The following is a 115,686-nucleotide window of genomic DNA, read 5'->3' on the forward strand; positions in this document are numbered from 1 at the left end:
CCCCCTTGGCAACCCTATGTAAAAAACTCTAGTTCTGCCACTGTTTTCAGTAAGAATGACTCAGCATACACACAAGAATAATGGATCAACTATAATATCACTGACACACACTCTTGGTTTCCTCCACCATATGACGAAAGGCTGAAAACCAATATGATTATACAAACTCTGTAAACTGTCTGTAAGAGACTTACAATGCATCGATTCTCATTGAATTATCTGGTTGTTTAAATGACTAACGTCAGAGGATTTGATTCTGTTGTATTTTGGTAATGAACTGTTCTTATTGCATGTCACGAAGTGCTCCTTGATGGAAGGTCCAGATCCTAACAAATCGATTTGAGATTATATTACTGTTGGGCTGTAATTATATTTTTCCTCTTAAAGTCTTAAAGGTTGTTTGTAGTCTAAATTATCACATACTACAGATTTAAAAGTTTCTCCATTTGTGATGGCGAATGCTCACCTTGATAGTGTTCATTCACTTTAATAATTATTTTTTTTCCCTTAAAGGTGCAATATGTAAGGTTTTTGCAGTAAAATATCCAAAAACCACTAGGCCAGTGTTATATATTTTGTTCACTTGAGTACTTACAATATCCCAACTGTTTCCAAATATTTGTAAATCGTGAAAAAAATGCAATTTTAACCAAGGCTCCGGGACGTGTGAGGAGTCGCCTGTCAATTGCGTCATACCCGCGTTAACCCTGGGTCTGCCTCGGTTTCCGGTTTTATTTTGTAGAAACCATGGAAACACCAAAGACGCTTTAATATATTACACATTTTAATAGACAAGGGAACAACTGTTTTGATATATTTACAGACAGAAAACTAATTGTTGTTATCTCAACACATTTAGTTTTATTGTTTAAATCAAATTTTCTTGATTTTTTTTTTTTTTTTTTTTTTGCGAGTACCATGCTTTACCATGCCTCAGAGAAAAACACTATTTTGTGAAGTAGCTAACATAGCATAATCAGATGCAGCTTTATTTTTAGTAACAGTAATACAGAATTTTCTCCATCGTACAATACGTTTGAAAATGAATTACATGACATCAACACAAGCCACCCAGCATTTAATATGATATTCTAAAATCGATCTAGCTTACTGCAGTATCTCAAACAAGTGTCTCACAGCAGCCACCGAGCGAACGCACAGAGTAACATTATAACATAATTTTCAACACTCTCAAATGTATCTAATATGATAAACAGAGCTGCGTTACCTCATACTCATGACCGGAAAAGCGGAAGCGGCGCCGGCGACTGTGGCATAATAAAAGTTCCGTTGCTCGTGAGGCGTGTGTTGCGCAATCGCTCCAGCGGCCTCGTTCAACTCCCACAACACTCGGTCCTGCTCTGCTTCATACTACAATAACGTTAATGATCGCATCCATGAACATGATTTCTTCCCGCGTCCTATCCCTATACTTTTGCACCGTCCGTTGAGTTGAAGACCACATGTCCCAAAATTCCGCTCTCAAACTTGGCGTCGAGCTAATAGGCCTCTAGCGACCTCTAGCGGACAGAATTCTTACATACTGCAACTTTAATACCTGCCTCGATTATAAAAAATGAACATATTAACTATAGTGATCATCCATATTAACTATAGTGATCATCCATATTAACTATAGTGATCATCCATATATTCATGCTCATAAATCGCATAATTATTCATTAATTACAAACTAGGACAATGTAAAATATAAAAACATTTGTCTATACGTATGGTTTGATTTTAAGAACCAAAAATGAACGTGCCATTTAGACTTGATTGGGCATATCCAGTAAATGTCTCCATCTGCTGGATTATCTTTTTTCATCACTGTCCAAGAACCCAGTGCACATGATTATGACATATTTAGAGATGATTTTAAGATCTGCATGATTGTGATGCATATATTTTTTATGGGAAATAATTTTCTAAGGAATTTAATTAACACAAAATTGAAAATTATTAGAGTCCGAGTCAAATAGATACATCTGAATTACACTATATAATTCAATGAATTAAAAAGAGGGCTTTTAATGGAAGGGAAGTCATATAAAATATGAATTCACATTGAATGATTCTGCTCAGTTGGTTATGAATAATGAATATGTTCAAAATGTATATCTAAATATTGAAGATATTAAATACCAACACCATGAATTATAATAAATATTAAAAAATAAAAACATCAGAAACAACCTACAAATCAAAATGAATTGTTGTGTGTTCACAAATGCCATAAGTGTTTTAATATCACTTTATTATTATTAAAATCAAATAAATTTGTTTGCTCTTATCCAATGACAAAAAATAGAACACTTCTGATGGAAAGTGGATGTTCAGATAAAACATCAGGATTAATTCTATTTATGAGGTCAAGTGAGTCCAGAATCTAGTCAGTGTTAAGTGACATTTGACTTCAATAAACACCAGCCGGATGGGTTAGATTGCATAACCCAACATGCTGGGTTAGTTTAACCCAATACGTGCTCTGCCCAGTTTACCAAGCCCTAGGTTGCCAGTTGGGATCATTTTTACCCAGCCATTTTTAGAGCTCGTGTTTGAATCACAGAAATGGAAACAGAGCTGAGAATAGAAACTGTGCAGGTCAACATGTGCTTTACACCAGTGCTTTTCAATCCTGGCGCTAGTATTTCATCATCTTCGTGACTTTGTCTAGTTAAAAATCATCCTCTTAATCTGAAGAGCAGTTCAAACCTGTTCTACACGTTTGTTTCATCTTTCCTTTCACTTTTTATTCCAAAGACTTCTGTGCTTTTCTGAAGCATAATAGTAAAACTGAACTGAGCATCTGGAAAGACGAGTCTAGAGGCATTTCAGTCTAATACCACATCTCATATTTTTATTTGGCCATCGTGTCTAGCTTATTGAAACTGGCTGTGTATACAAAACAGCTGCAATGATGGGAATTATTCCATAAATCCTGCATCAAATTTGCTTGTGAAAAAGGGGCTCTTTTAATTGTTGTTTTATGCATTTGGCTCAGTGCACAAACGTGTGCATGTTTACTTCCGTTCTTAAAGATATAGTTAATTCTGGCATCATTTACTCACCCTCCCTCATGTCATTCCTCAGTCTGACTCTGTAAGAAACGCAACAGAAGATATTTTTAATGTTAGAGGGGGCCAAACAACATTGAATGAGAGAGAGAGAGAGAGAGAAAGAAGATTAGAGCCATATGTGATGGTGTGATGTCTCTTTGTTTTAATCATGAATTTGAGGTTAGTTAGGTAACTATCATCTTGCGTTGATGCATGACTATATTTGTATGTGATCAAGGCTTATGCGTAGTTGATCAAGCCGATCAAGCATTCTGTCCTTAAACCATCATAACCACCGTAGGGTTAAAAAACCTAAAAAAAAAAAAAAAAAAAAACTTCCTGGAGGGGGGTGTTATGTCAGGAGTATTTTAGTTTCATTTGTGTCACATTGTGTACGTTTACTAAAAATGTAAAAGTTTTTCCTTTGAGTTTTTCACGTACAGATGACAACGTTGTCAAAAAACCCTCCGCGAAAACAACTAAAACGCTGTATTCTGCTGCCGGGCCAGTAGATGGCGATGTCACTTTGTACAGAAACACTACGCGACTACAGATGGAACACACAATACGCATAACGTCACAAATTTACGTTTTTGTAGTTTACATGGAGATGATAACAGTATTGTTTTCAAAAGTTTTCCATTTTTAGTTGAAAACGTTGTTGTTTAAATGGCCCCTCAGTTTGGTTTTCCCTGTTCCTGCTTTGCCTGTCTTCTCATTCATTGTTAGTTGCCTTGGTTTCTAATTGAGTTACACAGCTGTTTTCTTTTAGCTCATTAGCTTTTATATAATTTGCCCTGAGTTTAAATTGTTCTTTGTCTGGTATTGTATTGTTTTTGTGTTCAAAGCTGTTATGTTTGCTTCAGTTTGGATTATCTTCTTTCTTTTGTTGTACAGTGGTTCAATATTAATATTATAAAGCGACGAGAATATTTTTGGTGCTCCAAAAAAACAAAATAACAACTTATAAAGTGATGGCCGATTTCAAAACACTGCTTCATGAAGCTTCGGAGCGTTATGAATCAGTGTGTCGAATCATGATTCGGATCGCGTGTCAAACCGCCAAACTGCTGAAATCACGTGACTTTGGCGCTCCGAACCACTGATTCGACACGCTGATTCATAACGCTCCGAAGCTTCATGAAGCAATGTTTTGAAATCGGCCATCACTATATAAGTCGTTATTTTGTTTTTTTTGGCGCACCAAAAATATTCTCGTCGCTTTATAATATTAATATTGAACCACTGTACTCACATTAACTGATTTAAATATGTTTTTAGTACATTAATGGATCTTGAGAGAGGAAATGTCATTGCTGGCTATGCAGGCCTCACTGAGCCATCGGATTTCAACAAAAATATCTTAATTTGCATTCCGAAGATTAACGAAGGTCTTATGGGCGTGGATTATTTTCATTTTTGGGTGAACTAACCCTTTAATATAATTTTAAAATGAAAGAAGTTGCAGGTCTATATCATTGAACTAACAACAAACTCTTGTGTTTTATCCATCAACATGAAACACTAAACATATGCAGGAGAACAAAGTCAGTGCTCTCATACAAGCAATAATAGTCGTATTAATAAAAAAGATACACAGATGTGACCTTAATAGCTGATTCGACTTGCTTCATAATTTACAAATTTTGCAACATTGACACTATTACTGAACCGAATTGATCTGAATAATGACATTTTAACTTCTGTAGAGCTGCTTTTATAGCAAAATTAGAATTTGTCTCATATTTGATGAAGTTTGCACCATTGATCATTATTCATATTTATCACTGTAAAGCTGCTTTGAACCAATCTGTATTGTATAAAGCACTATAGAAATAAAGGTGACTTGACATTTAAGGTAATTTTCAGTTATCTGTATGGTTGAATTTGATCATTGAATGTCAGCAGCGCAGACACTGGTGAATAAAGTGTAATTATACCGTGGTTTGTCTGAATACTCGATTCCGTTTGGCTGGATGGTGTACAATAAAACCGTTTAATGCACAGGTAGTTCCAGTCAGTTTAATCACCGTTCTATATTAATGTGCTGCTTTCATTGAAGCACACACACGTACACGAGAATCACAAAGTTACAGAAATGTTATGTAGCACGTCGCTGAGACTAATATGGTCCGATCCGGTGACATTTTCAGAATGTGTCAGTTTGGTTGTTGAGACATACTCGTCACATTCCAGCGATGTACAGCTATAACGTCACTACGACGTATTCACAACGTAACTGCGTTAGCTGCACTTTGAGTCGAGGGGTTATTGCCTCCACAGCGTGCAATAAAATTGTTTAATGCACAGCTAGCCATGGAATTTCCCTTACTTAAATCCACAAATTTCACAGACACACATCTGTCCAACACTAGGTGGCGCTACAATAAGGCAGTTTGCATTTTGGACCATGACTTTGGAAACCTGAGGGCTGGAAACAAAATGTGAACATACTTTATATGTGAATTATAATGTCTGGCATTGCTAGTTTTTCACAAATGCAATGTCCAAATTTGGCGAAACTTAATACAGTGGATATAAAAAGTCTGCACAGCCCTGTTAAAATTGCAGCATTTTTAAGATGTAAAAAAAATTAATGTGACAAGCAAATAGAAACTTTTAAGGAACAAAAAGAAAAATCACACACTTCGCACGTGTTAGGCAGTGTTGTCAAATCAGTGGTTTTCCTGCGGAAATGGGCTACTTTAACACTGTTGCCGTGGTTTGTTTTTCATGTCCGCGGGTTTCATGTCCCCAAGTCTATGGGGCCCCCGCAATTTCTCTCGGAGGGGACCCCACCCCACCCCGGAGCTCGATCGTGATAACTACCGCGGGGGAAAGTATCTGTTATCAGATTTGTTGAAGGAAGCTGCTTCTGTTCATGCGCGCCAAGACATTTTAGAAATAACGACCAGGGCGATGTTTTTCGGCCATGTCCGGAGTAAAGATGGTAACCCTATATACATACATTTAGGGTGATATTAAATGACTAAAACTCTGATATAAGATTATTGCCCATATTGCCCATCTCTAAGTCATTCATTCCCTGTGCGACTTCTTGCAAAGGCATGTCCAAACCTCTTGCGTTTCGTTTAGTCACACCACAACCACTCTGAGCTCGACTGCTGATGTCTGAGGTAAAACATGCCCTCCTCTTTAGCATACAGACAAAGAAATGTAGAAATACATAAATGTGGAAATAAATAAACGTAGACATAAATACATATACATAAATAAATGTGGAAATAAATAAATGCATAAAGAAAACTGGGCTACTTTAACACTGTTGCCGCGAATTGTTTTTCATATCCGCGGGTTGAGGCGACCTCAAATAACATGATATTTAGCCACTGGAATGTGAATTTTACCAAGGGAACCCCGCCAAAAATGTGGATTTTACCCCGTGGAACGCGATTTTTACCGGGGGGACATTTTTTTTAATTTCCCTCCCCATTAGCATAGACAAAGAAATGTATAAATAAATAAATGTGTAAATAAATAAATGTAAATAAATAAATGAAATAAATAAATGTGGAATAAAATACAATTATACATAAATAAGGAAATAAAAGTATACTCATTTTTTTTTTTTTTTTTTACATTTCCTTGAATATTTATTTATGGTTTTTTTTTTTTTTTTTTTTTTTTTTTTTTACATTTCTTCGTATATTTATTTACGTATTTATTTATTTATTGTTTTTGCAGGTTTCGTCCTCCATACATATTGACGCCGTGTCTAAGACACATAAATAAATCTGCTCTATTAACATTCTATTAACCGAAATGTTTACATTAACATCTTGTTTTTTTTTCTATTAAACTCACACGGCTAGTGCGAATCCGAGCGCAAAGCAATGTGTCCACTTAGACTGCACATTTCAGGCTCAGTGCCTCTGTACTAGGAATCCTTTGTTTCGAGATCATTCTCGAAACGAACATTTGAAACATGAAAGAAAAGTGAGTTCTGCACGGGCTAATGCTCTTCCCAGAACTGAGGTTGTGGATTTGCTTTCTTTTGCGTATTCATCTTCTCACTATGTAGGCTATATTAAAGTATTACTTGCGTGACAGTTTGTCTTGCCTCGTCTTACGTGTTACGTGAATTGTTAACAGGGCAACATTCGTTACATGGGAAACCGAAAGTGTTTCACTTCATACTTTTACTTTCACTTTTAAAGCGCACACACATGTCCGAATACATGAAATTATTCCACTGTGAGTTCATCGAAAATTTCATTTTTTTTTTTAATGACCTTAGCACAAGTTTTATAGAAATGTTGGTGTGTTACTGAAGAACTGTTGTTTGGAAATATGACTGAAGTTGTAGAGATAATTTGACGGTGTTATGTTTTAGATTGATGGAAGACAGGTCGAGGCACATGCGACTGAGAGAATGGCTCATAGCGCAGATAGACAGCGGCAAATACGCTGGACTAAGCTGGGAAAATGAGGAGAAAACCATGTTCAGAATTCCCTGGAAACACGCCGCCAAACAGGACTACAGACAGAACCAGGACGCTGCGCTGTTTAAGGTAAACATAGCCTACATTTTTTTTTTTTTTTTTTTACCGTTAAACCCACTTTCAAGGGTAGTAGTGCACTACAATTAAGATGTCTAAACGGACAAAACTTATAACGTCTAATTATTTAATTAAATAAACGTTTATATCTGCACACAGCTTTTAATTTGAACCGTTGAAACTTTAATCTTTAATTAAACGTAAATTGTCCCATTTAAATCCAGATTATGAAAATGTACACAATTTGCAAAAATAAACAATACAGCTGGTATACATGGATACGTATAGATAATATAGATTAAACACACTGTGCGTCTCAGGCATGGGCCATGTACAAGGGTAAATTTCAAGAGGGCAGGGACAAAGCAGATCCCTCTACTTGGAAAACACGCCTGCGTTGTGCACTCAACAAGAGCACAGACTTCCAGGAGGTTCCTGAGCGCAGTCAGCTGGATATCTCTGAGCCATACAAGGTCTACCGTATCCTGGACGACTCAGGAAGAGTGACAGGTATTATAAAAGATCTGCACTTGTGTTTCTCAAACCTCAGCCACCCAACACCCAAATCTCACTTCCTCATTTATGTATATATTTATAATCACACACACAATATTCAAAACTAGCTAAAGTGCAAGCCACTTCTTCTGTCCTCCAGAATATGCTGGAAACCCAGTGATATCACATGACAGCGACTGCAGCAAAGCCTTGCGAGAGACACGTCTGCCCATGCAGGTACTGTTCAGTGAAAACTGTGGAAATCCCCACCCTCACTACACTGACTATAAACTTGGATTATATTTTCTGCCTCCTACTGGACAGATTCCAGAGGTGTGTTACATGAAATAATAGTTTATTTTCACATCCAGGAGGACAGTCCACTTGGTGACTCAAACAAAGGTGCTGGATGGAGTGGTCAGTGTTTTAGTTTCAGAAAATAATAACTAACGACGAAAGGTTTCATTTTCACTTATATTGTACGTTTGTTTGTTTGTATGTGTGTGTGTGTAGTGAATGGCAGGTCGCATGCATGTCCCAGTACAGACACTAAAGCCTGCATTAACTCCAATCTTCAATCTGTTCCCATATATCCATCTCACGTCCCCATATCTGGTGAGAGAATTTTTCAGCAAGCTCAGATTCGAATGTCTCTTTAGTTTATTAATGCCGGGTTCAAACTACATGATATCAGCCCGATTTTGGCACAGGAGCTTTTCTTTACACAGCTTTCAAACATGGCGAAACAAAAGAGAGACGATGGTACTGGGCTGCTAGGTGGAATTATGTTTTTTGTCCACAACAGGACAAGAATTTAGGAGTCAAAACCGCATAATCTGACACACTGACTATCGTAACACACAAAAATATTGTGTAGCCTGAACCCAGCATAAGTACTAACTTGAAACTTGGTTTCATTATGATTTTAAATATTTAATCACTCATTGAAAGAAAAAAAGCATAGACTGACTAAAATGGCACAGTATATAACATTCGGTGTAATTTTGATGTACAGTGAAAAGTATTTGGGCAGTTGTCAGATGTAACGATAAGTCGTTTGTGTATTTGTAGACTGCCGTCTGGAAGGTGCGTTTGTTCTATCATGGTAACCTGGTGCAAAGCCTCACAACTGCATCTCCAGACGGCTGCTTCATTCTGCAAGGCTGTGCTCCGGTAGGGAATGAGCGTATCTACGGGCCTTGTGAAGCCGAGAAGGTCTTCTTCCCCCGTCCAGACACCATCCGCCTGCCCCCGGGCATCGCTGAAGCCATGAGCCGTCTTCTGCCCCACCTGGAGAAAGGTGTGCTGGTGTGGGTGGCTCCAGATGGCGTGTTCATCAAACGCTTCTGCCAGGGCCGCGTGTACTGGGACGGCCCATTGGCAGAGCACAGACAGAAACCAAACAAACTAGAGAGAGAGAGGACCTGTAAACTCCTGGATATGACCATCTTCATGCAAGGTGAAGAAGAGGGAGGGGCTTAGCCTGGGAAACCGGTCCTTTTTATATACTTTCTTCAGCATGTCCTCAGACTGATTCCTGTTTTCTTGGCAGAGTTACAAAGCCACCAGCAGGCCACTGGTCCCGAGCCACGATACACAGTGGACCTGTGCTTTGGAGAGGAGTTCCCTGACCCCAGCCAACCAAAGAACAAGAAGCTCATCACTGCACAAGTGAGTATTCAGTGGCATTAGTCCTGAAGCGTCATTTTGCGCGTTTTTGCATTTAGCAGTTCTACTGCAACAATTAGAGGTGAACTGATTGTTCAGACAGTAGGAACTGAAATATTGACCGTTTTAGAACGGTAACTGCGTTTACTTGCACCGTGGTAATGCTTTTTCCTAGTTTACTTTTTTTGACAAATAACAAAATTTCAGAACTTGTTTGTCAAGGGTAGCGCTAGGGCTGGGCGATATGGCAAAAATAATAAAATCTTGATTTTTTCAGAACATTTGACAGATTCACGATTTTTTTTTTTAATCATCTGGTTAAAAAAAAAGTTCTATTCCAAGCGCACCACACCTGAAGTGATCAACATAGTGTAAATGTAAAACAAATGACTTATTTGTTAAATATCTTTGCAGAAAATATGCATTCAAATATGAAGGCAAATGCTGTACAAACTAATCTTAAACATATCCTTTACACTCAGAAATAATATAAAATCAGAAAAATGCTAAATATTTCTTAGCCAAAAAGTAATATCAATAAATAACACCAGTAATAGGCTGTTATTAACAGCAAATGCTTTGTAAACAGAAATAACAGCACCTTTCAGCCTGTCACCATCATGCAAACATGAAATATCAAACATATAGTAATAGTTCTTTAAAAGTTTTTGCATTCCATTATGCCATTTTTCCTATTGTTACTGCCTATCTGGCAGACATGTTTGGCTGTTGCACTCGTGTATTTTGCAGCGTCTCACCTATGAAACGGCAATCTAAAAACGTTAAAAAAAGTTCAACTTGCATTTAATAACTTAGATTTTTTCCCATTCCACTGCCCGTGTCTCATTTTTTTTTCAGCGCAATAATGCATTTTTGAGTGAACAGCCGCTTAAGACTAGCAATGTGTTATCCATTCACAGAGCGTTAATCAGGCGCGCCATCATGTGATCATGTGTAATTGTAACATTTGCTAACATTTTTATTAAAAAACATGATTTCTCACTTTAAAAATAATAAAATCGAAGGCAAAACATTAAATTCAGAAAAAAAAAAAAAAAAAAATCGAAAAAAGTGCCCAGCCTTAGGTAGCACAATAAAGTCATAGACTTATTTCCATTTTGGTCCTTGCTCAAATTACCTGACTTTAGTTTTCAGTTTATTTGGAGATGTGTATTTTCAGAGAGCCATATACCTACCTTGTTTAAATCCTGACCTATTTTATTATTAACCTTCATTTAACCAGGCAAGTCACTTAAGAACAAGTTCCCTTTCAGTCAGTCACGTTCAATGTTACATCAGAACTGAACTGACAAATTAAGATCTCGCCAGAGAGCCCAATCACCTTCGAGTGTAAACTAAACGAGCCAATGGACATTGGCGTGTGAGATTTGCATCGCACACTCTGCCCTGCAAAAGGTCGTGGAGGTAGCTTTTGTTCCGTTGAAGGGATGGGTTGTTCGTATTCTCAACTATCTCAAAAGACTGGCTCATACTGGCCCACTCGTGAGAGCAGTTGTGCGAACACAGGAACATGGTGCTTTAGCACCTCAGCCATCTGAGGGCCAACTGGGAAAGGAGCAAACTCTCCCGTGCAGAGAATCTCTTCTCTCGGTATGGAGTTGGATTCGGTCAACCTGACAGCACGCCTCATGGAGGAACGTGCTCAATCGGTGCTGAACTGCTTGAACTCCCTCTAAGGCAGGACGGCGACCCCACTGAAACTATTTCAGAGTCTCCTGAGGGCGTACGGCATCCGCAGCCACAGTAACGCCACTCGGATTGCTTCATATGAGGCTGCTTCAGTACTGGCTTTACGGCCGAGTCCTGAGGTAGGCATGACAATGCGGCATGTACCAGGTGACAATCACCCCAGCCTGTCGCTAAACCTTCAGCCCATGGTCAGACCTTGCGTTTCAATGGGCAGGAGTTCCCCTAGAACAAGTGTCCAGGCATGTGATCATCTCCACGGATGCCTCCACCACAGGATGTGAAAATAAACTATAACATTCTGGGCTTGCTCAATCGTGCAGCCAACGAGCTTTCACAACAGCCTACGCTTCTGGGAGAATGGAGACTCCATCCCCAGGCGGTCCAGCTGATCTGGAGACGCTTCGGAGCCGCACAGGTAGACCTGTTTGCACCTTAGGGGTGCAAGAAGGTTAAATCCTGCTCACCCTCATGTCATACCCTCTTGGGACCTTGGTGCTAACAGCATTACAGAGAGCGGCCTTCGAGCCACTGCAGTCAGCTGAGCTGAAAATCTTGTCATTGAAGATGGCGTTCCTGACTGAGTTGGCCTCTATCAAGAGGGTAGGGGACCTGCAGGCATTTTCGGTCGACGAATTGTGCCTGGAGTTCAGGCCGACCAACTCTCAATTTATACTGAGACCCTGGCCCGTATATGTGCCCAAAGTTCCCACCACTCCTTACAGGGGCCAGGTGGTGAACTTGCAAGCACCGCCCCTGAAGGAGGCAGACCCAGCCCTTGCTTTGCTCTGTCCCATCCATGCTTTGCACCTGTATGTGGACCAAACACAAAGCTTCAGGACCTCAGACCAGCTCTTTGTCTGTTATGGAGGCCAGCAGAAGGGAAAGGCTGTCTCTAAACAGAGCCTGGCCCACTGGATAGTGGATGCCCTTGTCTTGGCGTACCAGTCCCAAGGCGAGCTGTGTCCCCTGGGGTGACGGCTCACTCTACTAGGAGTGTTACTTCCTCCTGGGCATTGGTGCACGGTGCCTCGCTGACAGACATCTGTAGAGCTGTGGGCTGGGTGACACCCAACACGTTTGCTAGATTTTATAGCCTTTGTATAGAGCTAGTGTCCTCCCATGTACTTGCCTCAAGTAGCCAGTAAACACTGGAGAGCTCGCTTGGTGTCTTGCTTGCTGCGCCATTCCCTTCTACGGATTGGATATGTGTGCTTATCTTGCTCCTCAGGTGAGTTCCCCAGCTGGTGATCCCTGCTTGGGGTCGGATGTGTCGGAGACACCCGACGCCAGGCCTAACACTCAGTGTAAGTACACCCAGTGGTTGACCCTTGTGCTAGGCTAGGTGCCCATATGTTGTGATCCCTATGTGTATTCTTCCACGATACGGCTCCCCTGTTGGCGAGCCTGTGTCTTTCTCTAAGTCAGACTCCGTTCTGCATTTCTACTCGGTATTGATTTCACCCTAACTAGGCTGAGTCTATCATATACACCTAACATATGTAGTATTGCCCTAATTGGCCAATCCATACATGTGATTTCCACATGATACCTCCATACAGGCAGGATGTACTCTCTGTAGCATTCCCTTACGGGGGTACTCTTTCAGTGTTATCCAAATTTCTTACTGTATGGGTTGGGAAGTAACAGCAGTCATTGACCTTCTCTGTGGTAACCCCTGTCCCATCTTTCGCCCTGATAGGTGCGCGGGGTTCAGGTGGCTTACACCAGGCACTGGAAGGGGCAGCAATAGTGGCGCTTTGATAGGGATCCCAATTTGTCAGTTCAGTTCTGACGTAACGTTGATTGTGACTGACTGAAAGGGAATGTCCCGTCCCATCGCCACAATTGCTGTACCACAGCTGAACGGTCGGGACACACCATCTCGGCTCCTCGGCAAAAACCTGAATGTGCGTTTACACACGCTCTTCCTTATATGTCCACTTCGTGGGGCAAATCTCGCACGCCATTGTCTATTGGCTCATTTAGTTTACACTCGAAAGTGATTGGGCTCTCTGGCGAGATCCCAATTTGTCAGTTTAGTTCTGACATAACGTCTCTGTTCCTTCCTTTAGGGAACAAGGGTTATAGATGTAACTGAGACTTTCTTATTTTCAACAACAACAAGAACAATTTTCACCTGAACCTTACATATATCCTCATCAAACAGCACATGATAATGTATAATAATATTTATAATTATATAATGCAGTGTAAGAGGTACAGATAATCTGAAAACATGTGTATGTTGGAGTTCAGCGCTCTCTATTGAGATATTCTGCTTAAATGAAAGTATCATTCTCTTGATTTGTGCTTATAGGTGAAAGTGCAATAATTCTGATGAAATGTAAAAATAAATTTCTCAAATGACAATCATTGTGATTATAATTTTGAGCAAAAATCAATGTAACCATTTTGCAGCATGGCGAAAATTCTCATTGCATGGCGAAAGTTTTCATTGTTTAAAACTAGACTAAAATGGCCAGATGTTTAGTCGACTAAAACAAAAACGGTACATGGTTGACTAAATATGATAACAACTAAAAAGGACATTTGACTCACGATCAAGACTAAAATTAAATTAGAAAAAATAGCTGATGAAATTAACACTATTTCAAAGCATATCATACATTAAATATTTATATTACCTTATTTCGATCACCCATCAAAAATGCACCTCAGTACTATTGTTTTCTCAATGTACACAAAATCAGTCATTGCGTTTGACTTATGCAGACAACACAAGGGACCCGGTTTGCAACTTTGTTGCAGCACATACCTTAAAGGGCTAGTTCATCCAAAAGTGAAAATTGTGTCATCATTTACTTATACCTTCATATTATTCCAAACCCATAAGGTTGATCTTCGAAACACAAATTAAGATTTTTTTTTTTTTTTAATGAAGCCTGAGAGGTTTCTGTCCCTCCAGTGAAAGTCCAGGTAACCAAAACTTAGAAGAGTTAAAAAGGTCATAAAGGCATCATAAAATGAATCCAGATCAATAAAGCGGTTTAATCCAGTCTTGTGAAGAGACTGTAACGTCCTTCTGTTTTGGTTTCATTTCCATTCTGTTCCCTGTGCTGCTTTTCCTGAGTTCTGTTTGCTAGTTAGTTTCTATGGTTTCTAATTGGATTTCATTCACCTGTTGTTCATTTATACCCTTAGTTGTTCCTGTTGTTCTGTGTTGTCTTTGTATTATGTGGTTGTGTTATGCTTTATTCCTGGTAATTTCCTGCATGTTTCTATTTTGAATTGATTATTAAAGACTGTTTCTGTTTATTCTCCATCATTGTGCGATCAGTACAGCCACCAGCTGTGACAGAGATACCATCGCACAGATTTAATTTGGGCTTTTATTCACATATGAGCACATTACATTTGGTAAACAAGGAAGTTAGAACAAACCACATTGTTTTTCCTGCATCATGTGATACACATTTGAGCTTCTGTGTTTACCAAATGTGATCAGCTCTATGTATGTGTGTCTATTAGTGCTGTCAATCCATTATAAAACAATGAACTAACTAATCACTTTTTTTTTTTTTTTTTGTAATTTGTAAGATTAATCGTGATTAATTACAATAAAAAATGCTGGAGCTTTTAATATTTTTATATTATAATAATTTCACAGTTACTCCCCAAATGAATGTGAAAACAAATAAATAAAAAAATTATTTAACTGAACTTAAAACAATCTTCAGATAAACCCATTATAATAAATGTCATATTTAACTGTGGCCTTCCTACCTGTCTAACAGATAGGAAATATACAGAAATTGAATAAAGTTATCACACACTTTACAGTCTTCACTGCAGAAATTATAAATTAAATATAGATTAATCCTTATTAAAGCTACAATTTTCTCTGTTAACTTTGATTAACATTAATGACAGACATCTCAGCAACTGGTTTATTAGGCTACTGTCACTTTAAGAGCTACCGCTGCCGAACATACTAGAACATGAACATGACACAATAGGCAGTTTGGCATTTGTGTGTTATTGTTAGTTCAAGTGCGAAAGAGAACTCAATACTGGTGCCGTCTTTGTTTGTACAAGAGTCGTATGTGTCACACAGACACGACATTCACAGACAGCACGTTCTTATTTGTCTTGTGGCGTTTGGATGGTTTAAAAGCATTTGAATAAGAGCGTGGTCATATAATTTAATGTTAGCCAAATTGTGATGGAAAAAATGGATGCTTTGTTAATTGCGTTAAATATTTTAACACATTAAACTAGAAAAAATTAATCGCATGCATTAATGCATTAATTTTGACAGCCCTAAATTAGATTAACATTTCCATTGATTTGACACTATAACATGAGTGTTTTATATATAACAAACTTGAATCATCAGCTTCAAACTGTAGCAGAAGAATTCTTCACATTCTTCATGTAAAGTAGGAAATGGTTGCGTTCTTGCATATCATCCATGTTTGAGGCTATAATGTTTAAACATCTGTTCTCTTTTCACAGATATGAGTGCAATACTTTTTTGCAGGTGCAGGGGGACTTGAGCCCCTGCCCATTTGATCGCAAAAGTGAAAGTGCCCTTTGCGGTTGCGTTACTTTCAGAAACCCACACAACCCAACACCACCCACCCCCCACCCCCCCACCCCCACCCCCCATCCCGGAACGAGATTCGGTCAAGGGAGAAACCCACAACAACATCAAAACATTTGGACACCCATTTCCACCACTTAATTTACATAATTGCAAAACAATTACACAATTTTCTCATAGTTATTACTTTTTTCCATCTCATAATGACTGAACATAATCATAAGTCTTTATTATGAGAACTTAATTATAGGAATTATTATGAAGTCAGTATTATGACATAAAGAGTATCTTTAACATAATAGTACTTTTTACTTATGAGCTACAATGTCATAATAATGAGATATGGTCTATTTATTCTGAGACAATTTATTTTTTCTTTTCTTTTTTTCCTCAAGTGGCAGAGCTGTGGTCGGGACCAAAACTTTATAATTTTAAGCCATTTAACTTATTCATACATTTATGTCTACAAATTACTTGTTCATTTACCTATTCATTACTTTTTCATCAATTTTATAGACTTACTTAATTATACAATATAAACACTATATAAAGTGTCCTGATACTGAAGTTTAACCCCTCCCTAACCATGATCATAATATCTAGACTATTTTTGTTGTTGTTGTTGTTGTTCCAATGTAAATCATACACTTTTGTAAAAGCAGCAGTTCTTTGACTACCAGTAGAGGGCATTGTGGAATAATCATACAGGACATGAATATTTTCTTTCTTTCTCTGTGTGTAGGTGATTCCTCTGTTTGCTGTAGAGTGTCTCCGCAGGCATAATGCATCTAATAATGTGGAGATGAAGCAATCACCCCCACACAGGAAAACCAATGATTAGACACACCTTAATCAGAACAGTACACATTTCAACATCCCTGTGTTTGCTTTCTCCAAATAATAATAATTATAATAAAAATGACAATAATAATAAACATTTATTTTTCTGTAACTAACAGCAGTAGAATAAAATATATGTTCACATTTTCTTCTCTCATTATCAAGCTTTATATCTTTATTCTAATCTATATATATTTTTTTACTAATAATCATGGTTCTGATGCAATTAGATTATGATTTCTTTATTTTTTGTAAAATTATGTTTGAAAAATTAAATTAAAATAAAGAGTTTGGTTAGTCTTCTGTATCATTTGGTTATTTCAGAAGGAAAACTCCTATGACTCATGTTAAAAAACACAGCTTGTAGTGAAGAGAATTTATGTTGCATTACATATGGGCAATGTTAATGTAGTGCTGTGCAGTCAAATCCTTCAGAGAAGAGGTCAGAAGAAGATACGGCAAAAATTAAAAGTATTATTATTATTATTAGAAATATTTATTTCAACCTTTCAATGAGAAAAAATAATAATTTAAAGTGCCCCTATTATGCTTTTTCGAATATTCCTTTTCATGCAGGGTGTAATATAGCTGTTTATGAATGTAAAATGCATCTGCAAAGTTTTAAAGATCAAATTGCACAACATAAACGAAAGAATAGATTCTGAACTGCCGAAACGAGTTGTCAGCAATTTCAGTCTCACTTCCTGTTACAAATCGTAACAGTAACAGCGTGACAAATTTGCATAATGCTCATCTATGGTCTTCATTGGCTGCAGGCAAATGCCATCCATTTTCAATGGATGAGGACCTTGCGCTGGAATTGATACAGGAAAATCGACACCATTGTTAATGTTCGTATTACTGTGTATCAAGTGCTGAAGAGCTGAAATTCAGATATGTTTCTGGCCAATCAGAGCAGAGTCGGCTCAAAGAAAGGAGGGGTTTAGAGAGACTGTGGCTGCATCTGAATTTGCATGCTCTCTTGAGTAGGAACTTATTTTAAACAAGTAATTACTTCGCATACTACATTCACCATGTTGTCAGAGATGGGAAGTAATGAAGTACAAATACTTTGTTACTGTACTTAAGTAGATTTTTCTGGTATCAGTAACTCACTATATATTTTTATTATTTACTTTTTACTTTCACTCCATACAGTTTTACACAAATATCTGTACTTTCTACTTTCAAACCAGGCTTGTTACTTTTGTTTTAATCTGTATTTGGTGGTTCGCCATACGATAACAAATGTTAGTCTTGATTGGCAACGCGTTTCGGCTCCGCCAAAAGGTTTCGAACAGAATAATCAATGCAAGACTCGAGTGGAAGCGCCCAGGTGGAGTAGAGAGGCAAAACTACTGACCTGTTCAGGACTTCAAGTGCAGGTCAGTTTCATCTGCAAAAAAAGGCTATTGTAGTTTTGTCTTTGTTTTCTTAGTTAAGCATTACACTGCTAGCATTCCTATCATCAGACAAATATTCACATTGTTTTATTATAGGTTTAGAGGGAGCTAGGGCAGACAACAACACAACCCTTACAAAAATGAATGATGGTTTTTCTACAAATAAAACTGAAAACCATGGTTACTATAGTTAAACCATGGTAACCACAAATTAACCGTTGTTTTTATATAAAGATATTGTTATGATGTAGTTATTATTGTACTAATTTTGGCATTTAGGCAATTTAGAAAATATAGTTTTGTTAAATCTCAAGTATTTAAGTCATTTTAAGATAAAACAATACATGGTTTAACATATGGTTGTAATATAATATTTTAAATTTAACTAAAATGTATATTACAATGAAAGGGTCACAACAAGGTTTTCTGTTCAAAAAGTGACAGGTACAAGAAAATGAGCAAAAAAAAAAAAAAAAAGAGAGAGATATCAGGGAAAATGAAGAGACTGAAAAGGAAGTTAAGGTGCAGTTCAAGACAGAACTTCTATATTATTATTATTTGATGGCCATAAAAAGAAAAAGAATAAATAAAAAATAGGGCTTGTCCGTGGTTTTAGAATTTGTTGTGGGTGTATGGGATGGCCTGGATGAGTGTGAGATTTCCCGGCCTGAAATTTTGTCCCAGTCCGGCCCTGTTCTACATGGTGGTTGTTCAGCCTGGATACATTCATTAGCTAGCAAAATTTGAAATCAAAGTTCTTTTGTATTAATGTATTAATATGATGTAAGTTCCAGTTACCAGCGTGACACTAAAACAGGTAGTAGTAATGGCTACTTTTTACTTAAGTACATGTCAGAGCCCATACTTCTTTACTTTAACTTGAGTACAAAAGTGTAGCCAGAACTTCAACTTTTACCAGAGTCTTTTTAAACATGAGTATCTGTACTTCTACATGAGTGAAGGATGTGTGTACTTCTGCTATCTCTGCATGTTGTCATTATCACATGACCTACCAACGTCAGTTATGTCACTTCACTGCCATTTACAAATCCTCTTCCATGGCCTCATAGGATAGTAATGTGTCCATCATACACACACTTCAGAATCTCGTCGGAAGTAGTAGATCATCCAGGTACTTTTTTCCTATACTTTTATGAGTACAGTGAATTCAGACATGCTTTTTTTTGACACAAACTGTTTTTCACTTGCTATATAGTAGGGAAGTATGTGATTTCAGATGCAGTCTGAATCTTCAAAAGAATTGTTTTCAGACTCTTTGACAAATGAGTTGATGTGCAATGTATATTATGAGAAATTTAAAGTATTTTTTGTCCTTGGATGCATGTAAACCTATTGTAGGAGACTCCAAAACAAAATTAGATAATTACAAGATAATGGGGGCACTTTAAACATCCGATCTGCCCACTACTCGTCCTGCCTAAGGTCTCCTGTCCCTGTTTACAGGCGGCATAATTTCTGCACAAGTTTAGGTATGAAGTCCCAATGACAGCCCCACTCACAGTATTCCATGATTTCCGTAGTTTGTGGCTTGCCAGGTGTAACACGTCACACAGTGGAACATATCTGAGCAGATTACTTTTGAAGGTGTGGAATAGATTGATTACAGCTAATTCTGGCATTTTATTCTTTAGAAACAAATCCAAGTGCATTGTTTTTAATGGAGAGAAGCTGTGCATAAAATAAATAATGATGATATTGCTTTTCACTGTGGGCTGATTTCTGCTCCAAGCCAGTGTATTACATTTAACATTGCCCCATGTAATCATTTATTTTCCATTAGCTTGACATGCTGCCAGACAGAGAGTAACATTTATATGTATGATGCTTCTGAAGGTTTTGACTCTCTGACCTCATGAAACCATAAATTATAATAATATTCCATCAATAATAGTTTTCATTTGTCGCTTCATTACGATGCTAAAAATGGAATTCTTTCTATATAAATCTAAAAAGCCATTCTTTTATTTCTAGCGAACATTGTATTACAGTCTCACAACTTTAAAAATATACAATTTTAGAGCATTTTAGAACATTTATAAAGAAAAAAAAACTAACAGCAAATATTATTTGAGAAACCACAACAACAAAAAATAAATCAGAGAAAAATAAAGTGATAGAGTGTGCTTAATCAAGAGTAGATATACCCGTATCTGAGTTCAAAACACTAGATTTCTGTCATTTTTCCCTGCTCTCAGTCACAAGGAAAGGTCAAAGGGAAACCCACATATCACCAGAGGACTTTTCTGATGTCATTAGCACCATCGCTCTTTAAAAACACCAGGCCCAGGGTCTTGTGTGAGTTTGGTTTCATTCCATCATTAGTGTCTCTTCCCTGGGTAAGAACAGGCTGGAGTGTATAATGCTAAAGTGAACTAGCATATTGACCCCACACTGAAAGCTTGGCTGAAGGCTGCTAATACATTCAGCTTGCCTGCTAGACTGAAGGTACAAACGCAGTTCATAAGCATGAAACAAGACTGCATTACGAAAATAACAGTAGACTATTTCGTTTAGCATATTCACAGAACACTTGTAATGATATATTCCCATAATTGTGTACTTTGTCTTTTTTCCATCCAGTAGTATTAGTTTGTTATAATACTGATTAAAAAAAATACCCTGCAGAAAGAGGCTTGAGATTAGCATAACTAAAAGGTGCGAGGCATCACAAATAAGTGATTTTTGATTGTCTCATTGTGCATTTTGGGATTTGCTAGCATGTTGTTCTACATTCTGAAATCATGTTTAACAGGAGAAGACCAATTTACTAGCTATTCCATTATATCGATGAGGTTACCAATAATCAGTCGCTAAACCTTCCTGTGGTGTGAAGTCGATTAGAAACATTACTGCCGTCTCTCGAGCTTGGAGCCTTGAGGTAAATGGGTGCTAGTCTTGCTTCCTGGCTCCAGCTCGGGGGCGGACCAGCGTCTCTTGCGGGTGCGGGGTCGCTCGCTTATCGAATTAGAAGAAGAAGGCTGGAGCACTGGGGCAGACGGAGGCGCAGGGGGAGGGGGCATCCTCTCTGCCATCTCTTCGCAGTGCTCCACCGCAGCCCCTGCACGTATGTGCGCACGCTGCACCTGAGTGCTTGAAGAAGGTGTGGGAGTCAGGGCCAGACACACGTCACCGGTGCTGAGCTGACGACACTGCAGGCCGTACAGCTGGGCGCTCCGCTGGGGACTGCAGGAAGACCAGCCGCGGTCCCGGACGAAAAACGGATACTCTGCTAAGACTGTGAGTAGCTCCTGACGAAACAAGAATGTACATTTCTGTTAGATGACGTCACTTCACAGACACTTGAGATTTTCTGCCAAGAAAAGGATCTGCACTAAAGCCACCATTTTGCAGAGAAATATATCATAACTCAAATCATATACAAATCATAACTCTTTGTTAGAAAACATAATTTGTTCTTTTTTGTGTTATTATTGAGTAAAGCAGCAAATCTCATCACACACACACACACACACACACACACACACACACACACAGTTTGGGTAAAGTTCTGCCCTGTACCATAAAGGGAAACCAACAATAGCAACATTAATCACAATCAACTCTCCTCCTTTTCTAGTGGACGGAGTAAACGTCTCGGGTTACTTGTGTAACCCTGGTTCCCTGAATAGGGAACGAGACGCTATGTCATATGACGTCATATGACGTAGCGTCGACAGTTCCCATGAAAGGGAACTTCTGTTTTACCAATTTAAGTTGACTGTACACAGTGAAATTATTTCACTCACAAAATGTTCAAGAATTGTGTTTTGTAAACTAAACTGGTAAAATAATGAAGATGATGCTTTGTGTTGAATCATACCAATATTCAAACAAACTCAACTAGTGTGGTCGCTTAGCAACCACAGACGACAACATTCTGATGTTAATCAGATTTGGTTTGGTTTGACACCCCCTTAAAGGGATAGTTCATCCAAAATTGAAAATTATCCCATGATTTACTCACCCTCAAGCCATCCTAGAGGTTTATAATGGCTGTGAATGGGGGGCCGTGTTTTGAAGTAAAAAATAATGCATCCATCCATTAAAAAAAGTAATCCATACAACTCCAGGGGTTTAATAAAGTCCTTCTAAAGCGAAGTGATTCAGTTTTTTAAAAAAAAATATCCATATTTAAAACTTTATAAATTCAAATAACTAGCTTCCGGCAGACGACCATACGCATACTGTGCAAGTTGACTTGCGCCACAAGAGTAATCCTCTGACACGATGTATAACGCAGGATGTAGGCGTGCGTCTCAATCAGCTCCCTAGTTCAGTAGTCAGGGCACTGATCAGGGAGTCAGCTACATTCACTTAAATGATATACTGATTCACGATTTAGGGCACTAAGGAGCTGATTGAGACGCAGCGTAGGAGTATTGTAAGCTTAGACGCCTCTCACGGTTTAAACAAATAGGGCTGTGCAACAAATTTAAGCTCCTCTTATATCGAAATCCTCCATAATTTCTCTTTAAAAAATATCATTTTAGACTTATAATCCATGACTGATGATTTGTTTTTCTCTATCCTCTGCACCTCCGCATTCGCATTGTGTTGTGCATCAGGTCAAAGGATACTCTTCTGCCGCAAATCGACTTGCACATTCTGTGTACAGTCGTCCGCCGGAAGCTAGTTATTTGAATTTATAAAGTTTTAAATATGTTTTATTTTTTTCTTACAAAAATGCATCGCTTCGCTTCAGAAGGCCTTTATTAACCCACTGGAGTCGTATGGATTACTTTCTTTTATGGATGATTGCATTATTTTTTACTTCAAAACGCGGCCCCCCATTCACAACCTTTATAAACCTTGGAGGACTAAGGATATTTTTTAAATATATCTCTAATTGTGTTCGTCTGAAAGAAGATAGTCATATACACCTAGGATGGCTTGAGGGTGAATAAATCATGGGATAATTTTCATTTTTGGGTGAACTATCCCTTTTATTCTAACACAGGGTACAACGGGGCTAAAGGCACATTTGACTTTATTGTCATTTAAACAAATAGATGGCACAAAAATTCAGCTCAGCACTTATTTGATGATGCAAACTTTTGACAAACACAAAGTTGATTCTGCTGTAATTTGATCTAATATTTAATGTTTTTTAAAATGTTGTGGATTTATGTGGCAAGTGAGAATTGATAAAATTGACTATATTTTGAGACAATGTTCTTGTTAATGATTTTAAGTTTTGTTCAAGGTAATTAAAGCAACATTTTTTCAGTATAGTATTAGGGGTAAAAGGTGCCCCTGCTGTTGGGGCTAAAGACACAATAATCAACATGATAATAAATAGCTGGCTGATTTTTTCTTTTGTTGACATGACATGGTTAGATGCAGATGGTAAATATCATATATCAAGTTGGGTGTCCACCTTAGAGATAATTGCAATTTATAATGAAACTATCATATATAAAATATGAAATTAATCATATCATATAATAAAATATATTTATTGTTACTACTGTAAAGATTTATTAAATTACTATGGGATCTCAATGCTTTCAGAATCTTTACTTTTTAAAATAATTTAGTTTCTGTATTTTTAAAATGAACATATCGTAATGACAGTATATTTATTAAACAAAAATCAATTTTTTTTTTTTTTTTCAGAATAGGCCAAAAAGTACAAACTTTGCTAAAATGATTGTTCTGAACAAGTATTAATTTAGCTAAAGTATAAATACTTTGTGCCTTTTGCCCCATGCTGGTTCTACCCCATGTGGGGGGTTTTGTCATTGGCCGACGACAGTCTGTGACGTCACTACTGGTGTGACCATGAGTATAAAAGGGCACCTGTATTAGATGTCAACAACTTCTTTTCCTGAAGGAGATGTAGACTAGCAGGCCCGATTCATGGCAGAGAGACACAGTGTCTTGTTTCCCTTCTCAGTGAACCATGGTTACGTGTGTAACCTAACACGTTCCCTTTCGAATGGGAACTCGCACTGCATCCTCTAGAGGACACTTTGGGGAACAAATGCCCTCTATGCCATGCTGAGTGAATGACTGTCTAATTGGCAGTGACAATTACAAACAAGGACTCAATGGACTTAGATGCCAGAGTCAGATTCCTTCACCCAAGTCCACGAAACTGTCAGTGACACTGTTCCCTACAGCCACCACCCAAGCTCCAAGCCCTAAGAGGAGCTCAAAGGTCTGTAAATGTCAGCCTCAATGCCAGACATTATCTTTTAAGGGAATACTGGCACAGGGAAACAATGGTCCCCTCGTCTGTCACTCACGACCTAAAGGCCTGTACACACCGGGATGAATATTGTGTGCGATTATCGCCGACGTTTAACGCCTCATGACTAAACAAAGGGCGCCAATGTGAGTGTGCACACTGACACAAAAAACGGTAGGCGTAAAAGCGTCATTTTTTTAAAAAATGCCTCGGGTTCGTTTTTTTGGTTTGGCACGCCACGTTAAAAACTGGCCGACCAATGAGATTGGCACTTTTGTTCACAGGCCTGGAGCTGCTGAAGTTACACTAAAACACGACTTGGTGGCGCTCAAGCACAAAACGGTCTTGCCGAGCACACATAGATACCAAGATGACGAAGAGGAAGTAAGCAGCAAGAAAGGAAGACCCCTACAAACTGTGGGTGCTCTGCCAGTTCTTGGCCACACCAATAGATGAGTATTATATGCCATTTTATTTCTGTATTTTTACTGTTTTTTTTTTTTTTTTTCTTTTACATTCAAGAAATATAGTTGAGAATGTCTATTTCATAAATATGTTTATTTACACTACTGTTCACTTGCACTACTGTCATTGTGACTTATTTGGACTACCGATTCTGACTAACATCTCCTCGTGTCATGTATATGATATATTTGCCATTTTATATCTGTATTTTTATCTTCTTTAATTTGATTAATATCATAAATATGTTTATTTGCTCTACCATTCAGCACAAGCGCCATATACTGTCAGGGTGTGAATTTGCACGTTCACTTGGCGAATCACCAGTGAAAATCGCTTGGGTATGAACACAAAAAACGTCTCGAAAAACGCTGGCGATAAGCGTGCGCTAATTGTCCCAGTGTGTATGAGGCTTAAGTGAGCGGTCTACTTAAGGGACCCGCAATCAGGGGGAGACAGCTATTGACTCATGAAGGGGCCACCTGCGTGGAAACACAACCAGTCGGGAGACATAAGGAAGCTGCCTACTTAAGACCCCGCCATAGGCAGAGGCATGAACCTTGAAACCTACATATATATTATATATATATATATATATATATATATAATGTCCATATATATATATATATATATATATCTGGTTAAACCCATAAGTAAGAAGGTATTCAAAGCTCAGCCAAACAACTGATCCCCAACTTTGACTGGGCTAGAACCAATGACAATAGACCCTAATAAAGAAACCCTATAACAGAAGGGTGAACTACGCCCACTAGAGGAAACTAGAAATTGTTTGTAAAGTATTAGCCATGCTATAGTCTCCGAAGTCTGCCTGAGCCGAAACAGAGCATGAAGGACCCAAGAGAAGGTATCCAAGTAACTGGATAATCTTGAGCTCTCTTGTGGGATCAGAGGACCTACTTACAGATCCTGAAGGGGAGGCCCAGGCTTGACCACATTACCAATCTCCAGCGCACACGAGGAAACTACCTGCTTAGGGGGGCCCCAAGTGGGGGAGGCTGTTTGTACCTCATTCTAGGGAAACTGCCTGTTGAAGAACCCTAATAGGAAGACAGTTTGATTTAGGGGACCTCGATTCTGGGGAAGGGTAGCCACGACTTCACTGCCACAAGGGTGCTGCCTGCTTATAAGGCCAGCCTCAAGGGGGCTTCCTGTTAAGCTTACACAATTTGGGGAAGCCCACACCTTGGTAAACCCAAGGGAGCTTCCTACTTACAGAGATTATAATAGGAGGAGGAAGCTACCACCTTGTTGGTATTAAGGAGCTTCTTACTTAAAGGAACCCCCTCAGAGAGAGAGAGGAAGTTACAGGGGACTTCCTAATTATAAGCCCACACCAGGGGAAGGCAGTCTCCTTCCACATCACAGCATCAAGCATACCAACATAAAGTCACTCTACCGAACCTTCAGAACAGTAGTGCAAGTTTAAAACACGTGTTAGGCAAACCTCTGTTACCACGCCCTCTCTGAAATATATGGGGGAGGGGGAGAGCGAGGGATATGAGAGGAGGGAGGATATTACTTCCTTCTAAAGCACAGCTGTTTACCAGCACGCTTACTTTCAATGACCTCCCTCAAATCCCTCTTCGCCTTCCTCAGAGGAGAAGGGTTACAGTTGGAGACGCTCTCAGACAGCCCAGGGCCCCAGAGGTTTGAGGCGCAGATCTGGGATGGTGTGGTATAAATTACTTAAACACTGCAGACCACGCCCTCACCTCTCTGAACCTCTCGACAACTGTCTCAACAGATGTGCCGAAGAGCACAGAGGGTGATACTGGTGCACTGAGAAGAAAGCACTTTTCTTTCTCCCCGATGTCAGCCAGGTTAACCCACAAATGCCTCTCCATGGCTACCACAGCTGCCATCGAACGGCCGACAGCGGCAACACAAATCATCCAAATTATTAAGCATGTCAGCCTGGTAGGCTTGCCATTGTGTGCAAAGCCCCACCGGCCTGACCCACAGCCACGTACGCCCTGCAATTCAACTGAGATGTGACCCGCAATGGCTTTGTTGGCAGGGCTTGAGTATTCAACATCAATGTATATCTCATAGAAAGATAGCTCACAAGCACATCTTCCATAGGAGGCATTGATACATATACCTTCAACGATCATATAAATCGTGTGATGAAAAGGATGAATACGAGCCGGTTTCTTCCAGGACCTCTCCACCTCAGCGTGAAGGTCCAGCAGAAATGGAAGACTCACGGGAGCTGCATATTTATGGCCAGCCAGAAATCGCTCATTTAAATGCCCATGAGTGATCTGCAGCCTCTCGCACTTCCAGGGGAGATCTAATCTCTCTGTAGCACGAGCTATAACTTCAAACAGCACATCGTACGTGGGGCAGGCAGGCTGGGAGGGCTCCATAAGCATTTCTTCAGTCTCCAAAGCCACATCCTGCTCTTCCTGGCTGGAAGTCAAAAGAGCGCTGTCTGCTATATCAGAGGTCTCGAGAGAAAGCACATCCACATCTAGCAGCCTTCGGTGCTGTCTTCGCTGGGCCTCGGCTGCAGCAGGTCCCAAACTGAGGGGTGTAGACGCCTGTCCTAATTCCCTCGAGAAAAGGGACAGACATAAATGGATCTTCTTCATGAAGAGGCCCTCGCAAACCCCTCAAGAACAGAATGCGCATAATCCTCTCCAAGACATATGACGCACAAGTGACGCACAAGGTAACACTGACACAGCGGCACAAACTTCCTGAAACGCTTGTTCTGACATCCGTTATCGCCAAAATCACGCTTCAAAATAAACAGTCTGAAGACAAAAAAAGCTGATAACGTTGTAGCGTCTGGATAGATCCGGCTAGTCAATCAACTTTGGACATTTCAGAATGCTTTTAGCCTCCTGAACTGTGCATGTAAATCACGAATCGGCTCCGGCAAGTCCGGGACCAATTGCCCCATTGGCACCTTTGTTACCCCAGTAAAGAAAAACAGAACACATTCTCACCAGCTCCAGAGACTTCAAAGAGTCACCCTGGTGGGACTAAAGGACATATGGTCACAGGCACTGGCCACAACCCCAATACACACACACACATACAAACACGCATGGAGATTGTGAATGTACATTTATCCTCCAAATATGACTGTGCCAATATGTACCCGTCGCTGTATTTAAAGGTGCATGTATTTATCCCTAGTATATAAGCTTAGCTACGACTGTAGTTGTATTAGTTTTCTTCTAAACGATAAAACTCAAGTATAAACTGTATCTCACCTTTTATGTCTTTGCCATCTGACAAGTTTGGTCTCATTGTAAAGCTTTCGTTATGCTCTAATTGAAAATGTATGTCACATGACTGTAAAATGCATTCTTCTATTTTTAATGGTACTTTGAAGAAAATGTACTCAGATCGGACACTTCATAAACCATGTAAATTAGGTCATAAATGGAGACAAAGAAAGAGTTTGCCCGCCAAAATCGCACCCTCATCATGTATCCCAGGAGGCGTTCTGGCCTGTTGTCCTTAAAACACAACGACACGCATCTCTCATTGTCTCTCGATTGTCTCTCGCCATTTAACACACGTCTCTCCCGGACGTCTCGGCGACCGCGCTTCCATCACGCGCCCCCTCTCTTCGGGACGACCATCTTTTGGCAACCAGTTTCTTTGTCAAACCCTCTTCATCCGTCGCCCTAAGTCTTCACTCTTCATCGCCTAGGAGACGGACTCTTTTTCTTTCCTTTCCGGTTATCTTACTCTTAAGTTAAACCCTTGTTTGAAAATCCCGCTGAAGAACACCTTCTCGGAAAAGGACCAATCGCTTCAGCCGCACGCACCGAAACTCCTGCAGAAACACGAAACGACCACAGCACCTGAACCTATGCAAGTATAGAACCATTCTTTCCAAAGCGTTTTAAGCTCGATGTGTAAGCTGAGTTTCCTTGCTGGCTCTCAAAGGTTTTAACTGTTAGTAAGTTGCCATTCCTTTGATCACCTCTGTTTTCTTGACTTTACTTTCGTTTTCTATATATGTGTATTGTTTGTGTATGTCTAGTAGTATAGTCTCTGTATCCGTAGTTTCATATATTAAATACATTATATTCATGCTCGATTGTCCTTTTTGCTCATGCAACAAACCCAGGTCACTTTAACGTTTCGATCCAGTATCCTTGCTTTACGCATTGATGCTAGAATAGGAAGTCTTTCTCGTGGCCAGAGAAAAACCTTCCTTTTATAATCGGTTATGAGGAGCTAACGGTTTGCTGGACAAACTAATAGTTTCTCTAAATTATTATCAAACCAGAACTAATCATATATGTGACTGATTATAATTCGTTGTAATTAATTCACAATATATGTATAATTCCCTCTCGGGTCGGTATATGTATTATAATTAATCATAAAGCTTTATGATTTATTATATTCATATATTTCACCCATAAATTAATTAAATACCTGTACAGATTCGCTACAGATTATTTGGTGGAGAACGTGAGCAACGTTTTAAACTTGGTTTTGTGTATGAGCAACCTAGAATAATTTTGTGTGATTTAATGTGTATAGGCGCGCCTTACTGAGTGAGCCGACAACGCGTCCCTCATTCTGAAAAAACGTTAACAAGCTATTCGTGCCTAAAAACACTGTAGTCAATTGTTGACCGTAAAGTAAACTGCAGTCCAATTAATATTTCAAACTCGTATCTGCAAAAGGCGACAATCTTTTTGCAATATACAGTTTAATATTAATTTCCGCTTGAATAAACGAATTGAATCGTATTCAGCGTAGTTTTTTTGAAAAGGAGCTGTGACGAGTTTCTCACAGACTCTTTCTGAAGGCCTCATAATTGTAGCGCTATTAAATTTGAATTACTGTGTCGTCCAATAATTCAAAATAGCGTCTCGCTCCCTGGGTAACGTCATTGGCATAGCTAACCAATCATGTTACCTCTTGCAAATCTAATCTGAAAACAGTTTATCTGAAATCCGATTGATGTGTAAAAATTGGGAGCCAGCCACGACCTGATCCAGCGTGACTCGTAACAGCAGCGAAGAAATCCTGCAAAGTTACATATTCGTGTGCACTAAGTTTGCACAAACAGGGGTCCACTAATCCCCAAAATTGTGTACCCGTAATAAAGGGGCATATTAGTGTCCAGTAACCTGGCACCAAAGAATCCGCCGAGATTCCAAAGTTGTGTACCCGTGGTTAAAAGTTGTATATTAGTGTCCAGTAACCTGGCACCAAAGAATCCGCCGAGATTCTAAAGTTTGTAACCGTGATAGTGCAGTTAAATCAGCCGTAAGGGAATCAGAACCCCACAGACGCGCTAATTTAAAATATCACGAATTAAAGTAGGTGGATGCAGTACCTCTGACCAGACGCCAGAAGGCAATCTGTTCAGGTGTGCGGCACCCCTCCCTACTTCATTGTTGTGTGGACTCACTAACGCCATCGTGTGGACGTTCTGGGTTAACTCTGCTCTCCATACGTTGAGCTGAAGTGTTTCCAAATTCCTTTTGGCTACTTTAATCTAGCTTGCCGCTATAAATGTTTGTTGATGGTTATGCTTTTCAATCGTGTTTGGAATGTGGTTTACCGATTTAAATTTGATTTAAATACGTTTAAATTTTTAATTTAAATTAAGTTTCCCTTCCAACAAGAGAATTCACTTTCTGAAAGTGCTCCCCCTGGTGGACACTCCCAGATAAGTTAGTTCCCGTCTCTGAGTATTTGTCCCCTTTCCTGCTTTTCCTGTGTTCACAGATTTTCTCTGCTCTATGTTATTTTATTATTCTACTTGATTTTCTTTCATTATACTCTCTTTCTCTCTTGAGTTTTTACTTTGGAAATTCCTTTCTTGTTATTACTTACCTTTTTATTTTTATCCACTCTTAGGTCTGTGTCCTGTTTGTGATTTGCTGGTAACAGCATTCTCACACCCAAGCTTCCCTTATTTTATACACTTATTTTTAAATTTAATTAAACAACATTTAATTGAAATTTAAAATTAAGTAGTGTCAATCAGTTGGCATTTTGCTCAAGAAGCAATTCCCTTTAGGGAATTCTCCAATAGGGAAGACCTTCTCCTTTCTTTTTCCCATTCTGTTATTCTACGCACTTATTTAAATTCAATTGAACAGAGTTTAATTCAAATTTGAATCAAGTGCCTCTGAATTGTTTTTTTACTTTGCCTTATTTATTTATTTTTTTCTTTTCTGCTTTCAGCTAATTCATTCTGACTGTCATTCTAGACCCCTATTCTTTCGTCCTACACACTTGATTATTTAAATTCAGTTTAAACAAGATTTAAATTAAGATTTAAATTTACAATTAAGCTGTGTTTGCGTGACCACTTGTGTATTTGCAAATAGGGCCCTCTAGCGATCGGTGGTGAGTTGACGGTTGTTCCAGTGAGTTCCAGTGAGCAGAGTAAACTAGCCTGGCGGATCTCTCACTGGCTGTGGGTGAACCTCGGTCACTTCTGACCTCGTACCGCGGGCAACACGCAGGGACATCAGCAGGTTGGGTGTGTCAGGTGCAAGGAGGCAACGAGTCCAGGTTGGCAACAAAGGCAATTTTGTTTAATTTCCCTGTTTCTGCATGACAGAACCGCCCTTTGAGTAACTGCCTGCGGGGTCAGACTCTGGGGTTGGGAAAAATACAATTTTGGCCGCCAATCTGGCCGTTGGCGCAAACACCTTGCCCGAACACGCAATTGTGCTGAAAGTCCCTGTTTGAGAGGTTGCATCGCAGTGCAAAAGGCACAGGGTGCCGAGGAACACGACAGCCAAGTGTTGGAACGTCTAGGAGAGGTTGCCCCCGCCACTGAGTTCTTGTCTGAGCAATCACAAATCACCCCAGGCCGAGATTAAGGACATACAGTCCATTCGCTCAGTGAAAGCCACAGAATATTTGATATTCTCCAATCAGAAGTGTTGGCAAAACCCCTTTTGCTCTTAAGCCATACCATCCTTCTAGGTTTTATGACGCAACAGCGCCCTCGTCAGGCCCGGTCCTAAACCCTTACTGTGGTAATAAGCTGAAGTTTCACTTCTCCCCTCTAGCCCTTCTTGTGGTATTTTATTGCTATTCTATTTTCATTCCTTCCTATTTGTTTACTGTTCTATTTCTCATAAATTGCAGCCATCCTGTTCTGTTCTGTTTTTCTACTGTTTGTCTCTTTTATTTCACATAAAGGCAGAGCCTGTGAGAGCCATCACGGAAGCTGAATAATAGATAGACGGCCGAGCAGCCAAAGTCATTAGTAGACTCGTAGAGCCTCCGCCTGTCAAGATCTTTATTTAAATCCAGCACTCGCCGACACAAATTAACCCACGTGGTCGTTCCTGGCCATCGACAATAAGTGTTGGGCCTATATTCCGCTAACTGTCTGCACCAGTTAACTGGAATCACACACAAAGTTTAGCTAATTACGTATTACGTAACGCGCTAGTCCTGCGCGAGCTTGCATTGGTTCTTTTGTGCTGTCTTTCTCTCGTCAACAGTAAAGCCACTATGTCGCGAGCATCCAGCCCTGACACCCACTGGGATCATCTCGAGACCTGGTTGGGCGTCATGACCAACGCATTCCTGCCCAACGCCGCCGGTGACCTCCAGCACCTGAGCCGTGAGCAGTTGGACGGGGACCTAAATCGACTAATGGCCCACGATCCGACGCAGAGCTACAACCACAAAGAATGGGCCAAGCTCATTGGCGGCCTTGCCCACAACCTCATTGCCCAGGTGAAGCTTAGCGAAAGGAGCAACGCTCTCCTGGAGCAGGAAGCAGCGGCGCTCAAGCTTCAGGCCGGGGAGGCCAGAAGAAATCAGGCCCAGACTCAACATCACCTCGATCATCTACTCCTCGAGACCCAGGACCAGCGTGGGACAGCGGATGAATCCGACCCCGAGCTGCAAGAGGAGGTAGAGAGACTCCAAAAAGCCCTTGCAGAGCTCCACCTGGAGGCGGAGCGTAAAGAGCAGTTGGAAAAGGAATCCAGGGAGGAACTAACTGGAAAACTCCAACAAGGTGAAACTCTCCTAGCAAGAGCAGAGATCGAACTGAAAGAAAGGGACGCTAAGGCCCGGGCCTGCGAAAATCATCTTAAACAGGCCCGAAGTGAGATCCTTGGTTTGAAACAGCAAAGAGACTATTTAAGAGATGAATTGGACACTGTTCACAGAGAACTGAAACATTCTTATAAACTGCAAGGTGACTTGGGAGGGGAAGCACACTTCACAGAGTTTCTCCTGGCCAGTAGGCCCAGTCAACAATCCCTAGTTCAAAAGGGGGTTGAAAGTCCACTGCTCAAGATGCCACCCGCGAGCGGCCAAGAACCTTCTTCAACAGCAAAAGGTTGGGAGCCTCTCCAGAAAACCTGTGCCACTAGCTACGGCATGGCTCCCAAAGATCTGGACAAGCTAGCAAAGAATATCCCCACTTTCACCCCAAACCCAGCAGGGGGCGTTGACGTACACGCGTATTTGCAGGACATTGACTTTCTGCTGCAAAATGTGGCCAACGTGAATGCATGGGACAGGTTGTACCTACTCCGAATCACGTCTAGCCGTGATGTGCGCAGCTTTCTAGATCGGCAGCCAGAAGCTGTCAAATCAGACTACCAGCAGCTGCGACAGGCTCTGATCAGAGAGTTTTCTGACCCTGAATCGGACCAAGGGCTCCTCGCAGCCATGGACCTTAAACAGGGACGACTGGAAACCCCACAAGCGTACTACAACCGAATACGAAGGGCCTACTTCGGAGCACGTAACGAGCCAGGAATGGAGGAAGATTTCAACTTTAAGACTTTGTTTCTCCGAAATCTGCATCCTGCGGTGAGTCATCATCTGGGAGTCTTGGCCTGCCCACGGAGTATGTCCACTCAACAGCTGCGAGATTTAGCCCACAAGGCTTATTCTAAGCAAAAGGCTGCATCTGAAAAGACTGTTAAAAATCCAACCATTTACCCGGTCTCTGATCACTGTCCAGAACTGGCCCTAGAGGGCGCACACATGCACCACAGTGACAGACCGTTTAACAGAGAGTCACGACAGTTCCCGGCCAACAGAGGGCAGCCTCACTACGAGGGTGTCCGTCCCAAGCACCAGACTGGGCGTTCTGAAAGAGTCTGGGACAAGTCCCGGTTACCCAGCAACCCAAAGGGCAGTGCCACCTGGGAGGCCAGCCGGCGACCCAGAAATGGCAGATCTTCATCGGCCAGAACTTCAAGCCCCGACCGCCAAAGACAGAATGCCTCTCGACGTGCACCGAACAAGCCCAAGTCCGAGCGTTCACAGGAGCAGAACAGTGCAGCTATGTCTGAGTCTGCAGAGATCCTGAAGGCCCTAAAAGAGCTGATTCAGGAAAAGCACCACAAGGAAGACAAGAAAGACAAGCCAGACTCCTTATGACTAGGACGGAAACCTACCCCCACCGTCTGCCCTGACAAACCCCCGACAGAACCTCACACACAAATCACTGCCGACCAGCCACTAACCACAGAATCAGTTAGCGCATCACTGAGTGACCGCGTCACCCAGCCACCTCAGCTGACAACTGCACATCCAGAGCCAACCAACTCACATCATCACACCGATGACCAAGACTCCAAGTTACCAGAAAGTGCTGTTCTGGTTGTCTGCCTCCCTAACGAACCACATGACACCAGCCCCACTTGCTTACCGGTCAGCACCCAAGCCCCGGTACCAAGACTCCTGGGGAACCTTATCGAAAAGGGGGTGGCCCGAAAGCTGTACATAGCCATCACTGTGGAAAATGATGTGAGAATTGAAGCGCTCGTAGACACCGGAGCAGATCTCACTTTGATGTCAACTAACCTCTTTGAAATACTCAGAGATAAAGCCAAGAGACAAAATCGAACTCTCAAACCACAAAGATGTGAGCTAAATGTGCAGTCGTACAGCCAAAATGAGGTCCAACTTGAACAAATAGCTCCCATTCATCTAACCATCGGGCCAATGAGCTTGGTACACCCCGTATACATTTCACCAATGGACACGTTTCCCTTGCTCATTGGCAAAGACTTGCTAGATCGCTTTGAGCCCTTATTGGACTTCAGACAGCTGAAAATTTGGGCTCAAGTACGAGAACCATTGCCCTTCCAGTCACCCAGGTCACCTGAGCCAGACTGTCAGGTCACAGAGGTCACGGGAAATCTTGCAGCTAGCCGCGGGAACCCCGTCTCAGGGCAAAGTTCAAGTTCGCTACCCTGCACACTCAAACTCACCATAGACTTTAACTCCTTCTGTTCCAAGGTCACCACAGACTCACAGCTGAATGATGTGACTACAAAAGACATTATTCGCACACTGTGGGCAGACAACTCAGCCTTCAGCCACACGCTGTTAAGTGCTCTTATTGAGGGAACACCGAACCTCCCATGTGTCAACAAGCACACACACTTCCCATTGGACTTTCGTCTGCCAACCATGACGACTGCCAAAAACATCTGCGTTTTGAACTTGAAATGGAATGACCTGCGTCTAACCCATCACTTCCTGGTCTTTCCGGACTCCCTGATGCACCCTAAGGCTCATATGGACAGTGCTAATGAGTTGGTGTGGGCCCCAATGACTGTACAGCCCCCTGTTGTTCCTGTCGACACTGCCAATTTCCTGTCAGGCCAGACCATCCCAGAGGTCTGCATCCTGCTCAACATACAGGAAGCTGTAGTACCAGCTTACACCAAAGAGGGTGCTGTTCGGCTCAACATGAGACGTGGTCAAACCCTAAACAACACACCAGCTTTGACATTTGAGGTAGAAGTACCCCAACAACAACAACCAACCTGTCACAAGTACTTCGAAGAGAATGCGTGCCAAGGTATGCCCACGGCCTATGTCGATGGACATTCCTACAACCATGAGGGCATCCTACAGGCAGGTGCAGGGGTGCGAGGGTTAAACAACCAACCCTGCCAACCACAGAACTTCAGGTGGGGTCCCCAGTCACGTCAGTATGTTGAAGTAGCAGCTACTCTCATAACCCTTCAAGTTGCCTCAGCCCATAACATCAAAGAACTCCTCATTTGCACAGACTCATGCAATGCCAGACCTAGTTTCACATGCCATCTTCCAGGCTGGAAACAAACTAATTTCAGGACTGAATACAACATGTCGGTGAAACATCAACACCTGTTCCAAACACGTGATGACATCACCCAAACACATGACATGATCGTTTACTGGAAAAAGGTGAACAGACATTCAAAACAACCAGGGCGTGGCAAAAGTGCAAACGACCAAACTACTGCCCGTGCCAAGACTGGCACGCTGCATAACAATCTACGGTCAGCCCCACCCCAGTCACCCACCCTTAGTGTGGCAGCAGCAACCCGCAGCCAGCGTTCTGTTCCTGCAACATTTCCCGCCTTACGGCCACTGCCACTGACAACCAAAATTACCAACACTTCCTTACGAACTATTTTAAACCACCACTCAAACCCCTCCAACCTCCCGATCACGGCATCTGGTCCCACGGTGAACCCCAGCCACAAACGGCTGCATGGGATCAACCACATGCTGCGTGTGGGACTAAACATCCTAAAACATGTCCTGGACGACCTCACAGCGCCAAAGCTCGTACTGCCACAAGGCCAAAAGGGGGGTGAACTGATATACGCCCACGACACACCATGTGCCAGACACCATGGCACCAGAACCACTGATGAGACATTAAAACAAGTGGCGTACTGGCCCAGCATGCAGCAAGATGTGGCAGAGGATGTCAGAGGATGTCAGGTTTGCTGTCAAGTCCAAACTGCAAACACAAATCCCAGAACCCCACTGCAACGCAGAGGAGTCACAATCTCATGGTCAGTCAACCAGAAAGACTGGAATGTAAAACTTCCTCTGGGGTTCATAGCCACCACGGACACCATACCGGAGTCAACTCAGGTGTCCCCCACTGAACTAATGACGGCGCGGCAGGTGACGCTGCCGGTGCACCTGTACCAACCAGGAGACCCCAGCATCATTACAGCCTACTCCACTCACCAGCACCTCGACGAGCTCCGCCCACAGCTGAGAAAACAACTCGCAAAGCAGCGTCAAACCCTGCAAACCATCGGCAAATCCTGGGAAGGTATTGTGGTGGTTCTCGGTACTCACAGTTTCCTGCTGACCCAAACGGTGAACTCAATGAAGCAACTGTTTACAGTCTTCCAAAATGACTTTGCCCAAAGTCAGCTGGGTATAGCTCTGATAACATACCTGCGGCGAGAAGTTAGCTTCTCTATGGAGAGCGTGGCTGTAAATAGAATTCCTCAGTACCCTGTACAAGCTATGCTGGACTTTGCTACTGGCAGACCCACCAAGACTGTTCCAGCCCACCTCGCTGACTCTCTGGGTGCTGCCGTCCTACTGCGCGCCAACCCAGAGCAGAATGAGGTGGGCGTCCTTCTCAATCCACCCATCGGTGAACCAGATAACATCTACAGACCCAAAGACAAGGTCAATGTCAGGTGGTGGCAAGGTAACATCCACCCCAAGATACATACCTCAGATGTGGTAGTCTACCACTACAGCGACCCACAGCTGTATCTGGCTCCCCCTTTGAGCAGGTGCATTTTGACCAAAGACATTCACTGCTTCGGCTCTAACAAGCCTTCCCTCAGAGAACACACTGAAGGAATCTGCCGGTTGCAGCCCGTGATCAGCGACACACGCTGCCCCGCCGAGGCCAAGCCTCACACCCCAGTCATCGGAACACAAGCCAAGATTGTGGGCGCTCGACTGCTCGTCCACACCCCCACTCGCATCGACACCCTAACCTACAATCAGCACGACACGGCCACTCGTGTCAGCCTGCCCAATCAAAGTATGTGGATCCAGGTACCCCTGGGTTCCATCCTTCACCTCAACAATCTGGCAGTGTACCGTCTCTCAAGCAAAGAGGACCCGTCAGAACTGGAAATCTCATCCTCCTCCGGAAATCACAACCACACCTTAGATCCAGAACTGGAACTGATGATTGAGAAAAGGGGGTCCCAGCTAATTGACATTACTCTCGTTGATACAGCCCTCCAAGCACTCTCCCGACTGCCCGTCCTGACCAGCTCACCTATAGCCCAGGCTTGGACAGCTGCTGACACAGCCCTCTGCCTCTCCATAGCAATCAAGTACGCACTCACCCTGGGCCTGGCCTCCATCCTATCCGAAGGGACCAAAGGGATGCAAGAGTCCATGGACAAGTGCCTATCTGCCCTTCCACAAGGTTTCAAAAGGATACAGAGGAGAGGAAGTTCCAAGTCAAAGAAAATGATCAGCCTCATCGAGACGGACAGAGAACCAGTAGGAACCACCTGCTGCGTGACCATCCGGATCCATGTGCCATCGAACCTTGTTACCGTCCAACGAAGTCCGCACAGGAACTGCGTTGGCCGAAAGGGGGATTGTAGCGTCTGGATAGATCCGGCTAGTCAATCAACTTTGGACATTTCAGAATGCTTTTAGCCTCCTGAACTGTGCATGTAAATCACGAATCGGCTCCGGCAAGTCCGGGACCAATTGCCCCATTGGCACCTTTGTTACCCCAGTAAAGAAAAACAGAACACATTCTCACCAGCTCCAGAGACTTCAAAGAGTCACCCTGGTGGGACTAAAGGACATATGGTCACAGACACTGGCCACAACCCCAATACACACACACATACAAACATGCATGGAGATTGTGAATGTACATTTATCCTCCAAATATGACTGTGCCAATATGTACCCGTCGCTGTATTTAAAGGTGCATGTATTTATCCCTAGTATATAAGCTTAGCTACGACTGTAGTTGTATTAGTTTTCTTCTAAACGATAAAACTCAAGTATAAACTGTATCTCACCTTTTATGTCTTTGCCATCTGACAAGTTTGGTCTCATTGTAAAGCTTTCGTTATGCTCTAATTGAAAATGTATGTCACATGACTGTAAAATGCATTCTTCTATTTTTAATGGTACTTTGAAGAAAATGTACTCAGATCGGACACTTCATAAACCATGTAAATTAGGTCATAAATGGAGACAAAGAAAGAGTTTGCCCGCCAAAATCGCACCCTCATCATTGGCTGATGTATCCCAGGAGGCGTTCTGGCCTGTTGTCCTTAAAACACAACGACACGCATCTCTCATTGTCTCTCGATTGTCTCTCGCCATTTAACACACGTCTCTCCCGGACGTCTCGGCGACCGCGCTTCCATCACGCGCCCCCTCTCTTCGGGACGACCATCTTTTGGCAACCAGTTTCTTTGTCAAACCCTCTTCATCCGTCGCCCTAAGTCTTCACTCTTCATCGCCTAGGAGACGGACTCTTTTTCTTTCCTTTCCGGTTATCTTACTCTTAAGTTAAACCCTTGTTTGAAAATCCCGCCGAAGAACACCTTCTCGGAAAAGGACCAATCGCTTCAGCCGCACGCACCGAAACTCCTGCAGAAACACGAAACGACCACAGCACCTGAACCTATGCAAGTATAGAACCATTCTTTCCAAAGCGTTTTAAGCTCGATGTGTAAGCTGAGTTTCCTTGCTGGCTCTCAAAGGTTTTAACTGTTAGTAAGTTGCCATTCCTTTGATCACCTCTGTTTTCTTGACTTTACTTTCGTTTTCTATATATGTGTATTGTTTGTGTATGTCTAGTAGTATAGTCTCTGTATCCGTAGTTTCATATATTAAATACATTATATTCATGCTCGATTGTCCTTTTTGCTCATGCAACAAACCCAGGTCACTTTAACGTTTCGATCCAGTATCCTTGCTTTACGCATTGATGCTAGAATAGGAAGTCTTTCTCGTGGCCAGAGAAAAACCTTCCTTTTATAATCGGTTATGAGGAGCTAACGGTTTGCTGGACAAACTAATAGTTTCTCTAAATTATTATCAAACCAGAACTAATCATATATGTGACTGATTATAATTCGTTGTAATTAATTCACAATATATGTATAATTCCCTCTCGGGTCGGTATATGTATTATAATTAATCATAAAGCTTTATGATTTATTATATTCATATATTTCACCCATAAATTAATTAAATACCTGTACAGATTCGCTACAACGTCTAATACAGGTGTCCTTTTATACTCACGGTCACACCAGTTGAGACATCACGGACTGTCGTTGGCCATTGACATTGTCACATTTAAACACATGCTTCAAACACTGGTCATGCTGGAGGCATTCCCCAAAGTGTCCTCTAGAGGACGCAGTGTGAGTTCCCATTTGAAATGGAATCACAGATTAGATCGAAATATATTTATTGTAAAAAATAATTCTCAATGACTGAATTGCTTTTTACGACAGCCAATCATTGTTTGCGGATGCCAGAAAAAGGGAAAAAGTGAAGCTACAAACTGAATATTGCCTGTCGCAAAACAACATTCTTGTGACTTCTCTAATAAAACAATATTTATTTTGTTGTAAACTCCAAACATAGCTCAATCCAAAATTAATGTTTAACGTTGAAGATGAGCAGAAAGGCTATCAGATCATAAAGTGAGCTTACTGAACCCACTCATCTATTGACATCCATTTAAAACAGCCAAACTGTTCTCACTCCCAAGGTGGCTGATAATGATAATGAAAATCATGACCTGAAATATCATGATGACAAAATTATACCCCAGCATACACGGTAAACCTTAATGCTCAAAGTATTTAATTGCACTGAGTAGGGGAAAATTTAATTATTCAAATTAGTTTAAACTATTTAACCTTGAAGAGTATTTATAACTTTTTTTTTTTTTTGAGCTTACGAAACTGACACATTCTTTTTTATCCCTTTATATATGTTTTTATATATGTCTGTTCTTGTTTTATGGACACTGAAAAGCTGGTTGAAATTTTAGAACATGTTCTTTTGCTCTACACTTTTCTGTTCTTCTTATAGGCCAAGGAGATGTAAATGCAGAACCATAGGCCCAACATTTTCTTCAGCAATCCTATTGCTAATGTTTATCCTGTTTATCCCTGCTGCTTCATAAAGAGGTTCATAAATTTTAGACCTATGTCAAAATGGCCTTGTCTTGAAGTGATTTGCCAAAAGCATAATATCATATATCACTTTTAATATCATATATCACTTATACACTTATACAGTTTTGGCTCTTAGTATAAACGTGTTAGCCTTAAGGTTATCTAAAAGCTAGTGTGCTTCAAAACAATGACAAAATTATTATATTTAATATATTTGATTATCAAGCACTATAATAACATAAAGCAATGTTAATTTTACTCTAATTTATTTATTTAATTCTCATCTCACACATAGTGGATCTGCACTCAAAAGGTTATTATTTTTTTTTTTGCAATGGGGAGTTTTCTATATAATGTATTTCTAATAAAACTACTGATGTAATACATCTCATACAAGAAATGTGGAAGCAAAATGGCTAAACAAAAAATAAACCTTTATGACGATATTATCTTTGCAAGCATAGACTGTTTTTTTTTTTTTGTTCAATCAATCTTTGTTTTTTAATTTAATTAGCATCAAACAAACAATATAATTCTTGTTCACAGAGATAAATTGATTGAAGATTAAAAGATAAGATTAAAAATGATTGCACAATTGCCCCATAGGTGGCGGTATGCACTAAGAATGTAAATGGCTGGCCTGGATCGGCACGGAATGTAACGGTTAAGCAAAGAGAGCGGTTTGGCCTGATAGTGGAAAAGCGGCACTGGATTCAGTACTCTGTCAAGAATGTCTTTGTGTGGTCACTGTTAACTCTGAGTTTCATACTCTGGGTTGACTGAACTTACTATAGACTGTGGTTTTGGAACATGCATGAGTAAGGAAGGTTGGGGTTAATCAACTGAGAGTTCATCATATGTGATGGTAAGTTAACCTTGCTTTCTAGAATACCACCCAGCTTCTCATCACATTTTCTGTCCAAGCAAATGCTCTGTAAAATCTGAAGCGTCCTGCTCCTCACATTATTATAGACACAGAAGCTGTGGCTTGATATGTCCTTCCCTAACTTCATGTTTCAGAGAAAATTACATCAACACATTCAATAACTCGTTACTGTGAGTGTTTCAAGGGACTTCATTTGGATTCTAAGTAGCCTTTTCAGTTGCTTGGAAGGGAAAGAACGTATTTTAGCTGAATGTGAAAAACAGAATTTACTAGGCTAATTTTCTGCTTATTTTTGTTTTTTATTTAAGCCACTTGAACATGCAAAAAAAAATAAATAAAAATAAAAAATTGGTGTTGTGTTTTTCATCCATCAATGAATTTAGATGAAGCAAGTAAATATTGTCATAAAGGATCTGGAAAAAGTGTTCCATGCTTTAATTTAGTTTGTGCAATATACTTTATCTTTACTTTACTTGTGCTTTTGTTTCTGTTTTTAGTTTTCAAAATTCCCTTCCTTATTATCATCATTTTGCGCTCTACAGCATTAATAAAATAGTGCCTTAATAAAATTTGTCTTCACTTGACTTGGCATCATAGTTTGATTTCTGTACACATAATTTTTGTTCTAGACTCACCTGAGTGTTGCGGTCTGTGAGTAAGACCTGCAAGTGGTTGAAGCCATAAGTGGGTCCTGGCGAGATTAACAGAATAGTGCAGGTGCTCAGGTGAAACTCAGGCAAGGTGTCAGCACTCCGTAAGAAATCCTCCGTCTTGAGCTCCTCCACCCTCTTCAGATGGCCACCGGCCAGCTCAATCAGGGAACCTTTGGCAAAATGAGGTAGGACTGCAGAAGGGGGTGGGTCAGGGCCAGTGAGCACAGCGACAGGAGGGCGGTAGGACCCTGCAGAGGGATCCCATTCTGTCTCAACCCCATGGCTGTTTTGTTGGCTTTGCAGGGAGTACTGGGAATTCCTTGGGGAACAGGACACAGAAGGACTATGTTGTGGATATGCGTGAGGGTTCTGCTGAGCAGAAGGGCAAAGGGACCCCAGAGCATAGTAGATCTGAGCTCCAGCCTGAGAGGCACTAACACCAAAATGGTCCTGAGAAGTGATTGCCTTTCCTGTTTTTGTGTCTGATGAGGGGGGCATTGGAGCTTTGGGTGTTCCCCGACGGTCCCTGTCCCACGATGAGGAATGTGAACTTGTGTTCTCTCGTGGCAAAAGGCCTCTTCCAAGGGTCTGTCTTGATGTATTCTCCTGTCTTCTCCTGCCATTGGCATGTGGACCATCCAACCTGGTTACACTGTCGTTCCCATAGTCATCACAAGCGGGCAACCTTCTGCTAGGTCCAGACCTGCTGTCTGGGCTATCAACACCATTGGGCCGTCTGCCTTGGTACCTGAGTCTGCTGTCAGGGAGGGTGTCATGGGGATAAACTGTAGGTTGTGGAAAGAGATGGGGGGAGAAGAGAGACGAGCTATAGTCCCGCCGACTGGGGCCGTAGGACCACATTTCCCTGGACTCGGCTGTGTAGACACTCTTGAACGTGGGCACAGAGATGAGTGGTTGCACACTAATGGGGGGGATGTCACTGCTCAGCCAGCGAGAGTGGTGGGGAATGGTATGCTCCAGTCCTCCATCCATACCCCGCCCACACAATGGCTCTCTCCAGGATGCCGAAGATGACCCTCGCCGCTCTCCCACCTGGACCGGCAAGTACGAGTGATGCATGGAGGGAGTATAGGACACCTGCCAAGGCAATGACAGAGGAAGAGGTGGCAGCATGGGGGGAGGGGGTGGTAGAAGATCCCCACTCTCTCTGTGACCCTCGGTGGAGTGATGCTGCCTTCGGCTTCGGAAAGGGGCAGGGGGTTTGAAGTCATCTTCTGGGGCTTGTTGATCTGACGAGCCCTGTCGGGACTCCCGCTTTTTTGGGGGGAGACACTCCTTGCTGCGGTCTGGGCTTGGATTCATGGGACAATCCCCCGGGCCTTCTGGGCCACACTAGGTTACATGGGCTGGGGAAAACAAGGGGCTAGGAGAGAGACATTTTCTTCTGCTGATCAGCATCACGCACGCAACGTGTCACACACGGCCACGTTCAGAACTCCCACTCACCTGAGAGGAGAAAGGGAAAGAAAAAAAAAACATGACTGACCACAGATTTAGTTCATCACATTTAACATACATTTTAAAATCTATACAATTGCTAGGGCCATTATATATGATTATCTTCTATTCTGTAGAACTTCTGTTTTGTAGGCTTTTTAGTGGGAGCAATAAATTGGCAAACTCAGACTCTGATCTGACCTAAATATAACTTCCATTTGATTATCACCATATTGCTGTTGTGGTACCAACAAACACACAAAACATATACTGATACACACACTCAAGAAACATTTTCTCACCCGCACACATACAAATATGGCAAGAGACTACATGCCAGTTTTTAAATAGGCTGCCTGTGATTAAACTCCAGAATGAACTTTTCAGTAACTGCTATTGTAGTGAAAGGAAAAGTTACCTCATGATTGAAGTTCACTTTGGGATATACAGAGGCATTTGGGAGAAAAAAAAAAACACACACACACACACGCACACACACACACACACACACACACACACACACACAAAAGAAGGCTCCTTAAAGCAATAAAACATGCTTTTTTCATTCACAACTTCATGTGGGGCAGTGCCTCTAATGTCAATTCATCACTCCATAGACACTTATATTTTACTGCGATGCGCTGCCAGCACATCTGGTATCTTTCTCAACGCCTCTGTCTACCACACTGTCTGCATGGACTGAACCCAGTACCCTGCTGTTGTTTCCATGGAAACTGAGTCCATACATCTACAATGACCAAAGAAGGCTAAGAGGGCTATATAGGGATTCTATCGGAAAAAGTAGGCCGACAAAGTGTTCAGAGCTCAACACATAGGAGCAAGCTGCTAAAACAAAGTTGGTTTGTGCAGTCTGAACTCTCACATTGAAGTGAGATCATTTCTATTCATTCTTACAAGTTCCTTATTTTATATGAACTCAAGTTATAGCGCAATTTTTGGAGAAAACGTATTTACTTGAATAATAAATAGAGGGCTGAGCATTAGTAATTTCTCATAAGACTAAATGTTGAGCTAAATGCTTCATTTTTTGTTGTTTTTTTTTTTTTTTTACAGTATTTAAACATAGTTTTGTGCAGACATTTAAATCTAAAAAAAAAAAAAAAGGTATGAGAAGCATTTTTATGGTCATTTTTTTTTTTTTTTGCATTCTAATCAGAACTGGAAGGGTTGGAAAATAGACCTAAACATATAATTTCACAGAATTTATGTTGTGTTCTATTTCTGCGAGCTTGTTCTTGGTTTATTTCTCGAGTGTTGAAAAATAAAATTAAAATATTACATAAATTTTGACAGCTGTAACATGCATGAAACATGCCATGAGTATCACCCTATACATTCAGGTTTTGAAAGTCGGTTACAAATACATTCTACACCTTATATCCCTACAAATCATTTTTTGCAGCCCTGCTTCTTAAGACATTTTAAATCACTCTAACATGATGTTTTGGGATCATGTATAATGCTTTGCAAATTGATACATTTAGAAAGGATTTTATAAAGCTTTTAAAAAAATCAGTAGAAAACAGGACAAACAGTGACAGAATCAAATTGACAAACACGAATAGTCTTTAACTGCCAGAATTATCCTTACAGACAGCACAGCATAGCAATTTTTGTCATTTATCAGACTGGATTTCATGGCAACTGACATTTATTACATTTCACTGTCACAATAACATTGAGGCTTAACACTATGTTTATTTTTGAAGCATCACAGTCTATTAATTCTCGCTAGTTTCTTCTTTTTATGTTAACTCATGTTCTACTGTTCTAGTGCAAGTAATCTGTGCAGTGCAAACTAGTGGAAAAACTGTAAACCAGTGATCTTCGATGACTTACTAAAAACAACCGAAGGAACATAGAAAAACCAAAGAATACTAAATAATTACAAAGTAAACTATGTACTTTCAGTAAAAAGCAAAGAAAAAAAGTAGAATGAAAAGCACAGTTTACAGAAAAAAATAACATAACATAACTTCTAAGCACGTCACGAGCGCACATAAACGGGGTTAATGACTTAGATCGAGATCGAAATGAAAAGCACTGCTGACCTGATGCGACTGACCTTGATGGGGTGTGCTGAGCAGATATCCGTGTGACGCCACTTACTCCAGCAGTCCATCACACCTGCATCTCTTCCACACACACACACACACACACACAAACACACCACTAAGGCAATGGTGTGTGCAAATCTACAGGCAAATTGTGGTGTCACACCATGTCGAAAGGGCTGCGAGGCTGACTGTGAAAAAGTGTGAGAGTTTGTGCGTGTGTGTGTGTGCATGTACACAAGGCTAAGGAAATGAGTAATATCGTGCAGTGTGAGGCTTGTCTGCTGTGCAACAACACACAGGCAGACCAGTTGCTGCTGTCGCCCACTCGCCTTACTCACTGTGAAAGGGATAAACACACACACATGCAGTAACAGACGGGTAATTACACACACTCCTACTCATCCTATCGCTCTCAAACACACACTCTCAGCTCTGAGCATATGCATTTACATACGTGATAAGTATGTAGATAGATAGTGATATATGCTCTGGTTTCAAGCACATCATTACACTGTAAACAATGACCAGGATTTTAGAAGACTTTCTGATCATAAATAAACTACATTATACTATGAAATCACTAGGTTATTTTCTGGCATTACAAATTTCCAAATTTATTACGCTGCATTGTGGAATAATCATGAGCATAGCTGTTTCATTAGAAGTCACCATTGTGGTGATTAGTGTTCCTTTTGGCTGAGAATTTAGACATATTTACTGGTAATTTCTTTATAGGTGTGTTCTGACCATAGAACGCATCTGACTGCATTGTGTTACATAACTGAAGTTTCATAACCAGGTGTGAATAATAACCAGGTAACTGAAGTTTTCTAACCAGGTGTGCAAAAGAAAAATACTGTTTCTTGCATGTTCATCTGAGTTTCTGTCAAACAGTGAGAGACATTTTGTTGTGTTAATTGCTTGGTTCTGTTTGTGTGGCATTATGCTGGGTAGCCTCACATACCGAAAACCTACTGAATCACAATCCTTTATTGAATTGGATTGGATTGTGGAAGCTGAGAAATGTCTTAGTTACTATGTAACCCTGAGTGTTAATGAGACACTTGCGTGATGGAAACATATCCAGTGGTCACATGGTATGAAGCCCCATAGAATTACACCAATTCAATTCATCACAGAGGTGCTACGTCATAGCCTTCTTCTGCTTGGCATCATCAAGTTTCTGCTTGGCATCATCACCTCAGATTTTCTGCAAAGAGGCATGAGCCCATGCAGCAACAGGGAACAATTTATATAACATCACACCATATGAACTGTTCCTGCCAAATTACTTAACGTGTGTAGCAAGCATACATTGACACACCAAACAAGCCAAATGCAAAAAAAAAAAAAAAAAAAAAAAAAAATATACGTACATATGATTTATGTTCGTTCCGTAGAAGGAACCTATGGTGTCGGAGTCAAAGCCTCATACAAATCAGACAAAAAAATTTGGAGAGGACCAGCCTCATGCCAATGTCTTCCAAGCAAGCACCTTTAACCAATGCCAATGAAGAAGCCACATTCCTTGTAGAATAAGCTCAAATACCAAAGACAACCCAAATGCCTCATAGGCAAGCCGACAAGGCATCTCTGCTTGAAGACCGCATAACCTCTGTTTTGACCACCAAAGCATACAAAAAGCTCCTCTGACTTACGCCCACTGCTCCTTCTAAGCTGCACACTTCTAATGTTGTACAGGGAAAAAAAATGCTGTGCGGCAGGCAGACGCAAAATGTGTGGGGACAGCTATCTAAGTATATTGTATAACTGTATTGTAGTAAATATAGAAAATAATTGTAATGTTCGTGTCACCAAGCTATAGGGTGAATGCTTTTCATTGATTTCATTGAAAGAACATGATGTGAGTCAAGTGTGCAGTCCAAAAGAGCTCAATACGAGAGGCATGGCTAAACGCAGTGAAGTTTATAGAAGAATGACTTGATCAAGTGGTGGAAATAACGGATGATAGGCAGAGGCATAGCTACGGGTCAGGCAAAGCAGGTAATGCATTTTGAGGATATAATACCTGTATATTGCACAGCAAAATCTCACACAGCAACCCCCTATGCGCGGGGCCCTATTTTGTTTACTGTTTATGCTTTTAGTGCAACCCCTGAGAAACATACACAATGTGGAAAGCTTATATTTGATAAAATGAGAAGGATATATCCGTTTGGCAGACATAAGTACACAAAAAAGCAAGAAGAGGAGAAAAAGAGGAAACAGAACAGTGGTAAATTTTGGCAGATAATGATGACTGATGTCAAGTTTTAACTGTTGTCAATGTGGGCTAACAGTTAGTAATGTAATGCAGGAGGTGGTACAGGGAATAATGCGCAAAACACTGGCGTCACTGTGTGGACACTGTATCTTGCTCCCATGAATTAAGATTAATAGATTTTTTTTAAATAACTATTGTTCATTGTTGGTTAATGAAACTTATTAAGACATAGTGACTACGAAGGAAACAGACATACTGTACATTTAAAACATAGACATAATGGTCTTCTCGAGTAATTGTACGAACTTCCGGTTAAAGCCCAGGCCACTTCCGGTTTTAACTGAATACAGACACAGATATGAATAATTTTGAGATTGTTTCAGATACAGATGCAAATACTGGCTCCGCTGAACTCTCCTAATACAAATAACCCACATTTCTATAGGTCAAATCCATTAAAGGATTATTAGGCTGCATAAATTAGGTTAACTGGAACCGGGAACACTTCCCATAACACAATCTTCTTGTTACATCTTAAGAAGAATGGCATCAACACTTATCCTGAGGTTACTGTAGTCAGCCAGGTCTAGACATGACAATTGTTTTCTACAGAGCTGCTTTATAGTTGAATTGAACTAACATGAATTTTGAATTTTACATAGTCATTGAACTGAACTGAATGAACACTGAACTGACCTCAGCTGATCAACGGCACTATTTTCTTATTAAAGCTGCTTTACAGCAGGATTGAATTCCGTTTGCATCACTGACTAATTTTTTTTTTTGTTTATCCATGTAAAGCTGCTTTGAAACAATCTGTATTGTAAAAAGCGCTATATAAATAAAGGTGACTTGACTTGACAAGTGGAGCACTCGTGAGTATAAAAGGGCACCTGTATTACACATTATCAGCTTTTTTTGTCTTCAGGAGCTGTTTGTTTGTAGCAAGTGGGAACGAAGACGAATTATGGAGAAAACAAACAGCAAATGCCTTAGAAAGTGCATGCCTCAGTGTTCTCATTTTATGACAAATAAGGACATCCACGATCTTTGCATTGTTTGTTTGGGAGTGGAGCACATGCGTTCAGTTCGCAGTGAGGAAGCTCTGCTCACCCTTGGCCCTCTTCTCGAGGAATGAGAGACAAGCGTCTGAACCCTGCGGCTCGGGTCCCAGTGCTGCTGAGGCGCCGCGGAGACATGATTATGAGGATCACAGGTTGCATTTGCTTTCTCAATCCTCAATTGCTGGCTCAAGTAATTTGCTGGATCAGGAAGCCCATTCTATAACATCTTCCAATCTAGCAGAGAGCATGTTGCTGGTGCCATCTAGCTCTGAGGAACTGGATGTAGTAGGAGAGGGCAAAAAGAGGGAGTTTGTTGAGCCCTCTTCTTTCATCAGCCCCGCATAGGGGGACTTTTGTATGTAGTGGCCCATGCCATGGTCAGGTTACACCTGACCTTGTTGTGTGAGAAACAGGAAGTTCCTTGTGGTAGACTCAATGAGGGATTCCTGGTGGGCAATGATCGTTCCTTTCCTGTGAGCCTGCCGTTTCTTCTGGGGGGGATTGTCTTCTTCGCAGGGATTGTCTCTTGAAGCGGTCTCTGAGCTGCACTACACCACAGACTTGGCCCTCTGTACCACCAAACAAACAGCCACTGCTATCAGTCACTCAGTGGCAGCAATGGTTGTAATGGAGAGGAATCTGTGGTTAAATCTGGAGGACATCAGGGAGAAGGAGAAAAACTTCCTTCTTGATGCTCCAATTTAGCCCTCAATTTTTGGCACCTCCATTGAGATGGTTGTGGGGAAGTTCAGAGAGGTGAGGGCGCAGTTGGAGATATATCCTGTGTTGGTCCAATTCGCCTTCCAAAGCCACCTACTATCCTGGCCCTTCAACAGACAGCTGGAGACAGGGTCAGAAGACAAGCATGGCCACAAAGAAAGAAAGAAAGAAAGAAAGAAAGAAAGAAGTGAAGCGCTAGCTAGAGTGGGTCTTGGGAGAAGTGCATTTACTCAAGTCAGGGTAGGAGCTGCTTTTCCCCAGTTTTATTGGGGTCTTTAAGTAGGGCCTAAGCTCCCCTGCGGCTTCCTTGGGGCATAGAGCCTGGTGAATGAGATTTATTTGGCAAACTGCAATATGTCTTTCTCTTGTTTGCCTCCCTTCCTGTATAATGGTAGGGACGTATGATCCTCCTTGGCTGGGTGGCAATACTGAAGTTTGTAGCTTAGGCATTGTGGAGTTGGGCTGCATTTTAGAAAAACAAGTAATTCCACTCATTGTCTATGCTAATTTCCTAATTGCTGAAGTTTTTAGCATCCTGCATTCTCCCTTTGGTAGGCTGCTCCCTAAGAGTCTTCTCAGGCAATATTGCTAAGGTGCTAGCGAGGCATACGAGAACATAACCAAGGCTATGTTGCGTATCTCCCCTTATAGCTCTGCTCTAAGGGGCTTTGGGCTGAGGCCTGTCCTATCCTCAGACCCCAGAAAGTTAATGATATGCTAAAGCCCACGGGCACGTTGACATGATTGGTTACAAGGTAGTTTTTGATGTCACAAACACAAGCAATTTCAAACCTCATTTTTGAAACTGTCTTTAGCTCACTGCAGTTTTAAAAAGAAAATAATCATCAATGATGATGAATTTGCATGTGGTTTGTCTTAAAGTATATTAAAAACACCACACAGACATATAAACAACATTAAAAACTTGATTTTTACCTTAGAGAGTCTTTAAGAGTCTATGACTGGAACATTATTGCAGTGATTATGTTTCTAGCATGTTTGGGCAACAGTTCTTCTAACCCTAATCGATGGAGTGTGTAGCTCTTTTAGCTTTTCATTTCTTAAACAACCATGTAGGAAGATGTATTATGGCCATATTCCAGGATGACAAAGCCAAGATTCATCAGGCTCAAAGTGTGAAAGAATGGTTGGGAGGGAGCATGAAGAATCATTTTCACACATGAATTGATACCTCTGAGTTCAGACCTTATATTAAATAAAATTGTGCTGGAGTACACTTTACAAAGTGCTTGACTCTTGGATTGTCAATACAAGATCTTGACCAAAAAATTATGCACCTCTTGATGGAAATAAAATTTATGTAACCCGGTTCCCTGAGAAGGGAACGAGACACTGCGTCAAGTTGCCATACTTCAGGCATGCCTGCACATCTTCCTTCAGACAAATCAAATTTGATGTTTAATGCAGCCTTTTTATATTCATGCCAACAGTGATGTAATATGACTCATGGTGTATATATGGCCAATGATTTCACATGCGCGTAAAGGTGTCCCCATAGCGTCAATGCCATGACGCAGCGTCTCGTTCTCTTCTCAGGGAATTGGGTTACATACGTAACCCTAAGATGTTACTTTGAATTAAACATTTATATTGATGAAATACTTATCATTTGTAGCTAAATGAATACTACTACTAATAATAATAATGGATAATTTCTTATTGGCCTGTTTAGCTGAGCCATAGAACAAATAAAACAAGCCCTGAAATTTCATAAAAGAACACATATACAGACACTTGATATTTAATCTTATTAGATGATTAGTTAATTGCATTTGATAGATTTTACTTTCAATAAAACATTTGTAATGTTTTTTAAAAGATTAATTCATTTAATTTAATTTAATTTATCCATTTAATTCGAAGCTTTGAAAAGCTTAATTTCACCATGCAAATGCAACCAGCATATGATGATGAAAATTTTGAACACATTAATGTAATGTATTTTTGTTTTTCAGTATTTTATCTACAATAACCTGTTGTCAAGTTGTATATAAATTAATCGGAAGCAATGTTGGGTGAAAATGTAAAGTTGATGTCCCTACAATAACAGACCAGCGTGCATCTAATAAATTATTCATTCATGAAAGTTGTGCAAGTTTACTACAACAATGAAGCAGCGAACTTCACATACTTTTGAAAATCCAGTGTTTAGTTGATCCTGGAAAGCGTTCATTGTAAAAGTACTTCCGTATTACGCCCTAATAAAGTATGTTTATAAGCGCAGTGTTGCTTTGTGTACAAGGGTAACCGCTGTATTTCTGCACCACTTGTCAGAGAGCGAATTTGCATTTTCATTCAGCCCGTCTACCATTTTGTTTAAACTAATTATACATAATAATTTATTAGGCTGAAATGTGAGGTTTATCATTTTATAACATATTTTTAATATTAATTATGTCATTTTTTTTTTTTTTTTGTCAAAACTTGCATTATTTGAACTATAAAGTTGCTTAAATCATAGTTTACAGGCATTTTACAGTTTAGGATGTTAAAATAGACAGTGGTGTTGTTTCAAAAGAACTTTGCTACCTAAACAACTGTCAACTATATTGTCAACTATGTTACCTGAAAACTAAGCTGCCATACTCCTGTGTCAGAGAAGACTGTGTGTGTACTTGAGCTAACAATGTTACTTGTTTTTTTTTTTTTTTTTTAATTTTAAATTTTAAATGACTAGAATGCTTTAAGGTAGAATTATGATTTAAAAAAAAATCCTATCCTTGTTGACCCTGCTGAGAATATCACATGGATATCTGCAAAAAATTTTTTATTCAAGTTATTCTAAAACAACTGATCTCAAAATGGTGTTTAATGATTAAGGCAACTAGCAGATATGTAACACTGATGAAACATACTAAATCTAACCAATAGTTTTGATAGGTTATATAGATCGGTATATTAACATTATTTCACCTAACAAAATATACAGTTGTAAGTTGTAAACAGGCACTATTATGTCATTCTGTAATACATTCTGAAACACTGCCACTGTAAAATGATGAGTTTCTGGCAACCACAACTGCAATGTTTTTATTTATTTATTTTTTATTTTTTATCTCGTAAATTTTAACAAGATATATTTGCAGTGTAGAGAATGTAAGTAATCACTAACTGCTATACTGAAACACAACATAGTTTTATGCCAATTCATTTACATGGACCTACTACATCTTCATGAATTCACCCAGAGTTTGCACATTAGGGAATGGGAGCATTTTTCACTCACACCTAACAAGTTGCCATGAAAATTGCACAAGATGTAGCATATGGTCATTTTGCATAAACCTGCACTTAACAAAATGAAAATAGGAGCTATATGTAAGATTGTTGCATGTTATATAACATTTTTTAAAATTATTATTATTATTATTTTATTTCTATTTTTTTGGGGGGGCTATTTTGATGAACTAAAACCTTTTTATTAGGAGAAGTCAAAAAGGCCAAGACAGATCTGATCTGTAAATTTAGAAAAGAATACAGTTGACTATTGTAATGCAGTCACAGCTAATCATTGTTATTCTACAACACTACTATAGTACTGTTGTTTCCTTTCCTTGTTCATTGTAAAATCATAGCATACAGTTGTCATTTAAGTGTAATGAACTTCATCTGTGGGAATTAATGAGTAAGTGTAAAGAACATCAACTATAGTAACCGAATCAACTGTAAATTCACACTAAAGTGAGCACATGAGTGGGAGAAACTGAGATATGAATCTGTTGAGAGAGAAAAAAAGTAGAAGATTGAAGATAGAAAAAAATATAATGTCATGTCAAAAGGGCAGGGCATAAAAAGAAAGAGACAGCAAAAGGAGAGAAAATGTTATAGAAGACTCATCCTACACAAACCCTCTATCTCTGAGAGTTCATGGTGTCATAGAAACTTCTGAGTCAAACCAAAACTGTACACTATGTCTCTTTATCTCCACACACACACACACACACACACACACACACACACACACACACACACACACACACACACACACACACACACACACACACAAACACAGCTCCTGTCCAGCAGATGCAGCGTCAGCATTCTCTTTGAAGACATGTATCTGAAGGAGAATACTGGCACACTCTTTAAATAGACACTTGTTTGGATGGGACTAGATTGAATTGCAAATCATTGAAAACAGATCTGCTGTGTGGCTTCTGATTACATGTATGGCATTCATTTGTAAAATTTTAGATGTTTCAAAAAAGTAGTAGTAAAGAAAAAAAAAAAAAAGAAAAAAAGAGAAACCAGGGTTCATCTTCAATGTTTCTCTCCTTTGTCCTAGTCCTTAAATAAAACGAATGATGCTGGAATACAGGTGGGATGTGTCACTTTTTAATATCTATAAAAATAGTCACTATTTAACACATACACCCTCCCACTGACAGAGAACTTCGGCACTCCGAACCCCCACCTTCACCATGGAAAAGTTAGCCAAGGGGGCCCAGAAACCCCAGCGGCGCCTCTGCATATGCATATTTCATCTGTACAGACAGACACATTAAAGCATTGAATACTTGACAACATAGCTATTGAGTTATTAGCCAGAAGAAAATTATTGATCTTAATAACATGGAAATTTTGGAACAAACAGTTGCCAAACATAAGTGTAAGATGAATTTTGGTTCATTTTGTTAAAAGACAAAGATATTTACGATGTGTTTATTACATTTAGTAAGAAGCGAACTGACATAGATTTTTAATGTTAGTAGAGGAGCATTTGTAATTTTCTGTTTGATATTTTAAAATGAACATAATGGCACGTTGTGAAAGTAGTTATTGAAAAACTCTTGTACACACACACACACACACACACATCCAAAATGAATGAAAATTAATCTTCATTGCAAACATGTGCACATAAAATACAGAGAAGTAAAGTTTAAGTAGCACATTAAAGGCGTGTTTTATTAATTCAAATGTTTAGCGGTCCATCTACATTTCTGTGCTGTGAATCATTTTTCCTGTGTGCAGCACTTCTTTGGGCTGATCATGTTTCTGAGCTCTGAAATCTTTATGACGCAGCAGAACTCTCCGGAAGACCAGAGGAGGTGAAGGTGAGGAGGAGAGAGCGTGATCTCAGAAGAGGTGAGAGGTGAGTATGGAATAGTTACATGTGTGTATTCTGAAGTGTGTGTGTGTAATCTTTATCATAGTGAGAGAGAACTGAGAGATTTTTTTTTCTTCTTTTTTTTTTTCAATCTAACACACCACCAGCAGAATCTGTTGTACCTTCATATCACATCACTGAAAGGAATCTGTCAAAAGTTCTTCCACAGTTCACTACGGAGCCCCTAAAGGGATGTGGTGAAGAAAAAAAAACAGATTTGAGAAAAAAATGCTTTTACATTCTCCTGTAAAATGTTTGCATTACCCCAAGAAACTTTGCGTTCGCTCACAAAGAACACAAAAGTTTTGAAATCATTTGTGAGAGAATGAAAAAGCAGTGAGTTACTATTTTTTCTCCCATCTCATTTTTTTTTCCACCACCATGTCCTCTTAGGGGCTTCGTAGTCCACAGCTATTAAGGAAAATTAAATAACTAGATCACTATTATCACAAAAAAAAAAAAAAAAAAAAATCCATGCACATTCACGCTAATGCTTGGAGTACATGCTATGGATTCAAATGAATGCACACTGGGGTAATGGCGGGGGCGGTGGGTGCTGGGGGGGGGGCTTGAGCCCCTGCCCCTTTAATCGTAAAAGTGAAAGTGCCCTTTTCGGTCGTATCGCAGTTACTCTTGTCTGTCTTTTTGTTAATAAAATTACTTTCATTACAGTTGTAACTTCCTTGTAATATCATAGTAAGAGGCCTGGATGCCCTGTGTGAGGCAAGCTAAAAGGCAAGTTCTCTCATGTCTAGGTAAATTGCTTGTTGAGTTTTTAGAGGTGGGAATGACTTTAGTGCTTTAAAAATAGTGTATACTGTGTCTACGCTGCAAATGAGTAGGAATTGTGACAAAGCTAAACTGATTAAATTCACAGAACAAGAATTCATTATAATCAACAAAGCTGTCTACACTGCATATGCACCAGAAATAATCTGCAGAGCTGATCGGTGGATACAGAATCACAAAAGGATGCACAATAGTAATTTGAATGTTTTAAATGTGTTCTAAGTGCATCAAAAATGCTCATGTTTGCTCTAGACAGAGAGTTAGCCTACTCAGTTGCTCATGACACATAGCAACACAGCTAAAAGTATTCCTAGAATTAGAAGTATTTCTAGAATTGATAGTCTTTCTCTTGGTTGGAACCATGCCTGGTAGCAATTCAGTAGTACTGAAAACCTATGAGCTAGTAAGTGTGGTATTTACTTCACTAAACCTCTAGTTTATAGTATTCATCATGAACAGATGTTTCAACTCTTGCCTCAGGACTATCCGTTTTAGTGGATCTGCAAATAAACTTAGTAAAGTGCAATTCTCAAAGCAAATCGGTTAATAACAAATAATTATTCAGTTTATTTAGTTGAATTCAGAATAAGGTTTGTTTCACTTAGTTTCAAAGAAACAACATTTTATAGTTCCATAAGATAATATAACTCTGCCATAGTAACACCCAACTTTATCACTTACATTTATCAATCTTATGCACTTTATTTCCCTATCTATTCATGGTATTTATTAAGTAGTTGTGTTAGTTACTCTTGTCTGTATTTTTGTTAATAAAATGAGTTTCATTACAGTTGTAACTTCCTTGTAATATCATAGTAAGAGGCCTGGATGCCCTGTGTGAGGCAAGCTAAAAGGCAAGTTCCCTCATGTGCTTGTCGAGTTTAGAGGTGGGAATGACTTTAGTGCTTTAGGCTATGTGAGTAATTTCTCCTTTATTTCAAGAGATACAGGGATTATAATCAGCCACCCAAAACTAACCATCTTTGCAGCTGTGTGGAGCAATTCAATTATATGAAACTGTGTTGCTTCTGAATGGAAAAGTTAATGAATGGTATTATTTGTTTAGTAGTAAGACCTTTCTCTGCATCCTGCAGAGTTCAGCTCCAACCTGAACCAACTAATTGGTTACTTGAAAATTACAGACAGATGTGATGGAGAAAGGTTGAACTTGAAATCTGCAGGAAGGTAGCTCTCCAGGAGCAGGGATGGAGACCCCTGTTTTAGAAAAGCTAAATTGTTTAGACTGGGGACAGTGTAGCAGTTTAACTTAACCTCACATGAGGCATTTTCACATATCACATTTTGGTCACACATCACCTAAAGTGAGTGTGAAAGAGTCAGATGACTCTTTCCTTCTCTGATTGCAGAGCACCAGCCAGGAATTTCAGCATGAAAGTACAGACAATCAAAGATTTTTGTACAAATAAAAATTATGTTAATTGAAAGGAAATTGTCAACTGACCAATCTGAAGGATTTGTGAGATATTGGATAACTTGTAGAGCCTCTTTCAACACAAAGAAGACACAAGTGTAATAAAATAAATTTCAAACTAGAGCAATCAACAGAACTACTAAATGAATACCACAAATGATAAAGGAATAAAGTGCATAAGATGCATAAAATACAAGTGATTAATTTGGGTGTTGCTATGGCAGAGATACATTCTTATTTTTAGAGGAACAACAATTTATCTTTACATAATGAAAAGAACCTTATTATGCATCAAGCAAATAAACAAAAGCTTATTTGTTATGAACTAGCATTATCTAATGTAAAATAGAAAATCATATACTGATAATATACAACAACGCCAAGGTCTCTAGAAAGAGGTTTGTTTAAGTGAAATTTACTTTCCATGTGGTTGAGTCTGGGTGACAATGCAGTGGAGAAAGGAGTGGGAATCCATTTCAACAGCTTTGAACACACAGCGTGGGATGCTGATCTCCTGGAGCACCAAAAGGGTCCTAAAATCTGGAACATGCAGATGAAGTCACCTTTAAGTGAAGGTTTGTTTGCCAGAGCTTCACCTTGTTGCAGTTGTGTCTGTCTTCTGTCTCTTGGGGCAAGACACTCAGAACTTAGTAAATTAGCTTTTTTCTCTCTGGCATAGAGTGGCGTGCTGCATCTGTTATTGTCTCGCCGGACAAAGACCCTAAACGTAGTGTTTGTTATGTCTCTTTCCTCACAGACTGGAGGTTCAGAATGTGGTCATATCTTTTGCTGCCTCACAAGCTGTAGACTCAGAACATGAAATCTTTTGTTGTCTCTTCCTTCAAAGGCCAGAGACTCAGAATGGACACAATGTGGCCCACCCTTCCCTGTGGAACTCATTTGCATAATCTAAAGCACATAGTTAGAACAGTGTCTTTAAAAGTTTACCAACGCATTGATCACTTTCCAAACTGTAATGTTTTGAACACATAGAGTCCTAGCATGATGGGAAAAGATTGAACTGTCATGCATGCATTCATTTGTACATTAACAGCTGAATTTGTGTAAGATGTTGCATTTAAAATAGCTGTCACTGAGAATACTTATTTCTCTGAGTCAGTATGAAATGGATGTGTTGTAGTTTACATCAATTTAAAGGTTCCTAAATTATAGAAGGGAAGCACTTTGGAACGTTTCGATTGCATGGACACTGTAAATAAACATTGTTTCACTGATTGTGGCTGAGCCATCAGTTTTGTGCAGTGTTTTACCATCACAAAGATTAATAGAAACTTCCAGGGATGTGTGTAGGGGCAATTTGTAGCTAAACCGGAGCTATACATTGGCATTCCAGGAGGCAGATTGGACACCCCTGATATAGACCAAGCAATACATGTATTGTAATCAAATCTGTTTGTGGAGCCTGGTTATCTAAAGGAGACAGCTTTCAAGGTCATGCAAATGAATCAGGAATCTTGTTGGATTCTTCTGGCGATACAACAAACATCTTGTTTAATCTGATCTTCAAATGTAAAAGCAGTCACAAAATCTTGCATACCATTTGAAGCCTTGTGCTGGATTCTATCTAACAATGCCTTCGCTAATTTACCTACTCAACTTTTAGCCTCTCCAAAGTGTTTACACCAATCATGCAGTTTTTGCCCTTTACCCATCTTGAGACTAATTTCTAAGGTTTAGGCCTGGACCGCCATAAAAATTCCTTAGAGACCACAAGAATCCATCCAAATCCATTCATAAATACAAATGAAATAGCTCTCAAAACAAATAGCTCTTGATTGCCGTATTCATATATGCCTACACAAACCGAACTAAGCGAGAAAATGCACCAGGTTCCGAAACAAATGCTCCAAACGAGCCAGCTGTGAAAGCACCTATGAAGCATCAGTATTTCAACCTTCTGCAAACCACCACCATTTACATAAAGGTATACATGTGTACATAATTTAAACTTCTCTATTCCCACCTTCCCCAGGCACATAAACACTGCAGACAATTCACACAGGCGCAGCATGAGAAGTCTCTGCTTTAAGGATTCACAAACCGCCGCCGACGTTTTGGACCCTTTGCCGTACCCACAGCAGAATAAACACTTCGCAGCTCGAACAAGGACACAGACCAACAAACATGCAGGTAAGCAAATAAACGATGTTGTAATTAAACTTATGTGGTGTGTGCGTGGGATTAGTGAAATGGTAATTGCAGGGATAAATGATGAACAATGACAGTATGTGCATGTGAGCAAAGTACCAGTGCACTCCGCTCAATCGCTCATGGCCCAATCTAGTGTTTGATGAACATGAATGTGAAGTTGAAAGTGAAGCACAGTCACCAGATCTAAATATTTTTTGAGCTACTTTAGGGTGTCTTGGAGGAGCAAGTCAGGAAACGTTCTCCTCCACCAGCATCACATAGTGACCTGGCCACTGTTCTGGATTTATTTAAAAAAATTATGTTTTTAAGATATGCTTTATATATGCTTTACACACACACACACACACACACACACATATATATATATATATATATATATATATATATGTGTGTGTGTTCCCAATCTGCTCTTAACTTTATTAAACACAAAGCATTAAATACATTTTTACCTATGAAACTTCTTCAAACGTGATATGAAATGCATGATGAAAATGTGTGTAATATATCACAACAAAACTTGACTTATTCTTTTTATACGTTAACTCCAAATCTCCCACCATATCTAGATTTAAAATGAATCATGAGTGCTTGTCACCCTGGGTCACATGACCATAATTGATTAAATTACTTCCTTGAAGTGATCATCGCATGTTCCCTTCGCTGAAGGGACCGAGTTGTTCGTTTTCATTTGGAATGCCCCTACAAATGGCGTCCCCTTCTAGAAGTGCCCTTCAAGGGTGCAAAAACGCAGTTTGGAATTTGCCCTGAGTTAGCCGACTGCTCTTGAATCTCTCTTCCGGTACTTTAATTGCAAACGTCACTGCAGAAAAGTCTGATTTTTTTTTTTTAACTTGTAACAAACTTACTTCATTAAGAGTAAAAGTGCATACAGCACACTTCAAGGACATGAGGAATGCAAAACATAAATGATAAACTCAAACTCACACCATGATATATTTCACAACTGTAAATAAATTCATTTACTTTTTTCACGAACTTAATAGGAAGTAAAGCACATTCAGCCTTGAAATAGTGCGACTTTTAACAATCGTTAATAGGACTCAGACACCAACATAATGGGCACCATTATAAACGGGCAAGCACTGCTTCAGATCAGTTGCTGTTTAGTCTGCACAGTAGTTAACGTATGAAGTTGAACACACCTTATAACTGTCTGGTGAAGTACATGTAGCTTGACTTGATGCATCACATCTGTTTTTCTGAGCTCATTAAATGTTCTTGAGAGCACCAGTGTGCTGACAATTGTGCATTTTTTATGATATTGCCTATATATGTATGTATGTGTAACTTTTTTCTTCCACCACATTCAAATCTGTCATTGATAGTTAAACAGAGATGCACACAAACCTCCATTAACAATTATAAAACGTCACTTTAGAACTAGCAACTTGTTTATAACCTTGTTTCGTTCCTGAATGAATCAGCATTTTTGAATGAACTGACTGAATGAATTCATATCTGTGAATTCATAGTTCACCTAAAAATGAAACTTCTGTCATTGTTTACTCATCCTCAAGTTGTTTCAAACCTGTATACATTTCTTTCTTCTGCTTAACACAAATGAAGATATTTCTTTTGTTGATGGGCCCCATTGACTTCCATAGTATGAAAAAAAAAAAAAATACTATGAAAGTCAGTGGATCCCATCAACTGCTTGGCTACTGGCATCCTTCAAAATATCTTCTTTTGTGTTCAGCAGAAGAATGAAATTTGGCTGCGACCACCATGAACAAAATCCCTGCCACCCCACTGGCCACAACACTCATATTGCAATTTAAAATTAGATGATAACTTTCGGATTGCAAAACTTTCCAGCTTTAAAGCAAGTGAAGGAGTACAGCTTCAGTGTGTAAATGCATCTTTTTAGCTGAGTTATTATTTTAATTCCTTTCAATTCCTTTAAAGACGACAGTGTCAATTCAGTAAAGGTTTATCCATGTCCTATGTATTCATCAGTTAGGAAACCGGTTAGGTTTACATTAGCTAACTTGGATGCTTAGAACTATTGTCATGTTATCTCACATAGTTTATAGAAATTCTTTAAATTATGCTTTTATCATGTAATATTTGATATGATGCAGACGTTCCGATATAATTACTGATCAAATGAGTTTGGAACAACATGAGGGCGAGTAAATGATGACAAAATTTCAATGATTTGGTGAACTCATTTTAATTAAAATGTCATTGTAGTAATTGTACATGTTGTATTCTCCTAATTCATTTAAAAAGTATTTTAAGGTTCTATGCCTTGTTTGTTAGTATAATAATGACGATGATTGTTGATTTTCTGTGCCACCCCAGAGTAATTGCTTGCCCCTGCCTGGCCACCCCAATGAAAAAGGTCCGCTACTATTATTTATATAAAATATTATTTAATATCTAATGAACAATTATAGCCATTATACAAGCATAAGAAGTTTGTACAATAGGAAATAGACAAGCAAACAATTCAGTGCAGCGCTTAAAGTTAAATAAAAATAAAAAGTTATGAAACTTAACTTTGCTCTCAGTCAAAATGATTTGCCCTGGAACAAATAATATATTCACGAGACCACTGCCCATGAGATGTACCCAATACGAATTAAATCTCAGATTTAACCACAGAGGCATCAGAGCAAGTGGCAAATGTTAGAAAGACTTTCTGAGATAAGGTTGTTATCGTCAGGGCACAGCTCTGAAAAAAAGTTGCAGCAAATGTTCAAATAGCTGTTATCTTTATAAATGAACCACAGTTTGAGGTTTAAAGAACTACATTCTCACCTAACGATCTCTTAAAACTGCATTCAGTGACAGAACAACAGTAGTATCTAAAAAAATATAGTGGTTTTTCTCCTCTGCCATTGCCACTTGCTGGGAGAAATTATGCCATTTTTTTGGTTGTTTTTGTTCACCTGATTTTCATTTTTGATGTGCATGCTTTTCGTGACTGTGTGACCTTTCCTCAAAAAGTCATATGAATTAAGGCATCATTCATGTCTGTAATACCAACAGTGCAGGACTATGTGCCAGATGTAATACTTAACGTTAATGATTTGAAACAAATTCCTGACCCTAAGTAGGAGCAATATTAACTGTAATGTTCACCTTAACAAGAACTACAAATAATTAGAAAAAAAAAATATTGTAAAGGCAGAGCATTTTGATGTATCGCTAGTATGTTTAAACAAGTAAGGTATTAAACAAATTGACTTAAGTGCCAACTGCACTGAAACAATCAATGATCCATTGAGAGGAAAAGAGATAGAGAGAGAGATATCATTGCTAATCCTCTGATGGTCGAGGCCAAAGCAGGATTAGTTGAGTTCTGGGTGTAAAGCTCTCTTCAAAGCACTGGGTGAGTCCTGATGGTATAAATAGGGCTGCAGCATCTAAGCCACTTTCACGAGTTGCCTAATTTCATCCTGGACTGCTGCTGATTAAGGTTTGATGTTTAGGAGTGGCACTGCCTTTATGGAATTTTTATTTATTTATTTATTTTTATTGATTCATTGAAAGTGGGTAACTGTTCATGCAACATATACTGTCTCCAAAATCACTCACTCATTCACTTATTCACTATAGCAAATTACATTAGAGTCCGCTGTATGGGAATTAAGTGAATGAAATAAGTAAGCGAATTTGGACACTGGCATATTACATTGGAGATCTGTAGCTGTCGCAGAAACAGCCTCATTAAACATGCATTTATCTTACATGTACCTTATTTTAGTAAAGAATATTAGTAATTATTATAATAACTTTGCCAGCTTTGTGATTTCACTGATGGCATGAATACAATAAATATTAATTTGGTTTGTCAGGCTTAATTTGTGTGCATAATCATTTAAAATAATAATAATAATTAAAACTGCAATAAAACAAGAATAAGTACATATTAGCAAGTCTACATTGTATATATTTATTGTTTTTAGTATCTTGAAACTCTCCTGTCCAAGCAGTGTTTTGTGCTCAGGTAATATATGATAAAGGGCGCAATGCCTTCAGACAACTGTTCTGATTATCTGAATATATTAGAATCAGTGTTGGGTAAGTTACTTCAAAAAATTAATTAATTACTAATTACATCATCAATGTTGTATTTGAAATACTTTTCTAATTACTCTGTCTGAAAAATAATTTAATTACTCAATAAGTGACTTATCACTAATTACTTCTTAAAATCCCTATAAACCTTGACCGGATAGACAATCGAAAGGAAACTCTTTTAATAATTTAGTCAAACATGGAATAGTTTAGCCTTTTAAAACATTTTGACTTTATTAAAACATATACTGTAATACTTTTATTTACTTTATAATACTTAATTTTTTTTTTTTAGTAGGGATGTCACTATAACAAAAATCTAGTAGTCGGTACCGTTACCACCAAAAGTGCACAATACTCGATACCACGGTAATAATATATAAAAATACAAATAAAACAATGCTATATATATATATATATATATATATATATTTTTTTTTTTTTTCAGGTAGGTCTAATAGTAGTAAGTAAAAATACCACAGAAATGGAATAATCAAATATAAAATAACTCTGCATAGTCATAACTGTATAAATTAAATATAGATTAATCCTTATTAAAGCTTTTCTTTTGTTGTTTGATTATCATTTATAATACGGACAGCCAATAGTAGACAGTAGCATGTTTTAAAGGCTGCTGTCACTAAGACCTAATGGACGGAGACAATATGCTGTTACACATGATGTTCACATTCACATAACCAACGCGAATATACGCCAAGACGGGCATTTTCACATAACTGTGTGTGTATTTGAACGTTTATGTGTAATAAACCGCGAAAATCTGAGACTCGCGAGAGGCAGCTATGTGTGTGCGCTTTGGTTGAGAGCACACTGACTGAAGACCGTCTATCAGAGAGCGCGCGCAGTTTTTTCTCTCTAGGACATAGCTTACATTTTACCGTAATGTTCTTGCCGACCTGTGTCAAAAAAGTGAAGTAATTGGATTATTTCTATTGTGCAAAACATCCACTCGCTTCTGCCGACATCTTCAGACAGCGACTACGCAGCCAACTGGTGCGAACTTGTGAACTCACGCGCAACTGCACTACAGCTAACGATTTTAAAGACGCAGCGTTCACTTTTATCTTTAGACGACAGATTTAGATTTTAAATTCAATATTGATTTAAACAGAACTGTTGAACTAATTTACAGTATGTAACGCAAGTACATTATAAGTAACTGTAATTAAATTACCTAAAAATGAACAGTAATCCCTTACTTTACTTTTTCAGTGGATAAGTAATTTAATTACACGTTACTTACTAAGTAACACGTTACACCCAACACTGATTAGAATAATACAAAAAATCAAATCATTATTACCTTATCTGTATAATGTCTTTTAATTTAGAAATTAATCTATATAACATTGTCTCTCTCTATTTTATAAATTGTAAATCAAGTAATGGTTCATGAAAAAAAGGTAAACTGGAGCCAGCGTTAAAAGCAGGAATAAGAAACATCATCTCGTTTAAACTCGCTCGCTCATTCGTACGCTTTCTCTTCCAACTCGCGGATTTTGGGAAATTGTGCTTCAGCGAGTGCACATCCAATAACCAATTGTAAGTGTGAGAGCGCATTGTGGGTATAAACGAGTTGACAAATGTAGGGAACAAAGCTGTTCACTCGGCATTCAGACACCGCTACAAAATGGCCGACATCCTGTATAGTGTACTATTTAAGAGATAGGGAGCAATTTCGAACACAGCAATTGTAGGTGGTTATGCACACACATCATCACATCATGATGCTTTTAAAAGAAGGGTGTGATACATAAAGTAGCATCTGACTGGTTGAAGGTGAGTAAGACAGCATATGAAAAATTTAAGTACTTCACTGCAACAATTGGGTATAATTTGAAATATTTTGTTGTAAAAGAAATTTAATAGGCTCTAATAATTGTAACTTTAATTGTCACCCTTAGGATTTTACATGTTAGTATGCAAGTTTTTTGTTTGTTTTTTTAACTTAAATTTTACAGTTGATAAGATAAAGCCCTCTGTAATTCTGACATCTCACCCTCTAGAGGTGACATGTCCGGTTCAGTTTTGTTATGGCCATGACATATTAACTCATGGGAACGCGATAATAAGTCATGCCCACAAGATCATTTTGTTGAGATAATGACATCCTTATGTCGTGGCAGCGTGGTTTACAGTCGTGGCCTCAAGATCCTATGTTGAGTGAACAACATATTTTTCTCGTGGCCGTGAGTTAAATGTGTGAACAAACCTGTGTGATCAATGGCTCTGGATAGGCCTATAACAATATATATATATATATATATATATTTTTTTTTTAATTAAGAATGACAAAATAATTAAGAAAATTAAGAAAATGTTATATTACGCTATGTTATAGAATATTATATTGCGCATGATGTTGCCTATAGACAGCATTCGAAGGAAGTTTGTTATTATCAATAAATGATAAAAAATGTGTAAGAACATAAAATAATATAGGCCTACAAAAAAATTATATATATAGTCATCACATAGTCTATAGAAATGCAGTCATAAAGTCAAAACTTTATTGGCATGATCGGGGCATTTACTGTATTTACTAAATATATACTTTAAGTGACATAATATACAGAAAATTATTTAGGTAAAGAGATGCAGGAAATTAATGGGGAAATAAAGAAAATACATAAAAATGTAACCAATAATAATAGTAATAGTAGTAATAATTAATATATATCAGTGGTGTGCAGTGATGTTTTAAAATGAGGAGGCAAAGTTCTCATTTATGTCCCTGTTACACAATTTTAAGTTAACATTACATAAAAAGAAAGACCAAATACAATTCTATTTTGTTATTTTTACACTGTGTAATGTTCTATTTATTAAAACCAAGTATAAATTTCATCAAGTTAGTGTTTTTACTCATTTTTACATTTATTCCAAAATAATAACTAAAGGCAGTAACAATTTAAACAATATATATTATTTATAAACTAATATTCAGCTTTTCTTTTTAAAAGTCAATTTATTTTCAGCAGTCATCAAGCTTGTATACACTGTGACTCACTCACAGAAACAAAGATGTACCTTTAATTTCACCACGCTGATTGCTCACTAAAACCCCCCCCCGAGTCATCATGTTTTCAGGCCATTTCGAGTTTGATTTTGACATGACACAACACAGTAATATGTAAGTGACAGTTGTTTACTTACTTTTTAATTAGTCTTCCATTAACGCCATCACTGTCTTCATTCAGACCGATTCGACGAGAACGCACACGAAAACAAGAAGCGGGATTTATTGCACGAACCAATCATGTCCAGTCATAACCGATCATATCCAATCATAGCGCAATTGAGGCATTGCCTCCTCTCACGTGACTTTCCCATTCTCAATTACCCCCCACTAAACCCACCGCACGCTTAGGGGGCTCTGCTTTGTTTCTATGAGCTGAAGGGAGGCACAGAGATGCCTCGCTGTAACTTCACTTGCGGGTGTCGCTGTTTGACAGTGTTTCTTTAGAAAAACAAGTGACTTTTACACTTTTTAATGTCAAATTTTGTAACATTTGCGTTGTTTTATTTTTGTAATATCGATTATTTTCTCATCCAGTTTTTTTGAGGAGGCACTGCCTCCCTTGCCTCCTCGGAGGAAACGCCCCATATATATATATATATATATATATATATATATATATATATATATGATCAGTAAATGGATTTAAAAGACTGTTGGATGGGATAGATAAAAATGTTTTATAAGGCATAATCTTTTAACAGTTGATAACAAACTTAATTTGAATGCTGTCTATAGGGACCATCAATATAAAAAGTGCTTATATCAATAGAAAATGAAAAATTATTATATTAACATATATGTTAATATAATCATTTTTCATTTTTCTATTAATATAAGCACTTTTTCTTAATTTAAAATAAATATTATTATAGGCCTATCTAGCGTTGTAGTACTCGAGACTGGTCTTAAGACCATTTTTTTAAGATCTTGGTCTTATCTTGGTTTCAGCCGCATTTGTACTCAGTCTCGTCTTGGTCTCAGACTAAAAGAAATCAGGATTTTATTTCAGGATTTTATTTTTTATTTCAACTTGTCACAAATTGCCGTTGCATTGTCTGATTTCTTTGTTAATATCATTCATTTGATTGGATGTAAAACTTCCTGCTTCAAATGCAATCAATAACTTATTTCTAATTTCATTTATTTTGTTACTGTTGTGCCGGGTCAGAAATCAACAAGGGATTGTGTCAAAAATGTCACCAAAATTAATACAAATGCCCACAAAATTCAAGATATGATTGCAAAAAAGTACTTGTATAAGATTTTGATATTTATATTATAACATATGATATAATTAAGCAGTATCACAAGAAAGAGGGCTGTTTTCACAAATATGAGCACAATTGCAAACATGATAGTGATTTTATTTTTTTTATTTTTATTTTTTACAAATTTTCAATAAACAAAATTTTATTTTTAAAACATTAATCTCAACATTACTTATGCATTTGTAATTGTACCAATTCAGATGCAAATTCTGTTCTGCAGTGTAAAGATGGATTTTGTTGTTAATGATTTCAATTGATTGTTAACATATAGTGTCTTATTATTCTAATGGTAATTATTGATTAAAAATAAGACATTTCTCAGGCAGTAAATGTGGATCTTTCAGATTAATTTGAGGAGTGCTAGTCTGGTCTTGGTCTTGACTTGGTCTCGACACACACTGGTCTTGGTCTCAGTTTAGGTGGTGTTGACTACAATACTAGGCCTATCCATTTCTGATAACTCCAGGTTGTGCGTGGTTGTTTACCCATTTAACTCATGGTCATGAGAAGTAGGCCTAGATGTCGTTCCCTCAACATAAGATCTCGTGGCCACGAAATAAGGATGTCGTTACCTCGACAAAATTATCTTGTGGCCACGACTTATCACTTTACCACGAGTTAGTGTGTTAGTTAGTTAATGTCGTAGCCACTACTAAATTAAGTGAACTGAACATATCCCCTCCCGGTCACTGCACCACAAATTCTTACAAGGAAAAAAAAAAAAATAGGTGAGATTATTGAATAATGATTTAGTAGGTAAACCTCTGGAAGTTAAGGTCAGACAGGATTACGGGGCAGTGCTCTTATGTGCTGTATCAGATCAGTGATGCTCTTACAGAAATCCTGATCTCTGTAGATCTTCATCATTGAGGCCACCATGTGCCTTAAACACACACACACACACACACACATACACACACACACCCCATCCTGTCTTGATTAGCCTAAATTAGTATATTTGCGTGGAACATGATGCCATTGTGGCCTTACAGCTGTCACACTGTTAACATGATGAACTCCATAATGTGCATCGCTACATCTAGAACAAATGATTACATACAGACAGACTTATGGACTGGATAGAACTGGATTCATTAATTTGGTTTTTAGATTTAATTTTGTCCTTGTCCACTGTGATTTTGAATTCTCTCCTGAAGACATGGTAGTTTAGCATATGGTACTTTATTTACAATTTCATTCATATACAACTTTTATTTGTTGTTTCATACATAAAACAAATTATGTATGAATTTATTATATTCTGTGAGTATTTGGTAGACTTTTAGTGCATGTGTGAGTAATGAATGAATAAATGAATGAGTACACGGATGAGTAAATGAATGTGTGAAATGAATAAAATAAAAAGTAATTACAATACAATACAATACGATCCTCCAACAATATGGAGGATCTGCATCAGTGATAAATGAGTCACTATTCCAAAACAATCACATTAGTTTGCATAAGATGATGAAATGAGACTATTATCTCAAAACGAAAATGTGTGTTGCTACTTACAGTATAAAATAAAAATATGGGATTAATTGCATACGATTCTTGCATACATCAGCCTGCTAACTGAATTGATACTGTGCACTGCCAGAAATATTTTCTTAATTAGTATTGTTGTTGTTTAAAAAAAAAAAAAAAAAAAAAAAAATCCTTATAATAAGGTACATTGCTTTAAAAGATAAGACATGTTTTTAGAGAAAATATATTTTATTACTCCACTGACAAAGTTTTTTTTTCTTGTTTTCTTTTAAGCATAAACCTAATTAAATTTGTGCTTAAAGCCTTTAGTTATAAAAACTAAATTAAACTTAATTTGAAATAAACTTAATTCAAGATTCTCTAACAACAAATTGTATACAGTCTTGTTTTAAGGATGTTTCTATATATATATTTTTTACATATAAACTAGACAAAACACTGATTAAAATAATGTTGTGCATGCTTTCATGAGTGAGTCATAAGCCAAGGAGACTAACTAGCAGAATGAGCGATTAACTAACCAGTAGACATTTAGTCTGTCATAGAGAAGCACAAACCAGCAAAATTACTCTATTCACACACCCACAGACTCACTCCTGCTCTCTGCCTCCACCTCACAGTCACACACACGCACACACACACACACACACACACACACACACACACACACACACACACACACACACGTGTGTGAATGCTACTGTAAAAATAGACATCTTAAAGAGGCAGCAGCCGTCTGAGAATCACTGACAGTATACTGACAGAAAAGATCTTCGGCTAAATATGGGTTTGCATTTCATATCAAAAATATAACATATCCCAATATGAATATACAGAAAGACATCTGATTAGCAGGTCTGATGATATATACACATGCCTTTCACTATGAAAATTTCACTATGAAAAATATGCATTTGTGTTATACCGTGTATTTGTATAATCTCCAATAAAAGTCTTACAAGTTTAAAAAATGACGATAAACATAGCCACTGTTACACATACATTGTAAAAAAAAAAAAAAAAAATGTTTTGCAGGGTGTTTTTCTGAATGCCCGACAATTAAAGGTCGGTTCTGGATTTTAAATGAAAAACATGCCTGAATCAACCCTACTGCATGAAGATACAACAGAGATATTCGTTTAAAGGGTCAGATTAGAAAGAAATACTTTCATAATACAACAACTGCATGTTTCACATTGACTGTTCAGAACTGTAAAACAAAACAGACTGATCAGTCATGCCTTGTTTGAGAGCAGCTGAGGCCCTATCAGCTTCCTTGATCTGCCTCTTTTCAACAGTTTCAACGCTATCCTCTAAATGTGGTGAATTACAAACCCCATCTTTGCACGTTTCACATAAAGCTGGTGACTTTGAAGAACACGCTCACACACACTTTGAGTCACACATTGTCATTGCTCAAATATCCACACAACACCCACACAACATACCTCACGCACTCCCGTATGTCTTGAAGACACTCAATAACGCTTATTCTATCACACTTGTCAACACGAGCACACACATGCAAAAGTGTCCTACCTCTTTGGGTGTCTTTTTATGGTGAGAGATACACTGAATGATCATGGGAAAGCAGCAGTAGCACAGCAGACGGGAATATCCAGCATGATGCTGTAAACTATGTCTTTTTCCTTATCTTGTCCTCACCTAGTCACTCTTTTGCTGTATCTTCTGTATTTTTCTGTCTCGCCCGCTGTGAGCTCGCTCCCTCTCTCTCTCTCTCTCTCTCTCTAAAGCTCGCTCTGCTTTCTTTCGGCTTCACGCACACACACACGCACAGACTCACACACTTCAGCTCGCCCTTTGTGACCCCCTCCTATTTCTCCCTCTCTCTGTGGGTGTATAATTAGACTCAGTCCTGTCGTGATACAGCTTTCACTCATTGTGGGAACGTCTCTGAGCTGCTGGACGTGCTGGCAGGAAGCCGAGCAGCTTTGCTCATTAACCTCTTAAGAGCTGGGGAATGTACCGGCACTGCCTGTGCCCCATTGGCCACTTCCTCCTCTCATCCCAGCCAAGCACTGCTTTGATTGGCTGCTGAACTACATGCTTCCATCCAGCAGCTCACACCATTGGCTACAGTGCCACATGCGCCAGCTTGCAGCTTGTCCACATGCTCTGTTTTACATTTAACCACCAAGTTTGTATATACTTATCTGACTACGTTTACAAGTTAAAAAGCATTCTAGTTTTGTTGTGATACACTATTCAAAGCGTTGTTTAATTGATGGTTCATGGTAAAGTGTTGTCTAGCAGTAAGACTTTTAGTTAGTCCCAGTGAACTGCTTAATACTATAAACTATTATGTAAGAATATAGTTGGGTTTAAAGTAATTTTACCAATCAGCATTCACATAAATGATGCTTATTTAATATTTGCCTCAACAAAGGAAAGGTGTACTACCTATTAAGATTGCCTATTAAGGTTTCATGTTTTATTTGCTATACAACTACAATAAAACTTAATTACATTACAAATGTTTACCTACAAAATTGCAAATCCCACAGATGAAGATGACTGACATATGTAAACATGTTAAAAATCATATCAATCAATGAGTACTTTGAGTAATTAGAGTGTGTTCTGAGTGGTTTCTATGGTATTGCTATACAGCTGCTCGTTTATGTGGTTTCTATAGCTATAAAATACAGTATATCTTAAATAAGGTTTATTTTTCAACCTTATCTGCAAATAGTTCTTTCTTGTTTTAAGCATAAACTTCATTAAATTGTGTTGTTTTTCTTCTGCCAGACTGCCTTCCTTATTCAGTTACGCTTTCTTCCTAAGTTGAATATGGAAGGCGGCTTGGCAGAAGATATTTTACTTTATAACTTGTTAATATGGATATTTTCTTACACAAACGCATCGCTTCGCTTCAGAAGGCCTTTATTAACCCCCGGAGTACGTTTATGATGGATGGATGCACTTTCTTGATCTTCGTACTCAGTGTTTCCTGTTCACTGCCATTATAAATTTGGGACACGTCAGGATATTTAATAATATACATCCAATTGTGTTCATCAGAAAGAAGAAATTCATATACATATGGCTTGAGGGTGAGTAAAGTTTTGGGTAATTTTCATTTTAAAGTGAACTAATCCTTTAAGTGACAGTAAAACCTAGTTTTCAGTGATTTATGCAACGTCACTGCAAGAGAAAACACACATGTTCAGTGTGACTAGCACATGGTCATCCAGTCACATGCTGTTTGTGTGTGTGTGTGTGTGTGTGTGTGTGAGAGTGAGTGTTCCCTTGTGAGCTTTGGAGTAAAGAACAGAAGACTGAGGCCTTATTCTCATTTCCTCTCTGTCTCTAACACTCTCACTTCTGTCACACTGTGACATTATCTGACCGCTATCACAACACACGCACACACTCCTTGTCAGCAGCCAGACAATCGTGAAGGTTCCCAGCTTGTAATTATGCATACACACACTTACTGAGGAAGTGGTCAATGTCAACGGAACAGAGGACATATGGTCGCTGTGTTCAATAGATGTTCCTTAAGGACATTTTCTGGTCAACTAATTGAGAAAGAATAAGACAAGGTCTGTTTCAAACCCTAGTGAAGTGCTCACTGTCCACTATTTACAAAGTCAGCTACTGTAAACTCGAAAGCAGCATCCTAATCGAAATGGAAAAGGTGGTTTGCTCGACACGCACGTGACACACTAAAAGTCAGGGTTTGTATTAATTAGGGGAATGTATTGTAACATGATTATTTATATTTTTTTATTCTCCCAGTAGAGTATGATTATTGATTATTTTTTCAAGGTTTTCACAGAGACCAAAATTACCCATTATGCTTTGCGTATTCTTCCAAGGAGGATGCTCAAGACTTTTGGTTCACATATAGATTTCATGAGTCACTAGACAGCTCTAAACAGAAGTTGTGATTTGTTTTGTATGATTTTAAAGTCCATAATGTCAACACGTAATGGCAAGATTATTTCATGGTGGCAGCACAAGTGTTTTGTGTGGCTCGGAAAACATTTAACCACAGTAAACATTTTGCTTGTAGTTTGGATTGCTTATAAATGTAACCTTTGTAATGGTGCTGTGCTCTTGTTTCATTATATGGACTTCTAGTTTGTTGGTCTGTTCCTTTCCTGTTTGCTTAGTATATCATTAAAGTCTGCAATTGGATTCTACCCTGTCCGTGTCGAACTTTATTTTCGCATTTCAAACATTTTTTGTGGAAAGAAAGATACAGCATTTGCACAGTTTTGTGATGAGAAGTGTATTAAAAAAACTTTTGTTGACTATGCAGAAGCGAATTCCTTCCAAAAAAAATCGTTGCCTGTTTATAAAAGTGAAGAAATTAAATCTCATTCAGTATATTATACACTATAATTGGTATTCAACTCTTGTGTCGGAGCTTGTAGTAATACAATTTAATTTTTAATTTTTTTTAGGCTTTCCGTAGCTGTTATGACACACAATTTTTTTCAGAGCCTCCACTGCTCACATTATTAGTAACAGTGTTTAGTTAATCACAAATAAACATATGAAAACACAGTTTTTCACAATAAACACTGGTCGAAAGATTGTAGACTGTACCGTTTATCATGTTACAGTGTAAACACTCTTATTACTCTCATTATTTTTTATCGCATTATCTTTTTTTTTTATATTATAGAGCATAAAACATCCTCACTTCATTTGACATTTAGATACAATGAAAGGTTGCTGCCTATATATTTCATATTTCAACATGTTTCATTCAGTCTGGCAATAATTTGGGAAAAGCCCAGCTAGTACAATGTGTTTAAGTTTATGTAAAAATAACACATTTGTAAGTAAGAATAAATGACTTACCTTTTAGAAATTATATCCTCTGCTGGATCAAGCCACGTGTCGGATTGCGTTCTTCTTCTGAGGTAAATTCTTCAAAGCTTACTCCGCACAGCGTTTTCTTCCTAAAGCCATGAAAAGTCAACGTGATCTCATGAGAATTCTATATTAATTGTACCTAAAGCGTGGTTCTATCGCTTGTACAATTATTTATGTTTGCACAGACACTGCATTGTATGATATTGATGTATTGAAAGCATCTAACGTACACTATTTACATAGGTACAACTTCACAGATGTACAAATGTGTATGAATCCTTATTTATAAATATTAAAATTATGGCATTAATATTTTGATTATATTGTATTCATTTGTCATAGCAATGGCAGTTTGCAGTTGCATTTATTAAACAGTTTAATCATCTCTTTAATATGAAATATTATGAACATTTTGTTCTGCTCTGTGTGACCTGCTGCAAAACTTTTTTGAAGGATTACATAATCTTAAACAAGACTAAAATGAATGAAACTTAAAATGAATAACACTTCTGTAATCATTTAACTATTTCCTGTCATGTCATATTATTATCAATAATATTTAGTTTGCCATGGGACACAAAAGGTGTTTTCTCAGTATAGTCCTATTGTCACAATTCCCTGTGTCTCTGTGCTCAAGGACTTTTATTTTGATGTTCTTTTGTCTTGATGTTTCTGATTTCAGTTCCTCTGATTTAGTTCCTGTTTCCATTGCCATCTTGTTTGTTTTCACATAAACACTTTTTTGTTACCATGATAACTGACACTTCACTTAGTCTATTGTTACCTTCATGTATTTAAACTCTCAGTCATCGTCTGATCACTGTCTTGTGTTAACGTTTCGTGCTGGTGTTTCTCTCTATGGTTCTAAGTGGTTATTAAATGTGAGTTTATCATCCTTCTGCATGCATCATGCATTTTTTGTTGTGGATTATCAAGTCAAGCCAGTGTGTAACAGAACACAAGACCATCAAAAATAAGGTATGGCGTTAATAGCAAAGCCACACCGAGGAGCAATTATGCTCCATATATCAAAATGAACGCCCAATGGAGTATTTTGTGGAGGAGTTCCTCAAGTATAGCGATATGGTTTCCTGGGATGACGTCACACTTATGGACCATTTTTGGAGTGGCTTGGACTATGATTTTAGTCGGCTGATGCCAGAGGGTGATTGCAATTGGCCCTTGGCACAGTTCATAGACCAGTGCCAGAATTTCATTTTTGGCTGGGCCTGGGCAAAAGTGAGCGGTCACTTTCACGTAGGGTCCTTCACTAGCCTTCCTTATAGCAAAAGCAACAGACTCAATATTCCGGTTATTTAGGGGCCAAGCACCGAAGGTGTGTAGGCACCTATTGTATCTGTTGCCGTTCTTTTTTTCGATTCTTCTTCTTCTTCTTCCGCTCTGAAAGTCTATGGCAGCCCATAGAACCGTATAGTAAAAAGTTGTGAAATTTGGCATACAGTTAGAGGACAGTCTGAACTGTGTCCATAGCAAATTTGGGGTCTCTAACTCAATCCCTCTAGCGCCACCAACTGTCCAAAGTTGCACTCATGTTTATGTTAATAACTTTTGAACCGTAAGGGTTAGAAACAAAATTCTTTTTTCCTCTGATTCATTGGCTCAAGACGAATCGCACCCTATGACGTCATTTTCCGTTATGAAAATTTTTCCGGCATTTTGAATTTTCTGAAAAACTTACTTTTTCGAACTCCTCCAAGGCCGTTACTCCGATTTTCACGAAAATGTAACCAGATCATCTTCAGACCATGCTGACAAAAAGTTATGGAATTCAAGTTGATTTCTCAAACCGTTTTCGAAAAACACGCAAACGAATTTTACGTAGCGCTTGTGAAAATAGACATAATGCTGTATCTCTGCAACGCTTTATCGTATTCAGACCAATACGATGCTTGGTACAATGCTTGTACCAAGTTTCAGACCAAACTTGGTACAAGCATGACCTGAGGCAACATGCAGTGTTTGGGCGCAGCGCCACCTACTGGTGCGGAGATATGAAAAATGGCTATTTTTGCTAATAACTTCTGATGGGTTTGTCCAAAAATCATAACTTTGGTCTCGTTGGATTCGGGGCATCATGCCGGGTCAAATGATATTTTCCCATATCGGCCATTTTGAATTTTGTGCTAAAATGCTGTATTTTATGAACGCATTAGTGTATCTTTGCGAAACTCGGTATGGGTCATCAGCACAATGCCCTGATGGAGCCTGAGAAGTTTCGGACCAGCACCACCTAGTGGAGATTTTTTTTTTCATATGCTTATAACTTTTGATCTGGTTGGCTTATTTTCACGGCAGTCACATCCTTAGACTCCTGAATCCTTGCCGAGTCTAACGATACCAAACATTCTAGGTTTCAACTTACGGTTTGTGCGGCATGGTGATTTAGCGCTTAAAAAACGATTGCGAATATCTTCAAAACCGTTAGTCCGATCGAGACGAAACCAGCGTAGGAAACACGAAACCTAAGCTGGTTAACTAAAAGTCACAACCCAAATGTCAAAATTTTGATAGGAAGTGGCAAAAAATAAAAACAAAGTCGTCCATGGGTCATTTTTTATGATCTCATACATATAAATGTCTATAACTCCAAAACGAAATGAAATATTTGCACCAAATTTGACACACACATGTATGGGGTCACCCTGAGGACACATAAAAAAATTGTTGGGATTGTGCCTCTTGGTGGGGCTATAATTGAACAAAACATGAAATTTCCATTAACTACAATACAGTATTATGATATAAAATGAAATGAATAAAAAATATTATATAAATGCATTGATGTACCATTACGAAACTCAGGATGTGCCATTGGCACCATGCTCTGAAGGTACACAATAGGTTTTGAGATAGCGCTTCCTTCTGGTCAAATTTTATAATGAAATTTAAAAAAAATGCTAATAGCTTTATATAAATGTGGCCTATTGTAATGAGACTGATCTTAACTAATTCCGTGGGTCATGCTGAGAACATTGATGCCAATTTTGCCACAGTCAGCCAAACTTCCTGTCAGTCATTTTGATTTTCTTTAAAAACATACTTTTTCGAACTACTCTTAAACCATTTGTCCAATTTTCACCAAAATCGAATCGTATCATCTTTAGACCATGCTGGTAAAATGTTATGGATTTCGTGTTGATAGACGGAAACTTATTAATTTACCACAGCAACAAATTAGAGGCTTGATGCCAAAATGATTCTTGAGGTTGTATCTCTGCAATGCTTTCACATATTGACACCAAACTTTGCGAGTGTCATTGTCACCTCACTCTGACCATACCTCATTAATTTAATCACAGTGCCACCTATTGGTCGGAAGTGATAAACCAGTAAATCTTTATTATTGACTGTATTTGTGATTTTTCAGCTCTTTTGCCTAAAATGATCTTAATAGGTCTTTAATTGCTCACTGTTGCAGTTGGTCTGATGCTCCCAGCCATGTTGGCTGGCTTCTTGTGCCTCTTTTGAGCTTGGCCCCGTAATTGCTGCTTGCAGCTATATTTCAATCTTCTTTTCTTTGTTTTTTTTTATTAAAAATTAAGTAGAACATACCCACAGTAGAACATACCCACAGTACAAAAAACTACCATGTTTCATCATGAACACGTTAATATTAAGTACTGTATTAATATTAGATTTTTTAATTAATTGAATTAATTTTACCTTAACACCTTAATTAATAATTTCGTAAAATGAAAATAGGGCTTATTTAATCAATTAGTTTATCAAATGTATTTAATAATTAACACTCAAATAAAATGTTTCACAAAATTTAAAGTTTTTATATCAAGTGTTTAATAAGAGAATTATGTTTCTACTCCAATTTGTTGGTAAAATATAACCATTTAAACAATTGCTGTAATAATTTGCAAGATTTATTCAAACATAAATAATGAAGACATTACTAACAGGTTAGATAAAAATATAATGAATATGTAACACAGTGCATATATTTAGCAAAATGCTTTCTTTCTAGCTAACTAACCAGATATGGACATATATGGACATAATAAAACAGTTTGAGAACTAAGGATAACTAAGGATAACGTAACTAATGACATCCTTGCATGGTTGAAACACTTAATAAGTGATGAAACATTATATATTTCAGTTACCTTCTGATGTTCATTCATGTTTATTAGTGCTATAACTACTAGTAGTAAAGAAAGAGGAAGAGATGATTGTGCGCTCTCAACAATGCATTTATATTAGGAAAAATAAACTTCTTTGTTTAAACCTGGTGCAACAGAGGATCTGCTTCAAATTTGGTCTTGCTGTTTTCTCTGAACGCTGAACTAGCATTTCCAGGTTTACATCTAGCAGTTGTAGCACTTTACTTACTAAACCTGCTCTGGAGCTCCAGTGGGTGTCTGTGGGTCGCTCAAGCTCTAAAGCCCGGGATACACTGTATGATTTTTGGCTATCCCAGACGAAAGGTTGCTATCGTGAAACAATCGTGTAATTGTGGCTCTTAATTGGTGGTCCTATGTCATGCAGTGAGAGAGGTTCAAAGATGGCTGTTTTCTCGGTCTTGCGACCAAAGATAGCCTACGATCATTTTCTGACAGTGTCAGAAATTCAGCATGATCATCGCACAGCGTGTTTGCTGCTACGATCTACGTCTACTGGCCAGCAAATAAAAATGCGACATGAAATCAACGTGACACGGCGCTAAAATTTAAAACTGCTTACCTCAAGCTCTTTTCCCTTCTTCTTTCGCCGCTTCCTTTTTTTCCCAGTGCACATAAAAACTACAACTGCCAAAGTGTGATTCAACATGGTGTTTTGTTTACCACTAGTGCATGCTGATGACGTATTATTCTTCTATAGAAACTTGCATCATAGCCTACGAGTCAACAGGTGTCATTATCGTACAGTACACATGCATGTTGTACCCAAGTTTAATAGATCCATGTCGCACAGTGTGATAAAGTAATGATCTTATAGGATTGCTAAAATCATGCAATGTATCCCGGGATTTAGGCAGTGGTCTCAAACTCAATTCCTGGAGGGCCACCTGATCCAGCTAATCAAGGTCTTCAGGATTAAAAAAAAAAAAAAAAAAAATGCTGAGGCCACCATGCACAGAACCAGATTTAGACTGTGAGAGCAGCAATGAACATGGCTTTGGGAAATGTTACTTTTAGAATTACATGACTCGGTATTTGGATGCAGCAGTGGAGAAAAGGTTAGATGGAGAAACTGAGCTCCTGCAGGAGCAAAGAGGACATCATTGCTACGGCAGTGGAGAAAATTTTGCCAGAGAAACTGAGCTCCTATGGGAGCGAGGAGATTACACTGTGGTGGCTGTGAAGAAAGTTTAGACAGAGAAACTGAGGTCCTGTGGGAGCAAAGAGGACATCACTGCTGCGGCAGTGGAGAAAAGGTTAAACAGACAAATGGAGCTCCTGGGGGAGCAGAGGGAACATCACTGCTGCAGCAGTGGAGAAAAATTAGCCAGAGAAACTGAGCTCCTGTGGGACCAGAGGGAGATAATATTAATCTATTATCTACATTCTCTGTATGTTGGTGCACTGACCGCCGTTACCGAAAACACCTCCAAAAGAAGTTCCACAAACAAGGAACTAGGTGGGCTTGGAGATAATCCTGCAAAGACAATTGCCAGCTACCATTTGTGGAAGGGAAGAAGAATAACATTAGCATCTCATCACCATTTGCACCATTGTTCACCCCAGTCTCTCAGTGCTGAGACCAAGGTGTGAATGACCACAGACTCCTAGACTCACCAAACCGGTTTTGCCATGAGGCTTGAAGCCACAAAGGATGGATTTTCTACACAAAATGGACAGATAATGGGCAAAATGGAACAATTCTTCTCCATTTCGATTAACATAACTGCATATACTTAATGAGTGCTGTTTATGTACATGCAATATATACAAACTTACCTACTAAGGTATACAAGAATGCACAAGTACAATTTCAACATAATCCAATGATTTTGTGGACTTTATGTTTTCAGTGCAATGCCTAGGTTAATCTGAAATTGGTTTGGGAAGTGAATTATGCATAGAAAAAACTTTAAGGACATTGTTCTAAACATGAACTGTAAGCTATGCAAATGAACCTCATGTCAAAGAGGGGCCATATGGTGGCCACCTCTGACAGCATCAGCCAGTCAAAACACTGGATCTGAAAGGTACCAATTTGCAATTCCCTCCTTCTCAAGAGAGATTAAAAGGCTTTCCTCTGAGACATATAGTTGTTCCAGTTCTGAGTTCCAGCTCCAGTTTCTGGTTCCAGTCCCAAGAGTTTCCAGTTCCAAGATGCACTAAGCTGAAGGAGAAGCTGCTCGGTGAACGGATTGATGGTTGGGAACACCTATTTTGAGCACATGCGGATTCACAAGAAGACTTGGCGGTCACCAGATGGACAGACGTTCAACGAGATCAACTACATCTGCATCAGTAAGCGGTGGCGATCGACCCTGCTGGATGTGCGGGTGAGTCGGGAGCAGATGTTGGCTCTGACCATTACCTCCTCCTCGCCGAGTGCCGACGAGTTCACCTACTTAGGCAGTGTCATGGCCAACGACGGAGACGCCGAATGCAATGTCATGTGTCGGATCGGAAACGCCTCGTCAGTCTCTCAAAGACTCAAGCCCATCTGGGCAGCCACAACGATCTCCATCAAGACCAAAGTGCGCCTGTTCAACAGCATCGTCATACAAGCGGCAATCTACGCGGCGGAAACGTGGAAGACATCGGCGAGGATTGCGCAAAGGCTTAACGTCTTCTTAATATCAGTATTAAAACTAAATATTAATATTTAAGACCATAAATCACTACAGCTCTGATTAGTGCTGGATGATCTTGCCAAATATGAGACATATTTGAATAAAGCTTTAGTGTCAACTGTTAGAATGAACAGTTTAGAATGATATCTTGCGATCTGGAAGCAAGTCGGGTGTTAATACCGGCAGTTTTTTGTTCGGTTCAGTGAAGGATTCATCCGTCTGATTTGAACCTTGAATTGGCACCCTAATGGGTTGATTCTTTTAATTAACTGTTCAAAAGAGTCGTTGATCATGAATTGGACACTGAACATTTGTTTATGGAGCTCTGCAAATAGAACAAAATAGGAATACATTACTTATAGTTATAGGCTGTATACTGCAGAATAGCTTCATGTTCAATAAATGTGGCAAAGACACATTTACACCTCAGGAAAAGCTGAATTTCTTTTTCTGTGATGTTGAGGATTCATTGGCTTGAATCAATGCTGATGGAAGTGGCCCCTGCGAAAAGGGGCTTTTAGGTAGCTAAGCAAGTTGTAAGGAAAACATTTTATTTTATTGTAGAATTGCTTTGAGCAGTGTGTGGAGCCATGTAAATAGCGTGGGTGAGCGGACAGTGCGAACTGCTGGAAAAGCCGTCCATGCAGAAACTGTCAAGGGGTGGGCTAAGGGCCCCGAAAGTTTTGTTTCTTGTGTTTGTCATAGAGCTGCACAATTAATCAGAAAATAATCATGGATATGTTTACGGCTGCCGCAATTTTCTCCCGATGCACCAAAGGTCACTACTTAATGTGCTTTGGCAGCATTGAGCATTGTAGCCAATCGAGTACCTGAACGTAAAAGCCAATAAGAGGAGTTTAAATGAGTCACTGCACAGAAGGGATTCGCTCAGTCAAAATGGCTAATCCATTCAGTGTGTGCTCACCTCTTACTATAGACCAACGAAGTATAGACACTATGCAAATAAGAGATTCAATGCAGTGTAGTCAGCTTCTTGATTATACCAGGACTTTTGTGCGAGTGCAGCACTCAGTCAGTGAACTCCTGCTGAACTGAGCTGATTGGCATCTCCATTGAGTGATCACTCTTTGATCACTTTCTGAGTATAATAAATTTGCAATTCAAATAAAGGCTTTATTTATTTATATGCTGCTAAGAGGGTGAAAGACAACGTACACACTGTGAAGATTCAGGAGTGACAATGGCATTAAAACGCAGGAGTGAAACCAATAAATTGCTCCATGTGCAAGTCATTACAGACGTTTTAAGCACCAAATATCTCACAGACATGTCAGCAGAAAGTGGTTACAGTTCTTGCTAGACTTTCACTAAGACAAGATGTGATCCTCACAAGCTTTTGTAATTCTAGCGACTATTTTTACATTAACTGCACGATAGATTAAGGTTTAAAATGCTGCTTAGCGAATTATAAACTCTTCAATGGAGTCTGCAGGGACTGTCTGCATGTGTATGTGTGCTACAAGGCAGCAGCGTGTTAGTTTAGAATGGCTATTCACTTGTGCAATAATCTGTTTAAATGTGTATTCACCCAATCAATAATGAGTATCCAGACAACATTTGTTATCTTAACTGATAGAAATGGAGAGTAAATGGAGGACTTCTTATCCCGAGGCCCCCTCTAATGGACAAAATTAGTATTACAACCTTCATTTTTTCAGACAATGAAAGGGATTTTTGGAGTTTGATTATACAAGACCGTAGGTCTGACTGGTTAGAAAAATATAGAAAATATAGCTGCGCAAGTCAGAACAATCTGAGCCGAGGTTGGTACTTTAAGCTTTAAGCTCCAGGAGGAGTAGCAGTCAAACAATGTCTCAAAAGAAGATGGAGTAATAGTAATAAAAATAAATAAATAAATAAATAAATAATAATAATAGCAAATTAAAATAGTATAATAATAATAATAATAATAATAATATGTTGGCTTCCCAAGCCAGCAAAATGATCAATTAATTTGCATAATTTATGGGAAGAGCTGAGCAGACTATTTCAGTGTTATGACCAAAAGCAATCCAAAATCAGCCAGGAACAGAACACCAGAAGGATTTCAAGCTGAGTTCTTGAGGGTGGATAAAAATTGGTATTAAAATTGCTTTAAAAGGCACAGTGCTTAGTATAGCTGCAGTGGGAGCTCTCCGGGATGGAATCTTAAGCGTGGCCCTGGCTTGCTTTGGGCCTGTTGCAGCGGCATTAGGCTCAAGGATGGCCCGTTCCTATGCGGAAGGAGGGTGGCATTGGCCCAAGACGTGAGCTTGGTCCTCGACGGGCCTTATTTGCTTGGTTGAAAGCTCTGTGGTTTTATGAGAAGGATTGATGGACTTAAGACAACATACAGGTTATATAGTTGGAATGGAATGTCATCAGGAAAAAAGTAATCAGGGCTTATCTTAAACAAGTGAAGAAAGATGCGGCGAGTGAAGAAAAATGTGGCGGAAGATTATGGACGTCTCGCCAATGGGGGTGATGTACCGACATCCTGAAATTACGACAAGGCTCGATGGCGGTGATAGGTGAAGAAAGAACGCTTCTTGGGCTGGCAAATTGTGAGAGAGGTTCCAACAGAGAGAAAGGACTCGACATCAGATTGGAGTCTTGAGTTCGGCCATGATGACACTTGGACAGGGCCAAATGCTGAAAACTGTCGAGGAACATAGGTGAGTCGGCTGCATATATAGGCCTCCTCTCATGCTGACTGGATAGATCATTTGAACGTGTTCCTTCGAACCTTGTTAATAAAACATCAAGTCTTGCCTCGATGGCCGGGTCATATTTGGACAACAATTTAAACATTTCTAGAAAGTTCCCTTTATTAAGGGTGTCACCATTTTCTCTGTGTATTCTATCCACTTATTACGGTGGCCGAGAGAGCTCAATGCGCTGCAAATGAAGAAAACACCAGCAAATAAAGAAAACATCTTCATCAGTTTAACAATACATGCAAATACAGAAACGTGCTGCAAATAGGCCTGCTCAAAATGCACATACGATCAGGATGGTAAGATAAACAAAAAACTCACCTTTCAGGTGCACACCACTGAAGAATAAACATTGAACAATAAGCGGTCCCAGCCAGGTTCGTCACTTGTTGGTGTTTCCTTATAACATTTTTGTTGCAGTCTGTGCCAGTCCCGGCACCAGTGTAACCCCTCTACCCAGATCCTACTCGCCCCGCTCTGCGCGGGCCTCGAACCCGGGTCTCCGGCGTGGGAGTCGGATGCTCTAACGAGGAGGCTAAAGGGTATGATCTATTAGCTTGCCTCCATTACACCAGGACGATTTAGGGGGGTATTATTTAGCGTTAAAAATATTATTAATAAATTATTAATAATAAATAATATATATATTTTTAATAATTTACTTGATTTTATGTCTCAAATCCCAGTCAATTATTCACTGCAGAAAGTGAAACTAAAAACTCAGCAATGAGAGCTCTACTTCAACATGTTCTTATAACACTATTTAACCTTAATTTATTTCTTAATATTTCTCTTGTGGCCCATACGTAGTGGAAAAAATGAGAAGAGATGTAGGTGTTAAACAAGTTGTTTTTTTAAATGAGGAGTTAGCTAAGTTAGCTGTTAAACAGTTATGCGTGATGCGCTATAAATTATTGCGGGGCAAATTTAAATATTAATTTAATTCTAAAAGTAGCCTAATCATCATCATCATCATCATCATTCAGATCATCGCAGATAGGGGCTTGAGATTGCCGGGCCTGGTATGTGCTATTTGCAGAGCGTTTCTGTATTTGCTTGTGTTGTGAACTTTTGCAGCGCATGTGTTGTCAAACTGATGAAGATGTTTTCTTTATTTGCTAGTGTTTTTTCTATTTGCATGTGCTTTCTTCAGTTGTAGCGCGTTGAGCTCTCTTGGCCACTGTAACTTATGCCTGGTACACATTGTATGATTTTGGGCTGTCCCAGGACCCAGATGAAAGATGACCAATTGTGGCGATTTCCATGGTCGGGGCTCCTAAACGGTGGTCCTATGTCGTATAGTGAGAGAGGTTCAAAGACGGCCGTTGTCATGGTCTTGATAACGGTACATATTTTCTTTATAACGGTACATATTTTTAAGAAATGGTTATGGGTAGGTTAAGAGGTGGTAGTAGGATTAGTGGTTCAATATAAATATATTTTTAATGCTATATTGTTATATTTTTAATGCTATAATGTTATATTGTAACATTTCTGTACATTACTTCTCATATATTCTTTTTATATTCTCTGTAAAATTTTTATGTTTGGGGATAGGGTTAAGGTATCTAAAATGTATTTATAAAATAAAAAGAGCAATTATACATATCTTTATGGTATGGTGCACACTGCCGCACATCAAAATAAATGGTACTTCAACAAGAGGTGAAACTAAATTTCAATCAACATCAAAGTCGAAAGTTAAAAAAAAAAAAAAAAAAAATCGGTAACACTTTCTATGAAGACCATGCTTTTAATGATTTATAGCCACATTTATACTTATTTATAAGTAAGTATTACTATTCTATAAATATATTTGTTAAGACTCATTAAGATCTATACTGCATTATAAGAACAGTTACAGATACATTTATATTATTTTTATAATTACTTATAAGCCATGCATTTGCTTTTTCAATGTGCATGCTCATAAGCCATTATACACTGATTTATAAATGATTAAATATAAAATAGTTCCAGACACACTTGTTTGCTGTATCAACTGGTTATTATGTCTTTAAAGGCTAAAGTTTGCATTAGAGGTAATGAATGGTAATTTTGATTTGTTAAACTCTATATCTCCTCAGCCATTTGCATGGTATTGCTTATAGCAGTTTGGAATTATACTTTAAAAATATTGTTGCAGTGTTTTGCTAGTATGTAACATTCAAAAAATACATACTTTTTTTCAACTGTTTGTATTAATGATTTTTTTTTTTTTTTTTTTTTTTTACAGAAATTGTTCATTTAACTTAAAATGTAAAATGAGCATATATTTGTGATTTCTTAACTTTTGATTTTTCACTTTACTTAAAGCCAACAATGATGCATTTATAGAGATTAGTAGCTATTATTACTCACAATAAGTATTTATAAGAACACAACACGGCTATTAATAACAATGTATTTACTAATAAAGTCTTTGTAACTATAACATTATAGCAGTGCAAGCTGCAAAACATTCATGGAACCATACAATGGACTAATTAATACTTATAAATCAGTGTATAATGAATTATAAATAAGTATAAATGGAGCTATAATTCATTATAAGCATGGTCTTCATAGAAAGTGTTACCAAAAATTCTTGGGTGGCCAACCAGATGTCAGGTGTCCAGGTATCCAGTTTTTTCCCTAACCCATAATGACAAAGCAAAAACCAGATTTGTGACAACTTTGCACATTTATTAACAAACAAACAAACAATAAATAAATAAATAACTGACCCTTAACTTAGTACTTAGTTGAAGCACCTTTGACAGCTATTATAGCCTCAGGCCATTTAAGGTCTCTACAGAGATGTTCATTTGGGTTCGAGTCTTCTCTAAGCTACCTTTGCATTATCTTTTCTACAGTGCATAGTGTTTTAGTTGCAAAATTAAAAAAACAAAAAACAAAAACAAACAAACAAAAAAAACATAAACTTCCTCAGTGTAGCACATGCAGGTGAGCATGTGCTACAGCATACAGTAGTACAAACACCACAGCATTTCCTCCATTCGTTGTGAATGTCACACTAAGCCTCACAAGCACACACGCATAAACATTGAATCAAAAATGAAAGAACATGAATGAATCATACGAGCAGCAGAAAAGTTTGCGGTAAGGCAGGAAATCTCTTGTGTCTGACTGAGCGGGGATTTCACAAGTGCACTGACACAAACAAACACAGAATTGGTGTGCTGTTGCATGTGTAAAAATACAAGCTTTAGAAGCATTCATCCTTTGTTATTAATTAATTATTTTATTATGGGAAACTACACATATGACCTGTTTGCTTTATATATATATATATATATAAATTAAAAAAAAAAAATTTGAAAAAAGTTGATAATGAAAAAGGGCGTGATAAACGTTGTTTAAGATGATGAATTTGAGTTGGTGGCAATAAACCATTTGAATGCTCAATAATTATACTTAGCAATTTAATGTATCTCAATATAACTGTATTGGTTATGTGGCAAAAAATATATATCATGATAAACCATTTTCTTATTATCTTTATTACCATAGTATTTGTTTAACATTTTCTATTTTGTATATATACATTTATGTAATATTAAGCCAACGTATCTGTCTTATTTTTTTACAGTGCATCATGAGCTTTTCAGCAGTCTAAAACCATGTGTGTGGGTGAATTTACTTATGTTTCATTTTTGAAATGTGCAGCACATGGGGCCGTCCCCTCATCTTTTACATTCACTGACCTTTTTATTGCTTTCACAACAGCACATGTTGGTAATACATTTTAGTTTAAGTGATTACACTAATACTAACACGGCAAAGAGCTTAACTGCAAATATTGAAAATTATCACATATGATCAGTGTTTTGTGACTGTTACTTTGACACATAGCAATGTTGTCTCTCTGCTACCTATCTGTATGTCTATCTGCTTATATACCTATCTGTTGACTGCAGTAGTCCATCAAATGGTGTGTAGATTTATTCAGCAGGTGCAAGTATCATTGTGAGGTATGTTTTCAGCTTCTTGTGACAGAGAAATGATGACTGTCTTCACACACATAAACTCACGTTAAATGTCAGATATTAGCTGTTTCTGGAAGCCACTGGGGCTAAAATATTTGCAGCGTGTGCAAATGTGTGGGCAGTGTGTCTGAGTGTGTGTGTGAGTCAGAAGCGAAGCTCAGAGCGGCTCTCACATGTGTGTGGGCAGCTTCCAGATGGCTCCTCCAGCAAGCACACAAATGTCACTCAGATAACAAGCTGAAAGAGAGTGAGAAAAACAAGTTGTTGGAAGCATACAGGCATTCCAACACATACACAACACTGAATATGAAATATTAGCACATAAATGTATAGGTATAGATATAGGTGACACGTATAAATTATACACACAAGTTAAAACACAACTGATCTCTTTTCCAAGCGAGCAATGGCATTAAAGAGCAATTGGAGTTTTTTAAATCAAGTTCTCAGATGTTTCTCCTGACAAAAAAAAAAAAAAATAGGGGGGAAATAGTGTTGCCTTCATCATTTGAGAGGATATTTCAAAAATGTCTGTGTGCTCAGACTTGCCAAGAAGTCTGCAATAAAGAGTAAGAAATTTCAATATAAGCTCAAATATTACAAACACTGTAAAAATAAGACAAAAACACAGAGAGAGAACTACACAAACAAAAACAGAGATGCATGCAAATATTCAAAGAGTCAGATTTGGAAGTGATTGACTTCATATATGTGCATAATCTGTGTGTATGCAGTGCTTGAAGTAGGACGGTGTTACTAGGCTCTTTTTATACTTTTTCTACTTTTTATTTATTTATATAAATAAATAAAAATAAAAATTAGCACCATAATCTGTACATGAATTTGTGATCGCCTCAGTCCCCTTTAAACCTCATATAAAAATGGCAGTAGTCTTAGGCTCCTCCTTGTCTTTTAGCCTGCACTATTCATTGTGTGTTCTTCAGTCCGCAGCGGCTAAGATGGTCATCACTGCAGAACACGAGATCCAGGGGGCGAGGTTGGATCCAGATCCAACTCCTCCCACTTTACAGCTTGCAGTGGACATCCAACCCGCCCCACATCCAAGTGTGACGTCAGAAGTCAGGCCAATGCCGATCACAGACATGTCAATCATAGTACTGAGTGCCTACACCAAACACTGATCTAAACCTGCCCGTCTCCACCCCCTGGATCTCATGTATTGCAGTGAGGAGCTACTGGAGTGGCGCAGGGCCAGTGTCAGAAGCAGAGGACAAGGTGTGTTTATTGATAGATTGTCATGATATCTGCATCTGCAGTTCCTAGTCATAAATTCCGTTTACATAATATGATGCAGGAGCGATATGATCCCATCCACTGTAAAGTTTTTGCTTCGTTCACCCCTCATAGCAGTATTGTTTTCCTCCAGCGAAAACGGCATGCGAAGACACTTTATAAATTTTTATTTTCATTTGAAAATTAAATTTTTAAATTAAAATGCACAAAAGTTATTAAAGACACAATCACACTGTAAAAAATTATTTTTGGTTTGGTTTAACTTAAAGTAGCCTAACCTGGTTGTCTTAAAATTTTGAGTTAATTTAAACAAAAAAAATTGAGTTGATACAAAGAAAGAGATTAGTTTATTCAACAGAAACTCAGAATATTATTTTAGCTGAACAATGTGAACCTAAACTGATTTGACAAAAAAAATATGATAAATCATGAAAATATTTTTTGCAATGCAGTGGCAGACAGCTCTCAGACAATGCACTGATTTAAACTGCTCAATCATAGTGAATGACAGAGACAGAGAAACACCATGTAGTTATTTCATTTTACTAAATAATGAGCCAGCAGCTGATTGTGATATTTATAGCCTTAGAGTAAAAGGATTTGTGGTTTTTGAAGTCACTTTGAATTATAGAAGTGGCAAATTGATAGATTCATGTTCTGTTATTTTTTATAAATAGAAAATAAATGAATAGTTTAATATAGGGTAGATTAAACATATTGCCAATCTAGACAATTACAGTAAATTAAGGTTTGTCTATATTCTAAATTAATATTAATGAATATGACAATATATTAAATGTTTTTTTAATCATCCTCATGTGTTCAGTGTTATATATTAAGTAATGCTGAGTTCGAGAAAGGGAGTGTTGAATGTGAAATGCACCTGTGTTAGTGCTGACACAGTCACATGGCTCCTAGTGTTACACAGTGTGTTCAGCATGATTAGTGTGTTAGCAGAAAAAACTTTATCCTGGGGGAAACAGAAAGAAAGAGATGGTGTGATTCACTAATAATTTGCTAGAATCAACTAGAAACATGGCTTTGAGACAAACATTAAGATGTCTGTTAGGTACTATTTCTACTATATTGTGGGTGTTCAAAACCAACAACATTTGTTTTCTTGGTGTGCTGAAGATTTTTCTGACACAAATTCATGACACCAAGAAAACCCACTAACCAAAAACTCTCAAAAATAGAAACAAAGTTGTCCAGTCAAGAGCAAAATCTATATACAAGGATAGAGGGGATTAAATACTGTTTCTCTAAGACCCCTTGGTGCTACACTCAAATTAACACAAGATTAAAAAGGCAGAGTGTAACTTTTAAGCAGTGTTGGGTAAGTTACTTCAAAAAAGTAATTAATTACTAATTACATCATCAATGTTGTATTTGAAATACTTTTCTAATTACTCTGTCTGAAAAGTAATTTAATTACTCAATAAGTAACTTACTAATTACTTCTTAAAATCTCTATAAACCTTGACCAGATAGACAATAAAAAGGAAACTCTTATAATAATTTAGTTAAACATGGACTAGTTTAGCCTTTTATAGCTTTTTAAAACATTTTAACTTTAACTTTATTAAAACATATACTAGCCTATAACACTTTTATTTACTTTATAATACTTAATTTTTTTTAGTAACAAATAGGGGCCACTATACCAAAAATCAAGTAGTCGGTACTGATACCACCAAAAGTGCACAATACTCGATACCACGGTAAAAATATATAAAAATACAAATAAAACAATGCTATATTTTTTTTTTCCAGGTAGGTCTAATAATAGTAAGTAAAAATACCACAGAAATTGAATAATCAAATATAAAATAACTCTGCATAGTCATAACTGTATAAATTAAATATAGATTACTCCTTATTAAAGCTTTTCTTTTGTTGTTTGATTATCATTTATAATACGGACAGCCAATAGTAGACAGTAGCATGTTTTAAAGGCTGCTGTCACTAAGACCTAATGGACGGAGACAATATGCTGTTACACATGATGTTCACATTCACATAACCAACGCGAATATACGCCAAGACGGGCATTTTACATAACTGTGTGTGTATTTGAATGTTTATGTGTAATAACCGCTTGTTAAGTCGTGACGTAAGGAACGCCGTTTCCGGGTCCAAGCCTCGACTCGTTTCACTTGAGAATGCCATCTCGACGGCCGTTTATGGGCGCTATTTATTCATAATAAACATTTAACATTTTAAAAAGATAAACATTTAAAATACTTACAGTCTACACAACAGTCTCCATGCTCACAGCGTCACAGACATTAATATTTTAACGATTTATAAAAGATGAATCACTGTCTGGCCATCTGGGATTCTGGTGTGGAGTTTGTTGCACAGTTTGTTGTTTTCTTGTGGTATGAGCGTTTGGACCCGGAAACGCTGTAGCGTGACGACAGACTTAACCGAAAACCGCGAAAATCTAAGACTCGCGAGAGGCGGCTATGTGTGTGCGCTTTGGTTGAGAGCACACTGACAGAAGACCGTCTCTCAGAGAGCGCGCGCAGTTTTTTCTCCCTAGGACATAGCTTACATTTTACCATACTGTTCTTGCCTACCTGTGTCAAAAAAGTGAAGTAATTGGAATATTTCCATTCTGCAAAACAGCCACTCGCTTCTGCCGACATCTTCAGACAGCGACTACGCAGCCAACTGGTGCGAAGTTGCGAACTCGCGCAACTGCACTACAGCTAACGATTTTAAAGAGGCAGCGTTCACTTTTATCTTTAGACGACAAATTTAGATTTTAAATTCAATATTGATTTATACAAAACTTTTGAACTAATTTACAGTATGTAACGCAAGTAACTGTAATTAAATTACCTAAAAATGAACAGTAATCTCTTACTTTACTTTTCCAGTGGATAAGTAATTTAATTACAGTAACGCGTTACACCCAACACTGCTTTTAAGGCAACAAGTGACACAAGGTGTAAACAATTTGTAAACAACAATATATGTGCATAAGTGGAATCAAAAGTATGACAGAAGTGTGCTGACTGCAACACGCGTTAAAGCAGCTAGCGATGTGAAAGAGGGCATTTAGGGTGTGAGGGGTCAGCAATAATGCTAGACGCTTGGCAGGATAAAATGTTTGTCAAAGAGCTCTTTGTGAGGATGAAGGTAAACTCCAAAGATCTTCTTCGTTGTCTTCACTGTCTGTTGTAGTGGCTTACAGTAAAAGACACTGGAGTTCCTAAATCAGACATTGATGCAGCTGCAGAGAATGCTTTTTCTGGTGGTGAGGAAGGGAGAAGGGAGATAGGCTGTGAACTCTCTCCACAACAGAGCTGTTTATGTTCAAGGGAGTGTGGGTGACACAGGTTCCCCTGACGTCAATCACACCTTCAATTATGTCGACATTTAGAAACATGATGTTGTCGCTGCACCAGTCCACCAGCCGACTGACCTCTGCTCTGTATGTGGTTTCATCTTTGTTGCTGTAAAGACCAACCACTGTTGCATCATCCGCAAATTTTGTTGATCTGATTTGAGCTGTGCAGGGCAGCACAGTAATGGGTGAGAAGGGTGAACAAAAGAGAACCGAGCACATTGCCCTGTGGGGCGCCAGTGTTTAGCTTGATGGCCCTTGAGGTGTTCTTCCCTGTACTGTGAGGAAACTTGAGCCTGGTTTCTCCCAAGGTTTTTTTCTCCATTTCTGTCACCTGTTGGAGTTTGGGTTCCTTGCCACTGTCACCTTTGGCTTGCGTAGTTGGTGTTAAAAAACAATTAATATTCAGTAAAATTATCAATTTGGCTGCACTGACACTAATGGACGAGAACAAAACTTGAACAGAATTGATCTGAATCATGACATTGTCTTCTGTTGAGCTGATTTATAGGTGAATCTGCACCATCAACTCTGTTATTGAACTGAATTGAATCAACATTGAACTGACTCGAGTAGAGCTTCTTATTGCTGAATTGAACTCATTTCATAATATCTGTACTTTACACAGTTATTGAACTGAACTGAATCAACACTGAACTGATTGAACTGAGTAATGACACTATTGTCTTCAGTAGAGCTAGTCAAGGATCCAATTACAATCCAATGCCCAGCAGGCTCACTTTTCCTACCAGCCTCATCAAGATAACTGTACGGAATGCTGAAGTCTATGAACAGCATTCTGGCTTAATTGTTATTTCTGTCCAGGTGTGCGAGTGTGAGATGAAGCACAGTAGAGATGGCATCATCAGCGGTCCGGTTGGAATGGTTTTACAACAATAGAGTGTTTGTTGTTGTTAGAAATGATACCACTTCTTAGTTATAAGTTATAAACAACATTTTGAAATCACTAACTAGGATCATTCTCGTGATTCCAATCTCACGGTCAGGATGCTAAAATCACAGCATCAATACATTCAAACAACAAATAAAAGTAGACTAGATACCTCATTTATACATGGACTCATCAAGAAGATGTTTGTTTTTAGAATCTTCCTTTTTATAATCTCACTCTCTCAAATACAGAGATGGGCAACCCTGGTTCTGGAGAGCCACTCTACTGCAGAGAATAGCTTGATCTCTAATAAAACATGCCTAAAATATATATAACCAAAATCTTTAAGATTGCTTGAAAATTACAAGCAGGTGTGTTTGATTAAAGATGGGGCAAAACCTTTTTAACAGATTAAACAATTTCATCAATAAATTAAAAAAAATAATAGTATCAATTTGCAGCTAGTGTATGTGTGACCACCTGGCTGCTCTCTGGGCACATGGCTGGACTACCTTAAAATCATAGTACTATAAATACCACACCACAGACAGAGTAATTGATCACTCCTGAGAAAGTCTTTGACTCGGCCACAAATACCTGACTGAAGAACCGGGGGGATAAGTAGGATGTGTTTGCCAAGGAAGCAACGAGAAACAAATCTGTAAATCATTCATTTTCTTAAAGGCAGAAAGCATCTTTTTACTTTCTTGTGCTTGTTCTCATTGCTCCATGAATGGAAAGCAAGTGAAGGATCTAATGATTCTCAATGGCAAACTATGTGTAAGGAAGCAAACGTCTGTGTTGTGCTGTATTTATGTTGTTTCTCTAAATCTTTCATATTACTTTGTGTATTACTTTGAAATTTTACACTATTTGTCTATTACTCTTTCATCTTATTTAGTTATGTAAGTAAGTTAGAGATTAGAGAATGTCTTCATTTTAAGGTTTGACAGGACAAACAGTAATGACAGTAATGTTCCATTGACATTAAGACAATAAGACAGTAATGTTACTGCCTCTGTCTGCCACTAGTTAATGACTAGTTCGGATTAAAAATGTAAGCTTTAATTGGTTTTAAATATGACAAACTTGCTGTTAACTGGTCAGGTCTGTGCAGACCACTGCTCTGTAAACTGCAAAGGTTCAAAAGTATCAAATTTAGACATACGTTCTGAATTTTGTTTAACAGTTTTATTATTAACTCATCTGCTCTTTGAATCAATGACTGTTTGTTGAAACCTGCCAACTGACTGTCCCACTTACCAGCTGTCAGGTACTTGTAACTGTAAGGGAAAACCACACTCGAAGATGATGTTTGAACTCAAATGCAGGTATTTATTTACAACATGTTAATAGACAGGTGAGTATCAGTAATATCAAAAGGGCAGTGGAAATGGATAACAGAATAACTGATCTTTGTTTTCTCTCTCTCCAGGTTTGGAGGAGTCAGTTGATGAGCCAACACACACAAATTTACCATCTCCTACCATCTTATCAGGCACACGAGGGAAGACGAGAGACACAGGTAAAGAGATTACTGTAGAGGAACATTGAAATAAGGTTTAGAGAAATCGGCCAAGCTCCAAGATTTTTCTCTGCCCATCTTTTCGTCTGCCCATCTCTCCATCTCTCTGTCACACCCAGAAGGGAGAAAAAGGCCTTCCAAACTCGAGTCAGAGACAATGTCTTCTGGGATTCCATAATTGCAGAAAATGTGATTTAAGAGGAGTTCCACTATCTCTTCCCATGAGGGGAACCAGTTTGCAGGCCTTGGAGAATAAATCCACTGTTACAAGCACACAGATGAATCAATCAAAGGGTGGCAGGTATAGGATAAAATCCATTCCCATGTGCAACCATGGGCAGCATGGAACGGGCAGTGGGAGGAGTATGCTGAATGGTAACTGTCGAGGGATTTTTTACATGGCACAGTCATGACATCCCTGAACAAATCTTTTAACATCTTGTGCCATGTGTGGCAACCAGAACCGGTCCTGGGGGAGCAAGAGGGTGTGATTGGTAACTGGAGAAACATAGGTGACAGGTCCACCAGTGGACGAGGGGTGAAAATGGGACATATCCTCCTCCACCGCAGTATAAGCAAATTTACTGGGTCAGCCGCTATTGCCGCACTGCCAAAGCCAGGCAAAATGCATCAACTTGATCACTGGAGTGATGGGACGCAATGTTTATATGGTTGAAAAATGTGCTCATCTGTAAAAGAGAAATGCTATCAAGCGTGTGACTGATTTAATTCAGGAGAATGCAGCCTGGTGGGTGTGAGCACTGATTGTATACAATGGAAAAGTCAGGTATTCCTATGTTCTACAAGGATCCCATGACTCTCCAAGATGGACAAGGTGGCTGACATCGCTTGAATTGCCCATTACGATGGGGCCGTTTCATACTGCTTATGGGATTCAGTCTTTTTATAAACTTTCCCAAATCCTCCAAAGTTTGAATGGATGACTGCATCATCAGTGATTGATCAAAACCTGACACTGAGTCTGTAAATCACATCTGTAAAAAGGGGGGAAGCAGATGAAAGGAAATGTCAAGGGAAAACAAGCAGAATGCACTAAGTTGAACAAACTATGCTACAGATGTTGAAATACAGATCACTCAGAAAGGTATTTAAAATTAGGCCATTTTAAAAAAATGTGCAAAGTTAAAAATGTAAATCGGGAAACGGTTAACCAAGTTAAAGGATAAGATGAAAGTTTATTATATAGCTGATAGGCTGAATGTTTGCTTGGGAAATGCTTGTAGGCTTAGGTGCAACCAGCAATATCATTGATGAAAGAATGTGGGAGAAACTGAAATCAAAGCGTATCAAATGCCATTCGTACATCCCAGAAACAGAGAGGAAATTGTTCTCTTACTCGCCCGATCAGCCATTGCTATTAAAAGGAGCTTTCAAGTGTGAAGCAAGACTAGACAACCAGATGTATAAATATATAATAGGCGTGTTAACTTGTAACACTCATCCCAAATTAAAGACAAAATAAAACACACACACACACACACACACACACACAAAAGGGGTGGAACCACATCTTTTGAATAGAGTATAATTGCCAAGAACAAGTTCAAAACAAACATATACCATGAAAAAGTTGAAATGTAAAATACAAAAACACCACAATGCAATACCTCACAATCATCAAAACCAGGTCCATTCAGTCCTTCAATATAAACTCACTCCATAAAATGTAAACACAGAAACGCAGAATAATGATATGGGAATATAGATTATGTATATGGAATGCATACAATGAACCTGTAATTCAGCAATCAGATTGTCAGTGCACAAAATACATCAGTTTAGCTTGCGACCACAGTGTCATCATAGTGAATAACTCACACAAACAATACTAGTAATCCCCAAAGGCAAAGTTTTCAAAATAAATAAATAAAAAGAAAAAAGAAATTATATATATATAATTTTATTTTTATGTATATATTATAGTGTAAAGTCTGTGGTGAATGCAGAGATTTCAGGTAGTACACCAAATAAACACAGCAGTTATATGAAATGTACGGCCTACATTGAGCATTACTAACACACTGTTCTTCAACTAAAGATGTTCTAAAGACCTGAGGTCATCACCCCCTGGTAGTCTCACGTAGCCAGACCTTCAGACTGACAGCAGAAGGTCTGGACTCTACCGCAGCTTTCATTGGCCAAGGACTGCCCAAAAGGATGTTTGACTGACATGTAACGCAACCAATCACAGTTTGTTTTCTTCTGCGTCATGTTTAGGGGCGTGAAAATGTAAAATCAATGTCCCAACAATAACAGACCGGCGTGCATCTAATAAATTATTAGTTCAAGAACATTGTGTAGGGCTGCACAATATATCGCACAATGCGAAAAATAACATTGAACTTAAATGCGATTATCGTTTAAACGCGATTCTTAGTGCGATTATGAAATCGCAAAGGCTGTCAAACATCTTTCTAGACATGAGAAGAATTTATTAACATCTTGTCCAACAAAAGACAACATTTAATAACATGTTTTTATTCCAAATTCACTTCATAACGACAGTTGAGCATCCTTCTGTGAGATAATGTCCAAAGTTGTGCATATTTGGAGAAATATTGATTTATTCTCACGTTTGCAAAATTTTTTGTCATACAGAATATAATTTCTATTAATTTCCCACTGAATTATGCAACCTGAAGAGCTGAAAGAGCGTTCAGAGCGAGCTCTGTCTCTCCTGTTCTGGGTTTAGGTGAGTTATGGCACTTATTCAGTCTAGAGCTGTCAATCATATTATGTGACCATGAAAAACAAACCCAAAGAAACATTTCTACACATGAAACAAGAGGCTAATAAACACACGATTACAATAGTATATGATTTTCAGTATTTTCATATCAATAACGGATGTTTACATTATAAATGCTAAGCAGGTGTAGCAAATAGCTGTGTATAAAAAAATGTTACATAATATATTTTAACATTATATGACTAAAATCTACATTAGATCACGATCGAAAGCTAATACACACAGTTTATGGTTTAAAGTGAGTTTTGAGTAAAAGCATAATATTAATCTTTTAAATTGTGTTATGTAGCTTGATGCTAATTTTAGCTCTAATGCAGGAGCTATTCTATTCCATAAACTTTGGAAATTTGTTAAAAGAATTCACAAAAGGTCCCAAGAATATGCTTTCTTTTGTTGTTGTTTTTTTGATAATTATTGACAGTCAGACTCCAGAGAACCTTTCTGCATTGGTTTGGTTGCAATCAGGCGAAAAGCATAGGACTATTTAGCAAAAGTAGGTTTTTCAAAAAATCCAAAATATCCGAAAATTTTGCCAGGGTGATGATCGAATCAGAGATGCGTTTTGTTTGTCTTGACCCAAGGATTCCAATGATATAAGACATGAGTCTGCAACGAACGGTTTAGGAGTTAAGAACCATTACGTACTTTTGACCTCTGTAGCGCCACCATCAGGCTGATTGGGGTGTGTCTTTGTGACCTTGTAGATGGGTAGGTACTACCATGCCTCAAAGTCTCAATGACTTACTGTTTGGTCTGCCTGATCACTTTTAGGGGAGAATGCTGATTCTTGGAAATTTTAACAATGTGCTTGAACCCCTAGTAATCCAAACCAGGGCTATGAAATATATGAAATATTCGGCCTGCACTGAGCTTTACTAACACACTGTTAACTCCTGTGGAATCGTTCACAGTCAACATTTGCATATGTTCAGCTAATAAGGATCTTCATCGCTGGCAAACAACATTTGCAGGTTTGCTTTCAATTGTCTGTAGGTCCATGTCGACTTCATCCAACACACTTGTTCATAAATTTCCTGTTATGACTCAGAGTGAGAAACCGCTTCAGATGATTCAGTGGCTGCAGGAAACTGAATAAATAATTCAAACTAATTTGAGAATGAATTTAGGCAGTTTTGCCAACTTGTTTGATTAAGCGTTTAAACAGAATCACTGACTTATTTGTGAATGGGGCATCACTCATGCCCCAGAAAATAGTGTGCTTGGAATAAACTACACATTTTTAAGTAAATAGGCCTGTCCCATGGGTTAATCTGCTTGTGATCATCCCACAAGCCAATTCAATTGGTGGAGCTGAGGGATCCACGAGCCAAGGTGGAGCTGATGACTGAGAAGCCCCTGGCGGATCCGTGCAGCATAGCAGAACCACTGAAGGAGCTGAGAGGCTGAAGGGAGACAGCAGAGACAAGGCAGATGAACTGAATGGCTTGGACAGTGAAGGAGAGAGAGGGAGGTTAGGCGGGTAAGGAGACTTAGTGCTGGGCTTTACCAGTGACGAATTGGAGCTGGGCTAACCAGAGACAACTTGGATGACTTGGAACTTGGCTTATTCAGCGAATACTTGGACATATCCAGTGATGACTGAAAAATATATAGAACTAGCTGGGACCGGTGGTGACTAAAGTGCAGCAAAAACCTTATCCAGCTCATCATATAACATATTCAGCAATGACTGAGACAATATGGAACTGGATGGGACCAGCAATGACTGAAGTGCAACAAAAGCCTCCTCATCTAGCTCATCACACAATGTATTCACCCAGCTTCACCTAGTTCATATTCAAATGTTCGACAAAAATAATCCTTTCTGCAGTCTCATGTTTTGTCACAGGTGACTGTTGCTTAACCCAAACAAGAGTGGTGCGTGACACAGAATAATGAATAAAGATAATGTTTATTAGACAGAGAACTCAAACCAACATAACTTTACATAACATTAACACAAGACCAAGAACTGAGGAAGACTGAAGACTTAAATACACAGAGGAAGGTAATCAAAGGAACAGGGGACAGGTGTGACACTAATCAGGGACTATGGCAACTAATGAATGAACTAGAACTGAGGCAAAACAGACGATGAAGACTATGACTAAAAATTAACGAGACAAAAGCAGGCTATATATGACTGAATTTCATTTTTCAATATACAGGGCAAATACACATTTACATCTCAGGAAAGGTAGGATTTTCTTTACTGTGGTGTTGGGGATCCACACTGTAAAAATGGTTTTTGCTGCTTGTTAAATTTACTTAATTAAAATGAGTTAAAACCACACAATTGCTGAACGTCTTTTTTGTCTTAATTTTATTGTGAAATATCCACTTAAATGTGTAAAACTGAAGTTTACTTGATCCATTTGTGTTTGGACAACCTGAATAATTTGTGTTGAATTAACTGAAACTGGGCAGTGGATTTTTAGTTCCCAACATGCTTTACATAGATCAGGGGAGTAAATGTTGTGTAGTAGCAGTTCCCTTAAATAGGTTCACTCAACGCTGCCAGACAACGCTATGGGAACACCTTCGATGTGACGAATGTCTGAAGCCCTTATACCATCATGCCAATTTATTGGCCAGAAGCGTCTAGCCCCGCCAAAAGAATACGTCACGTATGCTTCATATCAGCGTGCTAGGCACCATTTCATCAGATTTCATTCCTCCAGGTAGCGGATTTTCTGTTGCCCGTTGGAAAGCGTTTTTTTACGTGTTCATAGCTACCTTTTCATAACAGTTTCACTCCTCTCAAGCGGACATGATGACTTTCAGGAGATGTATCGATCCGTGTGACAGATACATCGCAGAAGGAGACACTCATGACAGGTTTGTGCAATGTTTGGGCCTTCAGCATGCTCAAGCCTTGCTTAATGGCCTATCTGATTGTCGACACTGCAATAGCCTGTGTATGAAAATTTTTGTGCTCGAGGCTCGCCTCCTTTCTGAGGGGTAGAAGGCTGCTCGCCCAACCCCTTACCAATACCGCGTTCTTCCGTTCGGACTTGCTTTGGCTCCTCGGACCTTTACGAATGTATGGACGCTGCTCTGGCACCTCTGCGGCTCCAGGGTGTCCGGATCTTGAACTACCTAGTCTCAGGATTTGGCAATAGCTCATCGAGACTTAAGCTCCTCAAATGGCAGAGAATTATGTTTACGCATAAACCTCCAGAAGAGGGTCTTGCTGCCACGTCAGTAAACTACCTTCCTGGGTGTGGACCTAGATTCTAGTGTAATGCGGGCACGATTGTCTCCCGCACGCATTCAGTCATTACAAAACTGCCTGAGTCATTTCAAGATAGGCCGTCTGGTCCACGTGGGTCTGTGTCACAGACTGATGGGCCTTATGGCAGCACCATCCCCTGTTGTTCAGCTGTTGTATCTGCTTGAGCGGATGCTTTTCATGGTCCTCCAGCTACTCTCAGGTATGTGAAGGCGTTGTGGTATATCGTTCCCATAGTGTTGTCTCGCAGCTTTGAGTGAACCTATAAAAGGGAATGTCTCGGTTACGTATGTAACCTTGGTTCCCTGAATAGGGAATGAGACGCTGCGACGCCAGCTGTTCATCCTACCGTCGAGTAGTAGCATCCTTCGTCTTGAAAATCTGATGAAATGGCACCTAGCATGCTGATATTAAGCATAAGTGATGTATTTTTGGGGTGGGGCTAGACACTTCTGGCCAACCAATTGGCGTGATGGTATAAGGGCTTCAGACATTCGTCACACCGAAGGTGTTCCCATAGCGTTGTCTCGCAGCGTCAGTGCGTCTGCCTAGTGGCAGTGACAGAGTTACCGTATTTCCAGCGTGCCACGTGAATGCCCGAGAGTTAGGAGTATTCAGCCTTGACCTCATCATGGGCTGTTTGTTTGTGCCATGCAGGGTTACATGGGTTGAATCAATTGTAGTGTGGTTTGAAAAGCATTGTGGGATTTTTTTAGTGATGGCTGTTTCCATGGAAATGTATACTATATATCATAGAATTCAGAATAAAGTGCGTAATCGTTTGTGTTTTACTTTGCATTTAATTTCCCCTTCAGAATTGGAGGGCCAGCTGTAGAAGGATCAGCGATAACCGTGTGTTAGTGGTGGTGTTCTCGTCTAATTGCAGTGCTCACAGTGAGGTGTTGCGTGCTGTAGTGTGGGGTTGTACATATGATTTCTGTGTCTTCCTGGATTATGGAGGCTGAACCCCAATTCTGGAGTGGCAATGTATACGTGTGTTGTCTGTGATTCTGTTTTTTGAATCTGTGAGGTATTTTTATTTGCTACCCTAAATAAAGTTGTTATTTTTGTACTCTACCCATTTCTGATACCTGACTCAGCTGTAATTGAATCTGTGAGCCTTGTGGGTTCTAATGCTAAGGGTGATCACCCAGTAATAGGACCCCGGGGTGGCGTAGTTGGCTAATTGGAGTAGCTTCCCAAATATATCTTCGTATTTCCTCATCTATGTAGATAAAGGTGTGTGGGTTTGGAAGAATTTAATGTTAAAGGTCTAGCCCTTCTCCCCTCCATTTGTTACTGCCACAGCTGGAATTAAATGCTATTTTATGTGTTTTTAATTAAAGGGAAAGACTTGTTAGTGTTTAATGTTCAGTTATTGACATTTAAAAGAGTTTCTGTTATGTTAGTTTTTGTGGTTACCATTGTGCAGAAGAGTGGAGGTGCTTGTGCTCAGGCTGTGGGAGGCTACATAACCAGGATGTTTGTTGCTTGCTTCACTAATTAGCAGTAACTGTGCTCATGTCAGTATTAAGACTAGTCTCTTCTAACTTGCCTATCCCGTATATTATAATAATAAAAAACATAATTGTCTTTAGCATGCTAACAAGCTTTTTGCTATATATTATCTAACACAAGAAATTAAATCTATTAAGTTGGTTCAACAAAACATGATTTGTTTGAATGAAATTGCTTGCTCCAACTGTTTGAAAATGATTTTCCTTGGCAAAGAAATTACAAATTTGTAAAAAAAAAAAAAAAAAAAAAAAAAAAAAATATTGTGACTCAAGTTAAAAGTACTTTGTGTGAATTATTACCTCAAATTTTTCAGGTTGAATCAGTGTCCAGACACCCTCATATTTTACCGTGCATTCAGAACAACCCGCAAAGTAAAATAACACCAAATGTTGCAAGAAAAGGCTTGCAGCAGAGCCTACAGCAGGACCTTGCAAAGCCTTATGCTTGTAGCGTTACACTTTGTGCGGTGCTCACTGTTAGTGGTGCTCTCTTCATTTCCTCTGCTTTCAGCACCCTGACACAGTCGACTCATGGTTGGCAGGAACTTCCAAGGATAATTTATTGTGCAGTTGCTGTCAAGTCTATTTAGCCTGAATCTTTTATTAGTCCAATGATACTCTATTATTCCTAGCTTGGTCATACACTGTTTCTATATACTGTACATCTGGCTACATTATTCATCCTCTCTTGGTCACATTGATATCTTCGTAATGCACGCTCCAATATTTCATATTTTGAGACTATCAAACCACAAATCTTGTTTTCTATCAACTTTTCTTGTTATTACATTTTGTTCAGGCTGTTTTATGAGTCAAAGTGTCTTCTAAAAGCCTTACTGCTTTCACTTTTTGTCAGGATTTTTTCTGCAGAATTTGCACTTAATGTCATTATAAAAAAAATTAGTCACTCTGCCAGATACAGTTATATAAAACTTTAAATCCATTAATCATTCCTTCATTTTTGTCCATTTATCATTCTATCCAGTTTCTGTAAACATACATTTTTGCATGTTTACAGCAGTGGACCTACATACAGTTGATTATTCGTAAAATGTGGTCTTCATTTAAATGACAGTTATAGACAAACAACCTGGATAAACTAATAACAACAACAACAATAAATAATAATAATAATAATAATAATAATATTTACATTTACAAACAGTTTTTGTTAGTTCTGTCACCAAGACAAATTCCTCCAATGTGTAAACATACCTGGCAATACAAATTATTCTGATTCTGATTTTCATCCTTTGTGGGGGTTGAAAAATTAACCCTGTGGGGTTCACAGAGTTTATGAGAAAGAAAATATGGTGCAAATGATGATTTTTAGTTATAAGATATGTATTTAAACTCTTTGCCATTGTAATAAATAAAGACCTGTAAAATGCTCTTTTCATACTCTCACTAGTTTATTTTCCCACAGTGCCCATAACTGTAAGAGAGAACATCTAATGGACAGAAAAAAAAAGAATATACAGCACACAGCAATGTATGAAAGCCCATTGATGAAGGAGATTCAAAAAGAGAGAGAGTGTATGTGTATACTCTTCCCCATGAGAATATCAAGGTCAGTATCTTAGTCAAAGTGATACTTAGATCAGCCTATCTTGGTACTTTCTGTCTGAGTCACAGCCTACATTGTCAAAACAAGTACTGACCCCGCACACACACACGCACACGCACACGCACACACACACGTTTGTTTCACTTTATTAGTAAGGACATCTCATAGACTTCTGTTGGTTTTCAGGTTAATGATATTTTCTATGTCCTAACCTGACCCCTACCCCTAAACATAACCCTCACAGAAAACTCTGCAAAATGGTAAGAAAGAAAAAAACAAGCCATTTTAACTAGTAAGGTTCAGCTGAAGTTGGTGCTCAACATGTATATTAGTGAGGCCATTTTAGAATAGTGAGGACATTTTGGATCTCACATAATCAAACCTACGCACACACACACACACACACACGGTTTTCATGTTCTAATGGGACTTTCTGTAGACAATGATTTTTATACTGTACAAACTGTATATTCTATCCCATAATCCTAGCCCAACCCCTAAACACAGCCCTCACAGAAAAATATTTTATTCATCACTGTTGTTATTAAATTCACGTTTTTCTTTTTTTGCATGCAAAAGCCTGAGAATAAAAAGCTAAATAATTGGATTTATTTAGGCAATTTAGCAATTAAATAAGATTTATTTTTCTCTGAATTTCTAAAAAAAAAAAAAAAAAAAAAAAAACTGTGTAAATCTACACAAGGTAATGTTTCTAAGAAAACACATGTTAGATTAGAAAGGTCCCAACCAGCCAGGGCAGAAACCACCTTAGGCTTTGAAGGTGACACATTTGGTCCCACATAAATTGTTACACTCAGCCCCAGATGAACTTTACCACATGTATAGAACTTTATATAATACAGATCACTGTGCATGCACTAAACCCTCCAGTGGCTCCCCAGGAGCAGAATTGCATTCATTAACCCTTAGGTTGTTCAAGCCCTGAATTTATTTGCCCAATATGCTAAAAGAGCAGTATTGTCTAATGATGATTCTGTGTAAATGATGTCTGCTCAGTAGCGAGAATAGCATTTCTGATAAATTCTGAGTCAAGGTTGTACTGCCTCCTAGTGGTGTATCACATAATGTTAGCTTAGTAAGAAGAGTCTAATCAATTAAACTGAACACAGCAACCAGTAACCTAAAGGAGTTCTGCAGATATGCCACCTGCAGAGAGCTCACGTTCATTCAAAACACAAAGGTGTCAGAGACATAGCAGCTAGTGCAAATACTTCATAGTTTAATAAAATATTAGTATTATATTTAGCTTACTAGATAATATGATATTGTAGTGTTGACCTTACACTGATATTTTTTTTATAATCTGAACAATAAGTATAAAAACATCTTACTCAAATAAAAAAAAATCTTGTTTAATCATTCAAATGGAATTTGAAAGCAAGTAACATAAATTTTTACCCTGGAGATAAACAGTCATAACATTTTAAATCAGGATTAGTTTTGATGAACAGAAAGTTTGAAGAACAGTATGTGACAGAAAACTGTCTTTACTGTCATATTTGATCAGTTTAATCCATCCTTGCTGAAAAAAATTAGATGACTTAGAATACACCATGAAGCACTTCTGTGAGTATCAAGATGCAGTCAGAAAAGACTTCATGATGTGGGTGGAGCAATGAGAAGAGGCTGCAGAAATAAGAGAAGGCATCACAGAGAAGATCGAGAGCATAAGGGGAGATCAGGTCTATGAAGCCTGTATTTATAATGCATTATAAGGGTATTCTGAATGCATTATTCTTATAATACATGCATAATGCCTTATAAATAACCTTATAATGTGTTGTATCATCTCATGAATAATCGCAACAACAGTAATAATATTTACCTATTTGTGTCAGACACAGATGGGAACAAGAGGGTAAGTATACAACAGGTGGTTTATTTGGAATCAGAGGCACGAACACAGGAATCACAGATGAATGGTAGGCTGATATGAACACGTTGAGCAAAGTCACTTAGCTGAATGTTAACAGAGTTCTTTCTGATATGTTGCAGGTTCGACGTAGGAAGACAGGACGAGACGAAGGAGTGGAGACACGGGAACATCGGAGGAGAGGTAAGGAGTCCAGGTATGTGTAAACAAGACCAGACACTGAAGTGCAGGGAGTGAGAGTTCTTATAGTGCTGGTGTGATGTGGTGCAGGTGCAGCTGATCAGTATTCTGGTGATTGGGAACGAGTGGGCGGAGTGTGGAGATCCGGTGACGATGTGTTGTGATTGTTGGTGGTGGGAACTGACTCCGTGACAGTACCCCCTCCCCCACGGGCGGCTCCTGACGACCGGATGGGGCGACGACGACGGGATCTACCTCGACCCCGAGGAGCAGGGCGGTCCGGATGGTCTTGATGGAACTGTGAAGAGAGGGGTCGAAGATGTCATGACAGTTGACCCAGGAACGTTCCTCGGGGTCATAGTCCTCCCAGTCGATGAGGTATTCCAGCATGGGACCCCGTCGTCGAGAGTCGAGGATCGCCCGCACCCGGTAGATGTTCTCCTCTTCAGCAATGTTGGGAGGAGGAGGCACCGCATCATCACCAGGATCTGTGGAGGGAGGAGACAAGGGTTCAGTGTGAGGTTTAAGCAGTGAAACATGGAATGAAGGTGATATACGGTATTCTGGAGGTAAGTTGAGCCGGTAGGTGACTTCGTTGAGCTGCCTCTGGATGGTGAATGGACCTATGTACCGGGGACTTAATGCCCTGTGGTGGTCTGCCGGAAGGGAATTCTGGGCATACTCCGCCCAGGGCAGGAACTGGCTCCAGCTGTCCTGGTTCCGGTGGCAATATACCTGCAGATGCCTCCCAATCTCCTGGATCTTCCGCTCAGTCTGGCTGTTGGTCTGAGGGTGGTATTCTGAGGACAGGCTGACGGACACTCCTAGGAGCTTGAAGAACGCATGCCAGATGCGGGATATGAACTGAGGACCTCGATCTGAGACGATATCCTCTGGGATTCCAAAACGACGAAACACGTTGTTGAACAGGGCTTCAGCGGCCTCCAGCGCTGTGGGCAAACCCTTGAGGGGAATAAGCTTGCATGACTTGGAGAACCGATCCACAATCACGAAGACACAGGTGTAATTGTTTGAAGGTGGGAGGTCTGTCATGAAGTCGACTCCAAGGTGAGTCCAGGGTCTCTGTGGTATGGGCAGCGGGAGGAGTTTACCCTCTGGAAGCTTCCTAGGAGTGTCGGCAATGGCACAGACTGAGCATCCTTTGATGTGTCGGGAGACATCCTTGGGCATGGATGGCCACCAGTACTGTTGCTGCAGAAGCGAGAGGGTACGTGAACTACCTGGGTGTCCAGAGCCCGGAGAGGAGTGAGCCAAGTCCATGAGGGGCTGACGATGGGCCGGTGGAACGTAGAGGAGCCCCTCAGGACCTCCCGGCGAAGCGGGCTCGGCGGAGTTAGCCTCGGAGATCTGTTGGTTGATGGTCCATTAGATGGGGCTTACAATCATGGTTGGAGGGAGGATGGTCTCGGGGTCTGTATTCTCTGGTTCAGGCTGGAACAGACGAGAGAGCATCAGCTTTACAATTCTTGCTTCCAGGACGGTAGGTGACTGTGAAGTTGAACCTTGTGAAGAATAAAGCCCAGCGGGCTTGGCAAGGATTGAGTCTCTTAGCTTCTCTGAGGTACTCAAGGTTACAATGGTTGGTAATGACCTCAAAGGGGTGAAGTGCTCCCTCCAGCCAGTGTCTCCATTCCTCCAAGGCTAACTTAATGGCGAGCAGCTCTCTGTTTCCGATGTCATAGTTTTGCTACGCCGGGGATAGCTTCTTAGAGAAAAAGGCACATGGATGGAGTCGTGGTGGATCACCCCGCCGGTGGGACAACACCGCTCCAACCCCGGTGGATGAAGCGTCCATCTCAACGATGAAAGGGAGTTCTGGATTTGGATGGACCAGGATCGGAGCGGTGAGGAAAGCTTCTTGTAGCTGATGGAAGGCTTCTAGGGCGGATGGATTCCAGGACAGAAACTTGGGCCGGCCTTTGAGGAGTGATGTGAGAGGTGCACTGAGGAGACTGTAGTTGTAAATGAAACATCTATAGAAATTGGCAAATCCTAGGAAGCGTTGTAACTCCTTGACTGTAGACGGAAGGGGCCAGTTGCGGATGGGGTCCACCTTCCTCTGGTCCATCTGTATGCCATGCTGATCGATGATGTATCCCAGGAAGTGAACGGAGGTGGTATGGAACTCGCACTTCTCCAGCTTGAGGTACAGGTGGTGCTTGTGTAGTTTCTATAGGACCTGGGAGATGTGTTGGCGATGGTTGGCCAGGTTCCAGGAGTAGATGAGGATATCATAGATGTACACAATGACGAACTGGTGGAGGAACTCCCGGAACACCTCATTCATATAGTTCTGGAACACGGAGGGAGAGTTGGACAGTTACTCTCCCTCCGATGTGTTGTGATTGTTGGTGGTGGGAACTGACTCCGTGACAATTTGTGGTTATAACTATTAAGAGTATGATGATTTATAACACACAATAAACATAATTTTATCCACTTAGGTGATAATAGATTATACTGTATATCCCATAGTTTTTTACTTTTACTTTCCTAAGTCTCATATATTGACATTGTTTACTTAAGATCTGCATAGTATCATACTACATCTTATGAATGGTCTTTTGCTTAAAGTAAAGTAACAAAAGTTAAGTCTTCTTTTAAACAGCCATAAAATATCCTGAAGTGGTTATAAGACACACACGCGCGCACGCACACACACACACACACACACACACATAAAACTATAATATTACAAGGTTTTACCAAATCTAATACCTATTTAGTAATACAGGGAAAAAGTGTGTAGATTTAACTGGTAGCTTAACATTTATATATCAAATAAATAAATAAATAAATAAATAAAAACTAGAAATCAGAAGGTCATTCCCATTTTAACAAACATTTTCAATTGATATTTAGAAGTATTAAAGTGTGTGTACAGCTGTTATTTTTATTTATGTCCAGCTTAGTGCTTATTTTTGTTCTTGTCCTGAAAATGATAAGCTAAATTACATTTACATATACTATATAAACAGTTTGAGGTGGAGAAAAAGCGCTGTTCTTTTACAGTATGGTTAACCATATTCATGTTAGTTGTATTTTCTAATGTCATGTATAAGGCAGCCATGAATTGCACTTTCAGTGGTTCACTGCTACTTTATTCATATTTGAGTGTTTATCTTGAGGATAATGTTAATTTCAGCGTGACCTAGTTTACCTTGCTTTTTTTTCTTATCAGTGTGAAAGAGACTCAAAATACTCAGTCGAATTTGGTCACACATACCAGTGTTATACATCATTCTAAAGTGTTAAGTGTGTACTTTTATTTGTGTACACACTTATTGTAAATAAATTATACATACTTAAAATAATTGTGTAAGTAGTAAAACAATACAAACGCAAACGGGCGTTTTAAGTTTAGAAACATTTTGAGTCACCTCTCCCTTGCCTCACAGTGGTTTGGTCCACCGCGCACGTCACCTAAGTTCGGTGTTACGGATCAACTGGGGAGGAAGGGGTGCGCAAGATGGCGACCGTTAAGGAGGTAGTTTTGAGAAGCTGAGGAGAAAAGTTTGTTCCTTCACCTCATATCATTCTTTTTTGTTTAATAAATTGACCAATTGGACGTCTAAATGTAAGATCTTATTTTTTTAACAAACAATTAACCCGGATATTTGCTGTAAATTACATTTGAACGTTGTAAGAGAGACTGCATTGAATGGCGGAAAAACGAAAAGAGAGGGAGAGTAAAGGCAAGGAAAAAAGCCTAATAAAGCCGCTGACAAAGATGAAGAACAAAGACGATGAAGTGCACATTTGTGGCACTGACATTCAAACAGTGCACGCATATGTAGTGCAAGGCGCCGGCGGCGCTACAGTTCCTTTACCCCCTGCACCCCTGATCCAAAGAAAAGTAGAGGTGAACCGTCCATGTCTGAAATTCAAGAAAACATTATGGGATGCATAAATGAAAGAATCAACGGATTAGAGGAGCTCTTCAGGGTAAATACGGTGAGCATTGAAGCTTTAAAGAAAACAACGGAATTCCTCTTTAACGAAGTAAAAGATGTCAACATGAAACGTGAACATGAAAAAGGACATGAAGGTGATCTGTAGCTTCTGGAGTGATCACATACAATTTTAAAAGGCAATCACCCATGTAGGCCCCGTAATGTCTGGCTCGCCCACTGAGCACTATCACCCCATCTGCACCATTTGCTCTTTACACACATTTCAAAGACAGGCCACTAGAACCATACATTGTCTATAAAACTGGAGTCTTTGCCATTAATTCATTGACAACCTCATCTAAATGAATGAACATGCATTTTCCCAGTACATTTTGTATTATTACTGTCTGTATATTGTTCTTTCGCATGATGTATAGTGTTATGCATGCCTAAAAGTTGGAACTATGAGATAATGTATTTTATCTAGGTGATGTTTACTATCAAATTACTCCTTGTTTAATGACTCACATGTTGGTAGATATCAAAATATCATAGAATGCATTGTATGTTTGTTATATTTATAGTATATAGTATAAATGGACACAAACCTACAAACCCAGGCAAATGAACTCACTTTCAAACAAAGGAAATCCCCCGCCAGAGAATTGCACCTTTCTCATTGGTCAAGCCATGACTCGAAAGTATCGACTGTCTGGAGAGTTCAAAAAGCCCCCATGAAAATCACACTTAGTTCTTCTAGGTTAGTCCTTCTCTTTGCTCTTTGTTCCTGTTGATACAACGTGAGGGCCACCCGGCCCGAGCCAGGCTGGTAGGCCTCCATTTCACTTCAAGCCATGCACAACTGCAGCGACCACAAAAGGGTCAAATTAACAGCGCAAAGTTTGTCTTCATTTTCTTCATTCAACGCCGAAGATATTGATTACAACTTCCACGCCAGCGGACCGAACCATCAAGGATTTCTCCTGAGCCTGCAGATCCGGACAGCTAAGGCATTTGCAAGTATCGTTTGAACACTAAATGGCAATTTACTATTAAGATTGTGAACCCCTTTTAACAAAGGTGCTTTATAGTATTGAAACTGATGGTTCGTCCAGCAGTTGTTAATTTACCCTTTCCATTGTTTCATTCCCCTGTTATGATATGGTTCAAATTCATTTTCCACTCTCTCACTGCGTGAATGGTATGTTTGTGTTTGTTAGTTTAGTTATGTAAGGAACCCTGCATCAGCCCAAAAACGGAATCCGACGGCCTGGGCGAAGGTTAACGCGTGTATGTCTTTTCAGCGCCTCTGTTAAGTTCACTTAATTTCACTCGTTTAATCTGACTCCAATTTTAAATGATTATTACTCTTAGGTTGTGTTCCCAATTAGAAATTAATCATTTGTTATGTATTAATTTAGATTTTTGATTATTCTGGGTATCTCATATTTTCAATTATTCGTTCATTACGGACCCATATCACTTAGAAAAATCACTTCGGCTGGTGAGTGCCTTTCACGATCACAAACTCGCCAGTTCTGGTCGAACCGCCACATTCAAAAACACCGTTTTCTTAGTCACGATACTGAAACTTGCTAAGCCAGTTGATAGACAAAAATCAAAAAGCCCCATGATGTGCTCACATGCTCCTTTCATGGGCCTTTAGTTTTAATCTATCCTGACGCAGATTTGCGGAAATATGGACTCCAATAATCTACTGGTCATAATGATTTCAGAAGAATCCAGAGTAAATCAAATATAACATTTTATTTGTCAAGTAAAAATGTATCATGTCAATTTCATAGTTGGACAATTAGAAGCCAATTCAGAAATAATAAATGCATAACATCAGTGGAAATGCACATGCACACAGTGGTGGATTAGTGTTTGGGGGGTGCGATATTGCATCCTGTAGATGTGTGAGGGCAAGGCGTTGTCCTACGCTATTTCTTTGAGATTTTCTCTCCAGGTGAGTTTTATTGCTTTATTGCAGGGTGCTTGATCTCAGTTTTTGTCTTAGCAGGAAAATCAAGTCTTACAGTTATGTGTTTGTGATTTAGTTAAATAAAACTTGTGTGCACACTCTTGCGAGTTGATTCTGACCTGCTTATAAAACCAATGTCCTTGATAACGATTCGATCACAGCTACGTGCTAAGAAAGCGATATTTTTCTGTGGCCACGGAAAATATCCTTTCTATAAGAGTTGATAGATGATCAATACTGAGTGTTCGCTGGCCGAACAGATTAATTGATTCAACTACATTAAGTTAATTTGATTAACTGATTCAAATATTTATAATTAATCATAACGAGTTATGACTAATTATTAATATTTCCCCTTTTGAGCTAATTAATATCGTTACAGTTTGTATCCAGATCCTCATGAGACATGCTTTGGAAAGCGGCGAAAACCAGCACCTACCTGAAGTCCAAGGAACTACAGTTTGGCGAGGATTTAATGAACATGGACAAAGCTAATACATAAACAACTGTGGCCAAAAGTGGAGGCTGTTCGGCAGGTAGGAAAGAAGGCTTACTTCGTAGGCGTACGAGCCTTCGTTGATGGAAAGGAAATACCTCCTTAAAGACTAAATACGATTATACGTGAATATATCTTGATCAAGAACTGCATACGGACATAATTATATATGTCGGTGACAATGCAGTCGTCATTGGAGTTATGACATTTAGAACAATGTTTTTTTTTTATTTTCAGTTTACAGACGGAATGGATCTTTGTTTTGAAATATCACTATAATGTAATATTGTACAGTATTTTTAAAGGTTTTGATTTAAGTTAAGTATTATTAAGGTCAATTTGGGTTGAAGTTATACCGTTGAGGTGTTGGGAACATGTTTTGTTTGACATTTGTTAAGCCTAAGGTTGCTAAAATAGCACATTGGTATCTTTCTCAGTTTTATCTTTAAATGTCAGGGGAATTCGTGATTTGCTGAAAAGGAAAGCAATTTTTTTGTTTTGCAGGAAATTTAAATGTGACTTCTATCATATTCAAGAAACACATGCATCTTTGTCAGATTATAATTTTTGGAGGAGTCAATGGGGGGATGATTTATGGAAGTCACATGGGAGTAATCGAACAACTGGTGTTGCAATCTTAAAAGGTACATTTAAGTGGAAAATAATTCAAACTAAAATGCACGATTCATGTCGATAGGTAATATTGGTAATTGAAAAGAATGCTGAATTGTTTATTTTGGGGAATATCTATGCAAGTAATTTTACCACACAAAATAAAAATTTATTTTTGAACTTTGAAGAACAAATTGAAAAAACAGTGGAACGATATAGCAATGCAAAATTAGTACTTGGAGGGGACTTCAATACAATATGGGATTCTGAAAAGGATTGTTATCCACCCCGTCCAAGTAACAAGTCTGTTCTTCCAGAATTATATCATTTATGTTCTACTTTTGATTTGATTGATATATGGAGACATAAGTGTCCAGAAAAAATTCAGTTTACATGGTGTAAAAAAAAATCTTTGTCAACAGTCACGTATAGACTATTGGTTAATTTCAAGGAATTTAATGAATTATGTTAATGAGGTTTCTATAGAACCATTTTTCTCTCGTTAAATACAACTAAATCCAAAGATGTAAAAAATTTGGTAACACTTTATTTTAGGATTTTTTTAACTAGTTGCTTATTAGCATGCATATTACTAGAGTATTGGCTGTTTATTAGTACTTATAAAGCACATATTAATGCCTTATTCTGCATGACCTTATTCTACATTCTTAATCCTACCCAATACCTAAACTTAACAACTAACTTAATAACTATTAATAAGCAGTAAATTGGGAGTTTATTGAGGGAAAAGTCGTAGTTAATAGTGAATACATGTTCCCTATTCTAAAGTGTTACCAAAAATTTTACTTATTGGAAAATGAAACAGAATATATTGACAGATGTGCAGTTTAGAAATGAAGCAAAAAAAGGTTATCATAGAATCCTGAAAGAAGGCAAAGTTAACTAACTCTTTTGGTGCAAACTGGGAATTCATGAAATATAAAATCAGAACTTTAGCCATAAGGAGAGGAAAAGAAATAGCAAAACATAGACGAGAAAATGAAGAAAAAATTATACGAGAAATTATAAGCCTTTCTGGAAATTGTAATATAGATCAAGAAAAGAAAAATAAATTACTACAACTACAGTTAGAGTTAGATAAAATATATGAATATAAAGCAAAGGGTGCTTTCATAAGATCAAGAAAGAAATGGTTAGAGGAAGGAGAAAGACATACAAAATACTTTTTTAACATGGAAAAAAGGAAGGTAGAACTTACATCTATGGTCAAATTGAATACTAATGGACAGTTAACAAAAAATTCTAAAGAAATATCAAAATATGCAGCTGAGTTTTATGAGAAATTATATTCCTTTGATAACAAATTGAGGTAGGCACAGTCATTCTTAGAATCTATAAAAAATGACATTCAAAAGATAAGTGAGTCTTCTAGTAAAATGTGCGACCAAGAGATTTCTTTAAATTAAGTATTTCACTGTATTAACAAACAAAAAGACAATAAGTCACCTGGAAATGATGGTTTAATTAGTGAATTTTATAAATATTTTCAAGAAGAATTGTCACCTTTTTTGTTAGGTGTATTCAGTAAAGCTATACAACAAGGTTATTTACCCAATTCACTGAAACAAGGCTTAATAACTTTATTACCAAAGCCCAATAAGGATATTGATTCTATCGATCATAACTTTATGTTAGAGACCTTAAATTTATTTGGTTTTGGAGAATATTTTAAAAAAGCTATTCAAACACTATACAATGGCTGTAACAGCTCAATTAAAGTATCATATGGAACGTCATCCAGGTTTAAAATCAGTAGAGGTATACGTCAGGGCTGCCGCATTTCTCTGTTTCTTTTCTTACTTGTAACACAAACCATGGCCATTCATATTAAAAGAGATACATTTTGTGGTATTAGAGTTTTGGAGAAAGAGTTGGTGTTCTCAATTAGCGGACGACACTGAACTTAGCCTAAACCTACCAGCCTCAAAATCTAGTGACACCAAACCTAGCTAGAATAACCCGACAGACCGTTTAAAACTCAAAAACCAAAAACACTGTCAGAAAAAAACGAAATAAACCCAGTCAGGTGGAACAAAACGCCAAACCTACCCGTCACAGACCTATCAGAAACCAGACTTACAGTTCCACGATAGAACTCTAACCCAACTTCCACACTAAACCTACCCGTCATAGACCGACCGACAAATAGCCTCCTAAATACATACAGTAACACTCCAGCACTGGAAGGAGTGCGATGCTGGATCAGGATTATCGGGCTGTAGCCTTCGGCTCGGTTCGCTGGTCCAGAGCAAGTTTAGATCTGAAACTTCGCATTCCTAAAAAACAGAAATCGAAAAAAACAGAGGAAACAAGACGTTATCAATCCAAAATCGGACATTACCTTGAAGAACAGGTTAACTTTCGACACTAACCTTCAACCCAAAAGCGGAATTCACAGTTCACAGTTCTGATTATTTTGTTCCTCCACCCTCGCATGTTTGTGAGGGTGGAGGAACAAAATAATGAATTATTTAGTGATGGCCGATTTCAAAACACTGCTTCAGGAAGCTTCGGAGCATAATGAATCAGCATGTCGAATCCACAGTTTGGGGCGCCAAAGTCACGTGATTTTCTGCCGCACCAAAAATATTCTAGTCGCTTTATAATATTAATATTGAACCACTGAACTCACATGAACTGATTTAAATATGTTTTTAGTACCCTTATGGATCTTGAGAGAGAAAATGTCATTGCTGGCTATGGAGGCCTCACGGAGCCATCGGATTTAAACAACAATATCTTAATTTGTGTTCCGAAGATCGACAAAGGTCTTACGGGTGTAAAACGGCATGAGGGTGAG

At 38.8% G+C, this 115,686-nt stretch overlaps 2 protein-coding genes across 5 annotated transcripts; one reads left to right on the plus strand and one right to left on the minus strand.

Annotated features, from left to right (window-relative positions):
- Positions 1-7,110: 7,110 nt before the first annotated feature.
- Positions 7,111-17,159, plus strand: irf10 (interferon regulatory factor 10). Its single transcript, XM_051881233.1, is given in 10 exon segments — positions 7,111-7,274; positions 7,414-7,591; positions 7,900-8,089; positions 8,235-8,311; positions 8,446-8,476; positions 8,588-8,689; positions 9,146-9,159; positions 9,161-9,533; positions 9,627-9,745; positions 16,759-17,159. Coding segments are annotated over 9 exon segments (1,179 nt in total). The 5' UTR covers positions 7,111-7,274; positions 7,414-7,417; the 3' UTR covers positions 16,858-17,159.
- A 3,061-nt stretch (positions 17,160-20,220) lies between these two features.
- On the minus strand, positions 20,221-71,276 carry zmp:0000000926 (ataxin-1-like). 4 transcript variants are annotated; one of them, XM_051881231.1, is made up of 4 exons: positions 70,878-71,276; positions 45,966-46,294; positions 42,404-43,888; positions 20,221-21,528 (listed from the first exon to the last, which is right to left on the minus strand). In XM_051881231.1, exons 3-4 carry the CDS (start codon positions 43,742-43,744, stop codon positions 21,127-21,129), a joined length of 1,743 nt encoding a protein of 580 aa, XP_051737191.1. In that variant the 5' UTR covers positions 43,745-43,888; positions 45,966-46,294; positions 70,878-71,276; the 3' UTR covers positions 20,221-21,126. The 4 variants fall into 4 exon arrangements, with proteins under 4 accessions (XP_051737191.1, XP_051737190.1, XP_051737192.1 ...); XM_051881230.1 differs by having other exon boundaries at positions 45,952-46,294; XM_051881232.1 differs by lacking the exon at positions 45,966-46,294 and having other exon boundaries at positions 71,004-71,276.
- Positions 71,277-115,686: the final 44,410 nt, after the last annotated feature.

This window comes from Ctenopharyngodon idella, chromosome 22, assembly GCF_019924925.1.
Source record: "Ctenopharyngodon idella isolate HZGC_01 chromosome 22, HZGC01, whole genome shotgun sequence".
Lineage (NCBI taxonomy): Eukaryota > Metazoa > Chordata > Actinopteri > Cypriniformes > Xenocyprididae > Ctenopharyngodon > Ctenopharyngodon idella.

Coding starts and splice junctions, on each gene's coding strand:
- zmp:0000000926 (XM_051881232.1), bottom strand. CDS start 43,744: ATGAATCCAAGCCCAGACCGCAGCAAGGAGTGTCTCCCCCCAAAAAAG. Junction 21,529..42,403: donor TCACAGACCGCAACACTCAG/GTGAGTCTAGAA, acceptor TTGTTTCGTCAG/GAGCTACTCACAGTCTTAGC.